Source organism: Psittacula echo, assembly GCF_963264785.1.
Source record: "Psittacula echo genome assembly, chromosome: 6".
Taxonomy (NCBI): domain Eukaryota; kingdom Metazoa; phylum Chordata; class Aves; order Psittaciformes; family Psittacidae; genus Psittacula; species Psittacula echo.
In genome coordinates this window covers 54,689,716-54,805,692 of record NC_137743.1, presented here as the reverse complement: position 1 = coordinate 54,805,692, position 115,977 = coordinate 54,689,716, and the positions used below count along the sequence as shown (strand labels likewise).

General features: G+C 38.9%; 5 protein-coding genes across 30 annotated transcripts; 3 read left to right on the top strand and 2 right to left on the bottom strand.

Annotated features, from left to right (window-relative positions):
- Positions 1–10,313: 10,313 nt before the first annotated feature.
- Positions 10,314–16,982, bottom strand: LOC308223090 (DPY30 domain-containing protein 1-like). Its single transcript, XM_080621736.1, has 5 exons — positions 16,194–16,982; positions 15,976–16,098; positions 12,853–12,948; positions 11,322–11,406; positions 10,314–10,498 (listed from the first exon to the last, which is right to left on the bottom strand). Exons 1-4 carry the CDS (start codon positions 16,338–16,340, stop codon positions 11,365–11,367), a joined length of 408 nt encoding a protein of 135 aa, XP_080477862.1. The 5' UTR covers positions 16,341–16,982; the 3' UTR covers positions 10,314–10,498; positions 11,322–11,364.
- A 1,791-nt stretch (positions 16,983–18,773) lies between these two features.
- EXOSC3 (exosome component 3) lies at positions 18,774–30,350 on the top strand. Of its 20 annotated transcripts, XR_013957137.1 has the most exons (9): positions 18,774–19,059; positions 19,180–19,329; positions 20,237–20,388; positions 21,773–21,915; positions 22,206–22,280; positions 24,222–24,298; positions 25,360–25,427; positions 28,048–28,076; positions 30,217–30,350. XR_013957137.1 is itself a non-coding variant. In XM_080620506.1 (7 exons), exons 1-6 carry the CDS (start codon positions 18,799–18,801, stop codon positions 25,392–25,394), a joined length of 816 nt encoding a protein of 271 aa, XP_080476632.1. In that variant the 5' UTR covers positions 18,774–18,798; the 3' UTR covers positions 25,395–25,427; positions 28,048–28,184. The 20 variants fall into 20 exon arrangements, 9 of the variants coding, with proteins under 9 accessions (XP_080476632.1, XP_080476631.1, XP_080476629.1 ...); XR_013957136.1 differs by lacking the exon at positions 24,222–24,298; XR_013957140.1 differs by lacking the exon at positions 30,217–30,350 and having other exon boundaries at positions 28,048–28,091.
- Positions 19,080–42,361, top strand: PRXL2A (peroxiredoxin like 2A). Of its 3 annotated transcripts, none has more exons than XM_080620510.1 (6): positions 19,080–19,329; positions 36,433–36,612; positions 36,993–37,084; positions 40,652–40,792; positions 41,803–41,967; positions 42,106–42,361. In XM_080620510.1, exons 2-6 carry the CDS (start codon positions 36,435–36,437, stop codon positions 42,202–42,204), a joined length of 675 nt encoding a protein of 224 aa, XP_080476636.1. In that variant the 5' UTR covers positions 19,080–19,329; positions 36,433–36,434; the 3' UTR covers positions 42,205–42,361. The 3 variants fall into 3 exon arrangements, with proteins under 3 accessions (XP_080476636.1, XP_080476635.1, XP_080476637.1); XM_080620509.1 differs by lacking the exon at positions 19,080–19,329 and adding an exon at positions 30,333–30,472; XM_080620511.1 differs by lacking the exon at positions 19,080–19,329 and adding an exon at positions 30,594–33,668.
- A 6,928-nt stretch (positions 42,362–49,289) lies between these two features.
- TSPAN14 (tetraspanin 14) lies at positions 49,290–105,062 on the top strand. Of its 5 annotated transcripts, XR_013957269.1 has the most exons (11): positions 49,290–49,468; positions 64,802–64,899; positions 74,060–74,110; positions 79,116–79,262; positions 80,133–80,303; positions 82,470–82,595; positions 84,149–84,193; positions 84,676–84,795; positions 86,540–86,597; positions 89,244–89,513; positions 104,844–105,062. XR_013957269.1 is itself a non-coding variant. In XM_080622130.1 (10 exons), the coding sequence occupies exons 2-10, from the start codon at positions 64,819–64,821 to the stop codon at positions 89,261–89,263; spliced, it is 819 nt and encodes a 272-aa protein (XP_080478256.1). In that variant the 5' UTR covers positions 49,290–49,468; positions 64,802–64,818; the 3' UTR covers positions 89,264–91,850. The 5 variants fall into 5 exon arrangements, 3 of the variants coding, with proteins under 3 accessions (XP_080478256.1, XP_080478258.1, XP_080478257.1); XR_013957270.1 differs by lacking the exon at positions 104,844–105,062 and having other exon boundaries at positions 86,540–86,974; positions 89,244–91,850; XM_080622130.1 differs by lacking the exon at positions 104,844–105,062 and having other exon boundaries at positions 89,244–91,850.
- Positions 93,451–112,065, bottom strand: LOC308223328 (rap1 GTPase-GDP dissociation stimulator 1-like). Its single transcript, XM_080622129.1, has 10 exons — positions 111,710–112,065; positions 110,286–110,414; positions 109,694–109,819; positions 108,303–108,446; positions 104,980–105,114; positions 101,769–101,894; positions 97,404–97,543; positions 96,381–96,507; positions 95,095–95,223; positions 93,451–93,812 (listed from the first exon to the last, which is right to left on the bottom strand). Exons 1-10 carry the CDS (start codon positions 111,828–111,830, stop codon positions 93,679–93,681), a joined length of 1,311 nt encoding a protein of 436 aa, XP_080478255.1. The 5' UTR covers positions 111,831–112,065; the 3' UTR covers positions 93,451–93,678.
- Between the last annotated feature and the right edge of the window lie 3,912 nt (positions 112,066–115,977).

Sequence of the window (115,977 nt, the reverse complement as noted above, 5' to 3'; positions counted from 1 at the left end):
ATATTGTTTCACCACCATGACAACTTTAAGGTGACTTCTTTTGAGTGAGAAGGAAACTGTATCAAGAATTCTGAAGAACTTCTACACCACTAGAATCAGTCATGGGAAAACAATTGCAGAAGCTATGCAATTTGTGTCTCTCAACACAGCTTACAAATGCAAAGGACAATGACTTGATTTGTAGAGAGCACATACTTCAGTGTAACTTAAAACTACAATTCCATTATTATTAAAGGACCCAAAACATCTTAACTTTAACAATATACAGAAATACTTCATACATACAAATAACAGATAGGAAAGTGTTTTCCTAAATACTTCTGGTCTGTTCTCTCAACTTTATCATCAGATAAGACTTTATTTACTAAAGTTAACAGTTTAACAAGCTAAGAGTTTAAGTTCCTTATTTTGCTATTTTACTCTCACTTTGCAAATTCATGCAAGGAATTTACTTCTAATTTTTGCCTGTGAAAATAAAACAGTTTTTCAGGTGTTTACAAAAACAACTTCAACACCAGTTTCATTTGTGCTATTTACAAGGTCTAGTTCATATATAATACAAATAGTGTGTTTTCAAGAAGTTACTGCAGTTCATTTTTTTTCCTATGGAAAATGAGCCCAAAAGGAAGATTTGTTTAGTTGGGTTTACTTCTTTTGCATGGAGAATGACAAGCCTAGTCAGAGCAACAGAGTTTGAACATCAGGAACTCAACACAGAACTCACACCTGTTTCAGAACTCTCACTTCTATTATTACCTGAAAATGAGAGTGGCTCAAGGCCTCGCAGATGTGCAGGTGTAAAATTTCACTGGCCCATAAACATTCAGGGTAAAATACATATTGTGAGACAGAAAAAACAGTTGTGATTGTAGAAGAAAAGTAGGTAGTACGTATTCTGATATGGGTGTTTATCACCCAGCATTTGCTTTTTTGTATCATCTTTTTATACCTCCTGCAAACTCTGCATGCTACCATAAGGAATTCAGCTCTTTCATTCTTGAGTTTTCTTATAGCTTTTTGAGTGAATACCAATTCCACTTCCAGCCATTTCCTGGTGTGCATTCTATGTAACTTATTCCATGGTTACTTCAGCTTCAGAGAGATCCTCTACTGTGTCTCTCATCTGCCTTTGCTTCTATTCCCTAAGAAGTCTTTCCAGGTTCTTCCATTACTAACATCAAAGAAAATAATAAGTTTTGCTCCTCTCCCATGCGCTTGTCCTCTTTGCATCTGCTTGACCTTGAATTCTCTATTCTGACACATCACTGAATCATAGAATGTTTGAAGCTGGATTGTCTTTAGTTCAACTCTCTGCTCAAAGCAGAACCAACTTGAATAGGTTGCTTATGGTCATGTCATGAAGTAACATGTGCCAGAGCCTTATATATGAAGTAGCAACTTTGAGTTGTTTCTTAGGAAAAATTAAAGCTACTTTAGGGGCTCAATTCTTCTTTTGTATGAAAGTCAGTTGTAGTCTTGGTACTAATTTTGTTGGGAGAATTATTTCCTCAGGACTGTGACACTAGTTGGAATTGAATACAACTTAATTTTCTGTTTATTCACTTCATAAAAGTCCTAGCTGTTTAATTCTCAACCCTGAGATCATTTCTCAAGGCTCTATAAACTAAACACTTTTTTACAAACACAGGCTTTTTTAACACCTCATAGAAAAGACACCTTAATTTCTTGCACAATAATGATAAATAAAAAAGTAAGTTTTCTAATTAAGTCTTCATAAATTAGCATTGTTGCACCAGAAAGGGTGGAAAAATAGCAAGGTTAGTTAAAATTTGAGGTTTTCCTTACACTGATTTGTTTTTATTGAGTCATTTAAACAGCATTATACCACACTAATACATAATTAGCTCTGCCTGTAGTCTTTGGCAGTTTTTCCTTTTAAAGCTAGAAGCTCTACAGAGCAATGTACAACCATCTTTGTGTTACGTTGTTACATGGAGCCCTATTACAACAGAATCACAGATTTTCTGGGTCCTCCATAAATCATGACGGTGTTGATGAGAAAGAATGAAGCCCTATCCCAACTTTACCTCACACAGCAAAAAGGTTTTTCAGTTTGCAAACGTAACAGACTATAACTTCCAGATTCAGCATTTTTCTCATAAACCATTATGCTAAATTAAATAACTTTACCCATTTATTGTTAAAGCTATGATTTGGATGGGAATGGAAGAGTCTTAAGTTAGAAATTGTCTCCCTTTAACCTCACAGAAAAACATCACTGTATTCTCCCTGGATGTTTTTCCCGGTTACTACAGTCAGTTGTTTGGCTAGGGAAAAATTATCATCTGACATGTAACAAAGCACAACCCTTAATTTCAGTTGCGTAGGGTGTGACCACACAGACACATACACAGCCACAGTTCCTTTCTGGGGGAATAGTTAGGACTCCTTGCTGCTAATGACAGGTCTGATCACCTGTCCAGAATAAACCCCATTACAGCCACAGATCTATATCTCAGAAACTATTTTGCAAGGGAACTTCAGCTGCCTTCCAGCAGCTTGTGTTCTGTATGATCTTCTGCTTTCCCATGTCTTGTGACATTATTAGTGTATATATGTAAACCATTAGGATTTCCTCAGTACCTTAGAAAACAGACCGATGCATTTAAACAGCCATTACCCAAGAGGTTTTGCTGCAGCGTTTCATAGATGTTTACAGTAGAGGTGGTCTTTGGCCTTGGAAACAAATATTGACTCGAGTACGTGAAGTCAGGTTTCAGCAACCTATCTGCAAGAACAGTTGTGGAATTCGTAAATTCTGGCTTCCTGACAAGGTACATTAGGTTAAATTCAGACACTTTTGACTTCTTCTTGATACATAATGCCAGAAAAGACTTACTTTCATGTGGCATACGATTGTAATTACTTTTCTAAAATATTTAATGATCAAAAACCTTCATAAGTCTACCCTATATACATAGTGTATATGAAAAAATAACCAATGTTTGCAGATGTACTTCTATGCTCGCAATCAAAATATTTATATACTTGAATTGCTTAATACAGGCAAACACATCTATTTACACACTCTACTAATCTAGTAAATAAGGCATAGCAGAATTTTACATTCATTCTGCATTACTGAAAATGACTGCACAATGCTGTGAGTTCCAGAATTAGGCTTGTATAGCTATCTGGAGAAAAAGATGCAACACACATCCCATGACTTTTTTAGTTATGATTCCTATCCATGGGTTATTCACAGCATTTGCAGAAATGCTCCCACCATCATTGCTACAGATGTACAGATGTATTTGTGCTACAGCACAGATACACTTCTGGTGCTCTGAGGTCTGCAAGAAACTGCTAACTAAATAATCCGACTCATCATATGTTTCAGAAATCCCCAAGCCTGACCTTATCACTACAGTTGGTTGTGGAAGGTTGCCATTCAAGTAGCAATTTCATTTGGACAAATATATTAGCAAACAGCAAGCATCATTATCATTCATCTGTGCCTGAAAGATTCCACTAAAACTAGTCATTTAGCAGTTTCACATAAACAAGCCTGAAATAAAACACAGCCAAAGACATTCTTGGATATAGATCTACACAGGGGATATTAGATAACGGATGAAGGGTATACAGGATCAATCAACACGAATATATAAATGGTACTAGACAAAAATGCATACAGTAACCAGAATACATAAACATTTCTACAGATTCCCATTTGTAGATGGAATATGGAAAGGAAAATTTCAATCTCACCAAAAGATCTTTAGGATTATAGACATAGTTGCAATCTTATGGCTTCATTATGATATTTTTCTTTTTTTTTTTTTCTTTTTTGCACGTCCTTAGCCTGAAATAGACTAAAAGTCTCAGGATTTTTTCTAGATTTGTAGATAAATAAACTTGGGTTCTTAAGGCAAATAAGAATCCAACATCTATTGCTGTGTGCTATTGACATTTTAAATAACATTCCAGAAATGCTGCCTTGCTGTCCATGGGTAGTAGCTCATAACTAAATATGTTCCAGAACTGCTCTTAGGGTAAACCTCCCTCTTCTTCCACTCCGATATTTTCTCATCCCTTGGTTCTTTTTCTTTTTTGCTCCTCCAGCTTTTCCTACTAATGTGTTTAAGGAGTGCCTTAACTTTCTAGATTCGTATCAATCATTGATTCTGTTTCCAAGGCAGAGGATTGTCTCCTGTTTCTGAGATTGACAGCTTACAGGGCTCCTGCTATTGCTTCTTTCTTACAGTCACAATACACATTGCTTCTAATTAAACACAAGTGTTGCCTTTGGCCTCTCGTGTTAGCTAAGTCAACTAGAAAACAAACAACAGAGCAGACCTGCCATAATCAAGACTTATCAGCTATATCCTTCAACTCTTCAAAGAAAAAGCATTTGACCTGTACATATTAGAAGGTATAGACAGTGAAAGATCACATTTTCTTCTTTTGAAAATTGGTATTGAAATTGGCAACCATCATAAACCAACTTCTCCATAAACCAACAACAAACATCCTCTTTTCAATGTCTTTAGAAAACTTGGCTAACATGAAAACTAATGGCAGGTCTACACTGCAGTTTATTATCAACCATTTCTTAATTGCTACCAATAGCTTAGTATCCCAACAGTAACACTCAGAGAAGAACGCATTTGGAGGTTTTGGATGATCAGTTCTATTTTGTTACCTCTCCACATCTGCAGTACCATAAAATATGTTACTTAGATTCTGTAAGTCTTTAGAAGCAAGGTCAGCAAAGTGATTTCAGTATGTCATTATTTTTAAGACACATACAGATATCCTCATGCAGCTTGCACAAATGGAGCCCTGGAGTTTTACCAGGACTCAGGTGGGAGTCCTGCCAGTAACTTCAGTAAGCACAGGCGTAATCATCTTAGAAACTAAAATATTCTCTACACAGACAGAAAACTAGAATACAAAATTCATTTCCAGATTTTGAATTCCCAAATATTGAAGCCTATTCAAAGCTGCAAATTTCATTCTTACATTGTTTATAATATTGAAATACTGTAAGCAATAAAATTTTAATTTATTTACTACTAAGAATTTAATTATCTTACCAAAGCAAAATGCTGAATAGCCACCGGATTTTTTTAAAAATTAGGTGGTCCTTTGATTAAAATAAAGAAGCTTGAAAAAAGAATATTTGTCTATTGCTGTCACATGCACGAGCTTAACACACATACAAGTGGCAACTTTCTTGTAGTCACGGAATAGTGAGAAAGTTGTAGCTGTAGAGGCATTTTAAGAAACTGCAGGGGGAAAAAAAAAAGGAAACCTGCCTTTACAGTACTCTACTTTGTCAAGAGCGAAGGCAAGCATGTAGAAATATATAGGTCTGTCTGTAATTGCCTGATTCTTTGTGCCAAGCAAAGCTTGGGCAAATTCTAAGACTTTCATACATCATGTAACTATGCTGAGTTTCCAGGTGATAGTTTAAAAAAAAAAAGCTAAGAAAGTCACATAAGAAGGGTGAGGGGAATATGTGTTTAACAGTAGCCTATGTCTGAGCAGTGGTGAAAACATTTATCCTAAAGATACATAGAGATCAGTCTCTATAAAAACATGATCTATTGAGATAATAGTGTTTGAGAGGGATGACTGATCATAGTTCTTGAGAAGAAACCTTATCTAAAATATAAGCAAACATAATGACACTTAAACCCAAGTGAGAAACAACATAGTGGTGCATTTTTTCTATAGGCTCCACTTAGATACATATGCCCACTGAAAAAATGTTGAACAGCTGTCTAAGAACTTCACAGCAGTTCCAGCCCTAGACATTTTCAGCTGTCAGTGCTTAAGGTTAACTTTTCAGTGCAGCTAGGTTTACAATGAAACAAATAACAGATCCTGTTTCCAGGGTTACAATTATCAGCTAAATAAATAGCATTTTTTAAACTTATCTACTAAACACATCAGTGGCAAAAGCACAATTGCTTAAGATAATAATGAACCAAATACAGGTGTGTCTGCATGCAGCCAGTCATTTCTGGAAGAAAGTACATTCAGGAGGTGGGGTGGAAACATAGCAGAATGATTGGAGAAGCCCAGAACACTCCCAGGAATGTGACTTGAAACAGCAAAAGGGAGCTTCAGTGTCCCTTTGCTGCAATGGGAATGATTTATTATCTGAATATTTCCTCTTCCCCACCCTCCCTGCAACAATAAATCTCCTTTATTTGTGCAGTATCTTTCCCTACATGTAGCTTGAGTTAATCAATTCTCTCAAGTTTGAATATTAAGAATATTACAAGTTTAACAAATAGGAGAGGGCTTCTCAGAGGCAGAACTCATGCTCATGTTAGTAGAGAGCTCAATCCTCTTATGATTTCCACCACAGCTTTTTCAGCAACTTCAATGAGAATAAATAGAACTCCTTGGAAGACTACTTCCTCAGTGCACCAAAAGATGTTTTGCTGCTTTGTTTTTTTTAAGCAAAACAACAACAGCAATCAGCTCAATAATAGAGCTGAAAATATGATTCAGTTCATTAAGAAAAACAGACTAACCAAGACACTGATCAAGTTCAGATATACTTACTCCTTCTCTCTCAGAAAAAGCATATTTCTTTATCTGGAATCTACTAGACTACGTCTAAATTATAGAGGAAACAATGAGTAAAATAATTTCTTCTGTCCAGAAAACAATTTGCTGAGCTCAAACATCAATGGGTTCTTGCATCAAACTAAAATCACATATTTTTCACACTTACTTTCCCAAGATTATGGGGGGAAAAAAAAAAATCCTTTTTAATAGCAACTTCTGTTGACATCCACAGATGACTACATGCAGAAAGTGGAAACACCTTGGAGAGTTTGTTGAAAGATTCCTGAAGCTTCTTAACGCTCCTTAAAGAGGGTAATATTATTCAGATAATTTTGGTATGATATTCCTACAGGTCAATGCTTTTTCTAAATCAAACCCAAGCTTAAAATACATTGAAATTTTAAATTATGCCAGATGCAAAATAACGGGGAAGTATAAACTTCTGCATCAGTACAGAGACATCAATGCAGTCTTTGTAATAGATAACAACCCAGGTAAGATTACCAAACCAGAAGCAAATGACAACCTTCTCTACTTATGACATTACTTGACTGTTTGCCTGTGGATTTAATTTCAAGTGATAATACAAACTTGTTTGGCATTAATAATAAAATGGCTTAACATAATCACTTTTTTTTTTTTTTTTTTTTACCTCCTCCTCACCTCATATACATATAGTCAAAAAACTAACCTAAGTAATTGGTCATCCCAATTTTTTTCAAAATGGCCACTGATTTTGGGTGCCCTATAACGAAAGATGAAATGGAAGCACTTGGCATCTCCACACAGGGCCTAGTGAATATAATTTTTCATGGTGCAGCATCTTCTAGAGTAACTTATTTCAAATGGCAATCGGTAATATAAACTACAACACATCTGATCTCTGATCTAAGTTAAACACCAATTTTAGTTTATGATAATGATTCTACAAGATGCTGGGATGAGTTACCAGGGAAGATTCATACTATTTAAGCTGCATATAAATCCGAGAGCTCTCAAATTTTGCTTCTTAAAAAGTCTGCTACACTGTGACAGCTTGATTAAATACCACTTTCCTCTACCCTTCCTTTCTTCCACTACTATTAGCCTAAAATACCTGTATAAATGTTTATAATAATATAGCTTCTTCCATCATATGAATTGAAACAAATAAATGAGTATAAAGCACAAAAACTGCATGAGGGTTTATAATAGTAATGCCAGAAAACAAACAAAAGTAAAAACATGTCAAGTGAGTGCACCAGTAAGATATTTTTAAAAGTAGATCAGTCCTTATCAGCAAAGAACGGGTTTAGACTCTTTTTCTAGCTGTAGTCAATCGACAACACTGCTCTTTATCTAACTAAAGTACAAGAAAAACTTCACAGCAGTAAAGCAATTAATATCTGACTTCAAATATAAGTAAAATGTATTAGGAAAGTTCAGGCAAATTCAATTTTACATTTAATCCAGACTAATTCATCTGACTCTCTTTACCACTAGCAAATTATTGCATCAAGATTTTGCTTACATAAACATAAGTTAGTTCCTTTAGACTATGAAGGAAAATTATCCATCATAAGAAAGGGGACCGAGGACTTAAAGCCTACTTTGCTAAAAGGAAACATTAAAATGTACTTGCTGCAAACGCATTTCTCCTAGTAGAAGAGAAACTTCTCACATTGCAGAGCTCACTTTCCATCTTTGTGAGTAGACTGATAGTTAATCTGATTCATTTTGTCCTATTCTGGGCTTCATATCTGTTTTCATCCTTATGCTTCAGTATCGCTGGAATGAGAACAGCTGTGAATGGGCATGTTAATATCAGCACATTCTCTGGAGGACCTGCACATGGTAGCAGCCTCAATAACTCTGATCCTATTCTGAAGAAAGGAGAAATTACAATTTCATAAATCTTCTGTCAGTATTTAGCATCTTATTTTCAGCAACACTTTCCATCATCTGCCTCTGCATTCCATCTTCTTCATTCCACTAAAATGTATTCAAAGAGAATGTAAGCTGTAGTTGAAGTTACATTAGGTAATTGCTTTTATTTTTCCCAATATAAAACTGTAGATTTCATGCAGAGGTTAAAATGTATTAACACTTATGACATCACATCACTTGCAGTAACAATAAAATAGCATCTTCTCCTGTGTTCTCTTCCTGTTCCAAGCTCTAGCTTGCTGTACTTCGAAGGAGGTTCAAGTTCAGAAGAAGGCAGAGATTTTTAAGCTGCCTTAATTTCCCTTTAGGCTTGGACGCCCAAGCAGAAGTCATCTTTGCTGTGAACTACATTTCCAAGTTACCTACAGGTTGCTTTGCACCTGAAAAAAACACTGAGTCAAGAACTGTTTATCCTTTGGTCCCACAAGCAACATAATTCCTATAAAGCTATAGAATGTGTTCAATGCACCAGGTCTACGCACATCAAATCCTGAAAAAATGGGAAATCCTATAAATAACATTTGAACAACTTATGTCTTCTGTATACAAAATAACAGCAAAGGAATAGGGAAATTGGGATCTACCATTTTATTTTGACCTTTACTAAGTAATTTTCTGATAAAAGTTCCCATCCAAAAATTCAGTTCCTACCTAGAAAAGGAATATGAATTGCAGAATCACAAAGAAAAAGTCACAGTTAAAAATAAGCTGAAAGAAAATGATGAACAAAAGTTGTTGTTTTCATGGGTTACAACTGACAGAGCCACCAGTGTGTTTATTTAGGATGCACTCTAGTGGACACACAACAAAATCAAAGATATAAATGAAAGCCACATATTGGAAGTACCACTTAGAATAATTTCCTAGCATGTTTTAAAATACTGTCTTACAAATGGAATGTATTTCCTAATTAAATATGAAGGCTGTATGAAGGCTGAAATTTTCACAGTCAGCGTGACTGGACAGAAAAGGGAAATCAACACAGTTACTTACCAATTTTTGAAAATTTTAATCTAAACAAGATTCAGTTACACATACCGGCTCAAAGGAGAAACTTTACCTATCTACCCACTTACTCCATCCCTTTGAGATTGGCACAAGAAGCTGCCATGCATACAGCGTTCATAGGTGTCATTACAACTGTGGTGTCTTAAAATGTGGTCTTAAAATTATACTGTTTTAACTATTACTAATAAACATAATCAAAACCTGACAAAACCCATTTACTGGAATATCAGCATAAACAGCATATTTATTCCACAGAAAGGGTTCTTGACTGTCATAGAAACTGGAAACCTATACTAATGCAGAATAAATGTAGATAGCAAAGCCTGATCACCTAGTTACAAAAGTAGTTCAATTTCTCATTACTTAAAAAGTTATAAAAACATTTCTAAGTATTTATAACTGGAAAGTGATATTTTCCTCTTTTGACTTTAAGGATGTTTATATGTCATTAATGGCATCCAAAAAGCAATATGGCAATAAAGAGAGCAACAGGAATTTTTTAATAAACAAGTTTTATTATTTTTCAGGGAAAAATAACAGATTACTATTTTAGAAATCAGTAGTGCTTACATTTTAAAAAATTGATAGGATTATGCCTAGTATGAGCTACATGAACAGAACAAGTTATTTAGAGCACAAAAATATTTATTACACAATTGACCTTTGCCTGTTGGGTATATAGATATTTTTTAACAGTTTGCCAAAGAGCAAAACCCTTAAAGCTAGCTATAACACAAACAAATGTATACAAACAAATGAAAGTGAAATTGTCCTCAGCATCACTTTCATCCCAAAATTGAAGAATGCACTGAATGCACTAACTATGCAGCACTGAATTTGTAACGTAGAGTATTTTCATTATACACTATTGGCAATGACTTAACGTTAATTGCCCAACTAACCTGTACTATTAGAAGACATTAAGCTGTAAAGGCATGTTTTAGCCAAGAAGTGTGTGATTTCTTAAGGCTGGTGTCTTTTCCATTTATAATGAACATGGAACAGTCTTGATAACCTGTACCAAGATATCAGTGATTGCAGAAATTTATTAATACATTTTATTACAAGTGAAGCTTTGAGAACTAATAATGGTTATTTAGTAAAAACAACACTGATGTAATTTACTGATTTGCAAATTCAAGAAAAATGCAGTAAAGATTATTTTAAGACTTGAGTAATCAAAATTGATATGCAGACACTTGCAGCTCACCTAATATCACACAATTGCCATAAAAGGTTATTATGAAGCCTAAAGCTAACAGTGATACGAAAAGCACTACAAGATTTCTTAGACACACAAATCTTCTAGTGGATCTGTTTACTGAGTCACAGAGTTCAATTTATCCCTTCCATATAAATTGGAAAATCTTCTGATTTGATTTTTGCATCTAGTTTGATGTGCAGAATTCTCTCTCCATCTTCTAACTGGCAGAGCCTTCCCTCTTTCTATTATAAACCATTCAAATTCTTGGAAAATCCATTTTCAACTTTTTGTTCTTTCAAACAAAAGACCCTTTTGTTCTTTCAATATTGATTCAAATTATGATATTGTAGCCTCTACTCAAAAATAATCTTGACAATGTAATTGTATATATAATTATTACAGTTACACCTCAAGAATCAATGGGCAATAAGTAGAAAATATATTTACTCCTTTCATTTCAATTGCAATTTTTCGTCTGAGTTAGCCAAACTAGCTACAGTGGTTTAAGAACAAAAAGGAAGCATCACATGCGAGAATTAACAGACTTTATACAAACACCCAGAAAGCCAGAAACCAAAACAACAGGTATATAAATCAGTTCTACATGTAAAATACATAAATTAAGACATCGCACCTCAGGATCAGCAAGTAATGAGTAGAAAATATATTTACAGCTTTCAGATCAGTTGGGAACTTTCTTGTTCTGCTTCTGTTGTGCTCTAACAAACAGAAAAAGAAATTCTATCATTTGCCAGCATTAACTGAACTTTTTAAAAGAAAAATGAAGAAAAAATAAAAAGAAACAACCTACGTAGCAGATAAGTCCATATTTATCAATATAATTATGTATTCTTCCATTCAGTGAAATACAATGAAGTTTATCACCAGACTTTTATTATAAAATCCGGTGAGTCTGAATGAAGTATTATGATTCTGAGAGCAGTATAGTTTCAATAGTACAAGTCTATACATTTTAATTTTATTGACCAGCTCTTAATTTGTAGTTTAAATCAACAAACACATCACTGTAAGACCTGAAATAACATCACCAAAGGCCAATGTAATCCAACTTTAAATGACTTCAGGCATGAAAACTTGGAAGATGGCATATATAAGAAGAAGCTTCTGGTTTTGAAATTCACTTATTTAAGAACAGAATATGCCTGATGCCTCAAAAATACTATTTAATATGTAATTATCTGAAAAATATAAAAATTGGGGCTATATGAGATCTGATTTAGCTTAGTGAAAAAAAAACCAAACACCTGTGAAAACCTGACTGTAAGAATAGTCATAAATATGTTCATAAATATACTTAGAGAACACTTATAAAACAGGCCGTTATTAAAGTAACCCTAAACATAGAGCATATTAATATCACAATATAAATCTTGAGCTAGAATTACACTATTGATGCCAGAAAATATGTGAGCAAATTATTAAGGATTATTAATTATTAATAAAGGAAAAAGGGTTCTGATAATGATGTACTAAAACTAGTATACCAAAATCTCAAGACACAACACTTGGAATACAGATATCAACATCTTTATAACCACTGAATACTTGGGACATAGAAGACATTCAAGGATCACAGTACAGAGCCATAGTTGTAGTACTGAAAACGTTCAACATTCATGTTGGCAGAGAGCTCAAATAAACTGATTCTGAGCAGGTCCTAGCTTTAGCGAGCACTGTGTCCTTAGTATCTGGTGTTATATGTTAAATATTTGCACAAGAGTGCATTCTGATGCACAAAAATATACTTCACACCAACCAGAAAAATATAACCACAATCACTCAGAAACAACTTATCTTTTGTGATTTAGTACATGTTGTATATGATTATCTTTTCACATAGAAAAGGAAGGTTGCCTCCTCTGATTATATTCATACTTTCATTTGTAACGTATCTGAATACAAAAAGGAATTTTAAATCTTGAGGACTTAGCCAGCACCACAGTGTCTTTTACAATAGCTTAACTTGTACCAGAGAACAGGCTATGGGAAGTTTGGGAGGTTGTGGCCAAAATACCATCCCTCAAAACCATAGGAGAGAACCAGCATGGTCTTAACTCCAACAGTTTTAACCTTTGATATGTCAGTACAGAAAAGCAAATCTGTAAGAACCATTTGTAAACTCCCTGTTCTTTCTAAACACTTACCTCAAGCTGTTCATTCTCATCTAGCTCCTCAACAATGGTCAAATTAGACACTCCAGCTCTATCTGTAAATTCAGCTATCATCTCTTCATCGTTTTCCTGTGGTAACAAAAACCAGTTTTCAGTTCCACATCACGAATAATTATCTATAGAGAATATTTCAGATGTGTTAAAATGACACAATCTATTAATAGAGAATTCTTAGATGCATGCTATAGAAATATGTTAGTATGTGAATATGTTCTTTGCATGCTTGTTAAGACAATTTTTATCAGACTTTTTTAAATAACAGGAATTTTGGTTTAAATTTCTATATTTTAATTTTTTATGTCACTTTTATAGTCATCTTCTTAAAGTTATGTTCTCTCAGGATTTTAACAGTGCTCTAAAAACAAACATATCTCTAAAACACAATGTGCTCCATGTATATTTAAGAGATATTCATATTTAAAAGCTTTAATGAGATAAACATGCCATGTTTTTACTGAAATGGCATTAAAAGACCAAACATTTTCACAGATACCTGCCTACACTCTTCTGCTAGTATAAATTTCTATGTACCAGGAAGATCTCAGAATCAAGAAGCATTCCAGTTTCAAACCACAGTTCCTTTTCCAGATACAGCAAATGGACTCCAGGATGATACACTGTATAACATTACTGTCTAAATACTTAAAGCAGACATACTTAAATTATAATACTTTCTCACATTTCTCAAGGAATGTGAAAGCATCAACTAAGCTGACCTTACACTAAATTTTGCAATAAATGTATGCTCTGCTCTGATCATAAGCTAAATGAGCCTAATAGAACAGACAAAAATGTAAGTATGAAAGCCAGACTGGAACAAATGTGTTAGAAATTCTTCCCCCATTTTCAATGTTTTTTTATTTTTTAATTATGTGTCAGTTCAACACCCATGGGCTTCCTCATTGTGTTTTGGATTTAGTGCCTCCATCTGGAAAAGGCAGCTGATTAACAGTATTTTCAAACAACTGACTAAGCTTTGGCTTAAACCTCATCTTCCTGCTGCAACGGCATTTTCCTTTCTTCATTCTGCAGTTCCAACTCCTTACGCTCTTGCTCCAGCTGAGCCTGCAGTCAGTTTAAGAAAGGTAATTAGAAGGAAAAAAACCCCCACATTCATATTGCCCACCCCATTGTTTCCAATGTATTTCACAAATGAAATCTTAAAAAAAATAAAAAGGAAGCATAAAACATAACTGCAGTGTAAATAACATAAAACCCTTCCAGTATTATCTGACTCAACAGTTTCATAGGTTTTAGATTTGCATGGATAGAAAGTCTTTGCTATCAGAGGACAAAGAAATAGACACCTGGAACACACTTAAGACACTGTTTTGCTCCACATGCTCTTTATCAGTCTATATTCATTATCTCCTATGCTTTGAATTAAGCTCTTTGATACTTCATATAGTACCTAGCACAGACAGATGAAGCCACATCAAATCACATTTATATAGAACTTCACTAAGCAAGGTCATTGACATTAATCATCTTCAGCAGCAACCTTTAATATTTCCAATTAGAAATATCTAATACAAAGTGTTTATTCTTTGTAACCTTAAGTCCTACTGCATCAAAAATTAAGAAATTATGTAATCTAAATGCTCACATTCAACAACACTAGGGTGTAGAGAATACTGTTTGCTGCAGCATTTTGTGAGCAATCATATTGTAGTAATGAGTTTTCACATTCCTTTTTGACAGATATAATCAAAACATAGCCGAGTACATGACTATAGCCAAAATGGGATTAGGTTAAAAAAATGTGTCTAATGTGAATATTGAATAATTCAACATCTTTCCCATAGTTTACATGAAATAATTTATATAAATCCCTGTGAATTATCTCTAAACACAATCTCATATTCTCGTTTCCATTTGCTATTTTATATGACTCATGAAATCCTATCCTGGTATCGGCTGGGATAGAGCTAATTTTCTTCCTTGTAGCTGGTACAGTGCTGTGTTTCTGCTTTAGTCCAAGAACAATGCCAATAACACACTGATGTTTCAGTTGTTGTGAAATAGCACTCACCCTGATCAAGAAGATTTCAGTCTCTTATGCTCTGCCAGTGAGGAGAGGCACAAAAAGCTGGGAGGGAGCAGAGACAGGACATCTGACCCAAACTAGACAAAGGAATATCCCATATCTCAGCATGTCATTCCCAGTATGTCACTGGAATGAGTCACCTGGAAGGGACTGATCACTGCTTGGGTTGGGCTGGGTATTGGTCAGAGGGTGGTGAGCAATTTTGTTGTGCATCACTTGTGTTTATTGGTTTTGGTGGGATTTTATTTTGGTTTTTTTTCCTCTCCTTTCCCCTTTTAGTTTTATATTCTCCTCGCAATCCCTCCCAGGAAGTGGAGAAAAGGGAGGTGGGGGGAGAGGGCAAGTGGCTGTGTGGTACTTGGTTACTGCCAGGGTTTAAACCACAACAAATCCTTAGGCACATAACTTTAGGTCTGAAAATTAGTAAATTCTGAATTTTAAAAGTGCAAGTGAAATAGAATAAATGCATCTTATACTAGAACTGGGCTTAACAGGATTTGATATTACCCTCCTGATCGCATCCCGAAAGTCAGTCATATGAAAAAATCCAGGCAGATAACATCTATGTTATCATAGCAACACTGAAGGCATTACACATCATTGATTCCCAACCATTTTCAGTCTCTACAATTCTGTATACTTTCTCATTACCTTTGTTTGCATTACTGATATTACACTGAAGTAACTTCAGACAATGATTGGTTACCATTCCCATACCTCCTAACAGGCCTGTCAATTTTTGCGGTGATTTCTAACTTTATTTGCACCAGCTTTTGCCCATAATTAATTACAGAAGCCAGGTCTTCTTATTTTAAGTTACTTCTTATGTAAGTTTTTTTTTTTTTTTTTTTTTACATTTTAGCACATAGGATGCAAGTTTTCCTTCCTATGTGCTGACTAATTCCTCCACTTACTATTTAGAAAAGTGAGTTTTAAATACTTCATTTATGCTGCCTTCTATCCAAATCATTATACAGAGATTAGAAATACACAGAGCTACAAGATGCCACAGCGTCATATACTACTTATAATTGGCTACTATTATTAACCTGATGTTGTTCTTCAAGTTTCTGCTGGATCATTAGTTCTTCTTCCTTCACTTTTTGTAACATTTCGAGTTCTATCCAGGCCGCCTCCCGTTCCTGTTCCAGCTCAATCCTCTCCAACATTATCTATTTCAGAGGTAACAGAGAATCAATTGAAAAAATAGAGACTAAGTAGCATCAATTATACTATCACGAATATTTTTTTACCAAGATGGATCCACCTTTTTTTCTTCATCTAAGACTCTTCTATAATTGTAAATCCAGTGTGCCAGATATTCTATTGGATCTGCAGGCCGATGTTCTGCAACCTCTGCCAGTCCCTTTCTCAAGCAAATTCCCAGGCATTTCTTCAGATACTGAGACTCCATTCACATCTACTAATGACAAAAAAGACATTACCCATCAATGTCAGAGTTAAATTAGGGTTTCTACAAATTATTGCCCCAAGCACCAAATACTGAATATGCCATTACTCTTTTTACTAACCTAGCAATTAATTGAAGAAAGTAATTTAAATTTAATATTGGTTTAGTTCTTAAAAGCTCCAGTGATAGATCAGTTATACCAGCACTGCAGGAACAAAAATGCTTAAAATCCCCCTTACTGTTTAGTCATGTATAATTCATAAACTGCTCAGAAATATGCTGTAATTTTAGGTCAGCATGAGAGAAAAAAAAAACCAAAACAAAACCACAGAGAACTTCTACACAGACAGCTGAAGTACAGCAAAGTAGTTCTGTGAATGAGTAAGGATAGATTTTGGTCTGAGCTAACAAAACTATCTTTAGAATACGTATGCAAAACCAAGGCCTGAAGCAATCACTCTACACAGTTATGAAAGGCATAAACCTGCACACATGCAAGGTTTTACTAGCACTGTGACAGTATGCACATAAGAAACTCGAGTTCTGCAATACTGAAATACCCTTAATTTGCTATCAAAAGGATTGAATCCACCTCACATGAAGTGACATAGATACAAAACCTCTCTGGCCCTTTATGTTTCTACTAGCTCCCGAGGTGATAAGTCCAGGACAAGGGTCAGGGCCCTGAGCACATTAGCAGACCTCCGTTGTCCCAACCATTCTCACCTGGAGCCTCCAACCCACACCCTCTGCCCCGAGCTCCATTTAAGCTCAAGGCTGGGACTTTTATCCTTGCCCTAGATGATATGCCGGGCGGGCCTGCTCCTGTAGCGCTGCTGGGATTTCCAGAGCGGACCTGGCATGTTACTTTACCTCACCCGATGCTCCATGGACTCTTACTAGGGCCCGGTGCTGCCACCTCCCTGCTTCTGGTGCCGTGAGGCTGTGCGATATCGCTAAAGTAATTATCTAGCCTGCGCCGCAGCCGACCCTGGCTTCTCCAGCTCGTCTTCCCTCAGAGTAGCCCCACTCCCGCGGCTCCTCGATATTACCCGCCGTACGCAGCCTCGGGATGGCAGCCTTTCCGCGCAGCACGACCCGGTCTTACCCGGCCTGTAGGCTGCTCCAACGCTGGCACGGGCATCACGGCACATGACGCCTTCCAACGCGCCGGGTTGCTAAGCAACACCGCTCTTGGGCGCATCGCGACGTCCGCGTAGCCGATTGGCGGGAGGGCGCAGTGGGGAGGTGCCGGTAGCGGGGGCGCTCCCGGGTTAGCCGCGTCCTTTTCGGAATCGGTACACGAGTGGCCGGTGGGCGGTGCAGCGGGACAGCCGGCACGGGGCGGCCGCTACCGTCCCTTAGGGGTGCGGTGGGGTCTTCCTAGGGAAAAAAAAATTTGGAAACGCGTTTAATGCCGTCTCGTCATGAACGGTTTCCTTTCGTAAGAGAAGGGGCTTCCACTAAAATGAAAGACATCTTCAGCCAGCCCTGGGCGCGATCAGCTGGCAGCTACAGAGCCTTCATGACAGGCTTAGAGACAGAATCATTCTATGCGTGCATATAGAAATGCATTTATGCTCACGTATATGAAAGGGAAGAAAACACTATCGCAATTTTAGCGTGAGGAACCCGAGCTAACACTGAATAAGGATTTTGTAGCTAAGCACAGGGCACGTTTTTAAACAAAGCCGGGATCTCCCGTGCTGGAAGTTTATAATCATAGCATCAACTAGGTTGGAAAAGACCCTTAAAATCAAGTCCCAGGCTAGATGCCCAGCGTTAAAATAAACTGATTGTTTCTTCTCCCTGAGAAGCATCTTGGCTGCCATTCACCTCAAGGTTGGCCAGCTGTTTGTTTTACTGGCGACTTTTAACCAGGTATTTAAAAACTCTGCAAAGGATTAATTCCGTGTCTGTTTTAGTTCTGAAGCTTAACTGCGCTAACGTTACCTTGATCTTTCCCTAGCACTAATGAAAGGCTGAAAAATTAATTATTTCCAGAAAGAAAGACCGCATGGAAGTAATAAAGCACTCGGCTGATGAAGCCAGCTTTTGAAATGTAAGAAGCTAGCTTCGGTGTTTCCTGCATAACACGGGGTAGAGCTAAAGCGCGCGCCAAAAGCGGGCACCCTTGCTCTGGCCGGAGGATGTCGCTGGCGCTCTGCGAACGCCTTTCACAGGGCAGCAAAGGCACCGCAGCCTTTACCCCCGAGGCTCAGGCGAAGCCCCACGCCGAACTGCAGCAGCCCTTCCAACAGTGGCCAGTAAAGACGCTCCGCTGCCGCAGGAAAAACACCTCCGCTCCGCCCCCGAGGAGCAAGTCCCCTCAATCCGGCCGGCCCCACACCGGCGACACTGACGCCTGCGCGGCAGCAGCGGCGGTTGTTCCGCGCCTGCGCGGCAGCAGCGGCGGTTGTTCCGCGCCTGCGCGGCGCGAGTGTTCTGGGCTTGTGCCGCGATGGTGGGGGGAGGTGGTGTGGCGGTTGAGGAGTGTGTGGGGCAGGTGGTGCTGCCTGGGGACGTGTTGTTTCTCCCTACGCACCCTGACGAGGACGGGGAGCGGCTGCGGCTGGGCGCTAGCCCGGCCCCGCCGACCAAGCTACTCTGCGGGCCGGGCCTGCGGCGGTGCGACGCCGGGCTGCTGGTGACCAAATGCGGCCTGCTGCGGCACCGGCAGGCGGCCGGCGGCGCCTACTGGGTGGACTCGCAGCAGAAGCGGGTAGGGGGGAGGGGCGACCCGCTGTGTGCGAGGGGGGCGGCCAGAGAGGAGGCACTATCTTGTCCGCGTTTTCCTGACCCGTTTGCCTGCGTTTTTTTGTCCCGCACACCGTGTTTGCAGTATGTTCCGATCAAAGGCGACCACGCAATAGGAATAGTGACGGCCAAAGCGGGGGACGTGTTTAAGCTGGACGTCGGTGGAAGCGAGCAGGCCTCACTGTCCTACTTGGCATTTGAAGGCGCCACGAAGAGGAATAGGCCGAACGTGCAGGTTAATGCTCTTGTTGGTTGGCGGTAACACTAGCGACTGGTGCTTCTCTTATGGTTTCGTGGTTTTGCTTTGTAAAACTCTTTATAAGCCGCATGGAAAAGGAGGAGTGCGGATTTATTTGCAGTGATTTTTGCAGTGTGCACGATTGGGCTGTGGGTTTCCTGAGATTTTTTAGAGATCATTTAATTTAGTGTGGTTTGATATTTGGCAGATGGCAGGCTTTTTCACTCCTTACATTTTAACTTTACCATAATATTGCCAGCAGCAGATATAGTTCATGAGTAATATGCATCTGAGGGGGCACTCCAGAGTTAGGGGTATAAACAAGCTTTTATACCATCCAATACTGGTAGAAAATGGTTCTCACAGAGTGGTTCTAAAGAGTTCTATGGCACATGCATGCCATAGCTTCTGCATTCAACTAGGATACCATCACTAGAATGTAAAATTTGACTGTAAAGAAAACCAAAGTAGATTACTGTGGTTTGTTGTGGTTTTTTTGGGGATTTTTTTTTTTTTGGTTTTGTGTGTGGTTTGTTGGTGTTTTGTTTGTGTGTTTGGGGTTTTTTGTTTGTTTGGTTTTGTTGTTGTCATCGTCATCCTGATGACTACAAGAGCAGGTTGTATAATGTTTGGCCTTTAAAAAGGGGAATACTCTGTGAAATAAAGTTCTGTACTTTTTATCTTTCTAGTATCGGTAACTATAAAAGATAATTCTTCCTAGAGGATGCTGCCTTTAGTTGAAGTAGAAAAAATGAAAATTTGTACTATACCAGTTTATTTTTGTGTAACCAGTATTTTAAAGCTATTTTGTGGCCTTATGAGAGGATCTCTAGCAACTGAGTATTGCTTACAAATGCGCAGTATAATTTTCTCTACTTTTGCTTTTTAATACTGCTTTGTTTAGGTGGGAGATCTTATTTATGGTCAGTTCGTTGTAGCAAATAAAGACATGGAACCAGAGATGGTCTGTATAGACAGCAGTGGAAGATCAAGTGGAATGGGAATAATTGGACAAGATGGCTTCCTCTTTAAAGTTTCCTTAGGTCTAATAAGAAAGTAAGTACTAAGGAAAGTAAGTAGTCACTAACATATACTGTGGTAGGTAGGATTCGTGCAACTGTTTCCTCTGAGCAGTGTAGGCAGTTCAGTAATCAGTGTGTAATTGTTTTAGTGCATTTATAGCAGTTTTACTGAATAGGGTATGGATATTGGCCTAGGAGGAGGATTTATTTTCCCACTTAAGAGATTTATATGCTCTTCAATATGGTGTGCTGTGACCTGCTTAAATAAAGGGATTTGATTGCCAAGATAGCATGGAAAACAAAATCAGTGACCTAGGGTTTCAGGTATGTATCTACTACCTTGGACTTTAAAAACTGTGAATGAATGCCTGCTGTCCTTTTTCTGGTTAATGGGGATTGTGGGGGATGTACATTTGGCTGATACGTGATTAAAGAGCTCTTTCCACATCGATACATACTATATTCTGACTTCCCAAGAAAAATAAATTGCTTTGAAATACTGATACAGATTTAAAAAAAAAAAAAAAAAAGTGGGATTTTCATTTAAAACTGACATGTTAATCCAGGAACTGTTTCAGAAGCTTTTTAATGTATCATGAACTTTGGAGTTATGTATGCTGACATAAATACAAGACTTTTGTGACTGTCAAAGAATGCCAGATTATATGGTTGTTGCTTTTGGGTGTTTTGGGTTTTTTTTGTTCTTTGGAAAATCAATCTGAGGTGAAGAGCAGCTATTTCATACCTGGTTTTTTAAAGTAATAATTTGTCTGGTTACATGACCCATCAGAAGTCAGCGTGAACTTACACAAATATTTTTTTCAGCCGTTCTGTGTGTCTTCCAAATTCTGTCTGCATGCAAGTAAAGAAATAACAGTATGGTACAAGTGGTAATGTTTGAGAAAGCCTGTTGGATCTTGATTTGATCTTAGGTGTGTTACAATAATTCTTGATGCTTTTTTTCAGTATTCTCTCACCTTATAAAACTAAAATGTTCTATATTTACTGCTGTTAGTATTGTCTCCTGAAGGAGAAGGGAAGCTGTCATTTGAAGATACATCTTTGATTCTGGTGTTAAATTTATAAATAGCAGCACTTAAAAATGTCACTTTGTCAAACAGTAAATTTTAGACTTATTAAATTGTAGAATTGTTACAAAAGTATGGATTCACTTTAAATTATCAGATATTACTTCTGACTCTAATTAGGAAAAGTCACAGCTGTATTTTTAGGTGTATATATTTTAGATGAGAGCAGAATCAAAAATCTGATGTGGTATTGCTATTCTGGATGCATATATGCAACTTGTTTGTCTTACCTTTTGGTGTGTTGCCTTAATAGCTGACATAACACCAGTACTGCAGTTTAGTTACTGATAGTGTGGTCTGTATAATGACTTTTTTAATCCTTTTTTACAGGCTCTTGGCTCCCAAATCTGAAATAATTCAGGAGTTGTCACAATTGTACCCATTTGAGATGGTGCTGGGAATGAATGGAAGAATATGGGTAAAAGCAAGAACAGTTCAACAGACTTTAATTATAGTAAATATTTTGGAAGCCTGTGAGTATATGACTGCAGAACAGAGAAAGCAGGCATTTGCCAAATTGTCAGGGAATTAATGAAAGAAAGCCTTGAGGATTTGCTTAAGATGACTGTAGGGTGTATTGGTTATTTTTGTATTCAGATTTATATTAAAAGCCTTTTTTTTTTTTTTAATGAAATACTGGACTTTGTTCTTCTTCAGTTCCCTTCATTATCCACTCAGCTTGTTTGTGCCTTGTTTAGGAACTTTGGTTTTACTCACTTCTGTGATTATGAAGTCCTGCTTATGTTTATGAATTTCTTGACAGATGGGGAGACAGTCTTTAAAGCTTCCAGTAGCTGTGAGCTTACAGGTGTAACTACTCGGATTTGTAAGAAAAATGGTCAGTTGTAACATGCCTATATTTGCTTTTTTAATCATTATTAGTATTAACACTTCAATACATTCTTGCCTGAGGTAGTAGAAAGTATCTTGCAGGTCATTCATTCCGATCAGGTGCTCTGTTTATGCAGTGCAGGAAGTGATTATTTAATATGTGACAAAATTTGGGACTAGAAATATAGAGAATAACAGAAAATAATTACAGGGCATAGCATAAAATAAGCATAAGGTCGATAAGGGAAACAATTAGATAAGTCTTAACATATGGTCACAGTGACCTTACTGCTTTGCCTAAAAATAAACTGGTTAGTAGTATTGAGGAAATAGTGATTAGGACTTAACTTTATAACTTCATAGGACATCAGTATGAAAATTCAGGAAATTTGATGTCTCACTGAAAGTAAGAAATATACTAAACAGCTGCTATTTGAAGTCACTTGCATTTTATTATTTTTTTTTTTTCATAAGAGCTTTTTAACTAGCGATTAGGTAAAGGCCACTGCAGCAATAGCCATGTATTTCTCAATTCTAGATACTTCACACGCATTTTCTTTTAGATACAGCATCAAGAGCCCATACAGCTTTGCTTAATGTTAAACAAAATCAGCATTAAAAAAAAGCTTCCTCACATGCATGTAGAGGAAATGCTGTCCTAAGGGAGATAAATTCTCAGTCCGTTTTAGTACACGAGTAGTTTGCTACTGTTCTTTTGAGAAAGAACCATGGAGTAATTGAAGGGGAGCTACTGATGCCTGCTTCATGTGGGAGAAAAGTTTGACTGTGTACCCAATGAATTGCATTGGAGCTGTTTAACTGGTTTTTCAGATATATGATGTTTTGTAGTTCTTAATATGATGAATAGTTTAATAGCAATAGTTAACAGTAAATTAGAGGAAAAAGGCTAATTAGAATAAACCTGAATACCATATTAATTCCAAGAGGAAACAGTATTGCTCCTATTTATTCTGCATTTTTTGTAGTTCAGCCTGTGGTATTTGATGCTAGTTTTCTTTGGCATCTCTCATTTAGAAATTACTTCAGTTGAGAGCCACTCCTATGAGTCATCTTTAATGCACTTACCTAGGGCTTCCCCTGACAAAAACACAACTCTAATGGTTTCCATGTGACTTTAATGGCTGAAATTCAGAATTCTTTCTGTGTTTTACTGGCCTCCCTATTTAGTATTTAGGGTATTGCTCATCTGGCTTGGTAGATCTTTAGTCATCTTTTTTTCACTTGTCTTCTCCCAGCTGAAGTGACTTTCATTCATATCCCATAAATCTTTTAGGCTTATAATCTGTGTCTTAACTACACATGAAAAGCTGTAATTTAATAAGGATTTCACTAACTCTGCTCTTCGTCAGTCATCGTTTTTTCAAATTTAGCTAACCAGAGCCCCTGCAAGTTGTCCGTTATTAGAACAGTAGTTGGCATAAGCCGGAAAGCACTTGCCAAATCATTTCAGGGTGCTAACTTGGTGTTCTGTGAATGTTCTTGGATCATAATAGTAAAACCACAGGAATGGGGAATGACATGGTTCATTTCTTGAAGAGTTGTGGCTTGAAATGCAATTAGCCTTACCACTCCCCCTTTTACTTCTCTAAGCAACCTCCTTTACCTTCCAAAAGTCTGAATTTTAAGCCTAACCTGCAAGATACATGAACAATCCTGGATTTAAAAATGCTGTTTTGGTAGCACAGCATAGCAAGTTGTGACCTTGAAAGTTTTCAACATCACAAGTGCCCTATTTCACACTACCCATTAATCTGTCCCACTGTCAACAGCTTATCACCCAAATACAAATTTAGTTAAATCAAGAGCAGGAAACAAAATGCATTGAAATTATGCTTGTTGTTAATTTAACAAAATGGTGTATCCACAAAGTTTTACCCCCTATGCAATCATGGTAAATATGTGCTACACTTTTTAACAATTTATACAGTGGCAAAAATGACAAGTGGATGTGAGCAAAATGTGTGGAGAAAATGCTTGAAAGCAAATACACATTTCTAAAAGAAGGTAATATGGGGGTTGCTTGGTTTTTTATTTGTTTTGTGTTAGTTTGGGGTTTTTTTTGTTTTGTGTTTGGTGGGCTTTTTTTGGGTAAAAGGAAAACTGTCTACGTTCCTTAAACCAATTACTAGCTTTGACAAGCTTTGTCTAATGAACAAAATACCTAGGCAAAATCCATATGATGTCTTTGTGAACTTGTAGTTCTGGCTTGGTGACTAAACCTGTATCGCCAAATAGTGGCACAGGCTATAACCTGGTTCTAGGAAGACAGGCTAATCACAAGTTAATTGGGTATTCTGCTGCAAGCGTCACAGGAAGTCCTTCACATTCCCATTAAAGGCACATAAACACATATATTTCAGGAAATAGAACGTGCAGAAGTGATGTCATGGACTTCAAATGTACCTTCAGTAGAATTTTTCTGTTAAATTTATCTGCATGATGTATGCCCTTGTCAGCTGTCATTAAAGAACAACTTAGAGTTGTTCATTGCGGATACTTGGCGATTGTGCATTAGGTCCTTTGCTATGTTGCTCTTTCTTTCAAGTTAATGTGGTAAAAGTTAAGTGAAGATTGTAGATGTCAACATGGACAGTGTATCTGCAGTGGTGAGCACAACCTCTTAAAAAGAAAGCTAATTAAATGGAAACCATACACTAAAAATAAGAAATACGTAGTCTGTGACCCTTCTTAGGTTGATACATTGCATAAAGACCAAGAATAAATGATAACAAATTACAGATAGGCAGTGTTGTAATTGTGTGATAATAAACAACTAAACGCATAAGTGTAATTTGTATTTGCTCAAGCAGAAAAAACTTGCACAGATAAATAGTTGAATGTAATGAGAGGATAAAGAGCTTAACTCTAAGGCTATGGTTACAGTGTGGCCGTAGCTCTGCTAGATGAGCAGTTTACTGTGCCCAACTACTCATTGCCACCTTACCATCAGATGCTGGAACTCAGGTTTGCTGCTAGCCAAGTTCTGTAAAAATGACCTAAATTGGCATCAACACTCTGAATCGCAGGATCATTTTGTTTTTCTGACCTGGATGTTCTTTTCACAGGAGAGCTCATGGATTTTTTTTCTCTCAGATTTTAAATACTAAGGGCAGCTCATCTGCTTCTGGAGAAGGTAAAATTTCTTACAGAGGGCCCAGTTTTCTTCCTTGGTGCTTCAACAAATAATTCCAAGTAACAGCTAAATCAACCAGTAAATCGACAGGTTATTTTAAACCTTACAAATTGGTCAGCTTCAAGTTTTGCATGCTTACATAAAAAAGTATTTACACCAGTTTTTCTAGCTACATACAACCAACTTGGTGAGATATGTTATCTGAGTATAGAAACTAGCTGTTACAGACAATGCAGGACACTATTTATCATAGAATCATAGAATAGTTAGGGTTGGAAAGGACCTTAAGGTCATCTAGTTCCAACCCCCCTGCCATGGGCAGGGACACCCCACACTAAACCATGCTACCCAAGGCCTCATCCAACCTGGCCTTGAACACCGCCAAGGATGGAGCACTCGCAGCCTCCCTGGGCAACCCATTCCAGTGCCTCACCACCCTCTCAGTAAAGAATTTCTTCCTTATATCCAATCTAAACTTCCCCTGTTTAAGTTTGAACCTGTTAAGTTTTAACCCTTGTCCTATCAGTACAGTCCCTGAAGAATAGTCCCTCCCCAGCATCCTTGTAGGTCCCCTTCAGATACTGGAAGGCTGCTATGAGGTCTCCACGCAGCCTTCTCTTCTCCAGGCTGAACAGTCCCAGCTTTCTCAGCCTGTCTCCATACGGGAGATGCTCCAGTCCCCTGATCATCCTTGTGGCCCTCCTCTGGACTTGTTCCAACAGTTCCATGTCCTTTTTATGTTGAGGACACCAGAACTGCACACAATACTCTCAAGTGAGGTCTCACGAGAGCAGAGTAGAGAGGCAGGATCACCCCCTTTGACCTGCTGGTCACGCTCCTCTTGATCCAGCCCAGGATACGGTTGGCTTTCTGGGCTGAGAGTGCACACTGAAGCCAGCTCATGTTCATTTTCTCATCAACCAACACCCCCAGGTCCTCTGCAAGGCAAATTTAGTTGTAACACAAGCAGCCTTGTCCTTACTAAATGACTTGTATAGACTGCAAGATGCATAACTACAATTGGAGTCTATAGAAGGAAATTGATCGTGTCAGTTTTGCCCCAGCAACTTGAAAGAGAAATAGCCTAAAAACATGGGTGTGTGGATTTTAATGGAAGCCATGTAGTAGTTGCAGGCAGTCAACTAGAACTGCTACAGAATGACTTTTCCTCTGACACCCTGATTGTGCAAATATGCAGTTACCGCTTTTTTGGTGCTATCAATATGGGTATTTAGGGATGTTGAGGAGCGTGTTTTTGCTTATAGAGCCTGAAGCTTGATCACTATTCCAGTGGCTTGAATAGGCATTAAAATAATTCTCTTTACTATGCCTCAGTGTCCTACCTGGTATGAGAAAAACTAAAAAATTGGACTAGAGTAACAGTATAGTTTTCACTGCAGTAAATGGGACAAAGAAAAGCTATAAGCCCCTGAGATTTAAGTTTGCTTTAATTACACTTAAGCTATAAAGATATTAAAGACTGAAGGACAGACAGAGGAACTAATGACCTCATCTGCTATTTCCAGAGGCTTTGGTTATCTATTATATTGTTGTAAATGTTAGGCTTTTCTGTGATTCAGTGTTTATTAGGCTATTGCCAAAAGAGTTTTGTATAAGAATCTGTATCCCCTTTAAAAAGAGTTACTAATTCTTACTTCCTGTTCTTGTCTAGATGGAGGATGTTGCACCAGTCTGTTCTTGGGGTTCCACTGTGAACCGGTCATTCAGATGAAACTAATTTCAAAAGACCTGTAGAGGTTCTTTGGCTTCTTCCACGACTACCACACCCTGATCTTACTGAAAATAAATCCAGGGTCCTCTGTCCAGGTCCTCTGGCTGGCTGTAGGCAGACTGGTGCTTTTATTTCCTGAGGATCGGGATGGGGTTGAAAACACCACCACATGAGTACCTATTGTTATACAGCCTCCAAACAAGCAATGACCTTTGTCTGGCCTTGTTGAAACTTATGACAGTCTGCATCTGTGTGGATGCACCCTTTGAAGCACATGGGCTAAAATTTCAAGCTTTATTTTTGTATATCTGAATCTGATCTCACTGGTTCAATGCTGAAAAATTAGGCTAGAAATCCTTCTGCAGACATAGGGCCTATATCCTGCTTTAGCTGACCACTGTTTGTTTCCTCATTGCTTTTGAGTTCTCCCGTTTCCTAATAGAAAAGGTAGTTTGTTTAATATGAGCCATTTGTCTAACAACACCCTTGGTCTAAAGCTGATCTATAGAAGCATGATCCAACAAGAAACAGAAATAATTAACTTCTGAAATAGCACACAGCTTTGTCATTCTGTACATGAATTGAAAGTTTTGTAATGCTAGATCATGTTTTAGCATAGAGATACAGTGCGTGCTGGGTGACCTATGCACGGGCATGCTAGAGAAGCTTAATTAACTGGTAGACAAGCAGTTTCAGACTGATACTCTTCAGTTTAACTGTTACAAAACTGAATTATGAAAGCAGGAAGATAAGGGGTCAGTGTGCTTTTTAAGAACAATATGCAAAATCTGAGAAGATTAAATATTGGTGCCTGTTGCTCTGTGACATGTTTTTTTTCATGTGTTAGGAACTTAATATTCTTTTTTTTTTTTTTTTTTTTTTTAACAGGAAAAAATATGTGAATACCATCTGAATAGGTATATGGAAAACTAAACTATTATATAGATCACATAATATGATATACCCAAGGAAGTCAAATTCCTATTCAGCTTTCCTGCCATAATCTCACTACCTTTCTAAAGCAGTGAAGGCAAAAGTCATCTAATAAGGACAAAGTAATTGCTGCTGCAACTCTACTTGTGCAACACTCTCACTTTTCATGGAAAGCAAGCCTTTCTGGCAACATAGGAAGAGGTTAGATTTCAGTATTTTTATGACACTTGTTTTATTTTGAATTCTGCATCTACTAGAAGTGTACGTGCATTCAAGTGATTTCACTGCCATGTGAAGTAGGAAAGATATTCTTGGATGAATCCAGATGTGCAGGCTCAGACAACAGGGACAAATGAAATCAGAGTCACTTCTGTGATTAACTGTTTATTGTTCTTGTCATGAACTCCTAGCCAGAGCAAAGAATAAAGATCTTTTCATCTTGTGATAGGTGATTTTTTCCCCCGTCAGGAATACTGATGACCTTTGGATTGCAAAGGCCAGCTGCCAGATTGTTGGAGGCATAAGTATTATTAAGAAAAAAGTTTGGGGTTTTTGTTTTGTGTGCTTACCATGGCAACAAAAGTAATGGAGCTGCAGTTCTACCATAGCCAAATGTTCACAGCTGAAGCAACAACCATTATAAAATTCAGAAGAAAGGAATGTTGACAGTCTGCATAAATTAGAGGTTTAATTACCTGATGATGGCTGACAAAATTTGTCAATCTTTTTTTGTCATCATGTTTTTTCTGAAGACTGTATCACAGTGGCAAAGATGCATACATTCTAACACTAATTGCATTTCAAAGCCAGTGAGAAAGCCACTTCAGCGTATTATGGTTGGTGTATTGACAGAGAACCTTCTCCCACTGGTTAAAAAGTAGAGAAAATGTTGGCTTCCGTGTATTTCCAAGGAGAAGAAGCAGCCCCAAACCCTACAGTCCTCCTAGATTTTCCAGCTTTTTCAAGTAGTCTGGTAATGCTATTTCTGCCATGAAGTTTCCTGAGGTTCTTTTTTAATTGCTGGGAAGTCTGGGTGTTTAAGTGCTGGGACTTAAGTGCTTTTTATAATCCATTTGATTTCTAAAAGCATGTTAGGTAAAAGCACAGCTACCGCAATTTTGGGCAAAAAGACCCAAAATCTTTTCCCTGCAACTGCCTGAGGCCCTGGCATTTAGGCAAACGGTAAGCGTCATGATACAGCTCTGTCCTGCAGAACTGCTGTTTGTGTGGCTTTCCAGCTGAGCAAGGCCACTGTGTGCTCCTGCAGGAGCAGGACAGCATGGTCAGGGAGCAGCCAGCCTTTGGGAAGCGGGGTGGTCTTGTGCTCCAAGGTGACTGCCAGGTGATGAATTCTGGTGCATCACAGCACACCTGGCGTGTTGTTTCCAGTTTGATCTGTGCTATATCAGAACTGTGATGCTCTTGTTGCTTCTGATTAGCAGAGAACTTTTTCTGTGGTAAGATTCGTCAAAAAAAAAAAAAAAGCACAAGCTCTGTGATAAACAGAAACTCTAAATAAGGGGTAAACTGAGCAGGCCTAACCAGAGTGGCTGGTGACTCCCAGTGAAGAGAGATAAGACAGGGCGATTTGATCTAGGTAATTTTGGGACATGGTGAAAGCCAGTGGCTCTGTTGTTTGGAATGTAGACTGTCCAGTACCGTCAGAGGTTGCATACATTCTCCTGAGCTGCTGTTGTGTTACCGCAGAGCGTGCTGTCATTGCCACTACCATTTTTGTTTGGTATTTTAAGTGCCAGGTTAACAGGAGACCTCAAGAAATAGTCCTAAGGTAGTGAAGATGAGTACTCTCTGCTTCTGGCTGGAGTGGTGCCCAGTGACCACAAGCAACTGAAGAGTGTGTTCAGAAAACGATGTTGTGACATGTTTGTTCTTGGCTGGCTTATCTGAGCAAGTATATTCTTGAATGTAATGCATATGTAAGCATTTTTAAGTGCCCCACTAATCAGACTACTTGAATGATAAGCTCACTACATTCTCTTACTTAAGTCTTTAGTGGTTGGTTTTCCTTTTTCTGTGGGGGTGGGTGGGGGTGCTTTTTCACTCATTTCCCCGTACATTTAAGCACTGTATCTTGTAATATATTTCCTTTCTTTCTTTGCTTAGCCAGAAGCTAAACCAAAATCCCAGTGAGGGGGAAAGTGGCTCCCGGGAGGAAACAGAAGGGATTTATTCATTCCCGTCAGTAAGAACGGGATAACGACCCACAGCGCGGCAGCTCTTTCACAACCCGAGCAGCGCCGAGCCCGCGAACGCCGGCCGAAGGTCACCCACCTCTGCGCGGAGGGCACCGGCAGCGGTGCCTGCGTGCCGCACGTGCCCTGCGGCGGGCACGGTGCCGGTAGCGGCGGGGTGTCACACTGTGAGTGCGGGGCTTGGGGAGGGGGGGGGCGGGTGGAAGCGCGCGCTCACGGGGGTGCCCGGCGGGAAGGAGCGCGGGAGCCACTGCTGCACAGGCCGCTGGGCCGGGTTGTCGCCGCAGCGTCGCTGAGCCTCCGCCGCCTCCCTGCTGTCCCTGCCCGGCGAGCAGCTGTTCTCGCCATCCCCGCTGGTCTGTGCGCCGTGCGCACCGCTGCGGCTGGCGCCCTAATGCGGCGAAGAAGAGGCGGCGGCGATTCGTTACTCTTGAGAAATGAAGGGCTGGGACGGCCGCGGGCTGCGCCGGATGGGGTGAGGGGCTTCCCACCCGCCACTGAACGGCAGGCGCGGTCATGTGGGCTGCTGCTCTGCGTCTGCCGCTACCCTCGGCGTTTTGGGGTCTGAAATTCACCTTATGCCTGTCCTTGTGGTTTAATATATTGATTGATCCTTGCATCCTCATGTAACTTAACCTCCGTGTGTAAGTAGGCACAAGATCAAAGACGAAGAGACTTCGTCTCGTGTCATTCCTAGTGCATTTGGTGCAATCTTGTGTGTGACCACACTGCTCAGACTTAAGAAGTCCACTGGAACTTCAGGCTGCTTGAAGTATCGGTTTGGAGTCCTCCCAGCCTTCTCTTCTACAGCCACAGGGACAATATTGTTATCAGACCTGGCTCAGCAGACAACAGGGTGAACTAGGTTGTGAGGAAATTGTTCTCAGCTGGGTGTATCTACCCAGATGCATGTGTTACACCTTCATGCAAGTACTAAGAATCTGAAAAGATGGAAAATAATTCTTAATTTAAACTTGAATCTGAAGGAGTTGTGGTTGGATTGGAACAAGAGGGACAACTTGTGGCCTAGTGGGTCACTGTGTTATTGGTGAACACGGATTTGTATTTTTAGTGTGTCTGTTGGCATTCCTCTTATTCCTCTGTCTCTGCAGGCTGCACAGCATGCAGCTTTTCTGCTCTGGATCCCTAGCAGCAAGTTTAGCCTCTATTAGCTTCTTTCTGGAAAAAGCTTCTTACTAAAGCAGGTAACTGAACACAGAATATGTATTAGCTTCACCTAACTAGTTTTTGCTACTTCTTCCTGTCTCTGTGGTCTCTCCATTTTACTGGTTGAGCATAGATCTGAATTTTCCCTACATGGTATTTAGCCGCCTGTTCCCTCTGAATACATCTAGAGAGTTGGAAGTTTTCCATGGTCTTGTGCCAGAGCTCTTTGTTCTACCTTGCTCAAAAGAAAAGGGTTGTTGAGATGTTGGGCATCTTTGAAACAGCCTCAGAACAGGGGAGATTATTTGGGCTAACAACTAACTTGCTTTCAAAGGAAGGAGTATGATTTGCCTGCTTGACACAGCAACTTTGTCTTCAGCTAAAGCCAAGCACAAGTGTTATACTGAATTCAGCAATGAAACAATGTGCAGAGTGGGAAGAAACCTAAAAAGATAACTGTTATTCTTGACACAAGGAATGGTTTGTTACAGGATCTTTACAATGGCAAAAATAAAAAATCCCTCATGTTGTGAAAATGACTTATATCCATGCCATCAGAAATTTTAGGAGGCTTCTGTATGCATCAATCTTGGCACGTGAAGAACACAAATTAGGTCAGAAGGGACCTCTGAAGTTTCTTCAGTCAAATCCCCAATTAAAGCAGGGCTAATTTTAGAGATTGGTCAAGATGCTGTGTTTTATAATCCTTACTGGTATTTAAAAGCTCATGAAATCTTGAGCATGTTACCAGGTTATTGTAAATGTTCTTTATAGGAGTGAGATTAAAAAGATATTTGCAATCACATGACTCATTTTTTGGGTAAATGTCTCATAAAAAATAATCAGCTCAACTTGTTTGGCATATGCAAGTTGTGACAAAGCTCTCAAAGATTTTTAGGCTTGGTATGCAGTAACTTGGGGAGGATGGGAGCGAGAGAGAAGGGAAGAATAAGCAATGGTCAAAGTTATTTTAGATTAGGGTATACGTGCTAGTGCAGTCCAGCTTATGAGAGTCCCCACTGTTTCCATGTCTGCTCAGCTGTCTTTTAAGGAAAAGTATGTAAGTACATCTCTGTGCTACTCCGAGTTTTACTGACAACTTGAAAACCCAGACTTTCCTTTTTTTTTTTTTTTTTTTTTTTTTATTTTTTTTTATTTTTTTATTTTTGACACAGCTGCAATGGGTCATGTTTACACTGCTAAAATAAATGTTTAAGGATAGCTCTCCTCTTAATGACAATTTTTTCTCTGGTTGTGGGTGGGAAGGAAATGAGACATGTAGAAAACCATGTTTTAACTGGTCGTCTTGACACACAGTGAAGACCATCAACTGGCACTTATAACAGGATTAAGACTAAGCTTGTTTGAATTCTGGTTAGCTGAGTCCTGATAGACCAGAAAGTAACTCACTGTTATCTTGGAGATCTCGGATCTCTTGTGGTCACACAAAAACACACAAAAATATGTTTTTCCCTTTGGCCTCTGTTCTCTGAAAGCTCACTCCCTTCTGGAGGTTTTAGCAGAGTTGAGAGCTTGCAGGTCTGATAGTTCAGAGAGAATGATGCTCTTTAGTGAAGGGATGTTGCCACTAAAGCAAGTATCTGAGCGTAGAAACGCTACGTTAATTCACCATACAGCCTCTATATTGAAACTTTTTTCTTGTATTGTGCATTGTGATAGCTTTTTAACTGTTTCCAAGGTTGGTTGTATTGCTTTGGCATGCAGTGTACAAGGTGGAGGGTACAAGTAGAACAGGCTGAACCAAAGGGAAAAATGCAAAAATGCAAAAACTTGCAACAATGCACAGTTACACAGAAAAGTGCTGTTTTAACATGCAGATCTTAATGTTCAGTGATGCGTTCCCAGCTTCAGAGAAGTTTTCTGTAACTCCTGTTCCCTGTACCCAACCACCCATAAAGAGGGTAACCATGTGTTCAGTTTTAAGGAAAAAGATGAATGATTAAGATACCTTTAAAACAATCTTGCTGTGGACTGCCGCAGGGTGACTGTGGCACATTTAGCTCAAAGAGTGGAGGCCTAGGTCCTGCTTACAAGGCAAAGGCTCCAGGGCTGGACTCCTGCCTAGTCCTGCCCACTTGCCACACGTGATATCAGTTTGTCTTTTCTCCTGCCGGCGCTCGCAGTCACAGGGGGAGCTGGTGGTGGCTGATGCTGGTGCAAACTGCATAGGTTCTGGTGAGTGTATGCACCTAAATGATAAAGGCTTACAGGATGCTCTGTTGTATCTTCTTGTTGTGGATTGTCTTTTGATGTTTAAAAACTCATAGAGTTTGATCACAAGGCAGTAACGTTTGTTTTTTTAAGGTGGGGTGGAGGGTTGTAAAGTTAATTTAAGCTTCACATTTCCTTGATAAACAGTAGCTAAGCAGAAATGAGGCTGCTAGCTGCAAATGTGCAGTTTTCCGTTTAGTCTCTTCACTTGGCGTTCAGTGATGTAGATGTGTTAGGGCTCATCACTGCTCAGCCTGTCTTGTTAACAAATGTTTTACTAGTCCTGGCTGCGGCTTCCCATATGTATTGTTCAAAATGGCTTGCCATGGTGTTTGCTTAGCAGGAAAAGAATTTCAGTATCATGTAGAGCTGCTTCAGATATTCCTCCTATGTATTTAAATAGCAAAATATTCACTTATTTGAGTATGGTTGGGGTTTTTTTGTCACTGAGTAGAGGCCAAAACATTTAGCTAAACTAAAGAGGTGTGTTAACTAAGCTTAATGATCTCTCTATCAGCTACAACTGAGAGGAAGTTGGCTTTTAGGAGTGCTAATAACACTAACAAAACATAAAAAAGTATGTGAGAAATACTTGTTAATCAATTGCTACACATTTGGCAACATTTCTGTACACATGACATGCACAAGAGATTAATACTTGGTTTTACACCACCACCACCACCTTTTCCTCTTGTAACAAAGAATTAAGAGAAAACCAGCTCTTGACCTGGTAAGATTCAGGTCCAAAGAATAGTTGGATAATCAGACTCTGGGAGGGAACAGGGCTATATAGCCTTTTGGGTATGCCACAGAGTCTTCTAAGTCTTAAAAGATATTGCTGCATTACAGCAGTCTATTTTGAGTTACATTTTTGTAACTTTCCAAAGTCTGGGGTCAGAATGGTCTCTGATATCAGTCAGGGACAGATACCAAAAAAATTGTTATTACAGTAGGACTTTATGTTTGAAGAAAGTACGTAGAGAAAGCAGATATGGTCAAGGAAGCTTTTCCTTGATTAATAATAAGCAGTGGAGTGGGGTAAAATTTGTTCTTTTATCTGCTTTATGTTTGTGTAAACTGGCCTTGTTTCCTGCTCGGGACTATGAATTACTCATGTTTCTAGATACTGTCTTCCTTGGGACCAAGTATGCTGGTAAAGGAACAAAGTGATCTTTTTTCGAAATGTTTTCTAGCTATTTCTGCAGGAAGGCAGTTGGTTGTATTTGTTTATCAGTAGTATTCTGGAGCCAGTTTTCATGATAAAAAGGGATTTTCTCCCAGAAAATTCTGGACACAAAAGCAAGGAGCTACTCCTAGTTCTTATTTTCTGAATTCTGGCAACATCTAGCTGTGGGGGTAAAGATTATGTGTGTCTCTGGTTTTATTGCCAGTCACAGTTCCAATGTATTTTCCTATATTTATGAGGGGGAAAACCCCTTTTCTATACAAAAGTATATACAGAGGGCAATATTTACCAAAAGCCTATCAGGGAATAGGGTTTTGCAGATGACTCTGGAAAAAATGTGATTCTCTGTATTATGTAATACTGAAGTTGTGTGACTGCAAATCTACAGCCCTTTGTAACACATAACTGTTGCAATTAAGTGTGAAGTGACTCCTTATACTGCCAAAACTCCAATGACTCTTGTACCAGTCACGGCTCAGAGCTGGATCTTGAATTCTGTCCATGAGGCAGGGCTAAGTGTGCTTTCCTGAATCCTCATAACTGATACAGCCTCACTGGAAGGAGGCTGTCAGCCCCTACCAGGCTTGTGAAACATGCAAGGGTCAGGATTGGGCTGGGGGTCATTTGTGAATGGATGGTGGTTAAATAAAATTGCCACCAAATTAGTCACTGGTAACAAGCAGCAGTGTTTGTACTGTAAGACTTGAGCATGCGTATTTAATGGTTTCCGTCGCAGTGTTACAACTTCTAACCAAAGTTGTTAGTTCCTGAGCAAGAGTAGGAATTGGTCAGTATATAGAAGATGCTGTCCAGGGCATGTTTGTAATGTTGGAGCACAGTGTCTAATAAAATGGTTGCAAGACTACATATTTCTGCCTGCAGGCAAGACTGATGAGCTCTTATATTGGCTTGATGCCTGCTTTGGTTCTAGGCTGAAATTGTTGGGAACAGAAAAGGTTACCAGTTACGGTGAACCAGATAGAGATTTTGTTTGGGTTTTTTTTTAAAGTCTTCTGTGGCGTAGTTGTAAAGGTCACTGTTTAATATGGATTGGGTGTGTATGAACATTTAATCTACAAATAGTTCTTTTTTTGAAAGATACCACTGTCTTACTGTAATAATTTAAGTTATTGGCTAACATTTTGTTAGATGGTCTGTGGTCTCATTGCAAGGGGTGTTGGCCTAGATGACCTTTGAAGGTTCCTTCCAACCCAAACTATGATTCTATGGTTTATGACACACATACACTTCAATCATTTTTCTCCTCATTGCATTTGAGCACTTTAATCATTAATGTTTCTGTAAGTCTGGTAGCACGAAAAGGGAATAATATCTTGTTAATAGTTTTGATGTGGGTCAGGCACAGAACTGTAATGTAATCTTGCTCTTCTAAAATTCAGTTCAGTACAATAATGTACAGATCATCTCCAGTCAAACCAAAAATATCAGTGTGAACTGTTAGTTGTTGTTTTAATCTAGTTCCTCCTTGTCTGGCATCATTGATGCCCAACGTTAGAGCTGTTTTCTTCTTTCTTTTTCCAGAAATGTCCTTCCTGCCTGACTTGGGAATCTTCACTATGGGCATGTGGTCTATTGGTCTTGGAGCTCTTGGTGCAGCTGTGACAGGGATCGTCATTGCTAACACTGATTTATTTTTGTCCAAACCAGAAAAAGCTACATTGGAGTTTTTAGAGGGGATAGAGCTAAAATCTTTGGGATCAGGTAAAATTCTGGATGTTTCAGCCCACATTCTTTTATAATTTGGTTTTTATAAGAACCTTTGTAAGGAAGAGAACCTTTGATGGAAAAGTTTTTCTTAGTGTTTTCTTGTTATGACACATAGTTCGTGTCTTTGATAGCTGATAATTCTGGTGAAGGAAAAGCAACCAAAACTCTATTACTTCTGGATGAAATGTGACATGCTTCTAAAAATCAGTAAAACAATAATACCCTGCTATGCATACAGGTTTTATTTTTTTTTCTGATAGAACTGTTTGAATGTGGAATTACCTGCAGTGCTTTTTGTTGGTCCTTAAAGCATTAGTCATTTTAAGTAAGAATGGCTGATATTATTGTTGATACTGTTTCTCCTGTATACACAGAACAAAGGACATTCAAAGCAGGTGAACTATGGAAGAAAAATGGTGCAGTGATCATGGCTGTGCGAAGACCTGGATGTTTTTTGTGCAGAGAGGTAATTGCTGGGCTTAGGAATTAATTAGGAAGAGTTGAGCTCTACTTGCATAGATACCTTTAAATAAAGGGAGGGGGTGAATAGGACAGATACATCTGAACTATATGAAAGGGCTTTTTTCCTAGCCCAAACGTGTCACCAGCTAACAGCATACTTAGTTTTCTTTGCAGTTTATTTGTATAGTCTGATTTGTATAGATTTATGTAGCTGATTTGTATAGATCCTGAGCATTTTCCCTTCTGAAGGCAATGGCTACATCATTTTTACATCTGTCAGGGACCTAGCCCATGATAATTATAAAGGGAGATTACACAAAATCCAGCTGGTAATGAGTCTTATGAGCTAGTTGTATTCCCTATGTCCAAAATAAACCTCCATGAGCCTCTATGAGTCTCTGGTCAAAAGCAGCCCAGGATTAGACTGGCAAAAAGCTATCATATAAAGTTCATCAGCAAAAAGATGTGCATAAAGCGGGAGTCCCTCACTGTTCTGGATGCTGAATGTGAGGCAGGAAGGTGAAGAGTCTGAAGACAAGGAGTTACTGTTTGTAACAAGGACGGTTTGGAAACAAAATCTGATCCTTAAGTTGGCATTAGGCTCCTTGGGTGGAGGTGGGAGGAAACACTTAAAATATGATTTGAATGTACCATGTGCCTGGGAAGAGCTGTAACTTGCACCTTGGCCATTATTTTCTCATAGCTATGGGGAAGAAATAGCTATTATGTTGTTACTCACTATAACATGGAGTAATTAATATTGCAACCTCTTAATTAAGGGATCTGCTCCTATCAGTGAGAACTGCTTAAGTATGTGTACAATTCGTGGAAGGTTAAATATTAAAGTCCATTGCTCTCCGAACAGGTGTAGCTTAGGCAGGGGGAGAATGCAGTATGTGCCTGACTGTGCTTTTCACATACAGTCAGACAGGAACTCATTAAGGTTTTGGGGTTTTTTTTAATACTAGCTTCGTAAGCAGAAATAAAGTGCTGATTCAGGGAACTGTGGGTTGTTATTTTTGTTTGTTTGCTTGTTTCAGGAAAAAATGGAGGTGAGACATTTAATTTTTCAAGTTCTTATTTTTGGTTCAAAACTTCAAATTTTTAAGAGAGGCAGTCATACTACTGATCAGCTAATTAGGGCAAATAATTGAATTTTAACTGTGAAAGTGTTTAAAAAAGCTTTTAAATTGCCTCAACTGAAGTTATTTTTTGATTGTGGTGTGTTAAAAGCATTTTTGTGAGTTGACTCTCACCTTTCTCCCAAGAAAAAGTTCACCAGTTCAGTCTGCCAGTTGTTTTGGTCCATTAATGTTTCTCCATAGTGTGAAAGCTGCTGCTTTCTCCACTGGTCACTGACTCTGAACTGATGGAATGGTTCAATATAGTGGCTTGCCATATGTGTTAACCTGCAGACAGTAGGCTGGCTTGGGGTTTGTTTTTTTTTTTGCAAGAACCAAGGTACACTTGGTTCCCACTATCTTACACCTTGGAAAGGATATTGAACTTTGTCCTTGTTGACAGCACCAAGAACAAATATATACTTCCCTGGATGCAGGGGTAGCATCGAAAAGTGGCCATTCTACCTCATGGATCACCAACCTAATCTCAGTGGTGAGGACATGCATCCTTTGTCCACTGCAGAGGATGTCACAAATCCCTTTAGATCATTGAGAATTGAGGCCTGTAGACTTAAGAAATACAGTCTTTTATCTTTATTGTCTGCATCCTAAATCATCTGATTCTTTTTTTGTCATTTAACATAAGACTGTATTTAACAGAACTGCACTTCTGCATCTCATAGTCTGGATCCAGCCATGCAGTGATCCAGTGCTCCAGTCATTGTGAAAGTGCTGTGGGCTTGCTAAATATTGTAGCTATCAGCTCAAGCAGTCTAAAGTAGCAGAAGAGCCATAGTTAAACTATTAGAGGGACCAGCTGAAATGGGAATTGTTCATTTGGGTTGCCCCTGCCTTGGTGGAGAAAGGAACTATTCTGCTAGGTTGTGCTTGTTCACTTTTTGCAAAAGCAAGAGAACAGTTTCACAGACCAGATGAAATGGTCTCAGCCCTGTGGTAAGGCTGTACAGCTGTTACGTGATATAATTTGCCCACAAAACCAGACTTCTTTGCTTTCTCTTCTCCAAAAGGCTAACCAAGTTTTGCTAGTATTGCTGTCTCTCCAGAGACAGTCGTTTCAGGGCACCCCTGCACTAGCCTGGAATGTCAGTTCTCAGAAATGTTACATCCCAATATAAATTTTTTTTTTTTTTTTGATTACAAGATTTTTTAATTATATAAAAAATCCCAGACAAAATTGTTCTGTTGTTACTAACGCCCCTCTTAGGAAGATCATAAGGCATTTTGTTGAGGGAAATCAGAAAATTATTACCAGATCTCTAAGAAGAGAAACGAGGGAAAAGATCTAACAAGTGTAAGCGATGATCCTTTAATTCTCACCACTCTCTACTCTGTTTGCTTATGATGCTGATGAATGCTTATCTATTTCCTCTGAAAAGACAGAGTAATGAACTAACTGCAAAGCTGCCTTTACCCTTTCAGCTACTGATGTCTTTCTCCAATGTCTTTTCTCTTGTCTGTCTGCTACTTGGTAAATTCTAGATGTCCTGCAAGCCTTTGAGTTAAGACATTTTGATTAGGTGGCTGAGTGTGTTCATGTAAACTGTGTAAATTTTTTAAAAGTGTGGAGTGCTTTCTGGGAGTTTTGTCCAGTAAAAATGACCTTTCTCCACTGGAGATCATAGAATGGTTTGGATTGAAAGACACCTCAAAGATCAGCTAGTTCCACCCTCCTGCCATAGACAGGGACACCTTCTACTAGATGAAATGAAAAAAATTTATAATGTGCAGTCTCTGCTTTTGGAAATCTCAGAGGTCTTTATACAAACTGGGGGATCTGGGATTCCTTCAGCAGAACAAAAAGTCCCGCAGATGAGTGTTGACACCTTGCACTCCCGCACACCAGAAGAAGCATTATTGCTTCTGGGATACTGAAGGTGTATGAAGAAATTCTCTGATTATTTTCACTGGGGGGATCTAGAAAGGAGAGTGTATCTTCACTCCATTACTTACTCTGCACTTGCATAGCCTGCTTCTGCATAGAGCTCTCAAAATAGCTTGCAAAAGAGTCTGATAATGATGGCTTTCTATTTGGAAAAAAGGATTGGAAATTCTGGCCTGGGAAAGTTAAATGATGTGTAGGCAGTATCTTTTTAATGTTCTGTAAACACTTGAAAAGATAGTTGAAGTCCTAGCACAGGCAAGGTATACAGCTTTTAGTTAAAAATACATTTTCTCCAGGATTTTAGTATTTTATCCAGTAAATGCTCAAAAAAATCTCCTTCCTCTATGCTTACTGAAGAAAATTTTACTAAATCTAATGAAGACCTGCCTGTGAGTAAAGCTAGCTTAAAAGTCTGATTTATAGGTCTGTTTCTGTTTTGTGCCTCAAGCTAGAATTTATGTATATTTCTGATGTCCTTGAAATTCAAGGTGAAGCTTTCAATTTCCATTTATTGTCTGAAATGTTTGGGTTTTTTTTCCTTTCTTAGGAGGCTTCTGAGCTCTCCTCTCTGAAACCTCAACTGTCGAAATTGGGTGTCCCTCTCTATGCTGTTGTGAAAGAGAAGATAGGGACTGAAGTGGAGGATTTTCAACCTTATTTCAAAGGAGAAATCTTTCTGGATGAAAAGGTATAGTGAAGTTAATGTTCTCCTTTTTTTTTAAAAACAAACTTGTGAATGTCCTCTTTGAAGAGCTTATATAAGTAATAGAGATGGAATGTGGTCTGAATGAGAAAAGGTTGAGTAGCATTGTAGTTTAAGAAGTTAATTAGCTTTGCTTTTCTATATATATATCCTGTTCAGCTTACAAACTCACCTGTAGCTATGCACTGACTACATGCTTTTGCAGTATTATTCCTCCCCTCCCTTTTAACAGGTAAACAAGATGGCATATTATTTATTCCTTTCTTCCACTGGCAGTGTGACATTTGTGGTGTATGAATCAAGGTCTGAACATGATAAACATAATTAATTCCTGATATACAGGCCAAATTGCAGTGATATGGCTTGTCCCAGTACAGTGGCACATGCTTTATTCCTAGTTTCATGTCCTTCAAAACTACGGCCCTGCTTACTCCTTAACTGAGAAGACGCATTTAGAAATTATTTGTCTTCTGAAGGAAAAAGAATACGTAATACTCAAATCAATAGCAGATATGTTAACCTTCCCGCCACGTTCTGCCTGTGTGAAAGAATCAGGCTGATTTGAAAAAAACTAATCAACCAAATTCACAAAACCAAAACCCCAGACAAAACAGAAGGTGATAAAAGTTTCAGGACTTGTATCCCTACTAGGATTTTTATTGTCATAATTCAAAAATAAGAAAAAAGATGTTTATCACAAAGCACCCTTGCTGTCAGCAATAGGGATGTAGATATACATAGGGCTTAAATACTTGTGGATCAGCTTAAAATCCACATGAATAGTGGCAGTGCCACTAGTTGTCTGTGTGGAGGCAAGTGGTGAGGTAGTGTGTTAAAAAGGTTAGTTCAGGTGCAGTTTCTTTTTAGCTATGCCTGGTTAGCTGTTGTGTGTTGTGACCTTTCTTGGATACAGGGCTGGCTGGTTTCCTGAATGTCATTTGGGAGGAAAAGTTCTTTTCACTTTGTTTGCTGAGATACGTTCTGTTTCCCTGCAGAAAGGCTTCTATGGACCACGCAGACGAAAAATGATGATATCGGGTTTCTTCCGCTATGGAGTCTGGCAAAATTTCTTCCGTGCTTGGAAAAGTGGATATAGTGGTAACCTGGAAGGAGAAGGATTCACCCTGGGAGGAGTATATGTGATTGGTGCTGGAAGACAGGTACTGCAGGTCATCTCCCTGGGCTTTTATGTCTCCTGTGAGACTAAAAGTTTCTTCTTAGGAATTGTTCAGTTGCTGGCCATTTGATCTGCTGTAGGGATACTAGTGTAAGAATTTCTCTCTTGTGTCTTTGACTAGGGTGTTTTACTGGAGCATCGTGAGAAAGAATTTGGAGACAAAGTCAACCTTCCATCTGTCCTTGAAGCTGCTGAGAAGATAAAACCCCAAGCTTCATAAGTGGAAAAATAGCTGCACATGTTTCTGACCACAGCTCGAAATGTAGAATGCATCTGTTTCTTGAATGTTGCAGTTAATTGCTTTTTAACTATTCAGTGATAAATGCAGAGGACAGATTCTCTATTCAAATATAGAAAATCATGAAAATCCTCCTGGATCTTCTTTTGTCACTTTGCATCCTTTCAGGTGGTCATGATTTCAACTGCTTTTTTGTGCCTGGATGTATTAATGAAAGGCTGGTTCTAAAATCTATCCTAGTGTAGATGTTTCCAGTCAGTCAGTTGAAAACCTGCATACCTAGGGGAGCAGATCTTTGCTAAGGCTGAAGTAATGGGGTACCAGCTGAGGTTGAAGGATAATAAAACTTTATATAAATGAAATGCCTTTGCTCTTTGCTTTTTTCATTAACTTGTAAACACATTGGTGTTTGTAGAAGACTAAATCATGTCAGACTAGATTATTCTAAGATTCTGCATTCAAGAAATGCAGCTATGTCTACCCAGTAGGTTTCTTGTTAACTGCTGGCTCTAGATCTTTCAGCTCTTTGTGTTATTCCCTGCAAAGAAGATTGAAGACATCTGATGTTCACTTCAGAAGATAATTGTGGCATGAGTGCAAATTCCTTCTTGTGTTTTAAGATTCTTAAAAAAAAAAAAGGGAATAGTATCAGAGAGCAGATTAGGTAGATAGATCCAGTCTTGAATTCTGTAGTAGAATGACTGGGCTGTTACTCCTAAAAATAGATGTAGTGTTGCACAATATGATTCATGACAGCCAGCACCATGCATAGCCAAATATATGCACCTAGGCTGAAATGTGAACATGGCAGCATAAATTTTCCAAATGTGCTAATGTTTCAAAGTCTAAACAAAATTTTAACATTTCACTTAGAGGATTATCAAGTGTTGTGTATCCTTCATTAGCTGGTGTATGTAAGAGGCTAGGTAACTTATGAAAATATGTGGGCTGGGACATACTAAGCTAGCAGAAGTATTCTTTTGTCCTGGCAGCAGGTGAGTCTGAACTGTCATTCTGCTTTCTTCTGGCCTTAATGAAACCTTCATGTATCATATATGCTGATGGCAAGGATACTTTGCACCTCTGAAACTTTGGTAATATGCCTGTTTCTGCTCTGTGTGCCTGTCCGTCTGTATTGTTGAGCTGTGTGCAAAAAAATGGTCATACATGATGCTGACTGTATGAAACCTCAATGCTAGAAACTCTAGAACTTCACAAGCAGTGAGGCCTGGCCTTGGTCTGCGCTGCATCATTATGGATGAAATCCTGATTTTTATTTTTTTTTTAATTATTATTATTATTTCTGACCAGGCAGAACTAATTTTAACTGAAAATATTGATGTGCTCTTCAAAGTCTGTTCTTCACAGTTCCCTAAAACACCACTAGCAGTACGGATTTTGAGTGACTTACATGCATCAAGATATTTCATTTGAAAACAGAATGGAAATTGGACTCGTGCTACTATCAGGTGAAATTTGTGTTTAACTGTCCTGGGGGATGGACGAAGGATCAGGAGTTTGGACAGTAGAGCAGCAAAGTCGACAACAAATTGACTACACGATTCAGACTTTCTCTATAAAGTCTCTCCTAAGAGTCATGGTCAGGTGCAGAGAACCCTGTATTGTCTCTGTCCATGTTCTGAGCATACTTTTGTAAGTATGCCCATAAAATGGTGTCAAGAAGCTGTTGGGTGCTCGAAGACATAAAATGGCTGACTGGAGGTGGGCTCCTCTGAATGGCATCCAGAGCAGCCAGGCAGCTGCCAAAAGTTGTGCTTGAAGTCTTTTTTGTCCTGGGCTTTAGCACTGAAAGAAAGTACTGATATCATGAGTGCTTGCCTGACATATGGCATCTAAACTCTACAAACCTGCAAAGTTCAAAGCATTGTGTAAGTGTCCACTTGTCTGTAGTAGGCGTATTGTTACTGTGGAGTGCGATAGGAAACATGCTGAAAGAAATGGGTGTGAGTTACTGTTTCTTAGTTGCAAGATGCAATTAATTACAGAAATCTTGCTTACAATAGGAGATTTCTGGATCATGGCTCCTGTAGAGTTTTGAGTCTTCTTTCCAGTGGGAACTGGAAAGCTTTGCCATTTACAGAGAACAGATCTTGCACAGAAACAGGCAAAGAAGTTACTGATCTTAGACCTGGATTTCAGACCTTGTTCCAAGGGCTGTTTATGCCTTTCACATAAACATGAAATATGAAAGACATAAACAGTCCTTGGAGAATAGGATGGAAGCCAGACAAATTCCAAGAAATTTAAGATAAACTGAAGTGCCTTTAGAACCTGCTAAATCCGGAGAGCATCTATTTACAATCTTGCATACACGTAATTGTATTCCAACCACTCTAACAGAACTGGCCACCGGTTCTGTCAGTCAGACTGCAGAAAGTCGTAGACAATGACAAGGATGCCACACAGGGTTGCAGCGTTGCTGTTAGCTGACCCAGAGGGACTGTGTTTCACGATCTTTGAAGCAGAAGCAGGAAGCCATCATGTCCAGCATTTAGAATGTTTAGCTGAAGTATAATGGCTGTTAAACATACTAATGCTACAAGATGAAATGTTCTTCTAGTGTAGAAACATTTTTAGAAAGAACTGTGAAGTCCTTTTGAACATGTTTATTAAAATACTTGTGGAGCCTAAAAGTTCTCTGCTGTCAGTTTCAGCAAAGGCATGTATACTGTAACCCATTAGACAGATTTGGGAGAGTGTGTTTTCTTACTGCTAATAGCAATAGTTCCCCTAAACAGGTAGTGGGACAGTGTACTTCTTGATTTGAAAGTTACATAAGCTTCCCCACATTTTGAAGATTTCTAACCCTGTCTTTTGGTCAATCAGAGATCAAGTCAAAATTTGCAGTCACAGAAGTTCCAAATGGTATTTGAAAACATTCTGAAGAATTACTAATAAATGTTTGGGTTTGCATTTAAGCCAACCTTGGGATTTTTTTGGAGTTGACTCATCCTTTCTGAACTCCCTCTTGACAAAATACAAATGGAGAGGATAGAAAATACATGGTGCCCAGGAGCAGTTAATAGGAATTGGAAATAGGTGGTGTCAAAGAAATAAAAATGACAGCAAAATAGTAAAGGAGGAACAAATGAATTTTAAGTGAATTTCTGATGCTGGAGACTGTGAGGTCTGACTATCTGGGTTTAAAAAATGTTTTCTTCTTTAAATGTAGAATGTTATTAAAAGCCAACTTATTTAATTGTTGATTTTGTTGTACCAACAGCTACCTCTGCTGGCTCAGTTCCTTGTGTGCATCTAAATGTTTCAGTTTGTTTTTTGTTTTGTTTTTTTTTTTTTTTTTTTTCCTTTTAACACAACATGTACACAAAATCTAAATCGATTCTCAGTGCATCAAATATCACAGTTCAACATTCAGCTGGTTACTGGAAACTTTTTAATAATTTAAAGTTTGTTTATTCTGATTTGAGAAACAAAACTCCCCTGTAGTAACTTCTCTTCAGTTGACTTTCCCTTGTTTGTAAGTCTGTCCATCCTCTTTTTTCAGTGCAGAAACAGGCTTGGGAAAAAAAAAAAAAGAAAAAAAAAGAAAAAAAAAGAAAAAAAAAGAAAATGCTGTGAAGTCAATGGTGTAGATGTAATACAGGAAGGTGCTTTTTACTTGAACTGTTAAAAAATATCGATTACATTTCCTAACAGTGATGTCTTTTTAAAGCCACTAGCAAGATGGTCCATCTTAAAGGGTGTTTTCTGGTTTTTGTTTCCAAGTGTGGGTTATCCATTTCCACGGCTGTCAGATTGCCTGCAGTCGGTGAGAATATCCACAAGGAGAAGAAAGTGCCAAGGCATCCCTGCCATTTTCTGATGCCTTTCTTGTAATGCACTGTGGTAGAAAGGAAAAGAGCAAATTTCTTTTTCTCCCTGAACCACTGGATGTCACTGCTACCCCAGCCAAAGCGAAGGTCAGCACTAAATCTGAGGTTTTTTCTGCAGTAAAAGATTTGCATAACAAAGGTGCCAGGAACGGACCACAATAGATTCCAATTAGGCTGGAAGAAACACACTCCTGCGATCTTTTTACTTATGTGGATGTTTTCCTTTTAAAATAAGGAGCTTAAAGGAAGGATATATTGTATTGAATGGTGCAGTCTGTGTATATAGACATTTTTAAATGAGTGTGGAGGGAATAAATTATTAACAGACTCACTGTTATTCTTACCAATGGTTTACGGTTTTAAGCTTCCTTTATCCCCTAGGCTTCTGTCAGACGCTGGTGAAGTGGAGCCGGAGTAGACAGGTGCAATAGCCACTTGGTAACAGTAGAGGGAGCCAGGGAGATGGAAAAAATATTGCGGAAACGATGCATAAAGTTAACGAATAAAGTTAAATCGCTGATTGTCTATTCCACTCTCATTTTATTTGATAACTAAATAGTTGAATCATAATTTATTCTTCTTCTAATTGATCTCTAAAATTTTATAAAGTATTTCCCTAAAATATTTCTACTTTCTCTTTTAGATCCATCTACTGATTTCTTTGAAGTCATTTAAAGTCTCTCAGTAGCTTCTGTGGGCTTTTTTCCCCTTCACCCACCTCTCTCTTAACCTTGTAGTTATCAAAACTACATGATAATTCCAACTGATTTCCAGAAACCTCCCTGCATAAATAAAAATTTTCATTGAAAAGTTGTGTTTGATGATAATGCTGAGCAGATACAGTGAAATTGGTGAATAGCTCTGGTCATGCCATTTCCCACCAGCCACTCCTCATAATGGATCAGTCATTAATTTCAGGAAATGTCTTGGAGTGGTCAGAAGAAACAGCTCTGACAAACCATACACAAACATCGGCCTGCACAAATTCACAAAAAAAATCAGACTTTCTATTTTCATTCCTGCAGTATTACTACATCCTTTTACTGTTGAAGTGACTGCCTTTTAGAAGTTTTCCAATTTGCCCTAGCACTTAGATAATGTTTCTTTGATGGTTTAAATTTTTACCCTTATTGGCAACACAGTGAAGCACACAGAACAGAGATAACATCACAGGTAAATAAATGGGACATAGTTTGTTTGAACTATCTCCATGCTAATAATGAATAATTCAACCACTCTGTGAACTGCTAACACTAACCATTTTAAGAGAATATTTTAAACTGTAAAAGAACCTGATTTGACTGATGAATGCCCTTCCTAATTCCACAGTCCTTATATCTTAAGGCTGCTGAGTTTCCCTCAAATTTCCCATTTCCCTTGCTGAATCTTAGCAGTTACAATTGCACTCTCCATCTTCCCATCTCTTAGAGAAGCAGCACACTGGAGCTTTCTGCCTTGGTTCTGGACTTTCTGGCAGTGTGACTTGGTGCTCTGTAAGATGACTTAGGTTCTTCTGAGATGGAGTCTTTTTACCACCTGATAATTGACTGACATTTCCTAGCTCCCCTTCCTTACTTAGATCCTTTCTAAAATTCAGGTAATTCTTCTGGCATCTTCTTCCAGCTTTACCAGTCAATTACATTCTATTTCGGTTTCTAAGAAACCTTGAGCAAGCTTGGGGACGCCTTGCAAACCCCTCCTGTCCATCCCCCTTTAAAAAAACCCAAAACAATATTTATTTGAACAACTGCATGGAAAGCAAGAGAAGAAATTTTGATAATGTGACCAGGGGGTGGGTCACACACTGCTGCCTGCTTTCTCTTGACTTCAGATGGGTGTGGATGAAGGGAACTGTCCATTTCTCCCATACAAATTCTAAGATGGTTTTGTCCTCCTTGACCTAGTGGAGAATTATCACACAAGAGAACTAATAAGCTCACACCATTTTATTGCTCAACAGGTCCTTTCACCCTTCAGCTAAGCACTTGGTGGGAATGCTGCTGTCTTGGTGAGCAGCACTTGTGCCTGATCTACGGGAAATAAGGAAGTCCCCAAAGTCCAAGCCCTGAAGAAGGTAAAGGAAGTGTAGCGAATGTGAGAATGCCTCTGGTGTGGAACTGCCTTCCTTAGCCTAGCTTAGCCTTCCTGCACAAAACGTATTTTCATAGTTAGTGAGGCACTGCAGAAAACAGTTTATATGAGGAAGAGAATGAAGATGACAGAATTGTTTCCCTGTGCCAAGAGAGATCATTAGGTACGGAATAGATGGGAATAGGAGCAGTGCACAGAAGTTAGAAGCTAAGCTAGACAGGGAAGGGGAGAGCATTTTCATGTACCAGGCAGAGACTACCTCAGGTGTGAGCTATCACTTGCTCAGCACATGGGTTTAAAAATCACGACTCAGCTCCTCTCTCCTCACCCTCCTATGTTCCCAGCACCTCGAAATTTAAAACCCCTAGGATGCTTTAAGACTTAAAATACTCTTCGGGATATTCTTTTCTTTTTTTCTTTTCTTCTCCTTTCTTTTCTTTTTTCTTTTCTTCTCTTTTCACCTTCTGGCTTTTCAGGTAAAGCTCGATTGCTTCTTCACTATTACCCTGAGAGAGCTGTCCCTAGCATGCTGACTGTCGCTCCGAAAACCCCCGGATTGGGAGGAAACGCGGCTGAGGGGACGGGCTGGCGGCGCAGACCGCTGCCGAGCTCCTTCAGCCCAGGGCGGGGCGCGAAGCAGGTCGGCTTTCCGCGCCTCTTCCGCAGGGCGGGGGAGGCTACCATCTCGACCGCAAAACTAGCCTAAAATAAACGAAGCTGACAGCCTTACTGAGGGGTACGGCCTTCCATTCGCTAAGCCGCCGAAGGCGGCTGAGTGGGACCGCCCGAGGGGAATGGGCGGCGGTAGCATGACGGACGGTTGTTCCCGCCGCTGGGGCGGGGGCCTCTTCGCTCTCAGCTCCGCCCGGCCTCGGGGGTCCTCCCAGGGTGCCGGCGTTACCCCGCCAGCTGGGGGACGCCTGTGGATGTCGTGGCAGGAGAAGCCACTGGGAGGCCTGCAGGACTCTGTGGGGCTGGAGGAAGAGCTGTGCTTCCTGTGCGTCCCCTTTGTGTGGAGCACGGCTGCGTGTGGGGAGCAGGCGTGGCCGGAGGAACGGGCGTGCATTTCCGCGCTTCTTGGCCGCCAGCGGGAGCACGGCAGCGGCAGTGCGGCTCGATTCCGCAGAGGTACCCGGCCCTGGTGTCTGGCAGCGTCTGCCGCGGGGAGGTTCCGGGAGTGTTGCCACGCCGTGTCCATGGACTAGACGAGGCAGCGGAGGGAAGCCCGGTTACGCCGATCTCCGTCTCACCCCCACGCCCAACTTGGCGAAACTTAGCGAGTGAGCAGGCTACTGCCCCTGGTAAGTTCCTGCCCGCTTAGCCGTCTGACCCGGGGGTCGCGCCGCGGCCCAGCTCCACGGAATGCCCCTTTCTGCCTCTCGGTTTTAAGCACGGGCATTTTGATTTCTCCTGGACCATGGCTGTCTGCTGCAACGTTCTTTGAGAGCTATCAGCCATTGAACCGGGCGGGGAGCAAACGCTGGCCGACTGCCCTCATTCGGGGCGGGCAGTAGCCCTCCGACTTCCAAGTTTCCCTAAAACGCGGGGCTGTGGTGTGTTTTTGCCATTGTCCGTTAAAGAAAGCCGGAGAGGCCGGGCGAGGCTTCCTCTGGGAGTACATGCGGAGTTCAGTGAGGTGCCACAAGGGAGAAAAGCAGTTTTGTTTTCTAATTTTTTTTAAGAGCCTTTCGGGGATGCTGCAGCCGCAGGGCGGCCTTTGGCTGCTCCTTACTCCGCCGTCCCACCGGCTGCTGCTAGCCTCTCAGTCCAGGGGTTGCGGTTAGAAGCAGCAAGTGTCCTGTGTTTGCGAGAATCGAGGCCTGTAACTTTTGTTTATTATTATTTTAACTTTAATTGCGTGCAAGCTATGTTAGCGAGGAACCTTTCTGACGCCCTTTCTCCTGCTTGCCGAAACAGGCCGGGCCGCTGAGCACGGCGTCACCGAGGTGAGGCTAGACGAGGCGAGCCGAGGTCGCGCTGAACTGCCGCGCTTGTTTCGGCTCCTGGGGGTTCCCAGGAATGGTGTTTGGATAATTGTTATATCACCAGTTCCTGTTTGGTCATTTACGTTCTACCTGGTTGTCTTTAGTTTCAGGTGAATGTCTTATTCAGCGGTCTGTGACCGCTACAGAGCTCTGCCGAGAAGCTACTACATACAGACCCTATGAGAAGAGTTCAAGTGAAATGTATTATGCACAGTTCATGTGGAAAAAGTGTTGGTGTGGTTTGTTTTGTTTTTTCTTATTCCCTTTGTAAACTTTTTTTATAAGGAAGGGACCGGCCCTTGTGCATTTCTAGGGAGAGGGTTTAGGCTAAGCTGGAAAATGCTTGGTATAACACAGGACCTGTGATGATATACCTGTCTAACTTCAGTACTGTATTTTTCTCTGTGTGTGTGTAAAACAAACCACGATTTTACACTTTCAGATTATCTGCATAAGGCTGTTAAGCATACATCTAATTTTACTTCACATACTTCATGTAGACTTTGTAGTTTCATTTTGAGCCTTTCTGTATAAAAAGCAAACAAACAAAAAAAGCCACCACGCTGTAAAAGTAAGTTATTTATGATGATTTTCCTTTCCTTATAGGTCATCAAAGGTGATGGTGGTGGAGGGAAGGATATTTTAGGATAACTGGCAGGATAAGATTTTTCCAGTACTGCCTTTCTCTTCTTTCTTTCTTTCTTTCTTGTTATAGGGGCATAAAGCTTGTGACCTAGAGCACTGGAATAAAATGGAAGGAAACCAGCTCCTAGAGAATGGAATTACAGAGTATGTCTTGTTCAGAAATGCTCAGTGGGGTGCTGATTCCTTTCTGGCTATCTCCAGCAGTGAGTTAGGCATCAGTACTCACATGTTCTTAGAACTTCCTGAGCCGCTTTATATTTACAATAAATGTGTGAAACTTTTAATGCTTGGATGTGGATAATTGAGGGGCTACTACTACTTGCTTGACAGAGGAATTGTGTGGGGAGAGAAGGGGTCAGGTAGGAACTTAAGTGTAGTCATTGGTGTGAAGTAGGAATGAGCTGTGGAGGGAAAATACTTTGCAGCTTTTGGATATTTTTGTTGTATTTTTAAACAAACACGGGACATCTCTGTTGGTGGAATTAGTGTTCTTTATCTTCTGGCTAATGACATGGGAAGAAGGTACTTTTAGGGTATGATGTATGTCTTTTAGCTCTGTTCTTGTGGGGTGGATTGGAACAAAAGTAGTGATACCACCTGTCCTTTAGAAGATTTTCATATTCAAAATTACCATGCCACTGAAACATCAGGTTTTTGAAGTAGATTCCCAAAGTTTGGAAGTGCATTTGTAATACTGTGGAAAACCAATGTGCAAGTAAGTTACATGGTTGGCATTTTGCTTTTGTTGAATTTGCTCATAGATGAACTTGCTAAAGGTGAGATCTAGAGCTAAATCAAAATAATTAAAAGTTACTCCTTTGTCTAGTGTGTGCTCTGTGTGATTTTTATTTAGTGTAAGTTGACCCAGTTAGCTTCATTTGTAGATTCCTATGTGTTATTGTTCTCTCCAGTCCCCATTAAGAAGACCAAATCAGAAGAAACCTCACGAGTCTAAACTGAGTTGTCATCTTGTCTCTGGGCATAGGCTTTGCCTGATGTTTAGTGCATTGTAGAATAATTAATCTTGTGCTGTTTGCCTGTTTAAAGCCTCTTTTTTCCTTTCTTCCTTGTCCCCTTGCACAGGGGAGGCAGGGTGGCAGAAAAGAAAGAAAAACAAATACATTTTTTTGTTAGGAATAGTGGCTGTGCAAGAGCCTTCATGTAGGTAACATACCTGACGGGACTGAAATGGGTTATGTTCTGGGCTTACATTTTTCTGCCTTTGAGCTTTGTAATGCTTAATGAAAGGATCATAAAAAGCCCTTGCTCCAAGCCCTAAAATGCTATCTAACTGGGACACTTTCAGAAAAGCCCACAAGTAAAAGCATTCTTGATTCACATAAGGCATAAATGTCTCCTTTGTCTGAGCCCTAAAATGCTATCTAATTGGGCAAACTGCAGCTCAGAAGGACCTGGGAGTATTGGTAGGCGGTAAGTTGACTATGAGCTGGCAGTGTGGCTTTGCAGCCAGAAGGGCCAACACTATCTTGTGGTGCATCTAGAGGAGTGTGGCAGCAGGTCGAGGGAGGTGATCCTCCCACTCTGCTCGACCTTGGTGGGGCCATATCTGGAGTACTGTGTCCAGTTCTGAGCCCATCAGTACAAGAACGAAAAGGAGCTACTGGAGAGGGTCCAGCAGAGGGCCACAAGCATGATCAGGATTCTGGAGCATCATTTATGAGGTGAGATTGTGGAAGCTGGGCCTGTTTAGTCTAGAGAAGACTAAGAGGGGGATCTCATTAATGTGTATCAATATCTCAAATGTGGGTGCCAGGATAATGGTACCAGACTCTTTTCAGTGGTGCCCAGTAACAGAACAAGGAGCAATGGCCATAAGCTAAAACAGGAAGTTTCACCTAAACATAAGGAAGAACTTCTTTATGTTGAACATGGCAGAGCACTGGAGCAGGCTGCCCATGAGGGCTGGGGAGTCTCCCTCTCTGGAAACATTCAAAACCTGCTTGGATGTGTTCCTGTGTAACCTGCTATAGGTGACCCTGCCATGGCAGGGAGGGTCAGACAAATGATCTCTAGAGGATCCTTCCAACCCTTGTGATTATGTGATTCTCTTTTGTGTTGAAGATGTAACTTTTTGCTCTTAGATGTGGCAAGAAGGTTGTTGACATGGTGTGTTAAGAATTTAGTCATGTCCAGATGCAAATGCGTTAGATAATCTGTGTGAAGAAATTGTAGGCTAATTTCTAATGAATGAGGAATATATCCCTTATAGATTGTGTTTTGTCTTGAGGCTGACCTCTGATTTTCTTAGAGGGTAGTTATATGTAGCTTATGAAACTATAGTGTGTGGCTACCAGTCAGCCATTACCTGTAAAAAGAAGTTTTGGGAGGTGGGGGGGGGAAGGGGAGGTGTGTGTTTCTGCTGACTAACTCCTACAATTCTCATAGTCTTCTGTCAAGGTTTCCGTTGTGTGTTATGTGTGGCACAGTTTGATCACCGCTTAGCGCAAGTAAATTAAACTCTTGTTCTCAAATAAATTAAACTCTTGTTCTAATCTTACTATGTTATATTAGAAATCTCAGTGAGATGTGTGTGGGAGAAGTGCAGTTCACAGAGCTATTGTGGAAACTGTTCCTACAGATCCTCCCTTTATGTCATTTTTCTGCTTTTACAAAAAAAAAAACAACTCCACTTGGGTAGGGTATGGTAAAGTATGTGGGTTTCAGACACCAGACAAAGGAGACATTTATGCCTCACGTGAATCAAGAATATTTTTACTTGTGGACCTTTTGTGCCATTCTGCTTTACTCTGTGGCTTCCTGGGTCAAAACTTCCTGTGTCTGATAGAACGGGCTTTTGTGCTTTGGCATTTCTGGTGTGTTTCTAGGGCTAACAGGCTGCAGTTCACAAAATCCGTGGACTTTCCCACTCATCCCTCAGGCAGTGGACGGTGGAGTCCTGCTTCAGCTCCTCACTCCTTTCTCCCAGGCAATGGATGGAAGTCTTACCTCAACTCCTCCCACCCATCTCTGAGACAAAATAGGTGGAATTCCATCTCAGCTTCTCATGCCAGTCTTTGAGACAATGGACAGTGGAGTCTGATTTCTTCTGAGAACGTTTCTTCTTGGAGCTGTTTTCTGTGTCTTTGTCTTTAGAAGTATGTGCAAAAGCTGAAAATATTAAGGCTGTCTTCATTCTTGATCTGAACCTGAGTGTGAAAGGCAAGGGTGTAATAAACATAGGGCTTTGCTTCCTCTTGGTCTTTGAAGTAAGTGGTGTTGAATGTTGTCCTGGTACTAAAAAAGAGCTTCTCTCTGTTACACTCCTAGTCTAGAGAGCAGGTATTCATAACAAATTGATAAAGGTCTTCCATGTGAAGACCTGTGCTGAAGCCTCCTCATGTTGTTGGGGATCTTCCTTTGGCACTAATAGGCTCAGGCACTTGCTGAGCTTGTGTGTGCGTATGAGCTTTTGGCTTTTTTGCGATTTGTTTTATTTTGCTTTGTGTAGTGTACAAACCCAGATTTGTTCATGTGGCCCTACAGCTCTTCCCAGAAATCTTTTTTTCCTGTTTTGAAGGCTTTTTGCTTCCTGCTCAATGACTAAATAATTGATACTTGAGTCTCCGTGGAAAGGTGATTTCTTTAAATAATTGATGGACTTAGAAGTAACAAGTTAGCTTCCAATTGCTGCAGCCACAGCTACAGAAAACAATGAAGCACAATATTCAGGATTCATAGGATGCTGTGAATTTTAATATTTTAAAAAGAGCATGGTTTGTTCTGCTTGGCAAGAGCTGTCTACTCTTTGCTTCGGGGCATAACATCAGTGCTGAAACACGTACACTGGCATTTAGAAACTCCTGGAATAGAAAACAAAGGGAATAGCCTCAAGTAGCTTGTATTTGAAGGAAGATACCTGAGTTGTTGGACTGGACTATAGTCTTTATGCAACAGCAGCCTTCTGACTGCTGGGATATAGAGCTGATTCTCTTGATGCCCATTTCTTTCCCTTCAATTTGTTGTTAAATGGTGCTCAGGGAAGTACTTAATGTTGAGTGGAATTTGAATACAGTGGTGTGGCTATATATAATAAAGGGTATAAAATAACAGAGGTTTCTACCCTACCTTGAGTATTAAGTTACTTCAGTTTGTCTGCATGGCAAGCCTGTGGAGGAGAACGGTTCATCAAAAAAGTTGGTTGACTTGAAACTAATGGATAGGCAATTTAGGGAGATGACTCAGAAGACTAGAAGAGGGCTTTGTTTGCAAAGCGTACTGCATGCTGAGGTGGCAGAGTATTTTGACAAAATGATCATAGCAGTGGTCTGCTTCTGCAAAGCAGGAGGGACTTTAACTGAAAGATTTTGTCCAGCAGGAACAAGTGAGAAGGGAAGGTGTTGTTCAGTTTTGTTCTTTCTTCTGAGCTGCGCAGCTTCTGTAACCAGTCAGCCTCTATTGCAGAGACTGATATCTGCATTGGAAAGAGCTCCGTGTCACTTCATGGCCTTTGCTGCCCTGATCTCCTAATGGCACTGTGTTGTTCTTGGCATACTCCTAAGAGGCGGAAAGCCTGTTTTTCCTCCTTCCCCTGGGGCAGATGCAGTCTTCCAGTGAGACAGTCAAGGGTTTCTCACAACCTGCCTGAGCACTGACTCTCGGGGGAAGGGCTGGAGTTGTTCAAACATGGGCGTGGTCTGCAGCAGGTTTGGTCTTTGTCTTTTTGATTCTTTTAACTTGTGTTGTGGTAGTGTGTGCAGGGTACTCTGTGAACCTAAGTCTCTTGAAGCATTAGCTTATTTCTGTCTTTTGGCTGAGACATCTCATTTGCTGAAGAGCTGGTAGTGGTTAGGATTGTGAGGTGTTTGGTTAATGCCATTTTGTTGCATCTCTAATGTTTTCCGGTGTTGTGTTAGAGGTTTGCCTAGTAGTTGGTTTTTGAAAGTTGCACAGGTGTGTTTCTTTATTAGAAAGTCAGTTGGTAAGGAGAATAACTACATGATTGTTGATCTGTCTATGTGGCCACAAAGCACTTTTCTTTTGTGGCTGTGAGCTGCTGATTGTCCTGCTTGGGATGTGAAATAAGGACTCCTGGGTTGAGAACGCGGTTGGTGTGTAAGGTGGAGGGGCAGCAAAAGAAAGGAAGCGTTGAAAGCATTGTCCCCAGACCCATCATGCATTAACACCCTGTGCCCCCAGTAAGCAGCATTTCCTGGTGCAGGGAGGGTTTGCCTCATTTGGAATGAGTGTTCCCCTGGTGTTTGAAAGCATGGGTCCTGTCACTTGGGGTGGGAATGGAGGAGGGGGGAGAAGTTTTCTGGGTTCAGCCCCACATCATGCCTCCATGACATGAAAACAGCATTTAACCAGAACAACTGGTGAAGGTAGCTAGTACTGTACATGCATTTATTTCTTAGCATGCTCATTACAAGAGATCAGGTATCAATGTTGGTATTCTTTTTTTAACTTAGAGATACCTTGATCTGGTTTAATTTTTTAAAATATTTAATTATACTTAGCTTGTGTTTATATGTATGAACATTCAGTGTAAAGGCTAAGAATACAGTGTGGACGTGGACAGACTGCATGTTATACTGTAAGCAAGAAATATTTTTAGGAGAAAAAACCCTCAACAAACCCCAAAACAAATTATATGCTTGAGATTTCTTTAGTATATATTGCTATAATTAGTTTGCTGTTTTTCTCTCTTATGAAAAAAAGAAAATGAAGGGATATCTTTTCTGGCTGAAACGTAACTGGAGATTTGAACAAGTGGCATTCCTGGAAATGGAGGAAAGCCACAGCATGTGTAAAAATTCAGGATGGTCTCAGGAAAAAAAATGGATTTATCAGCAAGGAAAGTTGGTCTTTTTCTTTCCTGTCTTTTTTTCCTCAAAGTTGTGACTTATTTTTGTGATATAAAGTGGTATAGCAAGTGAAGGACCCATTTTGTTCCTGAAATACTTTGGTCTGTATGGAGGTGTGGGAGTGAGCAGACATGTCTGGCATTGGTTCTGTTACTATTAGATTGCTAAATAAAAATAAAATTTTCCCCTGATCACTAAATAGAAATAAAATTATTCCCCAAACTGGAAGTTCTGGCTTCTCAAGTGAAATATTTACTTCGTAAGAGTTCCAAAACCTTCTGTTGGAATGAAAAAAAAAAAAAAAAGAAAAGTCAAATTACATGCTTTAAATTGAGACCATAAGTTTTGCCTTGCTGCTGTTGGTGTTATAGGGGGTGTGAATGTATCTGCTTTCATGAGGTAGTGGAAAGCAGCCAAGAAGTTTTGATCAGTTAAGATTATTCTGGCTACTTGTTCTGACAGGCTTTGGTCTCCAGAGTGAATAAACTCCTGGTCAGAATGACTGACAGGCTTCTGTGTGTTTCACTGATATGCCATCCATTGAACTGTAGTACAGTGTCTAATGTTGGTTTCACTTATTCTGGTGTAATCTAACTGAGTTTTAACTTGCATAAACATGGGTTAGCCTGTAGTGTTTCTGACGATAAGGTCAGTGAAGGCCCCACCTCCTGTCCTCATGCTGTTGCCTGCAATTAAATATTAATAGCCTGAGAGCTTATGGAGTGATCTTTCTTCTGTCTTTTGCTCATGTTTGGATGAGTGCTGGCTTTTAGACTCTATTTCCTTGTGATGTTTACGTTTCTTTCTGGTGCCTGTGCTGTCTCTTGCTTTAAGTCAGAATATGGAGTGTACATTTTGTTTGCAGTCAGCTACTTGGAGCAGATTTCCCTTAAACTAGGTAAGAGATCTATGTTTTAGTTTGTGCCTTGCCGGGTGCTGCTGTATATTGGAGTGGAAAGACTTTATGTTTTCCTCATTACTTCAGTGAACCTGATGCTAGTGGAGCAGAAGTAGCATAAACCTAGTAAAGTACAGTGGATAGCTGAGTAAAATTGTTGTACTGAAAGTGTCAATAACAAAAAATATTTGCAGTTTGAATGGTCAGTAACCACCTACATTCTACAGTGTCATCAGCTTTCATTCTGACCAGTTTGTATAAAGAAAATACAGAATTTTTGGAGTTGCTTTTATTTTGAGGATTTTTTTTTTTTTTTGAGAACAAGTGAGCCAACTGTATCTTTTGGTTAAAAGTGAAATTGTTACAATGGCTATTGTCTTCTCTCACTGCTTTTTAATTGCTGTGGGAGTGTTCCCTAATTCTGCTCGCCTTTTTCAAGTCTGCCTTTAGTGTATTTGTGTTAGTTTAAGAAATCAAGGGGAGCTGAAAATGTTCCATGGGTGATAGCTTAAACAGCTCCTTGAATTACAGTTGTGCAGTGTAGAGCTTTTATGACAGATTATATATGATGTTAGTCAAGAGGGCAGCTCACAAGAGGGTAACAAATGATGCCCACATAGATTATTTTTCAGAATTTAAGATGTCAATATTATGAATGCTAGTCTTAAGTTCAGAGTACTTTTACATGGTATTTCAGATGCAGCTTATCCATGTAAAAGTAGTGGCTTGGCCAAAAGCACATGCGTAACTTCAGAGAGAGTTGTCTAGAGAACCAGAGTGGAGCTTGTCTGAATCACTGCTTACTTGTTTTGGGTTCAGGAGCACTGGTGTGTGTTCCTTAAAAAGTTTTTCCAAGTTGTGATTTGTGCTGTAGTGAATAAAGCCTGGTCACTGAAACCTGAAAATTTATAGGGATCTGCTCTGAGAGATAGTTTTGTAGACTTTGTATTGGAGCAGCATGCGCTTGAAATATTCCTCAGATACTTTGAGGACTTTGAGTCTTCAGCACACTACAAAAAGATGATGTCTTAAGAAATTGGTCTGGCTTTGCTTCTAGACTGCAGCAGAAGTAGATACCTTGTACTGGTGGTCCTGAAGAGAAGCTTGTCTTTTCTTTGCAAGGCCCCAGTCAGAGTTCCTTGAAGACACAATTGCAAAAATAAAGATGACGCTTGCAGTGAGTTCCTGAGTCATCAGAAGCGCTGCTGTCTCTGTTTCCAGGAACCTGTAAGAGCTCCTTGCCTTTGTGCTGCACCGTCTTAGTCCTTACACATGAAGATTTGATGCCCAGCACCCAGGTATCGTACTGAACATAAAGATTCCTTCAGTGATCAACTTCTCCCTGGGATGTGGAAAAAGCAGTCTGTAGATGCCTCTTAATTTCTCTATTTTCAGAAGGTCCTAAGAAAATCTCTGAACTATCCCTGGTAAGGGATGAGTCTTTCAACTCTCTCCCCTGTTCCGCCCTACCCTTGATTGAGCACCTTCAAAGAATATGACAGTTATTTTGAATGGCACCATGTTTTGAATGAATGAACTGATATCTTTTGATACAGATTTGCTGTTGATGGAGAAATGGAATTAAGTAGTCATATCACAACAAATGATAGACCAAAGCATACCTCTTCCTGCATTTTAAAAATTCTTGCTCCTTAGTTTGTTCTTCTTTTAACTTTGTTGGTTTACTTCACCAGCTTCGTATGACTTTGTGCTTTATATCGACGAATGGTGAGGAGAGCAGCTAACGACTTACCAAATGAACTTTCTTCTTTGTTTTCTCTTGCCTAAGTTTTGCCCCAGTTCCCCCAGCTTCATCCATTTCAGTGTGTTAGCTTCAAGTGTGGTGTAGCTTGTGGTGCTGGTATAGGCTGCTGGCATTGTAAGGGTGGTGCAATTTCCATGAGCATACTCAGAAGGTAGTGCTGTTTCTGGCCTCCTTGTTCTGCCACCTCTTGACTGCGCCCACCCTGGCATTTGTATGAGCTTTGGGGAGGTAGATTGGATGGCTTAAAACTCTTCTATTCTTGGCTCATGGTAAAAGATCACAGGTTTGATCAATTGTGCTACGTGATTTGCTGTATGGTTGTTTGCTCCACTGAATAGGATGATTAATGGTTGTGGATTTTAGGAGGCAACAGGGAAGGGGATCAGGACTGCATATGGTAGCAATACTAGCTGAACCTGGACAACTTACAGAAAGTCATACTGAAATTCTTTACTTCCTTGTAAAGCTAATGCTGTCTGAAGGTCAGAAGGACCTGTGGACCTAGATCTAGATATATGCATTAGTGTTCCAGTTGTTCTTGTTCTAGAATTAATATCTTATCTGTGAGGATTTCCCTGCATATCCAAGTTAGATTGTTTAATATATCACACCTTTCTGGTTTAGTACAGTGAAAATCCAATGACTATGAATATCACTGCTGTAGCATTTTGGAATTAAGGGTAGAATCTGTGGGTGTAGAAATGCTTTGGAAAAGGCAGTAGCCTCTTGATAAACAGCTGCTTTTCCTCCCCTCCCTCCGCTAAAGCTGTAAACACCAAGACAAAATCATATAGTCTACTAAAGCAGCAGTGTTCTATTTAATTTCTAAAAATTCCTGTTGTCATGAGTGGGTGATAAACTGTCAGCTGACACAATGTGACTTGCTCTGTCTGAAACAGTAGAGAAAGTTCCTAGTCTATGCTGCCTACTTTAATCTTCCAAGTGGTTTGTAGCATTGCCTAACCACAGTTATGTAGTCTGTGATGTAAGTGAAATGAAATACTGATGTAGCAGATTTCTAGACTGCTGAAAGATGCCTCCTATATTAGGAAACATGACTGGTTTTAGTATAAACACAGAGAACGTGGCTGTTTGGCCTTGAGTGGATTGCTTAGTCTGTTTATTTGTAGGGTTAGGGGAAAAAGTCAGACATGCCTACACTTTCAACTTATTATGTCAGAATGTCACTCCCATACCAATAGTGAGCATCTTCTCCATATAGTGTTTGGTGGTCCATCAAGAAGAAACAAAAGACTCGTGGTGAGGATAAGCGAAGAGAGTAAGTCAAATCTGCTCATTTAATATAAGCAGATGTTTCAGAAGGTAACATCTGTCTCTGGAGCCATGAGCTTCTTTGCAGCAAGGAACCAGTACTGGTAGTACTAGGCCCCTTGTCCCTTCAAAGCATTTAAAAAAAAAAAAAGTATATGGAAAAAAAAATAGCATTTTATTTTTCATTTTGTGAAAATACTGTGATTGATATTGACTGGGACATCTTGCCAGTTGTATGGGGTAATGGAGAGAAGTGTCTCGCAAGCTGATGTTCAGAATGGTGAGGTAGGTGGGGAATGGTGCTTATCAGTAAAGGGTGCTTTTGATGTTCTATCATGGTTTAAGCCCAGGCCGTAAATTAGAACCACGCAGTCTACTTCTCCCCCCACCCCCCCAAAGGGATGGGGAGGAGAATCTAAAGAATGTAACTCCCACGGGTTGAGATAAAAACAGTCCAGTAACTAAGGTATAACACAAATCACTACTGCTACCACCAATAATAATAATGATAAGAGAAATAACAAGGGAAGAGAATATGATACCACCCACCGGAAAAGAGCCTGACAGAAAAGAGGACGTGCCCTTCTGGGTAGCTCCCAGTTACATCCCCCGGCATGACGTGCTGTGGTATGGAATACCTCTTTGGCTAGTTTGGGTCAGGTGTCCTGTCCCAGCTTCCTCCCACCTTCTCCTCCTCCCTGGCAGAGCATGAGACTCACAAAGTCCTTGGTCAGTCTAAACATCGGTGTTATCAGCCGTGTTCCCAGGCCGAAAGTCAAAAACACAGTGCTGCACCAGCTACTAAGAAGGAGAAAAACTGACTGCTGCTGCTGAACCCAGGACATGTTCTTAATTCCTGGGAATAGTTTCACTGAAGCTGGGACTTGGAACAATTGGATCTGAATCCCAGTGCCAGGGAGGGCAACCTAACAAAAAGTAAAACTTTGGGGTGTGTTTGTATTTTAGGTCCTGAAATGGTATGCTTGTCTTTCTATCTCATATTACGTTTTAAGCCTCTTTGTCTAGTAGAACTCAATTTTTATGGAATTTAATGATATGCTAGTTACATGCCACCTGCTGTCTCCTCTTTTGTAGTGGTAGCAGCAGCAAAAGCAATGTTTCTTATTAGTAGTATGTGCATTTTACAGTTAGCGCCTCTGTCTTTTGCCGGGGTCCTGATTTTCACATGGAGGGAGGCAGGCAGAACAGTGATGAAGACATTTGTGTGCCTGTATCCAGAGAATGTCTGTCCTGGGTTCAGCAGTAGCAGTCATTTTTCTCCTCCTTAGTAGCTGGTGCAGTGCTGTGTTTTGACTTTCAGCCTGGGAACAACACTGACAATGTGCTTGCTCTGGCAGCCAGTATATTGCTGTAACACAGATTTAAACTGATGCAAATGGAGTCTTGGACTTTGCTCAGATTAGTGGGGTTCTGCTATTGTCTGTAGTGTCTCCTTTTTTTCCCCCTTTTCCCCAGACCCATCTGACTTACTGACTTGAATAAGTGTATGACTACTGAGTACTGAAATAAAAACTTCCATCTGGGGCTAGAGGCTGAGATGAGGTTAGAAAAGCCAAGTGTTTGTTCCTTCTCTTGTGTTCTCTCAGCTGCAGGCTTAGAAAAACAGGAGAGTAGTGTTTAAGTAAGTTTTCTTTACTATGTCTTTTAATAATAAGATTTCAAAACGTTGTCTGTGAAGTTAGATGGGTTGGAAGGGTCAGTAACTAAAGCTGAACGAGGGCATGAGGAAACAAAACTGTCTACTTACAGGAATGTATATTGCAAAACTCAGCTTATGTGACTGGTCACATCTAGGGAAGTCCTGTCTAGTCACTGCTTGTGCTGCTATAAAGTACAATTTTGTTTTTTTTAACAAAGATTAAGTGCTTTTTTGCTATAAATGAACTGCGAGCATTAGAACGTATTTATAAGGTGAAGTTTTGGAAGGCAAAAAGATTTGTTTTCTGTATTTGATCAAAACTGTATGGAAATCAATGTCTAACTAGCATGATCATGCTCAGGTGTTAATTCTGAATGTTCACACTCTCTAGCCTGGCAAATTTTGCAGGTATTGTTTCTGTAAGAATGCACAATATATACTTTATTTTTTCTCCAGACTTTGCTGTTTCTATGAAACCCACCAAGTGGTTCATTCTGTGTGTACAGTCCCTTTACTGGGACTGTTGGAAAATAAAAAAAAGCTTTAGTTCTGACTTAATTCAGTTTTACTCCAACTTGTATAGAATTTTTTACTCCATCTTGTATGGCATCAGGTGGAGTAATTCCTTCTTTTAATGATTTTTCATGCTGCTTTTGTGTCTGTCCAGATGCACTGGTCTACCTGTCTTAAGCAACCTGTGTAGGTAACATATGGCTGAAGGCTATTTAGGTGATGTCTGGTTTTATTATATACAAATCAATCTACTTCATGTCAAGTGGATCAGTATGACTTGTATAACACCTACCAACTTTTAATATGATCTGAAAATTCCTCTTGTGCACATGCAAGCCATTTTAGCCAAAAAAAAAAAAGGCAAAAATTATTCTTTGTCCATGTGTCTTGCAATCCTACTTTGGTGAAGTCACATGATTTTCTGATAGAGTATTCTACAGTTTTAAGTAGTTATGGAGAAAACTACCAAAATCTATCCTCTTTAGCTTTTTCTGCATGGTCTCTGCATTTCTGAAAACTATTTTCATTTGTTGGGCAGCAAAGAAACTTCCTGGCTGGGCTTGAAGAGGGACAGGGAATGTGTCTGGACCAAGGAAGGACTCTCAGTCTGTTTCCAGGTGGAAGCTAATCCTTGCATTGGGTGACCTCTGGAAGGAAAATCAGAATCTGTTTGGATTTAGGAGTTCGTAGTCTCATGGGCTGGAGGTGTCTGTTGTGTGTCCTTGATCTGTTTGTGTGTGTGTGGTTTTAGCTTCAGGGGAGAAAAAGTTTGAGACAAGGCTTGAAATACTTGTGTTGAGATTTCAGAAAACAAGCTCCTCCAGTAAGGCAGTGATTGTAGTACTCCATAATTGTCCTGGAAAGCAATTGGTATTTCACTTACAATAAAGAGCTTGCTTTAGCTTTTATTGAAGGGGATTCTTAAAGCTGACAGGTATTTGCTTCTGTTCTTTCTTTCTGTGGTGGTGGTGTTTTTACACCCAGGTGCAGGCTGTCTTCAAAAAAAAAAATGTGGTGGTGATCTTCAGTTCTGTATTCCATGGTGCTTGGTTTCAGACACTGCTGAATAGGCGTGGTTTCTGCATGCTGTCTGTGAATGTCCAGGCCAGCATAGTCCTTGAAGCCTTTTCCTTAGTTATGAGGTGTATAAAAACTCTGTATGCTTGCTTTTCTGTCACAAGTTTTTCACTGACATTTTATGCGAGGAAAACATTTACTTCAAGGTGAGTGTAGGGTTGAAATATGGAACTGGTTTTTGTCTGTCTTAAGCAGTACTTCTGTGGTCAGCTCTCTGGAATGCAAGAGCTGTGGAGTGCTTTGTCTTCCCTGCTCCAGCTCTCAGTTTAACAGCTTATCTTCTGTTCTTTTGTTCCTACACATGGCATTTCTGCAGAGGTGGTTTAGTTATGATACTCTGAAAAGCTGAAGTTCTCTGAAATATTTGAGCAACAGTTGCTATTGAACCTTATCTCTGCTGAATGTACAAAAACACAGAAAACAAACTGCAGAGCAGACCAGCTTTTTAATGTTTGTGAGAATAAGACTTCTTATGGGATACTGATTTGGTAAAGAAATGTTAAAGTGTGGAAAAGATAGAGTACAACTGCTTATTGTATTTAACAGTCTGTAGACATTGAGGTTTTCCAGGTAACGACTTCTAACATCATACTAGCTGGGTGGATGTGTGATCCACAGGGTATGTGTTTACACTTTTGTGTAAGTCCAAGCAGCTGTCTGTATAAGTAAAATGGTTTTGAAGGAGTGAGAAAACAGATGAATGTCAACTTGCTGATGCAGACCTTCTAGGCTAATTGTATAGCTAGTTTCCTTTTTGGGTGTCCTTTCCTGTTACCACATCAGGGTGCTTAAAGAGTATAGGGTTATTAAGCAACAAATACTTAGGGGGAGTTAAGAGTCAGCAGAAGTTTCTGAGCTGACTTTTAACATACCGCTGAATGTCATACGGTGCATGTTACTATAGTCACTTTCTCAATAAGAGATCTAGAAAAAGATTCTTTATTCTTAAAACATTTCACTGCCTAATTATTCTCATTCTCTCTATTATGTGCAGACGCTGTGCTATAGAAAATGCACTATTACCGATATTCTAATGCAGAAGTCAGCTGTTGGTACAAATACCTTCTCTTCAGCTACAACATTGTCTTCTGGGTGAGTACAAAATGTAGAGACTGAAATAGTTTAGGCATACCTCAGTTTTACTAACTTCCTTCATCTGTTCAAGAGGCTGAAATAATTACCTGAAAGGAAATTCGTGTATGGTATGTCCTGAGTGTTTTGGAATTGAGAAGCCTATCCCATGTAATCTTTCCTTTCATTGCCCTTTCCTCCTGTCTTGCCTTCTGAGTGAAGATAAAGGAGAGAAGCAGGTAAAAAGATAAAATTGTGTTGGTTTGGTTGGTTGGTTGGTTTTTTGTGTGTGTTTTTTTAGCAGAAAGGAAATATTTGCTTAAAGGATTTTTCAGAAGAAAATAGTATAGTCTCTACTGTTGCTGACAAGGACTCTATCTTTTGAAAGATGGAGGCTATTCAACACTGGTTGTGTTTGGGCAAAGGTTAAAGCTACCTTACTTAAGTGGTACATTGAGTTGCTTCCCTGTTAAGAGAAGTCTCTTCTAATATCTCCTTTCAGATCATCTTTGATCTCTGTGTTTGAGTGGTGTGGCTTAAATACACTGCAGAAGAGAAGAAGTGAACTGCTCCAGAGATGTGTCAACTTGCTGGCATTGCAAAATAGTCAAGATTTTAAATGTCATGCTCCGTGGGCAGCAAAGTTTTCTGATACACTCTTGAAATACTTAGCTAGGGACTAGCGTGCCTATAATGCTTGTTTAGAATTGTGAATGTAAAAAGGGTGAAAAAGCAGGTGTGTGGTTTTAGATGTGTATGATGATCAAAATCACTGAAGCACCTGACTGCCATGGAAAAGAAGGCTATTATTCAAAGGTTAGTGCATAGTGTTGCATTAAAAATAGTTAATATGTCTGTGAAGTCATGGAAACTGCAGGCATGGAAGGGCATGGGTAGTCATGAAGAAATGCAGATCTGGTGATTTGCTTGGTGCTAACATCTTAGATTAATGTTCTGACTCAGAGTTGAAATATTTCTTAGTATGTATAGCTCTTCTAAAAATGTTTAGATTTTTTTCGAAGCTGAAAGGATCAGATAGTAAGAATAAAAGTATGGCATGTGACTGAAGCAACTTCTTAAAGTTAAGAGTAAAAATTAATCCTGATTCTGATTTGTCTAAGTAGACATGCTAGAGAGAATTATATTTATTCTATTTGTTTATTGTGATTCCTTAAACCATGTCAGCTTTTTACTACCTGAAGTTTAAGATGTACAGAATTACTACCCAAATCGGTGTTTAACTTCAGTAAAAAATGGGATTTAGTATCTGAACATAAATTGCGGATTCTTGTTTGTATTTGTCAGCAATGACTTTGTATTTGCTTGATTTACCCACATAAATTTCTGGTAAACTAGATTGGTGATTCTGCACATTTTGTCTGCTTTGGTAGTTTTTAAGGTAGAAAATAAGGGTTTTTTTGAAAGCTGCATGTATTATGGACAAAAATCTGAATTAATTTAGAATCACGAAAAGACTAGGTTTGTTCCAAATGGAAGGCCAGGTTGGATGAGGCTTTGAGCAACTGGTCAAGTAGAAGGTGTCCCTGCCCATGGCAGGGGAGTTGGAACTAGATGATCAATAAGGTTCCTTTCAACTCAAACCGTTTTGTGATTCTGTGAACTTCTGGGGGTCCTCTTGCCCAATTTTCTGTTGAAAGCAGGACCTATAGGGTAAGAAATAACTGCTCAAAGAGAAGAGCTGGGAGTTTTATGAGCTGCTTACTCATTGATCTTTTGCGGCCCTCAGCCTAATAAAAATGCTGGAAGGCCAGGTAATGCTGGGACGGCATTGTTTGGTATGGTGGTTGAAAACCATGGAAGTTTTCTGTTACTGCACCACCCTTTGTTTACTAGTGTAGTGTCTTGACATGGTATTGCATCAGTAAGCCACAGGGGTATTTATCCTTGTGTAGGTAACAGGGCAGGAAAGATGTGTGTGGTTTGAGTAGAGACTTTTTTTCCAGGAAGGGTTGATTTGCCACAATGTTGCCTAAGTGCAAATGTTTGTCAGTGATGTCTTTTTCCCACTAGCAATTGAGGATTCCCAGCATGGCCTTGTTTCAAAAAGTGTGTGCTCAAAGGCTACCGCCTCTGTAGTTACTTTTCTTCTGTATATAGTACAACTCCTATGTAACTGTAGTGAAGTGTGATGCAATGAGGAATAATATTAGTCACGCTGCTCTGGTTTTCAGATAAATCACTTTGTAACTGGGTAGGTGCTCTTCAGCAGGTAGCGTGGGTTATGTGAGGAATTGATTTGCTCTTGTATTCATGAATGTATTAGAATTGTTCTAGACCTCTGCTTACTTTCTAGTGAGTGTCTTGTGAAGTGGGGTCTGTTGCTGTTTCTGATGGGTAAACAACCTTTGAAAACCTGATTTATTTTTTTTTTCTGAAAGGCCTTTGGCTCTGCTTTTTCACAGGAATTTGTTTTGTCTCTTTCTATTTTATTTTTATTCCCTGCACAGTCATATTTCACTTCTTTCAAACTAATTTTTTATGTGTTCTCTTGAAATCAGTGACTACAATCCACAGATTTTTTTCTATTTGTTAAAGAATCTTTTTTAAAAAGATGCAGAAAAATTGAGGAGAATTTGAAATACAGTTCGTGCATTTCAGCTGATCTGTTGGCTGGAGAAATTGGTTTTGTGAACAGGTACTATTTTTTGGTACCTTGCTCAGCAAATGTTCTGGGGCTTTGTTGTGGTTTAAACCCAGCCAGCAACTAAGTACCATGCTGCTGCTGGCTCACACCCTCCTCTCATTGCCTCACTAAAATATCAGTGTTATCAGCATTATTCTCAGACTAAAGCAGAAACACAGCACTGTACTAGCTACTAGGAAGAAAATTAACTCTATCCCAGCCAAAACCAGGACAGGCTTCTGAGAAGTTTTTGGCTTGACCTAGTAAACTATGTGCAGCTGCAGCTCTTACGGTAAAAGTTCGGTACCTTCAGTTGTAGAACAAGCTGTGTAAATGTTGAGTGGGAGGGTAGACACTCCTGTAGGCAATGCATGAATCATTGAGCTGAACGAGTGATTCAGGAGCCTATGACATCCTGCTGGCTGGGATGACTAGTCTAATGATCTCTTTAATTGGACAAATCCATCATGTGTAGAACGAAGTAAATTTTCTGTGTGCCTTAAGAATGGAAGGACTACAAAACCAGAAGGGAAATGTAAACATGACTGGAAAAAAGCAGGAGTAAAGGAGGGAGTATTGGTCCTGAGTCACTTTTCTTGGCTTGCAAGACAGGTACCTGTGGGAACTTGTTTTGTGAGTGTTAGTGTGGCTGCTATATAATGGGTATGAGGGATAGCATTTAGGTAGGTGAGCAGACAGCCTCTTGCCTATTTAAGCTGTTACTGGAGATATGATGATAGCTCACTTTTGTCTCAACTCATGACACAGTTTAGTCACAAACTAGGTAATTTGCATGTAAATAAAGTTGCAGTTGTTCGTCCCTCATGCTTGCTAAAGATGCATGTTGACTTCCTCATTGTAGTTCTAAAGATAGTATCAGTGACTATACATTTTAAAGTGGATAGTTTACAGTATATTTTTAGTGGGTTGTTGATTACTTCAGTTTGTATCATTTATCAAATACAGTTCACATGGACTGGGCTTGCACAAAATATTGAATTACGAGGACAAATATGACTTAATAATGACAAACTCACAGTTTAATCAGCCTTTAGAAACCTGTAATTTTTTTTTTATAAGGTTTGTTGGGTTTGGTTTGTTGTTTTTTTTTTTTTTTCCACATAAGTAACTTCTCAATAGAAGGTTCAGTTCTGATGTCTTCGAGTTAGTTGTATACAACTGGCTTGCAAAATCACTTTTCTCTTCTTTGTGCTTGGCTTTCCTTTGTGAGAAAGGGAATGGAGGTCATAGGAAGGCTGTTGTCTTCCTAGGCGTGATTTTAATGTGGGATTGCTTTATTCTCTTCTTGCCTTTTAACCATGCTAATAAGATTTAACTCTCCAAGTACACTTGTTCTAATGAGTAGTGATGAGGCAGTATTGAAGCCATTAAGACAGCCCTTCAGGGAGTGCTCAGTTGTTTAAGTGAAATTGCCTTATTACAGCAAGACTGGACCTCCTTTTGAGTTTTTAAAGCTTTCCCCCTCCCCAAATAGCTTCATTTGCCATTATAAAATTAAAAGGCCACAGTAATAAAAGGTGAAGAGCTTGGTTCTGGCACCTTTCTGTTCCAAGTCATTTTGCAATTGAGTGAGTTCTGTGAAAGCCCCAGTGGAGGGAGGAGGCAGGGGTGGATAAATGACCCCAGAGGGAGTGCAAGTCTTGGGGTGCAGCACTATTCTTATGCCTTCCAGCCTGAGAATTCTTGAGAAGACCTTGGGAAGGAAAGGCACTCCCTCAGTCATCTGCCTCTCATGCTTGCTGCTTTGTCTCCAGTTGAAGGATTTTTTTGAGTAGTCCAAGAATGGCATTTTGGCCACGATATGGCTATTTCAGCAAAGCATTGCATGTGTGCTCTGCCAAAGCTTTTTAGGTTGCATATGAGCTCACTGTCTCTCAGATGAATTTAAAGGAAAGCATAAAATAGCTTTTATTTGCTGTCATCTTGATTTTATCTTCTGATGCTTTGTAGCTTTGTTTGTAGCTCTTAAAGTGGTTTGGAGGAAAAAAATTTTTTTTTTCCCCTCATCCTATAGAAGCTGTGGCATTTTTGCTCTGAACATGAAAGGCAAAAATTCTCTTAAGTCGGAAAAGAATGCCGAGTTTGTTTTTGCAAAGTAGGAGAAGACCGAGGGTAGCATAAGATTTTCTTGGCTCTTGCAGTTTATGTTGTTTCTCAGGACCATCTAAAACAGCAAGGCTGTGCAGGAAGAGGAAAGAATCCACCACCAGGTGGTTTCCTGACCCTGAGAGGAAAAGTCTTGGAAGAGACAAGGGTAGGAAGGAAGGAAGGCTGTAGGCTGCTGTTTGCTCCAGCATAGGTGGAGCTACAGAATAAAACAGGATTGTCCAGGGTGTGGAAGAAGTGTTCTCTGTGAGAGAGTAACATTTTGTGCTTACAAAAAGTGAGTGCAATAGGAATGCATTCCCATTGTTTCTAATAAGACCATGAGGCAGGCTGTTCAAAAATCAGTTTATGTGCAAGGGTTGTCTTGCAGGAATTATGTTTGCTGCAATCAAGATTTGAGAAACAAATTAGATCTGTTTTCTCAGTTAGTAGGGTGATTCTTAATAGCATAGACAAAGAAATTCAAAGTGTGGTTGGGAACGGATAATGCTTAAGTTGTCCTTGTACATGGTGTCTGTGAGTGGTTTCAGTGTTGTACATCTCCTGAGCCAAGGCTACAGCTCAATGTGATATGTTAATAATGTGGATTTTTCAGTTCTAAAGCAGTAAATAACCAAATGCTGCTTAATTTTCTGTTCCAAGGGGTATAGCTGAGCTGCTTTGTATGTGCTTCCACCTAATCTTTGATGCAGTATGTGGTTTAAATGACTCCATGGCACAGAATTGAATTGGGTAGTCTAGTTTGTTCTTGCTCACATATCCAGATTCTAGTGAAAGGCTAATTCCAAAATGCTTCTCTTGAAATAGAGCTGGCTTGCTCACTTTCACCCTGGGAACACATGTGGTTAGCATTGCTACTTCTCAGCTGCCTATTCTCCCATTCATGTGGCCAGTTAGTTCAGTGAGCTGATGAAGGTTGAAACTTTCCTTTCAGTTCAGTCTGGATCAGTTCCCTTGTCTGCGGCATAGCAGTTAGTGGAACACCTCTCTGCAAGAGTGGTAAAGAGAGGGTATTTTCCTAGTACTAATTCTCTGTAGAACTCTGTATTGAGCATGCTCAATCACACTAACTTCTGAGGTAGTTTTATCACCATTGTGTGTTTTACGGTAGTTTCCAATGAGATATTTTACAGTATCTTGTAATTGGCATTTCAAGCAATCTCATTCAGTTAAATAACTACCATCTTACTTCCTTGAAAATTAGTTGTCTTGGTAATTGCGCCTGTAAAGCTGATGGCTTTGTTTCTTCTGCAAGTACATCATACTTCACTGTTTTTTTGCTAAAGAAACCTAATGTATGTGATTTGCTTCTAGTTGTGTTTCTAGTGAGATTTATGAATCGCTTAGGTGAATTAAGTTACAGATTTTTCCATGTTGATTCTATAAGACTAAGTTGATTTTTCTGCTAATAACTGTTTTACTTATAGGTAATATGCATGTGTGCCCATGGAAATAACTTTGCAAAAATAGTGCAACTTTGTGAAACTGAACATTTAATAAAACATGAGTTTGTATTCAGAGTTGATAATGAAGCATGCTAGTGAAAAATCTACTTAGTCTATTACAATTTAAGACAGTAATTGTAATGAAAGGCAACCAGTCTGAAGAGGACACCTTATTTATATATTCAATAGCACATTATTAGTGTTACAGTAACAGTAGTTTGTATACTGAGTGTGGAAGTCTTCCCAATTTTCCCCCTCATTTCTTAAGAAAAAGTTCCCAAAGATCCAGCTGTGTCTACTGTGTAATTTACCTTGATTACTGCAAATTATGCCAACTGTCTTCACCTGTGTCTCAGCATTTCTGGAGCATTGAGAATGAGAAAGGGTGAAGGATGCCTTGATTGCATTCGCTGTAAAACTTGATGACATACAAGTTGTGAGTATAGATTTTTTTTTTATTATTATTATTTTTTTATTGCCTCTTCATCTGTAAAGATGAAGTTAAGATTTAGGGGTAAGATTTAGGGGTTAAGATTTAGGGGTAATCTGGGTCAATATTCTGTTTATATACATGTGGGGTTTTTTTAATAATATTTTTAAAGCTGTGCTTTGATCCAAATCATTACTCTAAATATTCTTAGCTATTTAGAGTCTGAGATGAGTAGTTATTATCCTGTTGCGTATTAAGCAGTATCTGGAAATCTAACTTATTTAGTACTTCTTTGCCCCATTGTAACTCTTTACATCTATTAGTAGTTGATTTGATTGGTTAATCCATGTGATTAAGCCCTAAAATATGGCATATAATACTTCATGCCTAGATGGAAGTGTCAGATCATTTGAGTAATTTTTACTGAATGACATGAATGACAGAGACCTTTTAGGCTTTTTTTCCCCCCACTTCCCCCAGCAGAGTGAACCCAGAACAACTTATTTTGCCCTGGCTGCAATTTAGGGTCAGTAGGTAGTGAACCCAGTAGTACTTAAAATCTACACATATTTTCTTGTGTGACTGTGAGACAGTCTTATTTTTTCTTTTTGCCTGTGCTGTGGGGAATTGCCTTTGATGCTTATTTAGTTCATAGGAGAGAGGAAAGGGCCCCCTTTTCAAGGCAGTTTTTCATTTGTTGGGCTTTACTTGTCAATATATGTAAGGCTGGGTGGGTGGGGGTGGCAACCTCAGTCGTTTATATAGCATCATTTAGGTTGGAAAAGGCATTAACCTAACACTGCCAATTCCACCACTAAGCCATGTCCCTAAGTGCTTCATCTGCATGCCTGTCTTTTAAATACCTCTAGGGATGGTGACTCAACCACTTCCCTGGGCAGCTGATTCCAATACTTGACAACACTTTTGGTGAAGAAATTTGTCCTAGTACTCAATCTAAACTTCCCCTGGAGCAACTTGAGGCTATTTGCTCTCATCCTATAGTTTGTTACTTAGGAGAAGAGACCAGCCACCTCCTCATCCATCCTCCTTTCAGGTGGTTGTAGGGAGTGATAATGTCTCCCTTCAGCCTCTTTTTCTCCAGACTAAACAAACCCTAGTTCCTTCCGCTGTTCCTCACAGAACTTGTTCTCTAGACCCTTCACCAGCTTCCTTGTTCTTTGGACACATTTCAGCACCTCAGTGTCTTTTAAGGTTACATAGACATAGCGATATGTTGCTTGCTATATTGTGTACCTGCAATTTGTAGCCACAGTTACATAGTTACTGCATGTTGGGCTGGCACAAAGAGACCCTCTTAAAACAATGAGGAACTCATTCATGGGCACAACCACATCTTGGTTGTGTTTGAAGGATCAAAGGAGAATATCCAGGATTGGTGGCACCAAAAGGATGAGTTATTTGACAGCTTGGTGAAGTGACCCTTCAATTACCTAACTTGGCAAAAGAACTAACTTTTAAGGTGTCCTGAAGTGAACTGCCTTCATTATAATGTTAAAAATCACAACCACAGGTCAAAAAGACCCTGGCCCAGGTGACAACCCTTCACCTGAGTATTCCTGAGTAGCTAGAGACAACAACACAGCAAATATTAATTATATGTAAATTACAACCAGTCATTGTAACTAGGAGTTTACTGCCTTATAACTTTCGTGTATAAATATAACGAAGAAAGCTTGCATTGGAGTGCTTGATTTGCGGAACAGTCCACTGAACACCCAGGCCTGAATAAACAATAGCTCTCCTGAGCGCATGGAACTGATTTACTGCACGCTGAGCACGAATCCGCTTTTCAGACAACAATAGCAGGGTAGAACGCCATTTTAAATAATGAGGGGGAGCTGCCCTCCGTTTGCAGAGAGGTCATTTTAGTTTGAAGATTGAAATGCCAGTGATTGTTGAAATGCCTGACAGTGGAGAAAAAAAAGATTAGAACAAGGATCTCATGCTTCATTTGGATTAATATAATTCATAAATATTTATTGTACAAACATTTGGTGTAGGGTATGTACATTGTCAGATTTGCTGCTTATTAGAAATAAGTGGATGGACCATTATTTCAGCCTAATTCAAAAGGGCTTTAAACAAACCATATCTAATTAGAGAAGGGGCTAATACAGTGAGCCTTGATAAGTTTTGAGGAGCCAAGCATGGCTACTGCCTGGGAGTGGCACTGTAAAATGACTAGGGAATAACCTCAAAATGCATTAAATATTCTGAAATCTTCTGTGCAAGCAAAAGGTTTAGAGCAGGTCACTGGGACAAGGATAATTCCTCCTTGTACGCTGCTATGTGAAATTGTTAATTTAGTCCTGTGTGCTTCTTGAGTAATCATGAATAATCAAATTGAAATACTTTTAAAAAGTAGATTATGTAATGCAAGAATGCTATGGAATAAATTACTGTTGTCTGAGATTACAGGCAATACTTGCTTTACTTTAGCAACAGTGCGAGTGCCTAAGTGTTTTGAGAATGTGTTGATTATTGTATCTAATTATTTTTTTCTTTTTGTTTTAGCTAGCTGGGGTGGCCTTCCTTGCAGCTGGTCTGTGGGCGTGGAGTGAAAAGGTAAGGGTAGAAATGACTGATCTTACTTTGGTGGCTGCCCTCTCCTACCTCTGCCCCCGTAAAACTACTTCCGCAGGAAGCAGCAGAGATCGAATGTAGCATCTGAGCTCAAGACCATGTTTGAATGATCTAAACTGAGTTTAGTTGGAGTTTTATTCTTGATCAGGTGTTAAACAGTGACCTTTGATGTTTAGACCTTTTTTGTAAACTTTTAAAGAGCAGGATGCTTGGGAGAACTTAATTTTTACGATTAGTCCTTACAAACTGGTTCTCTTTTGAAAGCATGCTTTCTAAAATACAATTCTCTACCCACCTCTTTTTGCTACAAACAAGAAGCATTTAGGAGAAATATAAAAGTTAACTGATCCTGATTTAAAAAAAACTTCCAACTAAACAAAAATCAAACAAAAAAACCTTGAACACAGGCACACATCTTTGGGACTATCATTCTGAAGTATTCCAGTCTTCAGGCCATCTACTGTCTTCCTCTTGGAACTTCCTATGGTGTTGCTTAAGTTACTGTGTCTCTATGTAGAGGATTGTCCTGGGTTCAGCAGCGGCAGTCACTTTTTCTCCTTCTTAGTAGCTGGTGCAGCGCTGTGGTTTTGACTTTCGGCCTGTGAATAATACTGATAAAGCCAATGTTTTCAGTTGCTGGTCAGAATGTTTACTCTGACCAAGGACTTTGTGAGTCTCATGCTCTGCCAGGGAGGAGGGGAAGCCAGGAGGAAGCAGGGACAGGACACCTGACCCAAACTAGCCGAAGAGGTATTCCATACCACAGCACATCATGCCCAGGATGTAACTGAGAGTTCCTGGAAGGGCTGGATCACTGCGGTGTGGGGGCGAGATATTGGTCGGTGAGGTGTTGTATGATGGTAGCAGTAGTGATTTGTGTTATACCTTAGTTATTAAACTGTTCTTATCTCAGCCCATGGGAGTTGCATTCTTTCGATTCTCCTCCCCGTTCCTCCAGGAGCGGGGGAAGAAAGGGTGGGGGGGAAAGTAGACTGCATAGTTCTAATTTACAGCCTGGGTTTAAACCACGACAAGGATCAAACCTGGGGAACATGATCTAACTAAATAAGGCTTTTATATTTGTCAAAGGTTTCTTCTAGTGAATGACTTCCTCAGAGGAAGTCTGTTGTGAGCATGTACCTACAGAGATCTCCTGTTAGAAAGAAATGGTGTAGGTATGGAAATGAATGGTTCACTCCCTTGTTATGAATGTAGAAGCATGGTTTTAATGTGACTGCAAGCAGTAGGAAAAAGTGACAGTTACCAGCAGATTTACTGATCTTGAATCTTAATCAGCAGTGGAAAGCAGGTGCCCTCACTTGTACTGCTGGGTAGGAAAGGAAGAGTTTAATTACCATTGTGGTGTAATATTTCCTTAATCAGAGTGCTTATACACAGCAGCTACCCACATACAACAGTGAGACTCTGGGATTCCACATACAGAAAGGTTCTAGGATTCTTCCACTTTTTGGAAGTGAAAGAGTTTTATGATGATCTTAATGCTGAGGTATGTATTCTTCTTCTCCCCACTCCCTATGTGTGTGCAGACATTCTTACAACTAAGTGATGTGACTGATATATAGTAAGCAGCCTATCTCCACTCAAATGCATTTATCTCTTAGCCTGTTGTTATAAAAGGATTTTATTTACAGTCCTTTAGAGAGAGTGTTAATCTTGTCTTGAATTTGTATTCTCTGAAGTTCAGACATCATCTCTGTTCTGTGAAGAAGCACATAGGGTATATGTGGTTGAAATGACTAGCTCACAGCTACTTCTGTTTGAAAAGGGACTTTATGGTACACTGAAGATACTAAAAGGCAAGAACAGATTCTTTCTGTCTTTATTGCTTAAATTTTGCATGAACTATTTCTGTTTTCTGTTCTAACTTGCAAATAGGTACTTCAAAGCTTTTCCTGTGGTTTTGGACTTCTGAATGGCTTGAAAAATCTGTACATGTCTGTTGTTCTTTGTGATGTGGACAGTCTTTCGTACTAGTTAATGTTCTTCAGTCATAGTGTCTATATGATCTGTTTGTTTACAGATAAATACTTGGTGAACAATAGATAGGAATTGAGAGAAAAACATTCCAGAAGCTGTGCTGCAGCAGTAAACTGAAAGATAAATTACAGGTGGTGGAAAAGTTTTGAACATCCTGTCTCTTAAATGCAACATGAAGTACATTGGGTCCCATAACTTCTCTGGTTTTTCTTTTTCCATGAAGATTGTGTTATAATGAGTTATTATAATGTTATAATGTTGTGACAATCAACATCCAGTTTACAGAACTTCTTTATAAGAAATCAGCTCTGTCCTTGTCCGATGTATTTTATGGTTTCCATACTATTGTATCTCAAAACAGTAACTGGTTTGGTGTCTGTTAATGGGATGTATTAGAGATGTTTTATTTGAAGACAATCCATGTTTGCCCTCTGTTGGCAACACACGTCAGTTGAGATGGTGGCATAATGCTTACAAATATTAAAAAAGAGGAAAACAAATTAAGCATGTACAGTTGAACTCTTAATTCACTGTTCCAGGTGACTGAAAGGAACACTTAAAGGCTGAGTTTTATTCTTGGATTTTTTGACAGTGACTTCAGGTATCAAACTTGATTCCTGTATACCTGTAGGAAATGGAAGTGCTGTTTTAAAGGGCAGTCTGGGCCTCAAAGAGCTTTTACCATCCTGCAGATGGCACAGGCAGAAGCATCCTTAGAGAGATGAGTGCGGTGGAATGAGATAGTGCCCTGAATTAATTCTCTTGTTTACTTCCTTCCTTCAGGATTTTTCACTTAGCATCTTCTGTTGGGCAAAAAGCACCCCACAACCTTCTTTGCAAAAGAGAATGTTGTAAACATCAAACATGAACATGAAGAAACTGCTGTGAACTCAGCAACATCTGAGGGTGAATAACAGAGCCCAGTTCCTGCCAACTGTTCTTCCTAAAATGTTTTGATCAGAGGAGGTTTTCTTCCAAAAAATGTTGCTTGAGCAAGTGAGATTGTCTGAAAAAAAGCTGCTGTTTGTGTTGGAAAGGAGATGGCTGGAAATAGTTGTGAAAGTTTCAATATCCTGGTCACAGTGTTTGGTTTCATAGTGTATGGGTTCTACAAAGACATTGGCCTAGCTAATCTTGGCATGTCTTCCTTGATTTTTGGGTTCTGAGACAAGGTTTCATTAGGTAGGACTCTCACAATTAACCCAGAAGACCAAGTTTTGTAGTTATCTGTTGATAGTTGTGTTACAGTTTGTAAGAATGGAAATGTGTTATTGGTGACAGTAACTAGAAAGGTCTTCGCTTCCCAAGACTTTGAATGCTGTGATATCTATAAAATGTGACCAATTTTTAATAGGCCGTTTCAACTGTTAGTCAGCAGCTATTGCAAGGCAATTCTAAATCCTACAGTTCAATTTTTATTTATTTATTTTCATCCTTTCAACCAGTTTTGATAAAAACAACCTTATTGTCTTGCTGTTGCCAAATCAACAGCTCTAATGAGATCTTTTATAGAACAAATTCTGAAAGAAGGTGAATTCCTATGTATCACTGCAGTACTGTAAATCAGTGTGTTTTCATCAGGGAAGTTTCTCCATGTGCACATTTTATTCTAGTGCTGTATTTTGAAGACATTATTTTTAGTAAGTAAGTATTGAAATAGAAAGTAACTCGGGTTTTTCCAAGGTATTCTCTTAGCATGTATGTTCTTTGAACTTAACTCATGCTACTCAGGTATTTGTGCTAGGTAAGAGTTTACATTCTCTTGGTGGAATTAAACTGCTTATATGAATTACTTTGAGTCTTACTGATATCTTTCTCTTACTCTGAACAAAATCAGCTTTGGAATATACTTTATTAAAAAAAAAGATAGTAGACCTGTAATGATGGGATATTATACTGTGTGTTTTGTTATTTCTCCATTTGAAAGGGAAAGTATTTCCTTATTAAATGTTCTATATATTGCTGATGAGTATATGACAAAAACTTAATACTATTGCAAGGATGCCTGGATGTGCTTACAAATTTTTTTCTTGAAAAGCTTTTTATGTGTATTTGATGGAATTTTGATGGTAGCTGGTGTATAAACTTAATTTCTTTAAAACGTAATCTAGAAATAAGGTCTTCACTATGTTTACATAGACTTAGAAATTCTGTCTTAAGATCTAGACAGGCAGGTTTAGTAGGTGAGATTTTTGTCAAGATAAGCGGTGTGTCTGGATAGTGAAGAAGAAAATATTGTTGCTGAATTAGAAAAATTGGAAGTATCTTATATGGAATAGATAACTGGTTTTGGTGTAAGAATTTTATCTGGGATGAAATGGGAATATTTGGCTTTACTCTGTATTTTGCAAGATTTTGGAGGAGCATTCCTAGGACTATTCAGCACTAGAAGGGGTGTAAGTAAAATGTTGAGACAAAAAAAAAACCTTCAAGCTTCCCTTGAAAACTAAACCAAGATTTTGTTTCCCATCCCTTAAAATGTCAGGCATACCTGCTTTGTAGTTTATGTCTCTCCCTTTCTGCCACCAAAACATAAGGATTGGAAAAAATTCCTTAATTTTTCTTAGACTTCGTAATGCCTTTCTGATTTATGTATTTTAGGTTAATATAAAGCCTTAATTCTTTTGCCTTGAAACTAAATGAATATTCAGTGATAATATCAAGCTTTTGGCCCCATCTTGTGGAAGCTTGTTTGGCCAACAGACCTAGAAGAATGTAATCTGAGACTGCACTGGTTTTACTTATTAAAAGAATTATTAGCTATACCTTTGCATTAATATTTCCTCTGCTATGGTGAAGAAAATTGGCATTGTCAGTAACCATGTTACAATAAGAATTTTCCACTGGGATCAGTTGTTGGCAAGCTCAGGGGTTAGCAACTAATTTCATTTGGAGTCATCTGGAAACCATGGACATCCAGAAGAAATACTTAATGAAATGCATACTTAAAGTGGTCACCTTTTTCTGCTACCCTGTTTTTCTCTTTCAGGGTGTATTGTCTGATCTGACAAAGGTAACTGGTCTTCATGGTCTGGACCCAGTGTTGCTTGTGTTAGTGGTTGGAGTAGTGATGTTTACTTTGGGATTTGCTGGTTGTGTAGGAGCACTGAGAGAAAACATCTGCCTTCTGAAGTTTGTAAGTAACACCTTTATATGAGTGGATTATGTATGAGAAAGTTGGGAATGATGGGTGAAGAACTACTAGCAAACTCAAATAATTAATTTTTAGAACTTTGTTACAATGTATCACAATGTTTGTTACAACTTACTCCCCTAACAAGCTTCTGAGTAATGGTATGAAAGCAGCGTAGGTTCAAACCTATATATATTTTCCCCTTCTTGGAAAGTGTTTCTTCCTTTTTTTCTTTATTCTGCTATACAGTGGTGATGTTAAAATATTTGTATACTGGAATCTAACATTGTGTATGTAATATCACAGAATATGATATTTGGAACATATTCAGTGTTCCAAACTAAACAGGAATTAGGAATTGCTGAGAGAAGATGGTATAGTGGCTTCGGGAGAACAAAATCCCTTAAAATTTAAAAAGTTTCTTTTAAATTGGCAAAACTTGGGGACTTTGACACGTCAGATCTCTTAAATATTTTTTTTTTATACTGAGGCTGCTTCTTTGCTTTAGATCTGGAAATGGGCTGAACAAAAAAATTATAAAACTAGAAACAATTCAAGAAGTAACATCAAGACTACTTCAGCCCTGTATTTTGCACATTCTTATTTATTAATATTATAATTAATAATGTGCATAATGACTGTGGTGTGGTGCTTATTTTACTGTCGAGTTTAGGTGACCAAAATAAAAAGATAACTCTCCCTCTTGGGTGTTTCTTTACATTGTATTCTCATTTTAACAGGCTGTGTTCTCATAGTATTTGTAGTCAGTAAGAATTTTTACCTAATTCTCTGTGTCTGTTTCTGGTGGAGTTGGAGTAGGGATGCATTCAAAATGAATGGATATTTTCTAATTTGTGCCTTCTATTTTTACAGTTCTGTGGAGCAATTGTGTTTATATTCCTGCTGGAGGTGGCAGTGGCAGTTCTTGCTTTCCTGTTCCAGGACTGGGTGAGGGACAGGGTCAAAGAATTCTTTGAGAATAACATTAAATCCTACCGAGATGATATTGACCTCCAGAACCTCATTGATTCGCTGCAGAAAATTGTAAGTTCCTATTCTGTCGCTAGTCTTATGTGTTCTAGGAAAGTATGAAGATTTGGAAGTTTTCCTTTTTGTTATGGTTTTATCATATTCTGTAGTTAATAGTGCCATGTTACAGATGTGCTGGTTTGCTCTTTTTTCACTGAAAGCATCAGGGAGGCAAGATATTCTAAGAGACAATGCTATTCTAACTGTCAGTGTGGAAGCTCTACTAAGCATCCGTCTTTGACCTTCTTCACTTGCTCCCCTGTTCTTATCAGTGTTGCACCAGTTTAAGAGGTGAGGAACAAAAGCACTATCATGAGAAAATTGTGCAGGGCGTTTGGGTAGTACTTGGTTGCCTGCTGGGGTAAAATCAGAACAGTTAGCTGTATATTGCCAGCAGGTTACTTGTCCTGTTCATTCAGTCTTGTGTGCATTGTTACGGAAGCATCCTCTGACTAATCTACCTGGTTGGATTTCAGTGCTGTTTTGCTTTAGCTTTTGGTGCTAAGGGCACCTTTTTGTAAGGTAGGGCTCCCCCTGGCCATGACCAACACCAGTAATTTTCTCAATATTGCCCACTCTGTTCTTTGTTTACCTAGTTTCAGTATAGTCATCCAGGCTAATATGCTAAGCTGATTTACAGTTGAACTCCGATTAAATACTTTTCAATGAAAATAAAAGGCTGAGCATACTAAGAAGAGTTCAGTAGCCAGATTAGCATGCTAATAAGCTTGAAAAAGGAAGGACCAGAAAAATCTCTCCATTGGCCTGTCATTGATTCATACCGGAAAGCACTGAGGAAGAAAGGATGCCGTGTGGATTAGCAAATGTAGTTTTGTAGGGGCTGAACAGCAAGGTGGAGCAGTGAGTTCAAGTGCCTCAGTGAAGCCCATCTTCTAAGCAGCTGTGCTTCTTAGGCTGACTTGCTCTGTTTTCAGTTTGTGCCTTGGGACCCTGAGAGACTTTTGTAGGCAGCTTCCTGCTCTGGCTAACTTTATTGCTTTCAGGCCTGTAAGTGACCTCATAGTCTGTACCTTATGGAATTAGATTTAAATAAACATAATAAATAATAAATTAGATTCAAATAAACATGCTTTTGATGGCTGTATGTCTTCTTTACAACAGTGTAGATGTGTCAGGGAGGAGGGACTAGAAAGACAAAAACAAACCTCTCCTGCTTTCTTCATGGTAAATGACCATTCTGTTCACCTGTCCTTAGTTATATACAATGTGAAAACTTTACGAAAACAGGTATCTGTTCACATCTGTTGCTGTCACAATTTGCTAACTTGTGAGTCCATTTACTGACTTAAAGTTTTCGTGGTCTTACAGACAGTTAGATTGATATAAGTTTTATGAAGATGGGTGTTGGGCAGAGGAAAGATTCTAGAGATATCCCAAGAGGATAGAACTTCATGAAGTACCAGGAAAATCTGTGTGATGGTGTAACGTTTCAAGTACTCAAGTTCTAGAGAAAGATTTGTGTCCTCAAATATCCAGGCTTGTAAGCTGTAAGACTTAACCTAATGAGAAACTGGCTTTCATTAGTTCAAGAAATTGAACATTCCTTGTAATGTTGTGATTTCACCAAACTGCAAATTATGATAACTGCATTACACTGTTAAAAAGTATTTCACATAAGTTTCTTTACCTAGAGTTGACTGACCTTTGAGCTAGTGAGACTTTACCAGTTAATTCATTTGAATATGAAAACCTTCTCATTTAAAAGGAAGGAAGTATGTTCTTAAGTGCCTGGATCCACTTTTTACAGTAAACATTAAGATTTAAAGATGGAGTTGCAAATTAAAAGAATTTTTTTAAATAATTTTTCTGGTTTGGTTGACTTGGAAACAATGGGGTAGAAAGCATTTGTTAAACGGTTTTGTTGCACCATTTATGGATGTTCACTGATTGCATCTAGCAATTACCTCTAAAGTGATAATTTTTATAGTTCTGCTTGTCAGGCTGACATCTGTTTCCAAGAGCAGTATGCCAAATGTATTGCTTTGATTTCATAGAACTACTTTATTGATTACTAATGTTTTACTCTGATGCTGCAGTTAATTCTGCACAGCACTAGAGACAGTGAAGGTTATAAGCAAGTATCATTCCAGAGAATGAGTTCAGTGGATAAATTGTCTCTAAAATATCCCCAAATAATAAGAGTTTGTTTATCTGTTACAGAACCATTGCTGTGGTGCCCAAGGGCCAGATGACTGGGACTTTAACATATATTTTAACTGCAGCAGTGAAAGCAAAAGTCGTGAGAAGTGTGGTGTTCCTTTTTCCTGTTGTATACCTGATCCTGCAGTAAGTTGTTTCCTGGTTTTGTATTGCTCTGATGTTGTTGGAGAGTTATGAAAGGAAGCACTTCCTGAACAAAGTGTGATGACTAGGGCTTTAAAAAGTCTTCTGAATGATCAAAAATGACTCTTGTGCATACAAACTCTTTTCATGTTTCTGTTCTATATTTTAGAGTCCAAATGTGGCAACCTGTTCTTCCATGGTTTGAGTGGCTGATTTTTATTCCCCTACCCCAATATGTTGTTACCTTGAATTTCTGTTCTCTGTCTAGCTTGTAAGGACCTGAGAGCACTGTCCAACCAGTGCTTGCCCTGGTTAATATTACAACACCCCTCTGCCAGGCAAACAGGAGTAACTATTTGCTGGTTGTTTATCAGCAACTAATAAAGTGCTTATGCACAGTCTCAGTTTAAAGCATGTTGAGTAAATTTGATGGTTTTGCCAAGATTTAGGTGAGCTCTGTTTGCTAACCTTCAGGAATGTAACCTTTTCAGTGGAAGCCGGAATGTGGAGGTAGGACTAACATATAATGCTTGACAGTATTAGTATTTGAGTTACAGCTCAAAGTTGATCCAGAAGTCCTTAGGCAGAATAGATAACTCTTGGTAGGTTATACTGAGGCTTTTGATTGTTTTGGAAATCAGCCAAGGAAAGACTTTGTCAGGGAAAAATTCCATGTTCAGATTTCCCAGTAATTATTTTCTACTTTAATTTGAATCAGTACTATTCCACTGCTGTATTTAAGGAAGCATGTGTAGTTAAATCTTCATAAGATGAGATTTACTCCTAATATTTCAATATAACTCACTATGCATTGTTTGAATTGTGCCATAATTGTGTAGTGCATAAGTTTTCATAAGCCTCATGCAGAGAAAACAAGTCTTAAATGGAATGTCTTTGCATCTTTGGAGGTGAATATTGTCATTGGGTTGTGTGGGGTTGTGATTTGGAAGGTGTTTGTGGTCTTCCTACTTGGGATCTGCAGCTAGAATATTTTGTCTTCATGACTAGGTATATCTTGGAGCTGGGTTATATGTGAGACTGAACTATCAACTGAGGGGCTCAAGTAGCTTGCAGCTGTTACTTATTTTAACTGTTTGGAATAGCAAGTTGTATACTACTTGAAATGATGGAATTGTAAGGTGTGTGTCTTCACTGCAAGTATAAATGAATCAGCCTGGTACCTTTATTGTTACCTCAGTGTTAGGTGTTATGTGTAATACCTAAATGAAACCGATCTTGGAAATGCAAGTATCTTATTTGTATGTTGGCAGTACATTTGCTATGCTTTATGTTAAAAACTCCTTACTAGTTGAAAGCCAAGTGATAGAAGCAGCTAGCATTTCTGGTGGAGGATGTTTTCCTGCGAGTATACACCTCTGCTTTGTCATTACTTTTCATGTATTCTGCTAGTGCTTTGCTCATTTTTAGTAAAAATACTTCTTAAAATGTTTGTCTCTGACAGTCCTGATTTGTCTGTGAAATGTAAAAAATTTTTCTCTGTAAACAGAAGTGAGTAAAATTCAGTTGATTTATTTTAAATCTCTCTTCCTTTGCAGCAAAAAGTTGTGAATACGCAGTGTGGCTATGATATCAGAAAGAAGGTAAGGTACTGGGGTCTTGCTGTCTGTCATTCTGTGCTTGCATGAGCAAAATTATAAAAATGGTGAAATTGCTATAGTTATGTCAGCTTAAACTTCTGGGAACTAATTGGCTGTGCCTCATACTGCAAGTAAACCTCTACTGTGAGAGGGCGAAGAAAGTAAGTGGTGGAATGGGTAAAGGGAAAGGTGTGTTTCAAAAAGGGGTAGGACTTGGATTTCAAATGTGCATTTCAGTTATTAGTTATAATAGTCTAACTCTGAATTCTATTATCTGCTAATTGTAAAGTATTCTAATAACAGGATTTGCAGAAAGATAATAACATCAATGTCTGCCATTCACTGATTTAATCTGGGCATACATGTATTTCTAGAGTCTGGTTGAAAACATTACTGCATAAGTGACAAATTGTCTACCTGTATCATGTGATTGTTCTTATAATAAACTTGAGCAGAGAAGTGATATTCTTCCTCTTTACATTCAGAGCAAGAGTCAATGGGATGATCAGATTTTTGTCAAAGGATGTATTCTTGCCCTTGAGGCTTGGTTACCCCGAAATATCTACATTGTTGCAGGTGTCTTCATAGCTATCTCACTGCTCCAGGTTAGTTGCTTTTGTTATACTATTTTGAAAAAATTTCAAGTTTGCAGATACAGACCTGCGAAAGCGAAAAGTAGTAATGGTAAACGTAGAGTTAATAGTTTAATACAGGGGTTTTTTTTGTAGGCATGAGAATAATATGGCAAAAAAAAAATTATAGGGATGGGGACTTAGAGTGAAAATAACTAATATCAACTAATTCTGTTGAAATTATATTCCTCAAAGCAGTGAAGGTCACTGTAGAAATACAGTGCTCTTATAATACATAAAGTATATGATGATTTTATATTGTTGGCATATTGTTAATATATACTTATTACATAATGTGATACAATATTTATGTTTCAATGTGCCCTGAGGCAAGGGAGATCTGGTCATTTGCTCCAGTAGATCTGACCTATAGCCTTCTATCACAAACGTGAAATGATTGAAATGTTAAAACTACCACTCAGCTGGGTGTAAGTGACATATACCATACTGCTCAAAAAAAATTGAGACCATGAGGCAGGGAAATTGGTGAACAGGATGCAAATGTGATATTAGCAGAACCAGATGAAGCTGCTGTGGCTTCTTCCAGTTCTTTTGTTGGTGCTTGGTACATCAAAGAACAAAAAATCCCAGTAAAACATATTGGATTACCTCTTTCAAAGTGGATCCTGCTTTCATTAAGGCAGCTATGTACGTTTACATAAATTTTTTTGATGTGGTACTACTGAGGTGGGAAATAACAAAGTTGTTGACCTACTACAGTATGTATTTTCCATTTGACTGAAAACAGTGTAGTGCTGGCAAAATACCTTTTCTCGACCATGGCAATACTGCCCTCTGTTGCTAAATTTTTAGTATTTTATAACTATCTAATGATATGCTTCCATGGCTTTGAGAGATGCTGTCCTGAGAACAACACCTTCAGTTAGGAAGATATTCAAGATACAAATTCACATCTTTTGGCAGTATGTTGATTGACAATAACTTCTTGCTATTCTTTTTCAAGTCCTGAGTCTCTGGGAAGCCACTTTCACAGTCACTTGTCTCACTTGTCTTTTCAGATTGAGTCTTTCTTGTGCATTAAACTATTTCATTGTGATACTGAGAGTTAGACATAACCTGACTACTTCTATAAAAAAATCTTTTTGGATTTTCCAAAGCTTCACTCAGGTCTGTAGTTTTTTAATGCTGTTTCAGGAAATGTACTGAGTTATGAATAGATCTTAAATTTGTAAAGGAAGATTTCCCTGAGAACTTGAATGAATGTTAAAACTTCAAATTTAAATATCTCAGAATAATCTGGTACATCTCTCACTATTCTTTGTGACAAGAATTTCATTTTAGTACAGGTAATTGTTCGGTTTGTATGTATTTTAAAAAATTGTTCAGAAATTGACTTGATTATTCAGAGTTGTAGAACAAATGAAAATGCCTGTTTTGTAACTTTAGCAATGTTATAAGACTCAAACTTGGCTAAGTGGATTTCTTCCAGCTCTAGGGCGTCAAGAAGCTTATTATTATGAATGCTTCTGAAATGTTACATGAAAGCATCTTTTTCTCATGAGTTTTATTTCCTGCTAGATTCTGCTGCCTTTATTACTTTTTAGCAATAGCCATGCTTTGATGGGTATTCCTAGCTGTGAAATGATATCTGAACCTGCAAACAAACATCTTGCAGGCTGGTATATTACAAGTGCTTCATCTCACAAATGTTTGTTTTTGTGTGTGTTTTTTTTTTGTTTGTTTGTTTGTGTTTTAGATTTTTGGGATTTTCCTAGCCAGGACATTGATATCTGACATTGAAGCTGTAAAGGCAGGTAATGCCTTCTGAATATAAAAGCAAAAAAAGTGTATTTTATAGTTACTGGTTGGACATCAAGGAGGAAGAAATGCACAGGCCATGAAATACTCCTGTTAAAAGCCTTATGTGGATTTTGCCCAACTCATGCTTTCTGTTAGAAGCTGGTACAAAAACAAGATCTCTGAACACATACCCGTCTACCTTTTTTTCTAACAAGACGACTCAGTGCAGCAACATTGATCTGTGAGGAAGAAATGGAATTTCTCAAGATATTGGTGGAACAGATTTTAAGAATTGTAGCAACGAGTCATGAAACTGCTGTAAACTCTTTCCTTGAAAGATTACTGTGAAGACTCTTCTGTTTTCTCTCCCAGCTGTCATCAATCTCAAAATGTAATCTTCTAGGAAAGTGTGCTGATTTCTTCAGAATGTTGAAATCATTTTAATGTCTACAGTAGATTCATGCAGTCATTTTTGGCAAGATACCCAGCAACCATAATTGTAATGGTATTGGAAGTTGGAAAAAAAAAAAAAAATGTCATAAATTGTCTAGTTCTTTAAATGATTTTCAGTTGTACAGAAGTAAGGGTATTTCTGTTTGACTGGCAATTGTGTAGATGTCTCAGGGGCAGGAACTTGTGCTCAGCATCAGAGTTTGAGTAACCCATGCTGTTTTGAAAATGCAAGCCCTTTTTCAAGAGGGGAAAAATCTTACTATCTGTAGCATTAGATGTTGGAAATCACCATTTCAGGCAAGGGGTGTGAATCCTTGATGCTGTTTCCTGTCTAAAAAAATTTAAATAGTCTTTCTTTATAGAGAGAAAAAACTCCTTAAAAATACTTAACTTTTTACTGATTGATAATATAATTTAAAAGTTCTGTCTGCAGAAATTTCAAAATGCAACTTGCTTCAGTAAGTAGCAACCATGCTATGCTATGAACCCCATGTTCATGGGTTTTTGCCCTTTTCTCCATTTTTTCTAACAACTGCTATATTGATTTTCAGAAGACCTAACTGTTAATGTCAGGACTGATGGAAAACATTTCAATTCAGCATTGATCCTTACTGAAATCTGTTTTTTCATGAGAAAATACATATTTACTAAAAGATTAGAGTTGCTGAATTTTTTTAATCTTCTGTGAAGCTATTGAATTGTCAGTTCTGCTTGTATTCTGATACACAGTTCGAATGCTAGTCACAGTAGTGATCCAGAATGATTTCTTCACAGTAATCTTTTACATCAAATTGAACTACTGCTGAAGTAATTTTATTTTTTTTTTATCCTCATTTTTATGAGAAGAAAACTGCTATCTCTTTCCCATCGTCCCTTCTTGGGGTTTCAATAGATGGATCTGTAGTTCAGTAGAGTTCCAGTCTTCTGTAAAAGATTTTGGCATAGTATTTTTAACTTTAAAATAGAATTATGTGACTGAAAAGTTCTTGGAAGTAGCTGTCAGGTTTGCTGTGTGCCATATAAGTAACATTGTTTACTCTTCCAGTGACACCCAATTTTTTCAGGGAGAGCAGGTTTATCTACAGTGCCTAACACTGTGTAAATTTTAAAAAAGTATATATTTTTATAGTATTTTACTACTTGTAGTCTGCCTGAAGGATTTAATACTTGTATTTCCAAAGCATATAGCTTTCTTAGAAAGCCAAACTTTTAAATCTCTCTCCAATGTCCTTTTTTTCTATTATGCATGTACTAACAAACATTTCACTGGCAAAAGCTGATCAACAGTAAGAATCTTAGTATCTGTACTGATTGTCAAGATATCCTTCCAGCTTTTAATTTCTGAAGCACTTCACAGACAATGCTATGCTTCTCATGTATCAGTTCAGCTTACACAGTTCTTTTTCTGGCTAGTGATTGAGACACAACAGGAAAAGGAAGCTTGTCTAAGGATGGCTGATTTCCCTACAGTAGCTGGGAGCACTGCTATTAGTCATCTGAAAACATTAAAGAAAATGCTAGAAGTGCACTGTCATTTATTTTTATTTAGCTTTGATATACAACAGGAAAACAGTAGCAGTAGATCACTGAGGGGAAAGCAAGAAGCATTTCTCCTGTAGACCTTGAATTTGAGGTCTGTGTTACTTACTTGTTAAATCTAGTCCATTAGAAGCAGGCAAAAAAAAAAAAAATTTGCTGCTATTACTGCAACTTTACAAGCAGCAAAACCACGTCCAGCAACCTTTGCTTTAAACTCTGGTTCTTGAAACTTTATAACACCTCATCAACCAATTTATTCTGTGAAGGCTACGTGTAATAATCTGATGTATGTGAAAATCAAGAAGGGTGTTTTCTATTTTTAACTTCTTATTCATAAAACATTGCCTTGAAAATTGCTTATAGGGAGCATGTTTCCCTTTGCCAATTTTTGACACAGGAAGCTCCTAATGCTGTGAAGTAATTTCAGCAGCTGGTGAAAATCATCATGGTGTCAAAGATACCTATGGAGTTCATGCACTGAAATTAGCTACTGACAAGAACCAGCATCACAGATCAGAATTCTGGTGTCTGCAAATCTTGCCAAATTGCCTGTAGGCAAATGAATACTTGGTTTCATTTTGAAGTACTGTTTGTATGCAAAACAGATTTAATGGAAGTGTTGTCTTTCCAGTTTGTTCTTACCGGCTTTGGCCATATTAATTTGATAGATGGACCACTCGGTGGATAATGAACTGGCTGGATGGCTGCACGCAAAGAGTTGTGGTTAATGGCTGAATGTCCAACTGGAGACCAGCAACGAGTGGTGTCCCTCAGGGATCGGTGTTGGGACCGGTCTTGTTCAACATCTTTGTCGGTGACATGGACAGTGGGATTGAGTGCGCCCTCAGCAAGTTTGCCAATGACACCAAGCTGTGTGGTTCGGTTGATACACTGGAGGAGAGGAATGCCATCCAGAGGGACCTCGACACGCTTGTGAGGTGGGCTGATGCCAACCTGATGAAGTTTAACCATGCTAAGTGCAAGGTCCTACACCTGGGTCGGAGCAATCCCAGGCACAGCTACAGGTTGGGCAGAGAAGAGATTCAGAGCAACCCTGCTGAGAAGGACTTGGGGGTGTTGGTCGATGGAAAAAATGAACATGAGCCGGCTTCAGTGTGCGCTCGCAGCCCAGAAAGCCAACTGTATCCTGGGCTGCATCAAGAGGAGTGTGACCAGCAGGTCAAAGGAGGTGATCCTGCCCCTCTACTCTGCTCTCATGAGACCCCACCTGGAGTACCGTGTACAGTTCTTGTTTCCTCAACATAAAAAGAACATGGAACTGTTAGAAAAAGTCCAGAGGAGGGCCACGAGGATGATCAGGGGGCTGGAGCACCTCCCGTATGAAGATAGGCTGAGAAAGTTGGGGCTGTTCAGCCTGGAGAAGAGAAGGCTGCATGCAGACCTTATAACAGCCTTCCAGTATCTGGAGGGGAACTATAAGGCTGCTGGGGAGGGACTCTTCTTTAGGGACTGTAGTGATAGGCCAAGGGGTAATGGGTTCAAACTTAAACAGGGGAAGTTTAGATTGGATATAAGGAGGAAGATCTTTACCATAAGGGTGGTGAGGCACTGGAATGGGTTGCCCAGGGAAGTTGTGAATGCTCCATCCCTGGTGGTGGTCAAGGCCAGGTCAGACAGAGCCTTGGGTGACATGGTTTAGTGTGAGGTATCTCTGCTCATGGCAGATGGGTTGGAACTAGATGATCTTAAGGTCCTTTCCAACCCTAACTGTTCTATGATTCTATGTTTCTATATTAACACCAGCTTTGTGTCAGTGCTGCAGTTACTGGGAACTGAATTCAGGAGAGCAAGTTCAACCTATTTGAGGATCTATAAATTCATGGATTGATTTGTTTTCACTGAAGATAAACTTCTCTGCCCTTGCTCAGCGTTGCTTTTAAAACCCTAGCGCTCTAGGCTGGTATACCCCAAGGCATTTTGAAGTGCACCCCTACTTGTTGTACACATGGTTAATGTAATTTTGGACTTGGAATGGAAATACTGTCTTAAAACTTTCTGCCTAGAACCTTCTCTGTGGACCTGAAGTGACTTCATGGGTAAAGATTTAAGTTATGGTTTAAGAAAAGTCTTATCAGCAAAAGCAGTTGAGTGTGAACCTGCCTCTAAAGCCTTGAAGGAGAAGCAATTCAATGATCTCGCAAAGAGAGATTTGATGAATTGTTGGTGTTGAGATTTCAGTGATTATATTTGGAACGTCTCCACAAACAATACAATGGAAACAAGAGTTTTAATGATGTCAAATATGAGATCAGACTTGAATAACTAGACTGAGAAGGAAACTTTTCAGTGTGATCACTTTTATTTCTCAGAAATGAGCACAATCTATTTGTGTGAAGCAATGTATTTATTTGTCAGTACGTATGACAGTACAACTGCCCTTTTGTTTTTATTAATATGCCTGCACTTGGGCACAGCTTCCTTGTATGGGAAGAGGAGGATGAATATAAGTCCTAAAAACAAGTGCAGAGACCAAAGGAGCTTCGATTGCCTCCTAAAACCTCAGTATTTCTTCCCAGCAGGTTTTGTTTTGGTGATCCATGTGGATAAACTTGTACCTCCAGTCCACTGAGGTTGATGTGATGATTGGCTTATACATAGAACTTGTTTTTGGTTTTTGTCTCCCTATTCCATCATTTCCTCTCCCTTTTCCCTGCCACCTGCAGTTAATCATGCAGCTTGAACATTGTTCAGCCAGTGGAAGGGGAGGTTCTGTCTTCTGAGATGGCTTTTCTGAGTGACTTTCAGTATATCTATTTTTTTTTTTTCTCAAGCCTTATATTTGATTAAATAAAATTTAATGTTTTGTACTCCTGGAGTTTGATTTCTAAGATTTGTTGCTTCCAGTCACTAGTGTTTCCCCCTCTAAGGTTTAGACTGGCTACTGAGACTGCAATTTGTGGTTAACTACAGGAATGGTAAGGGTCTGCTGGTGTTCATGTGTATATTTTGATGAAACTAATTCTTATTTTTTGGGGTTTTTTTTCCCCCCCAAGTCTTGGCAGCTGAATAATAGCTAACACTGGTACTTTTCTCTTCATTGCGAATGGAAACCCATGAACAGGTAAAGAGCTGCGAAAAGGTGTAGAGACATAATTAAATATCTGGGTATCCATAAAGTTTAAACTGCTGTTAGCAGTTTGACTGCTGTTATCCACAGTTATCACTCGTGTGATTTGAGCAGTCTGTGGTTTGTCATATTTGAGCAATGTTCCTGAAACTATTCTTCAGAGTGCGGAAGGGAAGTTACTTCCAGGTTTGAAGGTGAGACAGAGATAGGTTTGTGACTGCTTCTTTGGCCTTTTTAATGTTTCTTTAATTAAAACCTCATCTTAGTTTTAATAAGGTCAGAGAAATGTTTAACTAGTAGATAATAGCTATATTGGAGTAATGCAATATCTGGAATTAGATACTCTGAAATTTTAAGGCTGGATAGTTTCTGGTAAGAGTAACTTAACTTGAATACGGCTATTTGGTATGTATGTATAGAACTTGTAATAGATCCTGATATATTTCATAGTACTGCTGGTTTAGGCATGATCCCATGAAGTTGAGAATGTCTGAAGCTATTTCTTATTTTGATATTGGAAATACGCAGGATGCCCATATCACTGTGTGATAGACTAGAGGAAAACTGCATGTGGTTCAGCTCATTTTACTGTTCTTCTACGTGGTCAAAACCTCCTTATGTGTTACTCACCAAGTGACTTGTCTGAGGTGGTTTCATGAAATTCCCTTTCTCAAGAGTACTCATGATAGTGATATTTAGTGGGCTAAATAGTATTAACAAGTTTTTCAAGTAGAGAAGCTTTTGCTTTTACAAAGTTGTAATATTCGTGCACAGACCTAAATCATTTATACTCAGATTGTTTGAGAACTTGATGTCTCTTAAATATTCCCTGCTTTATAACAATTTTTTAAAGGTCAGTATGTTCCTATTTTTTTCACAATAACTTTTAATGCTGACTAAAAGTCATTGTACCCTAGCTCTTCAGTAGCTACCACTAGGAGGTTTTGAATTTTATCTCCTAGGTCTTGGCAATGTGACTGCAACACACTTGCAACTGCTTCAAAAAGTTCCTGTAAGGACAAGTTGTACAATAGATCCTGTTACCTTTTTTTATTAAGTGACCGTTTTTAAATATGAAAGGTTTCTGTAGAAATGGTCAGCAACATTTGTTTTACTACAGCTTTTCACTGTCTAGAATTAAACCCAGGTTGCCTTACTGGAGGTACCTCCAGCTGCCTCTAAATCTTCACATGTGCCCACCTATAATTTCTAGCTAGCTTTAATTTGTATCTTGTCTAACCACTCTATAGACATTGAACTGCAGTTTCTTGTAACTTTGTTTCTACTGAGTCTCATTCCAGGTTATAATAGCTGCAACTCTGAAATTAGGGCAAGACTGTGACCTCAGATATTTAGGCATGAATATAGCATTTTACTTGCACTAGCAAGTAAAAACTCAGGTGAGCTTTGAAATTGGAAATTGAAGGGGAAGTTAATTTAAAGGTACAGTTTTGCTGTGTTTTTAAGATACTCAGTTAACAGCTGGTCTCACAGGTTAATTCACAGTGTGCAGAGGTTGAATTTGTGCCGGTTAGCCCTTTGCGTTTTTTAAGCTACAGCTCTGATGTAAAACCCCATTGTTTCAGGTTGCATGATATAAGCTTGAGATCTTTTTGTAATGATTTTGAAGTCCCATTGATACAATAAGTTGCAAGTGATATCCTGATTTGATAGAACCAAGCAGCTGAAAAATGTATTACAGAAGTAGTAGTTATCTGATGCTTCTAATGTGATGTGTTCTAAGACTACTTGCTTTACAGGCCTTATTCCTACTGCTGTGTGTTAGTACCTCCGTGAAGAGCAGCAGTGACGTAAGCATCTGTAGGCCAAATAGATGAACAAATGAGTATTCTTTTTTTCTTTTGTGTACAACTTTAAAAGCAGGAGCTGTACCTGAGCTTTAGTAGTCTTGGTTATGTGGCAGCATGATGTATGCAAGGTTGGGTTGGCAAAGCTACTGTTTTACTGTGTTTGCCTCAGTGGCAGTGCAGGGTTGCTCTGGGAAAGAAGGGAGGCTAGTGGGGTGCTTTTCCTCTCAAAACCTGTAATGTTGTGACAGCTTCCTTGACTACATTTGCATTGCTGTGACTGCAGAGTTGTTCCAGGGTTTCTTTAATCTTGTCCTCTTCTATTTCTTGCTTCAGATCACCTGAATGAATGATGAAAAGCTGAGTTTTAGTGACATGCCATGGCATAGTGGCTCCCAACAATTGTTATAAGACAAGAGTTTGGAGTATTTACTGTTTAAAATGAGCTGATTTAATTTAAGTAAACTTCTCTCAAGAGACAGTCTTTCAGCCATTAAAAGTATTAACGGGTTAAGATTTTTTTTTTTTTCCTCCCTGTTTGACTTCCAAGAACTGATTGAACAGAAGAAAAGGACTTTGTTGAAAATATAATACAGGACAAGTTCCAGGATTTTTTTTGCCTGTATGCTTTTTGTTAGTCTTTCGTATTTGCAAGACTTAATTTTTAATATTAGTTATAATTTAGTTAGTCTATAGAGTGCTAAGTATATACACCTCTGGAAAAAAAAAGTCTTAGAGATACATCTGTTGTGTCAGTACCCTGTGGTAGCAGTGAAGGATGCAAGTACTTATCCCCATTCCAAAGTCTGTGTGGCGACAGAGGTAAAAAAAAAAAAAGTATACTGCAAAATCCAGCTTGTCTGTCAATACAGAGTGGCTCCAGGATTCGAAAGGCAGTTCCTCTTGTGGCAGGTCCTTGCCTTGAGCACAGTCATTTTCAGCGTACATGATTTATGTTTTAAGATGTGAGAAATTGGCATGAGATCTTTGGCCTCCTGGTTTCAAGGTGGTTGTTTTCAGTTAGTGCCACACATCCAGGATAAGTCTGATCTTGCACAAAGCATTTTAAGTCTTCCTAACCACAGAGTGAGGGAAACTGAAATCATATCTTTCATATGTTTAACTAAAAGTTGCTGTGCAAAGGCAGCATTGCTAAAATTGCAGTTTTATCTCTGCTTCTGCTTTTCTGACAGCATAAGCAGAATAAATGTCTGCATGTGGAAGATGATGCAGACTTTTTGTGGAACACAAAAAGGCTGTGGTACATACAGGACCTGGGACTGCCAGACATTTGTGCGTGGTGAATTTGGACAAAGATGCCTTTATTTCAAGGCTCTAATTTTACTTTTCAGGACTTGATTATGCCACTGACTCACTGGAATAAAGCTTTTTTTTTTTTTTAATTCAACTGATGGTTTAATCAGCTTTTCATACAGAAAGAAGCTACTCAACTGGGATTTTTAGTGATGAATAAAAAATTAACCTGTTTAATATCCTTTACTACCCACTGACTGCAGCATCGCAAGCAACACATTCCAGTAACGGAAAATGCTGGTTTTCTGTTACTGAAAACACATCACAAATATCTATCCTTTCATAACAGACAACTTAAAATTAAATTACCTGAATTAAGAAGACTGCATAGAAGACCCATTGAATTATATTTCACCTCAGGACTTGTATTATCATCTTGTAGAAGTTTGTGTAAGCTTTGAACTAGCTGTAATTCCTTAAAAGATTCTTCAAGGGTTTCTGAAAAATAAGCAAGCAAATACCTGAGCTGTTACCTGAAAAGAAGCTGGGAAGTGAATGTGCTTCCTTTTTAAAAATGAAATTCCTGACAAGCTTCATTTCAAATTGGCTATGCAGGGATGTCTTGGGCATCTGTTGTCCCTACTGGAGAATTTCTGTATTATTTTTCATATAGCGTTTTTTCACTGCTCTCATTCTGGAAGACAGAACCTATGTACTATAGATTGTATAAAATAACTTCATAATAGATTAAGATTTGCAATGATTTTTGATACAAATGTGGATTTGCATTACTTGCCCAGTTGAGTTTGAGAGCTTTAATGGTGGACCAAGCAGTAAAATGGGCTCTTTATTGTCTTGCTATAGGAAACTCCAAATTTTCAGTTTATCTTTTGATTTATGTTGGTTTGTGGTGACTGTCTTTATTGTAATAAATTAAGGCTTATTTTCAGATGCGGTCAGCCATATAGGAAAAAGCTGAAAAAGAAGTATACTCAGTCTTGAAAAAGAAGTATACTCAGTCTTGAAAAAGAAGTATACTCAGTCTTGAAAAAGAAGTATACTCAGTCTTGAAAAAGAAGTATACTCAGTCTTGAAAAAGAAGTATACTCAGTCTTGAAAAAGAAGTATTCTCAGTCTTTCTGAAAATTAGCTCAGTAAAAGTAGGTACAGTTTTCTCACTTGTTTCATTTGCACCTTCTACAAGGCCCTTTTGTCTATGCTTCTGCTTTGTTTCCTTCATTAGAATGTCTGTTTTCTGAAGTTTATTTCCTCCATTTAGTCTTCATTGACCATTGAAGTCCATAATTTGTCCTTAATTTTGTCTTCATTTAGGCTTTCTCGTCTTTTTTCTCTAGTCTTCATCACCTTTCTGTTTTGTTGTGTAGGTTTCTAGCAATATACCATGCTACTCAGCAGATTGTACCTGTCCATGCAACCTGATCATTTGACTCTAAACAGAAAAAAATCTTCAGGCAGTTACTGTAGCCTGTTGCTTTTGTCATCTTCTGAATGGCTGACCTTTATTTCATGCTGAAGAGCTACATCTAGACAAGAAACATGCTTTTTCTTAACATGTTACGTAGAACTAAGAGCATTATCATGTTTTTTAATAATTGAGGATCTTGCACAAATAATTGCTTTTGGGAGAAAAGTACCTAAATTGATTGCAGATGCTATTGCCAATGCATTCAGAGCCTCATTCTGCATGGCAGCATGTTCGCTTGTTGTCATGGAAATCAGATGCTTCACTCCTTGTGCCTCCTGGATGGCTTTGACCACTTCCTGTTAGGGCAAAGGTAAAATATCACAAATGGAAATCTGACTTGTGAATAATGTAAAATGAAGAAAGAAATTACATTGCACTTTTCAGCCTCTTAATTGATGGCAATGATTTGCCTGCTGCAATGCAAACCAGTATTTGAAGACTAAAGATAACATTGCTTTGGGCACTGATCATGCATATCTGCCTAGGGCTGGTCCAATTTACTTGGAATATCAATACTTGCAATTGTGTATGTGTATATCTATAAGGTAATTTTTATATTTTGTGTCAAGAGTTTTAGTTTGACCTTACTTAAGTTTTTCATTTCAAGCCTGCAGACTAGCAAAGATTAGTTTTACTTTATCAAACCATTTGCAGATAGTATCTACTTTTTTGTCACTACCTCAAATGAAGCATGATTGAGATGCCTGTGTATGATAACGTGATTTACAAAAACCAGATCCTGTTCTAATATGCCAGCAGATACAGGTCATGCCAGATTTATCCATCACTAGGTAGATAAGTGGGCTCTTTGCTCCTGGAGGACTGACATTTGGGACAGGTCTGAGTGATCTTTGCCATTTTATTTTGAAACTAATACTTACAGAAATAGAAAAGCTTTAGCTACTTAACATTCGTCAAGCCTTACTCAAATAAGTTAAAAGTTGACAAGTGACAGTAAAGTAACCATGTTATTCATTTCTGTGCAGTATCTGTGGCTATGGAGAGCATGGCTTTTCTGCTCACCTCCCCATTATTGATGTTGAGGCAGATGAGGGGTTTTTACTGTGATTTTTCATGTTTTTAATGATAAAGCTGTATGTGCTGTTTAACGCAACCCCCAGCTATATTGACAAGCTTTAAAAATATTTGACAAGGATGAAATAGATACGTATCAGGCCAGTAGCTCTCATACTTGGGATCTGTTGTGATGCAAGATCGATGCTAGCAGCCGATTTGCTTCTCCATGAACACCAGTGTGGTCATTAGCACTGCACCACTGCACAAGTCTGTTGAGTAGCATAGGGTCTTGGCCCAAGATTTCAGCCGCGTCAGCTGAAGAGAAAAACATCATCAGGAGGCATTCAAAATCAAAGTTCTCAGTCTTTCTGTCACAGACCTGAGCTATCCTTTAAGAGCTGTAACTAAAGCATTGGGTTTTTAAGAAATCTTGGAAATATTTACCTGAGGAATGCCAGTTGTATTACAGTAACTTTTGGAGTTAAAGAACAGAATAAGCTGTTCCAATAAACTTATCCTTTTTAAGAAGCTGCTGAAGCAGGGCTTAAAATGAGCAACTTCGTATCTTTGAAAACAAATGTTCTGCTGCTATCCTGAAATATTCATGGGCTGTTTCCCAGCTGTTTTCCGTGCAGTTTCTTGCACTTGCTGTTAGAGCCCTGCACAAATGAAATCGTGGGCTCTTTAGATCCTGTTCTTTCTGTTTCAGTTCTCTCAGTAATGGTGATTACTGTTGGTAGCATGTAGGAAGCCAAGTCTTAGAACAGAATTGCAGCATGTCTGTAATTGTATGTCTTAAGACTGTGTTTAACTGTGTATTAGGCATCATCAAAACTTCTCTGAGAGTTTGGAGGAGCCTTTTAATGTGCATTCCCTTGTGTTTCAGGAACCCTGTTGCAAGACTTGCTGGAAGTATTAATCTGTTGGTTGACATTTGGAAAAAACCTCACTAGGTAATTTTTCCTAAGTAGTGGAACTCTAATGATACACTGTGGCTTAAGGCTCATTGCCACTAAGGAAGACTACTTACTCCCAGAGCTCTTAGAATTTCAGCAGCAAAAGTAACTTTGCTTATGCTCTTTCTTCTTTCATCAGTCAAACCCATGGTTCCACAGGAGTCTTACTGCAGTTTAATAATACATTTTTAAAGTGCTGTGGATCAAATGTAAGTAACTGGTAGAAAGTGATTTCCTGAGCAAAGCTAAAATGCAGGTAGAAGGGTGCTGAAGACTGAAATACTCTTTTCAACCAATTATGTTAAACAGGTTCAGCCCTAAGAACATCCTGGTAAATACTGCTTCAGTAATTTCAGTTAGTTGGTCCTGTTCAGTACTTAAGACTGAAATTCCACATCTTGGTTCAACTGGTATTTGCTTCTGACCAAAGTGTACCAGGAGAAAGATAAGAAAGTAGTAATGTGCGCAACTTAATCTGTCTTTTTGTGGGAATTGAGTGCTCAACCGTTTGGCTTTGAGCACAAAAGAGTTGTTTTGTAAACTGCCAAACAGCTGTTTCCATGCATTTCAGTTGATCATGAACTGAGGGTATAAAGGCACAGTATTTCCAACTGGGCATCAGATGCAGCAACTGAGAGACAAGAGTAGTCATAGGACAGATTCTCACTTTCAGTGTAGAATTGTTCTATTTGCAAAAAACAGAAAAAAACCCCTGTGGTTATAAAATTTAATTCATATTTAGGAGTCTTGTATAGTTATTTATAATTAAGGGTTTTTCTTGTTGATGTCATTTTGGTGGTTCGTAGTCTTATCCTGTGTCCACTCCTCATTGCTGGAGGACCACAGCGGATGAGCATAAACATGCATTGTGTGCTCTGAAGAATGAAAGATGTGGTGAAGGCCTGCCTGGGACATGTACATTCCCTAAGAAGGATTTATAGGATTTGTGAGCTTCTTCCAATCTTTTTAATTTTTCCAGTTTTTTAAAATAGTTCCAGTCCTGAAGTAAGGTAACCAGGGAGATCCTTGCTCCTTTGGAAGCAAAGACTTGAGGAAAAACCAGTATTAACATCTGGAACCACAAGGAATAGGTTTGGCTGATAAGGGCATCACCCTGCTCCTGTCTCTTTATCTCTTCCTTTCTTTGTGTGTGGCATTTGTTTTGAAATATTCAGGCAAGGGTCAAATAGAGCATGCGCACCAGAAGGTCACTGTCAATAAACCACATGATTACTCTGGATATTTTGCTGAAACCTGTCAACAAATAAGTCAAAATAAGTCAACCTGTACCCTTTATATTTTGAAGAGGGAGATGAGGAAGGACAGACATTTTGTTTGTTTGTTTGTTTGTTTTTATCCAGTATGCTAAGAAACAATCCACAGATGAAAATCCCACAAGGAATCTGGGACATTCTAGCTTAGTTGAACATGTTTGTTTTGAGATGAGCTGCTTGTCATTGCACAACCACCTGTGTATTACCTCATGTAACAGGCTTTTGTTTCTAGGTCAGATGTTACACAGTAGTCTGAGGAGATCATGGTAATCCAATTTAGTACAGGAAGCAGAAAGTGGTGTGAGGATGGTGAATGGAACCAGTCTAAGAGGTTTGGTCAAAGGAAGCGTCTTGACCCAGTCTGACAGGGACTTCCTGATGTCTACCAGCAGTAGAGTTCTTTGAAATAAAACCTTAACAGGAACAGGCCCTTTTAACTTACAAATTATTAAAATTTGGTGTTTTGTATGACTGAACTTTCAGTTCAGCTGAAAGTCTTTGGGCTGTTGAAATGCACAAATTCTTCTGCTCCTCTGAAGCAAAACAATGGAAAATCAGGAGTTAATGTTAACATCTCTTTAGTGTAATGAAGCTGAAAGATCTGATTCCTGTTTTCTAGAGTTAGAAAGAAACCCACCTCTTCTCATCTGTAGGCCTCAGCATGCCCAGTGATTGTCACAGTAGTGAACTTGTACTAAGTAATGCAATTAACTAATTCAGTGTGGATTTCTTAGTAGATGTGTATTCATAAGAGTTCAGGCTGAGTTAATTAAGGACAATGGTAACTCATGGGTAAACAGAATAGAAAGTAATTAAAGGTGGGAGAGTTATGTGCTCATAGACAGGAATAGGCAAACATTAAATAATCTGCCTTTTTTTTTTTTTTTCCTACTCTACACTTCAATATCTGTATTGTTTCAGATTCAGTTATTGTACCATTTTATACCAAGTTCTACTTCATACGAGGGCAGGTAAATAGCATTGAGTTAAAAAAATGTATAAAATTTAGTGTTTGATAATTTAGATCTGTGTTGTTACGATGCCTCAGTTTTAAAAGCTAAACAGTCTCCATTGCCATTTAGATACAACTTTGGAGAAATGATCTTTTAATGACTTTTTTTCAAGGCCTGGGAGGAAGACGGTAAGTTTCTGTATACCTTGCAGTGTTCATTTCCTACCTTGGTGAAATGTAAGTGAAAGCTTTTTACTGGACTGGAATCTGTGTTTATTAATATGAGGGCTAGATCTAGATTTGTATCATGCATTTTAGCTTGAAAAAGGATGCAAGTAGCTTGCTATATTGAAGTGATGTCTTCAGTGGTGTAAATGAGTATGCGGCATGGAATGTGGGACAGTGAGATTTTTTTCTCTTTCCATATAACTAATGAATTTGTGATTGTAATTGTAAACCAACTGCCAGTTCCTATTGCAAAACAGTCACAACTTTTCTGGTTCTGTTTTGACCTGTTGTTGTTCGTGCACATCTCAAGGTGTTCCAGGGCAGCTGCTCTGGTGATATGAAAGAATTAGAACACTTACTAAGAAAACTAAACCCCACAACACTTTTTATGTTATACTCTGGTAAGAAGCTATATAAATCTAAGGATAAATTTAGATACTGTAGTAGATCTTAACATAATTCTGAAATTGTGCATGTTTCTAAAAATGCAAGTATGTGCACAGAGTGAGTATTGTTGCCTTTGCATACCCACCTCTGTGTAGAAGTGAATGAAGTGCAAGTAAATAATCCCATATTTCAATGTGCAGAGTAAATTCAACATTTGAGACATATCAGTCAGAGAAACCTGGCACCATATGTGTAGAGAGACTATGTGGTAGAAACTAATTTCTCCTGCCTCACTCCACCCCAGCTCCCTTTAATCCTTTTATTATTGTTTTATTATTTTTATTTATTTCATTTTATTAGTATTATTATTATTTGTTTTACTATTGATTTGCTTTCCTGTGATTTGGCACTGTAAAGCTTTAGCCTTAATCTTTTCCATCGTACTCATGCCTTGCTAGTATATCTCTGGTGGAAAACATCTTTCTTTGAGGCCTTTGTCGTTTCTCACTGACTATGCAGATTCTTCCATTTGGTTTCTTTCTTATGTACTTCTGAGGCTGACTGGGACAGTATGGAAGGCTTGCAGCCTTTGGCAATCATCTCTGTTGGAACCTCTCCAGACTGAGTGGAATTAGGTCAGCAGGACACTTAGCCTGTGTTTTTCTTGCCATGTTCATTGTCTTGCAGGGAGAGGGAGAAGTGGGGTGGATATTTGACATCAGTAAACATTAGCAGTTCCTTACCTTGACCATCTGCTAACATCCGTAGTGTTTCAAGAAGTTTAAACTGCACAGGAGGCATCTCTGACCTTAGGAGTGTCTGAATCCGTTCTGCCGCACCTTCTTCCAGCATTTGAACCTTGCTAACAACTAGAAAATAGAAAAATAAAGACAGTGCTGTGAAGCTCAATAACTACACAAGCATCTGAAAATGTAGATACAATATAACTGTTCTGAGTTTTAAGCTGTGTTATGCTCTTGCCAAAAAGTCCAGCTTGTTAGAGTGCTCAGAAATGAAGTTAGGACTACCCAATTGTTCAGGTTTCCCTTGAACTAAAAACTTCTTAGGAATTGCTGTTACAATATTTTGGTTAGTTTTGATCTGAGCCCTGCCTGGAATGAAGTGCATAAATAAAACACAGCATTGTTGTTTCTCTTCCTTTTTCTAGTTGTAATAGACAATCCATTCACTTGGTCACTCTCGTGAGCAAGCCTTTCTTATGCTTGCTCATCTTAACTGGGTGGCAGAAGTGATTTACATAGCCATATTTATTGAAAATTAATTTTCTTTTATTATTTGATCTCCCTGATCCACTGTTGTTCATGCCTTTGTTTCTGTGCTTTCTTCTCCTAATTCTTGTGTCTTTGCTCCAGTTATTGCAGTAATCCCTGGTAATAGTAAGAAGCTTGTCTGGAAAGAGTCCTAATGCTGCTTAACTGTGTTACCAAAAGCTGATTCCTTCAGAGCAATTTTCTTACCATCTTCACCATGCCTTTTTTTTTTGGGGGGGGGAAAGAGAGCACACATGACACACAGTGAATTTAGGGAGACAACTGTTCTATCCCTTCCTTGTCCTATTGGACAAATTGAGAAGCAGACACTGTTAAGTAACTGTTCTTAATGTCCGTATTTTTCAGTGGCACAGACTGACTCCATTCCCTACAGCATAATTACTTTTTCCGATTTTATTTTTTTTTTAATAATCTCTTGTTCTCCAAGATCATTACTTGAGTTGAAGACTCTCCCTGTTCTCATTTGCAAGTGTTGATCCATATTTAATTCATTTTTGGTTTATGATTTCTTTGGATTTGCTCTCAGTCTTCTTGGTGGCTGGTGGGGTTTTGTTGTTGTAGGTTTTGTGTTTATTTTGGTGGGGTTTTTTGTTGGTGTGGTTTGTTTTGGGGTTGGTTTTGTTTCTTTGTTTGTTTTCCCTCCAGGAAGCAGACTATGTTATTGAAAGTGGTAAGAGGTTGTGTATTTCTGGAAGTGATTTATTATTGTGAGGGAAAGTTATGGCATATAAAGAACATTGAGATCTACTGGTACTGTGTGTAGCAGGCAGTGACATAGGGAATGAAGTTGTAGGTTACAACCATGTTTTTCTGGAGGTTTAGATCTTGTAATCTTTGCAAAATCAGCTGTGTTTGTTGCATTGCTAAGGAACTCCCAAGGAGTGCCTGGCATTACAAAAATTTTACCTTGGTATTTGTTGAGGAACATGTTCTGAGTTAGAACATAATTATCTGCTGTTTGTCAAGGGAAACTACATCAACATTGCTATCTTTCAAACGAGATTAATTGGGATCTTTGCTGCTTGTAATCATTAATTCGTATTGTACATATTGCAGGAGTAAAGTCAGTGGGGACTAAGCATGGGACACCCCTACAATTATGGGAAAAAGTCCACCTTTTTATTCTAATAATGATAGTTACATTTTGCCTACTAAATCGCTCTCCCAATTTCAGCTGATGGCTCTCCATGATTTTTCATGGTTCTGTAGTTATCTTCTAATAGGTTAGGTGTAGTGTTAGGTTGTAACTGATGTAAGGTAGCTGGCATGCATCCTCAAAGTGCTGCATACTCTATTAGCACCAAAAAGCAATTTGTCTGCTGATATGAGTGGTGGTGGAACATCTCTTCAGAGAAAAAAGTTCACATAAAAGCAGCGAGGGGCTTATGGTGTGAAATATGTTTGTTAAAATACTGGATAGACAAATAATGGCTGCTTGTTATGATCCAGAGAGTGTGATGATATTATAAGCCAAACTAAATAAATTACTTGAGAGCATGTGAAAAATAAGTTGAAAGAAATAGGTGAGGTTCTGAAGACAGCTGTCTGCAAGAAGGAAGTGTATCAGCTTTAAAACGAAGTAGGGGAAGCAAAGTAGCAAGTAGTATATTCTGGGACTCTCACTTGTTTAAAGCAGTGATTATGCCTAAAACTGTTAGACCAAGCATGCTGGCTGGTTTACATAATAAAATTGGCAGACAGCTTCAAAATCTGTTATTTTACAAGGTATTATTGGTGCCATGCTCTTTTCTGGAGTACTCTATAGCAGTGTAAGGACTGTTGCAGGGTGCTGCTGCACTGTTAAGTCTCTAGGAAAACATTTCTGGCCTGAATTGCAATTTCACATGGAAACAGTAAATTTGAGATAAGAAGCAGCACAATTTCCTGATGTGTATTAACAAAAGGTCACAAATGTAGAATCACAGAACTGTGTTGGAAGGGACCTTCAAAGCTCATCTAGTTCAACCCCCTCCCTCCACCCCACCTCAGTGAGTGGGGAGATTAGATCAGGTTACTCAGAGTCCCATCCAACCTGACTTTGGATGTTTCCAGAGATGGGGCACCCACCTCACTGGGCAACTTGTTCCAGTGTTTCACAGCCCCCATTGTAAAAAATGTCTTCATTATATTTAGGCTAAATCTAATTTCTTGTAGTTAAAAAACATTGCTCCTTGGCCTATCACAACAGGCCCTACTAAAAAAGTCTGTCCCTATTTTTCTTGTGCTTCCCCTTAAGTTTGTAGTTTTCAAGTGTGTTTGTTACAAAGGCTGAATTCAGAATGAATATTGGCTGTATAGAAGAGGAGCAGATTTATGAAATCACTGCCAGCTGTGATGTAATAGTTTCACCCCATACTCTGTATTTTAAGCTATAGACCCTGTTCTGCAGTTTTGTCTTGAACTGCTCTATGTTGTTAATATGAAACTATTTTAGCAGCTGGCAATGAGATCACTCTTTATTATGTTTAGACCCTCTATGCAGATAAAAAGTCTTGGTGAGTTACTGAAATACATATGTCTCTGCAGGGAGAAAAAAAGGTCAATTGCCTGTCAAAATGCAAGGGGCTGAAATTGGTGACTTGGACAGAGCCACACAGATCTCCATTAAATGATCCATCCTTACAAAGAATCACAGTAAATCAGTTGTCTTCAAACTCTGTACCTGGTATTGCAAGGTTTCGAAGTGCACTGAGTGCAGCATGTTGAACAGAGATGTCCTCACTCTCTACATGTTTCTCCAAAAGATCCAGAAGCTGATGTATGACTCCCAGCTGTACCATTCGTACACAGTTGCCATCTAAAGAAAGGCAAAACCAAGCAGTTGAGAGAGGTAAGAAACACAATGGTAGACATTAATCATGCAAATTGAGAATTCAGGGAGTCTTTACCTTGAGTGCTTTAATGTCTTGATAAATTTGAGACTATAGCTTTTGCATAGTCATTTACATCCTTCAACTCTAGAGGTAAGTGGGCATTAGCCACCTGTGAATGATGTTGAGACACCCTCTAGTAAAGCTTAGCTCGAGAGAGCTTTCTAGACAGTCACTGTCAGTAAAACTATATGTCCTCCAATAAGGTTTGTTGCTTTTTTTTTTTTTTTTTTATTCCCCGACCCCCCCCAATACTGCTTTATTTTCCACTATATATGTGGTACAATACTGGTAGCATTTTCAGTTTCTCCGCAGGAGAAATTTAATACTTCAGTTTTGCTGTTCTGCTGGTGTAAGAGACCATTGTGAGACCAGGGATCTTATCCAGCAGTGGTGAGTCTGATTACTAGTTTTGTACTGCTATTGGAGTAACTCCTTGTGTCCAGTCAAATAATTTGTCATTAATCAGTGAAAGAATTGGGCCTAGCTTTTATTACCTGTTTTGAGAAACCCACTTTCTGAAATGAGAAGTTGCTCTCATATGAAGCTAAGAAAATATGAGCTGACCTAGAGACTTCTGATGTGGTTGAAAGCATATTTGTGTATTCTGAAGAACTACCATTTTGCTTGGTGTATGCTTTGCAATATTTTCTGTGAGTATTTGTTACATATGTCTCCCTCTGTCTTTGAGAACTTGCTCTGCAGAGGTGACAGCCCTTTTGTTATCAGCAGCTACTTAGCTCACCTTAATAGAAAGTGAGGTGTTCTTCTAAAGAGCAAAAGGAAACTCTGCATATTATCATATGCATCCTTCCTGAAGGAAGTATTTTGAAGATGCCCTTTATCAAATATTTTTCTGTATTTTATTCAATACAGTTTATTACACCTGAAGAGAAGCATATTCCTGACACCAGTAGAAGTTTCCTTATTGCTATGTTGTTACCTTGTGAATGCTGTTAAAAAGTGGCAAAACACCATATAGGAATACAGTGTTCTACAGGAAGGAAGAAATACAGGGTCTTATAGGAAGACCACATCTTCACCTGGAGTAAACAATTATCCATGGAATTATACAGACTTCATGTAAGTAGAGAATCTAGCCAGAATTAGCTTTAGGTGTCTCTTGTGGTACTAACCGCATGCCTAAAATGTACAGACTTTCCATTTTTGTGTGTATACCACTTAAAAATGGCTGTAGCAATTGTAACACCTTTGTTGATTTGAATGTTATTTCCAAGCATACCCCAGTATTTCCAGTAGTAGAAACTCCATGTTGTCTTTTGAACCAATGCCTATTATTCCTTTAATTTCTTAGCATTTCAGTTAGTAGCATATTTTTTCCCCTGTGTTACTACATATGTTAAATAAGAATGTCAGCTGCTTATAAAATATAAGTGGATATACTCATGAGAAAACTATCAGTCTGCAAAATAGTTCAGTTTCTACTCATGCAAAAAATCTTTTGGTATCACTTATGCATACGTTCTCTAAAGCTGATGTTTTTGCTTATGATTCCTCAAATCTTCTCTTGCTTTGTTCTAATCTGTGCAGATCGGAGTGTATGAGGAAAATTGCCTAGTTCTCTTTAAGGACAGGTTCTCTAGAAACAGACCATCTCTTTTGGTCTGACATGATTCTGAAGTCAAAATATTTTGATCTTCATATAGACTAACCTTAACTGAACTTCATTTCTCCCCTCCTCCCACCTTTCAAACCAAAGAATGGCAGGGCATTATTTTCTGTTGTACTAAAGTGCGAATAGGCAGGACCCATTAGTGTCTGCCTTGCTTTGAATGTCACAGAGCTCCAAATTGGTTCTTTCTTCAATGGATTTTTGCTTGGATAGCAGCAGAACCTTCAATTTAATAGCTCATAGTTGAAGTATGATGGAACAGCCACTTCATAGCTGCAAAAGCTGTCTGTCATCTTTTCACTGCCTTGGAAGTTATTTGATGCTGAGATCAGATTTCCGTAGTGGGCTTTTTCTCTCAGATTAAAAGCTGTGCATACATCAGTGGCACATACTGCAGCCTGAGAGGGATTGTTCACTTTTTCCACATGAAACATGTAATGAGGTCGTGGGGGAGATGGATGGAGAAGAGTGAGTGATATTATATATACAATATATATATAAGCCATTCAGCTGAATAAATTGAAGATAGCTAGTTTAAAGGCACCGAGGGTATTTCTGTGGCCTTTGTAGAACTATAAAGCACAATGGCTGATTCAGAGCAAAGTGTAAGAGAACGAAGAAAGGGAAGCTAGAAAAGATGGGGGAGCTGGAAATATGTATGTATGATGGCTTGCTTTAGCTAGACAGACTTTTTTTTTTGTTTGTTTTTAACATTCAGACAGATGTGAGGGAATCTTGTGATAAGCACATATTAATGAAAATTGTTGGTTGCTTTGGGATTGGGGGTGGTGGCATGCAGTATAAGTGTCCAGTTCTTTAATCTGTATTGCTCAAAATACAACATAGCAGGGCCACTTAAACTGTTGTTGTTAGGTCTTCAGCCTTTTAGTATTCCTGAAATCAGCTTACAGACTTAGTGAAAAATCTAGGTCAGCGGTGTAGTAGTCTGTTCCTAATAGATGCAGAATTTATGTTACAAGAAAGTTCTTTTATTTATTAATCCAAATATTCGAAGTATGTACTCAGAATAGTACATCAGGAAACATGAGGAGTTCAATATCACATGAACTTAATTTGATGATTAGGTTTAGATTTAAAACTGGCTCTTCGGGCAGCTGTGAAAGTAAGTTTATAGAAGCAGGGTGTGAACTGACAACCACAGGTACAGCTACAATGGTCTGAAGTTCTTGTGCTTTCATTTGTGTTCTGCACAGGAGCAGTCACTATGGTATTGGATGACTTCAGGCAACATATGTATATGCTTGAATGGAGCATGGCAATGGGAGTGCTAGGCTCCTATAATAAATAATGTGGTGCCTGAGAAGAATTCCCCGAAGAATTATGAAACAGGTTGCAGATGTGTCTGTTAACTGTGAAAGCAGCAGAGAAGATGGCAAATCCAGGGGACAATTTTTTTCTTTTTTTTTTTTTTTTCTTTCTTTCTTTATCTGGAATGTCAGTATGCCTTCTGGTTTTTTTTACCTCCAAGAAGCAGAGAGACAATGAGATCTGATGCGGCCTTCACAATACATGTATTTTCAGCTTGTGAACTACTGTGGAGCCTCATCAGGATCTCGGACAGCACCTCTTGCACACCTGCCTCCACCAACTGCACTTTCAGAGCATCTGTAGAGATCACAATAAAAGCACATTGTTGCGGTTTAAACCCAGCTGGCAACCAACTACCAGGCAGCTGCTCACTCACTTCCCTCCTGCCTTCTCCCCAGGTGGGATGGGGAGGAGAATCAGAAAAATGTGAAACCCAGGGGTTGAGATAAGAACAGCTTAATAATTGCAATTAAGTAAAATATAATGATAATAGAAATAATGCCAACAATAACAATACTGATAATAGGGAACAGCAGTGAAAACAAGACACATGAGACAAATGTGCAACACAAGTGATGCACAATAAAATTGCTCACCACCCGCTGACCAATACCCAGGCCAACCCAAGCAGCGATCAGTCCCTTCTGGCTAGCTCAGTTTATGTACTGGGCACGACATGCTGTGGTCTGGAACACCAATTTGGCTAGTTTGGGTCAGACGTCCTGTCTCTGCTTCCACCCAGCTTCTTGTGCCCCTCCTCACTGGCAGAGCATGAGAGATTGAGAAGTCCTTGATCAGGATAAGCATTACTTAGCAACAACTGAAACATTGGTGTGTTATCAGCATTGTTCCTGGACTAAAGCTGAAATACAGCACTGTACCAGCTACTAGGAAGAAAATTAACACTGTCCCAGCTGAAACCAGGGCACACACTAAAAGCTTCTTAAGGCTTTATTGAAGCGTTTTGATCTAAGAAGCTAAATCCTTGAACATTAGCCAGACTGTTTAGGTGCAGTCTCTGTTTTGGTTTTGCATGTAACAAACATTCTGATGCTAGGATGACACCAAGGCAGAATGAGCAATGCTTCTGCATTGATCTTTGACATTTCTTGTCTTGCCAGCCATGAGTTTTCATTTCTTTAAAATTTGTATCAGGTGTCTAGATATTTTTAGTGGGTTCTTGTTGGTGCTTATTACACCACTGCTTACAGTAGGCATTGTCTATGGTATTTGGTTGTCGTTTTCTAAGAGAAAACAGTGTCAAGTCTGCTTTCCTGTTACACACCATGAAGTATATGAGTTGGCATCTGCTATCCTGTAGATCCACCAAAGTAGAGTGAAATGCTACTCCAATCCTTTGTTTGTTGCCTCACCTGTTAAGCTTCAAATTCTTGCTCAGGTCAGGATTTCTTATATTCTTGTGGCTTTTTTCCACTGAAGAAATTGCTGGTTCCATTAGTAGGGTTTCATGGCAAACTCAGAACCCAGAGTTTAAGTACTAGTATCTTTCTCTCCTTATTTTCCTAAGATGAAAATAGACTTACCATTTTCTGCAAGTGCTTGCAGGACCTCAAAGATAATTTCTAACCTCTCATGGTTCTCTGCTCTTCTCAGTTGTTTTACCAGCTGTTCAGCAACCTTTGTCTTGCTTAGAGCTTCCTTGGCTGAATCTGTGTATATGATAAAGTCAGGACTTTGAATGCTTCTTTATCTGATTAAATGTTAAAAATGTATCTCCCTATAATCTGTCAATTTACCACATGAAGTTATGCCCTCTATACTTATTTGTGGGTCAAAAGCTGGCCATTAATTCTGAATTGTTTTTAATGCATAATGTATCGGCAATTGCTGGTACTCCAGGAAAGAGTAGTTAATTCTCCAATACAGGTAACTGTGGCCAGTCCCTGATTAGGTATCAGTAGTATTTAAAAACCAAAAACCCAAACAAAACCCCCAAACCACCACTCCAGTCCCAAATACTCCCCAAAACCAAAAACCCAAAACAAACCAAATAAAAATACCCCACAAAATCCCCCAAAACAACTCCCAAACCTGTGGGCATTCTGCATTTACAAGGAAAGGCAGTGACAGTATGAAGATTGTATTTTGCTCCAGGATAAAAAAACATTTACTTACCAAGGTCTGCAAGATTGCATAAGGCCAGTAAATCAACATGGACAAGTGGTTCACTCTCTGCATAATCGGTTAACACTCGTACTAGTGCTGTGATTACTCCAACCTTCACTAGCTCTTCCTGAAGTTCCCCTGGTAATAAGAATAGAAGTTACAGGTGATTAAATAGGGACCAATTAAATTGGTAAAAAGGGACCAACTGAGATGCTTTGCAGCAGGATATTCTGGTACATTCTCACACTGTCAGAATTTGTGCAGCTTTTGTGCTGGGTGTTCATGCTAATGCATGTGTATGGGAAATGTTCGGGACATGTTCAGGACAGAGTGTTGCTAGAGCTCCTGGTTCTACTTTGACTAGAGGAATTAAGCCACTGTAAAAGATATGTAAAGACAATTGCATGAGCATCTCTACTACTAGTGCAGCTTCTAAAGCAAGTTTTGATGGACTGTATCTCTTGGTGTGTCTGGAACAAAAGAAGCTACAAAATAATAAGGCTGAGATTCCCATTCCCTGAGAGAAATAAGCCAACTGTCTGTGCCTCACTTAATTTTCAAAGGTCAGGGAGCATGAGCCTTACATGTAATCATACCGGGAGATTTTTTTATTGTCATTCCTTGCCAAATACATGTTAATTTGCAGTGGGTTAGTAGAATCTATGCCAGATACCTATCATGCTTGGATTTCATAGTGCAGGAAAGCAAATCTGTAGCTTTCTAGATAAAGCTATGCAGGTTCACACTAGAAAGGTAAGAGAAGGTACGTTAAAGGCAGAGGGAAATGGATATAAGGTACTGGGGGTGAAAAGTTCCATATTACCTCCAGTATACAATAAATACTTCTGGTCATTCTGGGAATTAAAGGTAGAAGGAAAAATCTTAAACTGTTTGGGCTAGTAGATGAAAACAGTTTAATTCATGAGACCAGCAGTCTAGTGTACTGGCTTTATGGAAAATCTGGAGCACAAAGATCTTGGAGAATACCATTCCTTGCATAGATAAATATCGATAAATATCTCTATTTTAATTTAGATTATGTTTTTTCTGACGCATTTTTTAAACAAGTGCTTTGCTTTATAGGTGTTGTTATTACTTTGGAAGAAGGCAAAGCCATTCAGCATCTGGGCCCAAAGCTGTTCTGCAAAAATTAAGATATATATGAGTCTTTGCTACTCTTGTTGTTGCAGAGGAGTTCTGACAAAGAATGCATCACCTTGAAGTCAAAAATATAGGGGAAACCCAGAGTTTTGGAGGTGTTTGAGATGCATTTGGATTGGTGTCTGTAAGCTGTGTGAATTGTATGTCTAACTGGAGGCTGAAGTACATTCTGTGCTCAGGTTGTCAAATTATTATGAACTGCAGGTTAGAATACCTTATAAATTAATGCCTTTCAGCTAGGGAAAATGGGATTCTCTGAAGTCAGTACTTACGATTATCATAACAGATGCGGCCAATAGCCTTCCCAGCATGAAGCAACATTTCTTGGTCTGTACTTTCCAGCAAAGGTATCAAAGTTGGAACCAAATCTGCTTCAATACATGGTTTCTTCATTTCCTCTGTATAGGTAAGAGAGAGGGACTTGTGTTTTTTTTGCCATGTTGAAATAAAAATAGTTGCAATTGCAAGACCAATAGCTATGTAACAAAACTCAAGAGTGGAAACATACAGCTAATGTGTTGTAATACACCTTGTAGTAAGACTTTAGTACAACATACCATTCTTGGCTATCTCTGAAAGCACCTGGGCTGCTTTCACTGCACATCGTGGATTGCCCTTCAGGATTTTTGCCAAAGTTAAAAAGATCCCACTCTCTCCGAGTAGGCTGAAGGATCTTTGCTCTGTAATGATAAGAGTGTTAATACCTGCAGCAGGTTTGTAACTGGTTTATTTGCATGTGTGTTTCCTGTACCTTCATAGAGGGTATCTGTGGGATCCAAGGTTCTGATTTAACAAGGTACTTAAAGGCTATCTCAGTCTAAATGTATGAGATCAGTTATCTGCTTGAATTGCAGCAAGTGTAGTTCCAGCTAATGATTCTGCTTCACGCAGAATTGAAGCACAGGTGGCAAAGCAAGGAGGAAAGCAGTTTCATTGTCTTTGACTATAAAAGGATGCTTGTATAATGCATGGGAAGTCAGGGATTAAGATTCTATTCCTGAGGTATGGCTTAGAAATAAATTTTGTAGGTAGGCATAACATCTTTTATTAGACTAGTAATTAGAACAGTCAATTTGCTTAAGTTTTTTTCATCAAAGGTATGGCTTATTGTTCTTAAGGTAGTAAATCACCATCTGCCAGGAGTTTCAGGTAATTGCAGGCCTGTGTTATTTCAGGAGAATGGGCAGAGACCTTAAGGACTTCCTTATAAGGAGTCTGGGAGCTACTTTTGAAATTCCTTATCTGATAAAGTCACCCCAGTTTAATTCTAGGAGTTTGTAGTTGTCCTGATTCAGCAGTAGCAGTCATTTTTTTCTCTTAGTAGCTGGTGCAGCGCTGTATTTTTGACTTTCGGCCTGGGGACAGAGCTGATAACATTGATGTTTAATCTGACCAAGGACTTTGTGAGTCTCATGCTCTGCCAGGGAGGAGGGGAAGCAGAGACATGACAGCTGACCCAAACTAGCCAAAGAGGTATTCCGTACCACAGCACGTCATGCCCAGGATGTAACTGAGAGTTACCCGGAAGGGCTGGATCACTGCGGGGTGGGGACGAGTTATCGGTCGATGGGTCATGAGGTGTTGTATTCTCTTCCCTTGTTATTTCCTTTATCATTATTATTATTGGTGGTAGCAGTAGTAATTTGTGTTATACCTTAGTTACTGGACTGTTCTTATCTCAACCTGTGGGAGTTGCATTCTTCCGATTCTCCTCCCTGTCCCTCCAGGAGCAGGGGGAAGAAAGGGTGGGGGGGAAGTAGACTGCGTGGTTCTAATTTACGGCCTGGGCTTAAACCACGACAGTAGTAAATAGAATATTAAATTTAGAATTTGTCTGCAGCTTCAGGTGTTTTAGCAACCAGTAGCTTTTTTGGGTCACAGGTAGATTTGCAAGTATACAGAGAGAAAGGAAAACAACAAAAATAGGCTCAGGACAGCTGTAATGGTAGCAGCAATTACTTCTTGCAGTACAGATTATCACAATAGACGAAAACCTTCAGTGAATGCTTTTGGATTGTACAAATGGTTAAATAGCAGTCTGGAGTGATACTTAGCTATCTTCAGTAAGAGCCAGGAGAATCCCATTCAGACTTTCAAGGATCTGATGTTCAGCTTCTGCGTCATCTCCACAGAGCTCAAGGTACTCCAGGTGTTGACTCAGGGTTTCTAAAGAGAATGGGATAGAAAACTGTGGTGAGCTATTATGGAAAATATTTTGAACTCTTTCTGGTGTTTCTTTTTAGTGACAATGGCTGCCCATAAGATCATCTCCTGAAGGGTCCAGATCTAAATATGCTCATTAAATAACTAATTTAATCCAAGAGCATGGAATCAAAGGCTTGGTCCACTTCTGAGACAGCACATAGGTCTTGTGCAGGTATAAACATGCAGAGATAAATTCTATCTGGAAAAAGAAATTAGCATATGATAACTGGCAGTTTGAGGTGACAAGGAAAGAGGAATAATTGGAAAACCCAAATTAAGCCTGCCATTTCTAAATACTTCTTTATTATAAAGATGGTATTTGCAGTTCAACTAGCTGTGTATCTACTCTGGTAGTGACCAGCAGCAGGCACTGAAAGAATGCAAGAGTGAAAGAGATACCGTAACATACTTCTTCCTCAGTTTCTGGCAACACTGGCCTTTAGAAACATATCTAGTATTTATATCTGTATATTTAATACATTTTGATGGACTTTTATTCCATAAATATAATTACTTATTTAAGATAATTCATACTTCTTATCTCCACAGCACGCTATGCCATCAAGTTCCAGTTTCACTGTTGTAAGATTTTAAAGCTAAGTAAAATACTTAGCTTTAAAATAGCTACCAAAAAGCTCAAAACTAATTGCCTTTGAGTTTCTGTAGCAAGAGAAAGGAATGATTCTATACTATTTGTCCTTCCCATGCTTGTTGTGATTAGATGGATTTTTATCATATCTCTCTTTTATATTTTTCCTACTAATTCATCTAATATTTTCTCTAGAGAAGCTTTCATAACTTGCTTCAATGTTTTTCCAGGTAAGGAGCTAAAATTTGAAAGTCTCTTCAAGATACAGGTGAACTGGGTTTAAGACAGAGATTGGAATGCTTTGTTTTCTACTCTGAATGTGATGTGTCTCTTTATCCCAAGTTGTGCAGGCTGATAAGATTTTTCTGCCAATCTCTACAGAAGATTTTAAATTTGAGTACTCCAAATAATCAAAAAACTCTTTACCATTCTTCTATTTCTAGATAACTTATAAATATATTAAATGCACAGGTTCTGGCAAAAGTAACCTCTAATAATTATGCCTCTCTGTTGTGAAAGCAGTCTTTATTCTGCCCTTCAGTCTTTATCAGATAACCTTCTCTCATATCACAAGATAGCTTAGGTGGCAAAACTTATTGAATGGTTTGTAGAAATCAAAATGCATTGTTAACAGTATCTCCTTTATTCACCTTCATGCCAGCTCCTTAAAAATATGGTTAAAGAGAGGGGTTGAGCATTACTTTGCTCCACAGAAGTCATATAGACCCTCTCTGCTTTTATTGCTTCTGCATTTAGTAATTCTGTGCTTTATTCCAATCTTACAATTTGCCTATGCAGATATCAGATTTCCATATGTCAATTTCCTGCATTCTTTGTAACTGTTTTTTGTAAAGTCATGCCACTCTTAACTGCTTTCCACCTTCTTAATCCTGCCTTTGATTCAAATGGCATTCTGCGAGTCACAGTTACTGTGATTTGATGATTCATTTTTTTAATTCCTTATAAACTCTGGGGAGTAACATCCAGTCCTGACAATTGGTTGCCATTTATTTTATTGATTTGTTCTAAATCTGTTGGCCTTTCAATCTGAAGGTTCCTCCATCTGCTTCCTGAAAACAAAAAGAGCTGCAGTGATTGAAATGAATATGGGAAATAATGATGGAAAACTGATGGCTGAAGTAGTTGACTTATAGTAGAATATAATGTAAGGTGTTACCAAAACTGTAGTAAAATAGCACTTCTGTTTCACAAACTATTTCATTGAAAAAGATGAGTTATGAGTCTTGGCTTAGAAATTCTTCAGCAAAGGACTAGTAAATAATTTATTTTTGTTGTTTGATGGATTCACCATTTTCTCTTTCTTTAATGTGTCCATTAATTAATGTTCATTCTGTGTGGGTTTTATTTATTTTTTTAAATTAGAGTTCATGAGTTTGTGCATACAGGAATTTACTTCAAAGGAACCTGAAGTGTCTTGAGCTGTTTTGAAGAGAGGATGATTTAAACATTGGGGAAGTAGGACAGAAACAGCTTTTAATTATGTAAAAACATTCTTTGGCTTAAAAAATTAAAAGCAGTTAAGAGCAATGACAATATTGGTTTTGTGCTTTAAATTAAATGCTATCTAAAGAAAAATGGCTGGATTCATTGGGTTAAAAATCTATATGGAGAACCTTCAATATTTTTTATTCTGAGTAAGAAACTCAGGCTATATGTATTGATGCCTCTTCGAAAGGTTTTGCAGTTTAAAGTAGCTATGTGCTTGTCTTTTTGTGGCTTTCTGAA

Coding starts and splice junctions, on each gene's coding strand:
- LOC308223090 (XM_080621736.1), bottom strand. CDS start 16,340: ATGGAGTCTCAGTATCTGAAGAAATGCCTGGGAATTTGCTTGAGAAAG. Junction 12,949..15,975: donor AACTTGAAGAACAACATCAG/GTTAATAATAGT, acceptor TTGTTACCACAG/GAAAACGATGAAGAGATGAT. Junction 11,407..12,852: donor ATGAGAATGAACAGCTTGAG/GTAAGTGTTTAG, acceptor TCTGTTTGTTAG/AGCACAACAGAAGCAGAACA.
- EXOSC3 (XM_080620504.1), top strand. CDS start 18,799: ATGGTGGGGGGAGGTGGTGTGGCGGTTGAGGAGTGTGTGGGGCAGGTG. Junction 19,330..20,236: donor GGAATAGGCCGAACGTGCAG/GTTAATGCTCTT, acceptor TGCTTTGTTTAG/GTGGGAGATCTTATTTATGG. Junction 20,389..21,772: donor TCCTTAGGTCTAATAAGAAA/GTAAGTACTAAG, acceptor CCTTTTTTACAG/GCTCTTGGCTCCCAAATCTG.
- PRXL2A (XM_080620510.1), top strand. CDS start 36,435: ATGTCCTTCCTGCCTGACTTGGGAATCTTCACTATGGGCATGTGGTCT. Junction 36,613..36,992: donor GCTAAAATCTTTGGGATCAG/GTAAAATTCTGG, acceptor CTGTATACACAG/AACAAAGGACATTCAAAGCA. Junction 37,085..40,651: donor GATGTTTTTTGTGCAGAGAG/GTAATTGCTGGG, acceptor TTCCTTTCTTAG/GAGGCTTCTGAGCTCTCCTC.
- TSPAN14 (XM_080622130.1), top strand. CDS start 64,819: ATGCACTATTACCGATATTCTAATGCAGAAGTCAGCTGTTGGTACAAA. Junction 80,304..82,469: donor TTGATTCGCTGCAGAAAATT/GTAAGTTCCTAT, acceptor TATCTGTTACAG/AACCATTGCTGTGGTGCCCA. Junction 86,598..89,243: donor CATTGAAGCTGTAAAGGCAG/GTAATGCCTTCT, acceptor TTAATTTGATAG/ATGGACCACTCGGTGGATAA.
- LOC308223328 (XM_080622129.1), bottom strand. CDS start 111,830: ATGAAGAAACCATGTATTGAAGCAGATTTGGTTCCAACTTTGATACCT. Junction 105,115..108,302: donor TGTCTCTCTGCTTCTTGGAG/GTAAAAAAAACC, acceptor GCCTTTCTTTAG/ATGGCAACTGTGTACGAATG. Junction 95,224..96,380: donor AGCATCTGCAATCAATTTAG/GTACTTTTCTCC, acceptor CTTATTTTTCAG/AAACCCTTGAAGAATCTTTT.